The 144,179-nt window shown below is 33.0% G+C and overlaps 3 protein-coding genes and 2 long non-coding RNA genes across 15 annotated transcripts; all 5 read right to left on the reverse strand.

Annotated features, from left to right (window-relative positions):
• Positions 1-12,999: 12,999 nt before the first annotated feature.
• On the reverse strand, positions 13,000-44,740 carry LOC139886669 (uncharacterized). Of its 8 annotated transcripts, XR_011772544.1 has the most exons (6): positions 43,990-44,740; positions 41,172-41,313; positions 14,173-14,271; positions 13,796-13,906; positions 13,190-13,333; positions 13,000-13,077 (listed from the first exon to the last, which is right to left on the reverse strand). It is a non-coding gene; the product is annotated as an uncharacterized lncRNA (long non-coding RNA). The 8 variants fall into 8 exon arrangements; XR_011772547.1 differs by having other exon boundaries at positions 13,000-13,333; positions 13,796-13,901; XR_011772542.1 differs by having other exon boundaries at positions 13,000-13,333.
• Positions 44,741-54,050: 9,310 nt separating this feature from the next.
• On the reverse strand, positions 54,051-57,178 carry LOC139879086 (uncharacterized). 4 transcript variants are annotated; one of them, XR_011769965.1, is made up of 5 exons: positions 56,968-57,178; positions 56,194-56,309; positions 56,064-56,115; positions 55,918-55,964; positions 54,051-55,836 (listed from the first exon to the last, which is right to left on the reverse strand). XR_011769965.1 is itself a non-coding variant. In XM_071865406.1 (4 exons), exons 1-4 carry the CDS (start codon positions 56,362-56,364, stop codon positions 55,807-55,809), a joined length of 300 nt encoding a protein of 99 aa, XP_071721507.1. In that variant the 5' UTR covers positions 56,365-56,525; the 3' UTR covers positions 54,051-55,806. The 4 variants fall into 4 exon arrangements, 1 of the variants encoding a protein (XP_071721507.1); XR_011769959.1 differs by lacking the exon at positions 56,968-57,178 and having other exon boundaries at positions 54,051-54,786; positions 55,670-55,836; positions 56,194-56,525; XR_011769953.1 differs by lacking the exon at positions 56,968-57,178 and having other exon boundaries at positions 54,051-54,584; positions 54,676-55,836; positions 56,194-56,525.
• Positions 57,179-57,465: 287 nt separating this feature from the next.
• LOC139843245 (uncharacterized) lies at positions 57,466-58,779 on the reverse strand. The gene is made up of 3 exons (XM_071833317.1): positions 58,692-58,779; positions 58,216-58,379; positions 57,466-58,077 (listed from the first exon to the last, which is right to left on the reverse strand). The coding sequence occupies exons 1-3, from the start codon at positions 58,777-58,779 to the stop codon at positions 57,466-57,468; spliced, it is 864 nt and encodes a 287-aa protein (XP_071689418.1).
• Positions 58,780-60,411: 1,632 nt separating this feature from the next.
• LOC139843265 (uncharacterized) lies at positions 60,412-61,176 on the reverse strand. The gene has a single exon (XM_071833337.1). The coding sequence runs from the start codon at positions 61,174-61,176 to the stop codon at positions 60,412-60,414; it is 765 nt and encodes a 254-aa protein (XP_071689438.1).
• A 59,155-nt stretch (positions 61,177-120,331) lies between these two features.
• On the reverse strand, positions 120,332-122,963 carry LOC139879117 (uncharacterized). Its single transcript, XR_011769976.1, has 5 exons — positions 122,808-122,963; positions 122,400-122,558; positions 121,946-122,064; positions 121,789-121,848; positions 120,332-120,734 (listed from the first exon to the last, which is right to left on the reverse strand). It is a non-coding gene; the product is annotated as an uncharacterized lncRNA (long non-coding RNA).
• Positions 122,964-144,179: the final 21,216 nt, after the last annotated feature.

Below are 144,179 nucleotides of genomic sequence, written 5' to 3' on the forward strand. Positions count from 1 at the left end.
TTTTACATTATTATTTCTTATTTTTATTTACCTTTTTGTTTTATATGTATATATTAAGAATATAAAATAGTTTTATTTTATTATTTTTATCTATTTATATAAATGAATGATTAATTTAGAAATTTAAAAAAAAATAATGAAAGAGACCGTAGTACTCACTCCGACACAATTAAATAGTTCTGGTTTTCTTTTTTGTTTGTCTCAGATTAATAGTGAACTTTCTAAATAGATAAGAATAATTTATTAAAATACTTTTATATCCTTACTTTATTTAAGTAAGACAAAAATATAAGTAAAAAGTAAGGGTTAAAACTGAAAAGTAGACAAAAAACACATGTTTTAGTCACTTTTTTTTTAACTGTATATCTTTTGTCTATTTTTTGTCAATGAATTATTAAATTGTGATGAACGGACTAAATGTTTTTGCAAAGTACCAATACCAATAATACACGATCAACCCACGTGCATTGAGAATAACAAAACTCGTAACTTTGTTTTTTTTTTTCTCGTTAAAATATACCATAAAATGTTATCCGATAATATATAAATTCATTTTAAGTATTTAAATTGGTCTGGTTTAGTTATAACGAGTAGGAATTGACCCGCACGTTATTATTATGGAAATAGTTATACGGAATACTTTAAACACTGTTGGAATAGTTTAAATAACTAGTTTATTGACCCGTGAATTCACGGGTTTATTGAAGAAATCTATATTATATATTCGTAGTCATTGTACAGCAACATCCATATTTCTATCATATGAACACTTCTACTCATTCTTCATTCTTATGTTGGGCAAATCATGGACATAAAGAACTGCATTGTCATTCAGATAGCATTCGAAATTGGTCATTGACAAACATGGACATAAACAACTGCTTGTACGTGATTTCCCAGTGATAGACTATCACTGAAAATCTTAATCTCTTGATATTGAATACATCTAAGTTCATAGTAAATAATTGAGAAACATGGTTGAATACATCTAAGGAAGTAGTATGATTTATTAACTACTCCGTATTTCAACTTCAACATGCTTGAGTCAGAACTTTACAAACTACTATGATTTATTAATATTTTTAATTTAATAATAGAGAGACAGCTTATATAGATTATAAATAGATATCACTTTGCCTTATAATATAAATAAATATAGATATAGATATAGATATAGATATAGATATAGATATAAATATGTTTGATAAAAGAAACTGGATACAATACCAGAAGAACAAAAACATTGATTCGAACTTTTCATTACTGTATACACAGTGTAAGAATAAATATTTTTTATACATATATTATGTTCTGCTTCATACTGTCTTATAAAGAGCATTCAATTTTCTTAAAGTTTAATTGATATGTTAACAAAATTTCATACATCTAATGTACATATGTCTAAACCAATAACTCATTAATTTCACAACATTTACATCTAGAAGATGAAAACATGGCATGGATGTTCTTCAATCATGACCTATACATTTTAACAAACACTTAAATTGCATTATAACGCCATCTCTTTTTAGTGCTACCTCAAAACATAATCAAAGTATATAACAATTAAAAATGGTAGTCATTGATAAGATATCTATAATGAGAACTAACCTGAATTTTTGTTTACTCAAATCACTTTGAATCACAAGTTTTCCTTTACATATGATACTTGCATAAGATTCTTTGTCATCATTTCATGATAACATCACAACCATTGCTCTGTAAAGTTCAATTATAAAACCAGAAGAAGTATGAAAGAGACAAAATAGTCATGTAATGCAATTAATATCGGATATATAAGTAGTTATACGGAGTCTTATATAGATGCTTAGTTTTACCTTCAATTTCTGACTGTAAAGAATAACCAAAATACAAAATTAATTAATCCGTATTATATATCCATGTATTAAATCAAATCCACAAATTAACATTAAGAACTTAAAATCAGAATAAAAGAAAAGAAGATAATTTATTAAAAAAAAAAAAAAAAAAAAAAACCTTTCATCAAGCATGTGGTGTTCGTAACCTGCAAAAATTTAACTTCAAATTCATCGAGTAACATATAACATTCATATATATATATATATATATATATATATATATATATATATATATATATATATATATGAGAGAAATAAAGATTGAAAAAATAGTGTAAAAGATGGAAGATAAGGAGAGACGGAAGATCTCAAGGAAAATATATTTGAATAAATGGTGATTTTCAAGAAAGTATTTCTTAGGGATAAGCTTCTTTACTATTTGTACGTTTCAGACTTTCTACTCGTAATAAAGCTAAAAAAAAAAGTTATAAACCTTTTAACTTTTCACTTATCTCAAGGAAAAAAGCTACTGTACTACTTTGTATTGATTATGTATATATATTCTCGTATTTACAGTGTTTAATTAATAATTAAATAATTTTATGACATAAGCATTGTTAAGTAAATGTCATGTTACAACTTTTGAAAGCATATGTTACAACCTATATAAGCAGGTGATTACTTCATCCTAAACTCCCTTTTAAATGATAGAATAGATAGATTAGTACAATTTTTTTTTTAATGAGAGGTAAAAAAATGCATATACAATTGACAAAATTTTTTATAAAATAGTTGAATCAAATAAAAGTAAAAAAAAAAAAAAAACCAAATAATTATATAAAGGAAAAAAGAAAAACAGTAAAAGATTTGACACTTAGAGTACTCTCTCAGAACTAGCTGCCACGTCAGCGCCACATCGGCACTTTCTTCCCAGGACTAAACACTATCAACAATTGACATAACTCCAACATTGAACTGTAGCTCAACTGATAGTGGCATGCCTCTCTTAACGAGAGGTCAGGAGTTCGACTCCGCTGAGCTGCAACATTGCACTCAATGTTATCCATGGCCTGAAGTATCCACTCATGGCGTCTTTCACTTAGTGCGGGGGCAGCGTGGAGGGGGGTTTTACTGGCCATGCCTTCGGATCGGTCCGGGTTTCCTCCAGGGAAGTAGTTGGGGCGGGTTATGCAACTACGGGAGATGAACGCGTGAGTGGTTTAGTCCTCCTGGGTGATCCCAAACTGATGTCCAAAAAAAAAAAACAATGACATACCTCCTCATAAAAATTGAGACCCACTATATTAATTAATTAATTAATTAATTTAATGTACAAGTATACAAACAAAAAATTACAAGTTAAATATACATATACTCCATCCTTCAACATGCTTTGGAAAGAAAGGGAACAGTAGCATAACTTGAAACTTTTATATTAAGGGGGCAAAAATTACTGAAAATTTCTTATGGAAAAATTATGGTGCTTTACAAAAATAATTATTATCATAGTAACTAATTAGTTGTGGAGCTCTCGCTTCGCGTTGGGGGCTCCGTTTTGAATGCGAGTTAAAAAAAAAAGGCTTGATCTATTTTGTAAAAAAAAAAAATTCGACATCTAACATTGAAGGGTTGTTCCTTTTGTGAAAGTTGCTTTTTTTATCGTTGAGGAAGAAAAGAGAAAAAAAAATTAGTTGATTTTTTTGTAAAAAAGTATTTTTTTGACATCTTTTGGTAACATTGAAGGGTTGGTTCTTTTACGAAAGTTGCTTATTTTATCGTTGGGGACAAAAAAAAAATTGTAAAAAGAATGTTTTTTGACATCTTTTGGTAGCATTGAAAGGTTATTCATTTTATGAAAGTTGCCTCTTTTATCGTTGAGGAAGAAAAGAGAGAGAAGGAAAAAAAAAATAAAAAAAAGTTAGTTGATCTTTTTGTAGAAAAGTATTTTTTTCGACATCTTTTGGTAATATTAAAGGATTGGTTCTTTTACGAAAATTGTTTATTTTATCGTTGGGGACCAAAAAAAAGGTGAAATGACGAAAATACCCTTGATTACTATTGGTGAATAGTGAAATAGTGTTTTGTCTATATGTATAAATATGGTTGGTTCTTTTACGAAAGTTGCTTATTTTATCGTTGGGGACAAAAAAAAATTGTAAAAAAGAATGTTTTTTGACATCTTTTGGTAGCATTGAAGGGTTATTCATTTTATGAAAGTTGCCTCTTTTATCGTTGAGGAAGAAAAGAGAGAGAAGGGAAAAAAAAAAGTTAGTTGATCTTTTTGTAAAAAAAATATTTTTTTCGACATATTTTGGTAACATTAAAGGGTTGGTTCTTTTACGAAAATTATTTATTTTATCGTTGGGGACCAAAAAAAAGGTGAAATGACGAAAATACCCTTGGTTACTATTGGTGAATAGTGAAACAGTTTTTTTTGTCTGTTAGTATATATATATATATATATATAAATTACATGTAGATTTGACAACCTTTAAGTATTTAAATTCATCAATGGTTCTCAAATTACACTTTTGTAAATTACCATATTAACTAATAGACAAAAAATGATGAATAGTATTAGGGATATTTTCATCATTTCACCTTTTTTTTTACTAACTTCCACTTTGCCAAAAAACCTCCCACACTTTTGTTCAAACATTAAAACCGGCCCCCCAAACAGGGGGTTAAAGTGCAAATCAACATTTTCAAGAAAAATCTTAAATAAACTCCACCCAAATATTCAACGAGTCATATCTTCTCGCTCGCACACTTTTGTTCAAACATTAAAACCGGCCCCCCAAACAGGGGGTTAAAGTGCAAATCAACATTTTCAAGAAAAATCTTAAATAAACTCCACCCAAATATTCAACGAGTCATATCTTCTCGCTCGCAGCGAGTTAAATTTTTCCGGCATCATCGTTAAACTCGAAATAAATGTCACTAACTATATGCAAAACGGATTCTTTTTAAAAAAAAGTTAAATATTTGGAGTACTTTTCATACCCGTTAATTTTGCATTAAATTTTTAAAAGTTGATAATTCCATAGCGAAACGCGGAGATGTACATATATTGTTAATTTAAAATAACATTTAAATCTTTCACATGTTATACCTTTTAGTTCGACTCGAGTTGCGCTTCAACGACACCATCATTAGCCACGAAATAATTTTACAAACTAAACGCAATAAAATAAATTGAAAACTGAACCCCGGCGTGAAGCGAGAGTTCGAAAACTTGTTAAAACTAATATAACACATATTGTGAAAGATATTTTTCCTACTTTTACATCTAAATCATAGAACTCATAGCTACTACTGTACATATACACGTTTTAAAAATTTAATAATAACAGTTGGGTCACTTTTGAGTGGGGGTTTAATTTACCATAATTATTTTTACCTGAACATTACGAAATATATAACATAGTAACTCAAAATTTTGGGAGGGCCATAGCCCTCCTTGGTCTACACAAAGCTCCGCCAATGGAAGGGAAGAGGGCGAGGAAGTTGGGCGAAGAAGAGGGGGGCAGCAGGACGCGCTGCTACCATTGACATCCTACTGGGCGGTTTGCTGGATGGAGAGAAGGAACTCACCATTGATATCCTATTGGGCGGTTTGCTGGATGGAGAGAAGGAATTCACCTAAGGTGCTGTTTGTTTTTTAAGATGTTTTTGTCTGAAATCTGTAAACCATGTCTGTAGAGAATAAGTGGTCTGAAGATCTGCGTGCTGAACATAAAGATTGTTTGTTTTTATGCCTGCAAAAACTTTTTAATATAAAAATGATATAATTATAATTATAATTATAATTTTAATTAACGTGTTAAAGTGAAACCAAAAAATTGAAAAGCTATTAGTTTGACATCTATTATCAAAATCATCCACTTGCTCCGTCTCTACTTTTTATCATTTCATTCCAGCACTTCTTCTCTTGTTCTTTTCTATGAAAAATATCTTTCTCTACAAATTTTGTATCTATCTTGTATATTAAAATTATTATCTTAATCCCTCATTATATAATCAGAATCTTTCATATATGTTCTTTGTATCTAAAAATAAAATCATGACTATTTTAACATTTTGTTCTTCGTATCTACATAAAACCCTCTGTTCCACATTTTGTTCTTCACGGGTTGGTTTGAATTTCTTCAAGAACAACAATGAAAGAAAAACGACTATTGATAACAAGATCAGAGGTTAAAATCCCCTTATTTTAGTGTGGTCGGAAGTGGTGGCGTCGGTGGTGGTGCCGCCGTCGGTGGTGGTGTCGTCAGTGGTGGTGCCGCCATTGGAGAGGAGTAGGTAAGTAGCAAAGAGTTGAAGAGAAAGGGATGTGGTTGAAAGGGAAGTGATGAGGTTGGAAAAATGACGTTTGATAAGATGTCTGCAGGTTTTGGAAGCTATATTATAAAGCTTCTAATTTGAAGAAGACATTTAAAGATCTTTTTATGTCTTTTTGTTAAAAGGATTAATCTAATTGTTTGATTAAGTTTATTTCTACTCATTAAGTTTGTGTTTTTCAGGCTTGGTGTTTAAAAGTGATTCTGGAAGATTGTTGCAGAGAAGCTACAAAGATTATGGTCTGGTAATTGTTGTTTAAGTGTAGAAGGGTTAGTCACAATGTGAATCGAGTGTTAGTTAATACAAATAACGTACCTGGTATGGGGTTTGATTAACTAACACAACGACGGGACACAGTTGTGATCTAACTAATACTCCAAGGACCAAATCTGTACATTATTTATTAAAGGGGTCTGTATGTATTTTTTGCTTGCCGTCATTGGTCTCCCTATAAAATAGGGGTTTGGTCAGATCTGTATTTCGAGAGATCATTTTTTGTATTCGTTATTCCTTTTGGTTCAATCCTCACAAAGTAGAGGTGGTTATTTTTGATTAATTCTTCTGGTATTCGTTTCTTGTGTTGGTTGTAAGATTTGTTCATGGTATCAGAGCGGCTCGCTCGATATTGTTTCGGTTTGGTGTTGATCTGAGAAGTCAAATTAGGGTTTTCAGATCTGGAAAAATCAAAAATTAGGGTTTCAGTTTTTCAAAGGTGTTTTGTGAAAATTAAGATTCGTTCTCTTCTTGTTCCTGTCAAGGTGAAACGATCTTGTTTCACTCGTTTGATCGGGCTAGATCTGGGACTGCGATTGTGGATTTAGGGCGTATTCTTGTTGAACCCTAATTTCACGAATTGTTCTTGGTTGCTGTTGATATCTGGTTGTCTTCCGCTGCTATTGAAGGTGTTGTGGAGTACTCTGTGAGCTATTTCTTCCTACTTGTGTTGGTAGCAAGTCAATGCTCGTGGGAGTTTCTGTGCTTACAGGAATCAACTGCCCCCATTGAGTACACTTGGTCTATAGCCAAGATCTCTTCTCTATTATCTGTTTGTATGAAATTTGTTGATATAATTGTTAACATGTGTTGATTCTTGTTTTATCTTTAATCTGTTTGGGTAATATTTGTTGATTTCTTATCTAAGAACACTGCACCCAACTCTTGACCTTGATCATTAAAGATCTAAGGAAACCTGATCAAGTGCAGTAGGTTCTTCTTAGTGGTTTGTGTTCTGTTATCTGTATTTCTGTGTGATTTTCTGATTTCTTGCTTGATTCTGTCAATATGTCTGATGTGGATGATGATGAGGTCACCATGATAAGTAAATTGGATTTTGGTGATCCACTTTACTTACATGCAAGTGATATTAGCAGTACACCTCTCATTAATTTCAAGTTAAAAGGGACAGAAAATTATAAATCTTGGTCATGTGCAATGGAACTTGCATTGCAAACAAAAAATAAAACTGGTTTTATAAATGGATCTTTAGAAAAATCTACTACAGATGATGTTTTAGCAAATCAATGGGAGAGGTGTAATGCTGTGGTTCTTTCATGGATCTTAGGTGCTATGAGTGAAGAATTGTATTTTGGTCAAGTATATTCCAAAGTTGCTTCTGTGGTTTGGAATGAGTTAAAGGAAACTTATGATAAAGTGGATGGGTCATTTATGTTCAATTTATATCAAAGAATAAACTCACTGACACAAAATGGCACATCTGTTTCAGATTATTATCTTAAACTTAACTCATTATGGAAACAATATGATATGCTGTGTAAAATACCATCATGTGAATGTGATGTTGATAAACTAAGACAAGATCATATAAATAACCAGAAATTAATGCAATTTTTAATGGGTCTTGATGATACTTATCAACAATTAAGAAGTAACATACTTACAACAGATCCATTGCCAAGTGTTAAAACTGCTTTTTCACTCATCTCAAGAGAAGAATCACATAGGGTTGTTAAAGAAAAGAAAGTTATAAGTGAATCATCTGCTTTTATGTCTAACATGAATAACAATAGGCAAAGAGGCTCATCCTCTGAACTAAAATGCAAAAAATGTAACAGAGTTGGACACACTATTGATAGATGCTTTGAAGTAATAGGATATCCACCTAGAAATACTAACATGAAGTGTACAAGGTGTGGTTTAACAAACCATACTATTGATAGATGTTTTGAGATTGTTGGTTATCCACCAAACTTTAAAAGAAGAAATCCTAATAGTGCTAATGCTGTGAAACACACTTCTAGTTTTAATGATGCAGGGACTTCTGTTCCTAATTCTGTTAATCTGTCAAGTGATCAAATATCCAGATTGTTGAGCATTCTGGATGGAAAAGTGAATAACAGTAATATAAAGTCTAATTTGTCAGGTGAATTCCTTAATTTAAATGCTTACTTTAATGATCATTTTCATAAATTTTTTATGGTTAATCAAGTTGAAAGTCAGAATAATAATAATTTTGGTTGGATAATTGACTCTGGAGCAAATCAACACATGACAAATAGTGATAAAAATTTTGAAGATTTAGTTGATGTAAGTAATTTGAATCTAACTGTTGGTCATCCTAATGGGACTAGAGCTTTGGTCAGTAAAATTGGGAATTTAAGGTTGTCTAAACATGTTGTTCTGCATGATGTATTAATTGTTCCACAATATTGTGTTAGTTTGCTCTCTGTGCATTGCTTAGTAAGAGATAATGATTTGTTTGTTGGTTTTGATAAAAATAAATGTTATATTCAGGATCTGAAGTCCTTAAGGACTCTGGAGACTGGTAATCAGTGTGATGGATTGTATTTGTTTGATGACAAGTTGAAAGGTGATTTAATTGATGGTACTTGTTATTTGTCCAAAACTATCTGGCATGACAGACTGGGACATCCAGCTGATCAAGTTTTACATGTTTTGAAATCTGAGTTAAAATTGAATAATTTTAAAAAACATGATCCTTGTGAAATCTGCCATAAGGCAAAGCAAACTAGAGACCCTTTTCCACTCAGTGATCACAAGACTACTGAGTTGGGTGAATTAATTCATTTGGATGTCTGGGGTCCTTATAGGGTTGTGAGTAAAGGAGGTTATAAATACTTCCTTACTATTGTGGATGACTGTACAAGAGCTGTATGGGTATACTTACTTAAATCAAAAGAACAAGTGTTTGAACATGTTGAAATGTTCTGTGTTTTGTTAAAAAATCAGTATGAAAAAAGGGTAAAGATTATTAGGAGTGATAATGGAACAGAGTTTCTAAATGCAAACATGAATAATTTTACAACTTCAAATGGTATTATCCATCAGACTACTTGTGCATACACTCCACAGCAAAATGGGATTGCTGAGAGGAAACATAGACACTTGCTAAATATAGCAAGAGCACTTATGTTTCAAGGGGGGATTCCTCTTTATATGTGGGGTGAATGTGTACTTACTGCTACTTATTTGATTAACAGGTTACCTTCTTCCATTTTGAGTGGTAAGTGTCCCTTTGAGTTGGTATATAAAAAGAAACCTAGTCTTTCCCATCTTAGGGTCTTTGGATGTCTGTGTTTTGCTTCTGTTTTAAACTCAAATGATAAGTTTTGTTCTAAGTCTGAAAAATGTGCTTTGGTTGGTTATTCTACTGTTAAGAAAGGTTACAAGTTGTATAGTTTTGATAAACAAGCTTTTATTTTTTCAAGAGATGTAAAATTTTATGAACAAATTTTTCCTTTCAAGTCTGCAAAAGATTTTTCTGAAAATATTTTACAACCAAAGGATTTAAATACTATAAACTTCTTTGATTTTTTTGATGATAACCAAGATTCTAAAAGTCCCAATGATGAAGGGAAAGACTCACAACAACATGGTGATGGCAACCAAGGGTGTTCTGTTGGTGGTTCTTCTGAGCAAACAATGGATACATCCTTACCTGCAACACCAAATGTTGACACTAATCTCCCTGAGGGCAATACATACAATCAAACTATTATACCAACTCAGGAGACTGCTCAAGATGTAAGAAGGTCATCTAGAAAAGCTCAGCTACCATCTAAATATAATGATTATGTGCTAAATGCAAAAGTTAAGTATAGTTTGGACAAAGTTATAAATTATTCTAATCTTAGTAAAGAAAATAGATGTTTTGTTTCCACTTTAAACAAAAGTGTTGAACCTGAGACTTTTTGGGAAGCATGCAAAGACCCAAAATGGGTTGATGCCATGAATTCTGAAATGGAAGCCCTTTATAGGAATGGGACCTGGGTACTTACTGATCTGCCTGAAGGTAGAGTACCTATTGGATGTAAATGGGTATACAAGATTAAATATAAGTCTAGTGGTGAAATTGATAGGTACAAAGCAAGGTTAGTTGCAAAGGGTTATAATCAAAGGGAGGGAATTGATTTTGATGAAACATTTTCTCCTGTTGTAAAAATGATTACTGTCAGATGTCTTTTAAGTGTTGCTGTACAAAAAGGGTGGAATTTATATCAATTAGATATAAATAATGTTTTTTTGTATGGTGACCTTGAAGAAGATGTTTACATGTCTTTACCTCTGGGCTATTATGATCAATCTGAGAAAAAAGTGTGCAAGCTTGTTAAGTCCCTTTATGGACTTAAGCAAGCTCCCAGGAAGTGGAATGAAAAACTCACAGCTGCTTTAATTGAGTTTGGTTTTGAGCAAAGTAAAAATGATTACTCCTTGTTTGTTAAGTGTAACAATACTTATTTTATTGGCCTGCTTGTTTATGTTGATGATATTGTTGTAACTGGTAGTGATGATAGTGAAGTTGAAAAAGTTAAAACATTTCTTGCTACAAAATTTATGATAAAAGATCTAGGGCTTCTTAAATATTTCTTAGGAATAGAAATTTTAAATGAAAAAAATGGGTTGTGTATGTGTCAAAGAAAGTACTGTGTTGAATTGTTAGCTGATTTTGGTTTAACTGCTTGTAAACCTGCCTTCACACCAATAGAGCCAAATATAGCTGAGATCAAAAATGATTATCCTGTTAAGAATGTAAATCAATATCAGAAGTTAGTAGGAAAACTCATTTATCTGACATTAACTAGACCTGATATTGCATTTACTGTTCATGTTTTAAGTCAATTTATGCATGCTCCTATGAATTCTCACATGATGATTGCTTTAAGATTGCTGAGATTCTTGAAAAAGTCTCCAGGTAAAGGTATTTTCTTGGAGAAAGGTAAAGTTTTTGACTTAAAAGCTTATGTTGATTCTGATTGGGGTAAGAAAATGATGGAAAGAAAATCTATTACTGGATATTGTGTTATGTTCTGTGGGAGTCTTGTTGCCTGGAAAAGTAAAAAACAGGAAACTGTCTCAAGATCTTCAGCAGAAGCAGAGTTTAGAGCTCTTGCATCTGTGTCATGTGAAATAATATGGATCTTGAAAGTTTTGAAAGATTTAAGAGTATCAAATTTAATTCCAGTTGAAATTTTTGTTGATAATAAAGCTGCTATACAAATCTCTTCAAATCCTGTGTTCCATGAGAGAACAAAACATTTTGAGATTGATCTCTTTTATGTAAGAGATAAAATTTGTGATGGAATTATTAAGGCTGTTAAGATTGATTCCAATGATAATCTTGCAGATGTTTTCACTAAGGGTTTAAGCTTAAGTCAGCACTCTTTTATTACAGGAAAAATGAACATGATAGATCTTTTCCACAATTAGATTAAGGGAGGGTGTTAAAAGGATTAATCTAATTGTTTGATTAAGTTTATTTCTACTCATTAAGTTTGTGTTTTTCAGGCTTGGTGTTTAAAAGTGATTCTGGAAGATTGTTGCAGAGAAGCTACAAAGATTATGGTCTGGTAATTGCTGTTCAAGTGTAGAAGGGTTAGTCACAATGTGAATCGAGTGTTAGTTAATACAAATAACGTACCTGGTATGGGGTTTGATTAACTAACACAACGACGGGACACAGTTGTGATCTAACTAATACTCCAAGGACCAAATCTGTACATTATTTATTAAAGGGGTCTGTATGTATTTTTTGCTTGCCGTCATTGGTCTCCCTATAAAATAGGGGTTTGGTCAGATCTGTATTTCAAGAGATCATTTTTTGTATTCGTTATTCCTTTTGGTTCAATCCTCACAAAGTAGAGGTGGTTATTTTTGATTAATTCTTCTGGTATTCGTTTCTTGTGTTGGTTGTAAGATTTGTTCACTTTTGTCTTCAGAAAAACAAACCCTCTTCAACAAGAACATTTGACCGCTCGCAGATATAAGACATAATAAGTTATTCAATTTGAAAAACAAACACCACCTTATTAGCTGAAAAAATAAACCCGGGGTACTATTATTCATACGTGGGCTAATCTGTATATTAGGTACTAGACAACAATTAAAGGCCCATACAATAAAGCTCAACTATTTGCCCACACAAAATAAACAAGCTTTGAAAGATTATTATTATTTTAAGGTCAAATACGTATGCCTCATATATTCCCAAAGTCATTTATGAAGCTAAATGAGCATGCATTTATCACAAAATTATATCTCCATTAAGGCTATGTGACTATCATGATATTGATAAGTTTAAGCTAATATGTGACAAAATTTGAGCCATAACCAATAAAAGTACGCAAAAAGATTGACCTGATCACATTACACTCACCTATCTACAATACTTGACAAATAGATACAAGTCATAAATACCATACCATCATACTACACAAGCAATACAAGTCATAGTTAATGTAAATACCTTTTTTAACAAACAAGGTACAACAAGAAATTTGCAGTGACAAATAAATACCAGACCATCCATTTGTTTGAAGAATTGCACAACTTCATCAACACATAATACCTAATGCACCTTCTCTTTGCTATATTTCAGGGGGGGAAAAATTGATTGTATAGTTTTCATGATATACATAAATCAACACTTCAAATTACCATCCTACAACATTGTATAAATATGAATCATAAAACCAAGAATTAATTAAGCCAAATTAGTATTATTAGTAGTGTAGTATACAATAAAGAAACAATCTTAAACCATTAAGACTAACCTGATCAAGCACAGACTCGTCAATCAAATCATCTGCCACCTCCTTCGATTTCGTAACTACCATCAAGTCATCTACACCCCATTTCCTAGCATATGGCCCACTTGTCATAAAACTCGCAAACCTCTGAAGATCACTAACCTCTTTCTGCATATATATTGCAGCCTTAGCAAACACCAAGAATCCATAGTATCATCATTTATGTGAACCTTGAAGTTGATCTTGTCTTTGTTTAACACAATCAATGTATACAATCTACCATTAAAATTATGTTTAATTCTAATTTTAGGCGTTGGAAACTAATCCTTACAAAATGCATGTGCACTCACATAATACTTTTAAACTCAATTTGACCTTTTAATAAGAAAGATGAAGATGATGAATCGTCAGCTCCACTAACACCTAACAAACTAAATTCTTATTGAATATCGTATAACGTGTTATGCCCATTCTAGTAGAGGGCTTCATTATATTGTTTTTTACCATTAAAGAGTAAAAGTATTTATGGGTAAACCCATTTTGCCTCGTTACCAACCTGCCCCGCCCGCTCTTGTTCACACCTCAAATACAATAGATGTAATACCATAAACGCTTGCATAAAATGCTTACTTTTGTACTATTGCTCTATCGAGTGATTATGTTGCTTGCCTTTCTTGAAGCCCCTCCTCAAATTAAAAGTTTGTGTTGAAGTTGCTAACAGAGTCTAGCGAAGGATCTGATCTACAGAAAGCTATTGATAAATGAATACTATAACATACAAATGAAAACGCTCAGAGTTGAAAACTATAACATACAGCACACAAGACATGATTGTAAGAGTTCCAACTACCAAAAATCAGTTTTTAAGTATATTGACTAATATTAACTAACTTGGAGTTAGAGAACATGTATCAGATGTTGTAGCTCTTGCGATCTATGTCTTTGTTAATCTGAAAAAGATAATTTGAGAATTCATAAAATTGATTGTGAGTTAAAAATAAGCTTACAACAACCGAAGTCGAACTGTGTCTTTATAGTTAATTCATAAAAGCCACGATGTTTTCTTCAGGTTCATTATTAACGACCACCATCAATGAAATGTTTAGCTGAAGATAGTTAACAAAATGTGGCATTAAGTCCAGCAACCATAATTCAAATACGATAAGATCCCTAAAATTAAATAACATAAAATCAACAAAGTGTTTTATGTTAGAAGCAAAAAACTACAACCAGATATATAAATATACATAACTGAGTTTAATCAACATACTAAATTGGTTGAGTATTCTTGTTAGAATGCAGAAACATATTAGTCAACTTACCTTTTATGGTAGGTTGACTTTGGGATCAGAAGAAAAAGTCCTTCATCATTTCCTCAAATAGAAGTTCACATGTCTGCCATATCCAACAAATAAACGGCTAAAAAGCAGGCTGCTTGTGATGACCCGAAATTTTTTGACTTATTTAAACCAATTCTCTATACGATTTATTATTTTAACACGCTAAACAAAGTCTGTTAGATTGAGTCTCAAAATTTTAGAACTGTTACATATATACAATTACCTTTGACTACTCTCGACGATTCATGAACAATTATATGTATGTATATATATATGTACAAGTAAAAACGACTTTCCTACAGTAAAACCCTATTTGCTACAGTAAAAATTACTTTGCTACAGTAAAACACAATTTGCTACAATAAAACACTATTTGCTACAGTGAAATCGTATTTTGCTACAGTGCTACAGTGCTACAGTGCTACAGTATTAATATGCTACGATTAACTATTGACAACTCATTTTACCTATAATATTCTATATGATTAAATTATATCTGTTGTGTTTATTGAAGAAACATGTCTCAAATGTCGGATGCTGAGTTTGAGCAACTAGTCGAGAAACGTGTGAATGAAAGAATTGCTGCAACCGAAGCAGCAAAAGCAACAGCCGAAGCAACAGCCGAAGCAGCAGCCAAAGCAGCAGCCGTAAACACAAATTCACGAAACGGATGCTCATACAAAACTTTTCAGGGATGCAAACCACAGACGTTTAGTGGAACTGAGGGACCAGTCGGTCTAACCCGATGGTTTGAAAAGATGGAGTCCGTTTTCAAAATCAGTAATTGTGCGAACGGAGACAAGTCAAAGTATGCTTCGTGCACGTTGCAAGATGGTGCACTTACTTGGTGGAACAATTATGCTAAAGCAGAAGGAATAGATACGGCATATGATATCTCTTGGGAAGAACTGAAAAAGATGCTAATCGAGGAGTACTGTCCTCGAAACGAGATCAGAAAAATGGAATCTGAGTTACGTAATCTGAAGGTTATCGGCGCGAATCTCAATAACTATGAAAAGCGTTTCATGGAACTAGCCTTGTTGTGTCCCGAATTGGTGCCAAATGAGAAACGAAAGATAGAAATGTATATTGACGGTTTATCGATCAATATCAAAGGAAATGTTACATCGTCCAAACCGAATACGATGCAGGAAGCCATGACAATGGCACACCAACTCATGGACCAGATCACAGAGAGTTCGATTAAGGCACCAATTACCGAAGTCAAGACAACTGAAGGAAAGAGGAAATGGGAAGACTATAAGGGCAAAAGTACTCACCTGAAGAAACAAGAAACTTTTAAAGGTAAACAAGATGGGGCAACTGCAAGTCCAAACTATAAGGGACCCCATCCGTTCTGCAAAAGATGTTATACACATCATGCAGGTTATTGTCAAGTGGTCTGTGATAAGTGCAACAAGAAAGGACATGTGGCGAAAGATTGTTATGCCACCGTTTCTGAAGTAAAGACAAAACTGACCGATGTCAAGAAATGTTTTGGATGCGGGAAGTCTGGTAACTTTATAAATCAATGCACTGATAAGGAGAAGAACAAAGAACCCGCACGTGGGAGGGCATTTAATGTTAGTGCCAGTAAAGCACGTGAGGATCCTAATCTTGTCACGGGTACGTTTACCGTTAATAATCAACTAGCTTCTATTATGTTTGATACGGGTGCTGATAGAAGTTATATGTGTAAAGACTTTAGTTTTAAACTAAAATGTGCATCATTACCTCTAGACGATAAATATACTATTGAATTAGCTAATGGTAAACTGATAAAAGCCGATAAAATTTGCCATGGTTGCGAAATGAATCTCGCTGGTGAAACCTTCAAAATCGATTTGATACCCGTAGAATTAGGAAGTTTTGACGTAATCGTTGGCATGGACTGGATGTCCAAAACAAGAGCGGAAGTTGTTTGCGCTGAGAAAGCAATCCGCATCCCTCGTAAGGATGAAACATCATTAATGATTTATGGGGAGAAGAGCAACTCAAAGCTGAACTTTATCAGCTGTATGTGTAACATCCCGCGTTTTTCCGTTAAATTTATTTTTAACACCGTTTTTTTTAAATAATATCTTTCGCTATTTAAATTCCCAATTTCCGTTGACTAACGTTTATAATATTCTCATTATTTAATTATAACATCACTCGTCTACTCGAGCGTTTTTAAAATATTTCGTTTGGTTAATTCCCGCACCCGACTACAAACATGAGGGACTTAAGTTGACAAGTGGGCAAAGTGGTGACTAGGTCAACTAGTCAACCACTTCACCTCCTCCATTCATTTCCACCAACACCTCTTCCTCTTTTTCTCTCTACTTCTCTTTTATGAACATAAACACCAAAATCACAAAATCATCATCTAAATCCGATTGGAGAAGCAAACATCAAAACAAATTGTACTTTTGGAATCCTCGTTTTATCCTCTTCGATTTGATACTAGTCTCATGGCATGGGGTAAGAATTTCTCATGAAACCCTAACTTGTTAAATTCGTTTTTAGACTTGTCAAGTGGTTAATTAGTGTCTATGGCTCGTAGGGATGTCGTGTATGTAATTTGTATGCTCGTTCTTCGTGTTTTGAAAATATGACATGAACACCCAAATGGGTCTAGCTTAATCTTGAGTTTTGGTTGCTCAAATGATGTTATAAGATAAAGTGTATGTGTTAAAAGTGTTAGTTACTTCATTAGCTTCATTTTGATATGTTGGATGATGATAAACTAGCTCAATAACATGAAATGTGTTTTTGGTGAATCGATTATCGTTTTGGTGGGAACTTGATGCGGTTGAATGCTAGTTAAGACACTTGTTTGAATGTATGCTAGTTAACTAGTTAAATTGTATGCGTAAATAGCTTCGAAATGGTGTGATGTATGCTAGCGTTTGATTAGTGAATCATAAGTCTCATTTGTGTCGAAATTGATTTTGAAACGATAACGTGGCTAGTGATTTTGACGTAGTAAATGTTTATTGAAACTTGGAATATGCGTCTAGTTGCAATGTATGCGTTATTACCTTCAAAACGGCATATCATTTGTATGTTAAAAGTTCCCGAATCATAAAATACGTTTTACGAACTTGAAACTTTGAAAATAAACCTTTCTTGATCAATTGACGAGTTTTCGGTTATTGTAAATGATGTTTTTGATTGATGATATGTGGTTAGTTGTATTCCTCGTCAAAATACCTTTTCGACGATATATGATAGGCATTATAAGTGTTTGCGGGTCAATTGTTGTGTTAGAATTGATTTTGGTTCGTGCATACTTTGAAAAACTGACCAGAAATCTCTGCCCAGATGGTGGCGCGGCGCGCCCCATCCCCGCGCGGCGCGCGGATTGGCCTGGCCAGATTCTGCTTTGTTTGGCGCATTTCACGCGAAATGTTTGACTAGCTATCGACCTCCGATTCACATGAAACTTGTTTTAATATACTTGTATATGAATATTTAGCATAGAAAAATAGTCCGGGACCCGACCCGAACGCGTTGACTTTTTCGTTGACTTTGACCAAGTTTGACTTTTAGTCAAACTTAACCAAACTTTTATACAATCATTCTAACATGCTTTTATACTTGTTTCTTGTATGAAACTTGACAACGTGATTCACATGCTATACTTAATCGAGTCGTAACGAGCCATAGGACTAATTGAACACATTTCACCCGACCTTGTGTCGTAACCGGTTAATTGACACAACTTACTTGTTTAGGTCAAGGCTATGCAACTTTCATGCATACGTTACTTTGTGAAGTACTTTTATACTCGTCAACTCGAGGTGAGATCATAGTCCCACCTTTTCAACAACTTTTTATACTTTTAAATTGTGGGCTGAGAAACATATACTTTGTTACATTTTGTGCTACTTACTTTTATACTTTGAACACAAGTACAAGGAAAACAAACATTCCACAGCGAGTTAGAACAAAAATCCTCAATTCGATTATCATTAGTTACACTTGCAGGGTGTAAGCGAGAACTTATATTGTGTGGCCATACGGGTTTGACAAACCCTCATTCGGACGGTTCGCTACCGTTATGCGGATGAAATATATTTTTGAGAATTAGTGTATGTTCTAATACTATTGTGATGGGGTTTTATGGAAGGAAACGTTAAGTCTTGATAATTGGGTGCTCGCGAACAATACTTTTGGAATGCAAACGATTTAGATAATCAACTATGGGAATACTAAATCTTGTGGTTCAAAAACAACGTTTACAAATACATCTATGATTTCACCAACGTTTTTCGTTGACAGTTTTCTATATGTTTCTCAGGTTCATACTTGGCTATTTGATACATGCTTCCGCGTACACTCATACTTACTTGGAGTCGAGCATACATGCATACACTCTGATTTCTTGCTTGGGGTCAAGTATACATACATACATTACGCTAGGGATAGCACTTTTGGATTCAAACTTTTGTTTACATACTTACGCTATTTATAGCACTGTGTTTTTCAACTTATATTATGTCGCAAGTTATTTCATTTATACCTTATGACTTTTGTAAACTTAGACTTGTTGTCGAACGGTTTTGTAAACTAAACTTGCAAGTCTTGTGCCTTTCAAATGAATGCGACATAATTTTGGTCAAACGAGTCTCATATAGGGACTACGACCACGCAATGGGACCTAAGTTAACGGCGCCGTCAATAACGGTTTTGGTCGGGTCGCTACAAGTGGTATCAGAGCGTTGGTTGTAGGGAACTAGGACGTGCATTAGTGTGTCTGACAGAGTCGTTAGGACGCATTAGTGAGCCTAGACTACAACCGGATAGTTAGCATTTGCATTCTGACATACATTTGCTATAGATAGCACTTACTTGACTACTTGTGCATTATACTTGAATCATTCTTAGGCAAATTTTTTTAATGGTACCCAACCTTCATCATACGAACTCGTATTCCGCCACTTTTTGGTAACACACGTAAATTCATGATTCATACACGTATGGATGACGACGACTTCATTAGTCACACTTGTTCGGGAACTCTGTCTCCCGGATTGTTATTTGCCACCGTTTCAACTTGCTATCGGTTTCCCACTGGTGTTTCTTACTATCTACTTTTTGGTGTTACTACCATCACTACTCTAGGTGAGTATCGTCATCAACATTTATCACTACGGTTGCATGCTACTCGTTATCATGACTCGTTACTCTTTTCATACCTAAATACAATATTGTCTGACTCGAACCACATTGACGTGAACAATCAACTATACACTTCCCTCGGGGAACGCATCTTCAGAGTTGCACCAATTCTTTCGATTTAATACGAGTCACGTTTGAGACGTCGTTACACTTTGTTCATTCTAGATCTTCACAGTTACACGAACTTGATGTTATGGAGTGATGTGGGAATGGAGATATGAGTTAGCGTAATATAACGACACTCGATCAACGTGGTTATATTACGGTAAGACATACCAAAGTTCTAGTGACGCGTGATGGTGGTTAGACTCGATCAACCTAAACACCACCATGTGCCATGTACATGACTTCATCTTTTCAGGTTTGGACATCCGAAAACTCCGAGAATATTTATAACAACCATACCGGGGACACACCTTCAATTATTGTCAAATTATATTTATGCTTCCGAATGAATTACCGATTCCATTCGACTTCAACCGTATGTCACACGGGTATACTAGCTCGTTCTCGCGCAGTCTTATTGACTAACTACAATTTACTCGTTATGCTCGCATCGAGGCGGAAACTTCTCTCGCCTTACACTCGTAATTCCGGTTCAGGAAATCTTTTATTTTAAATTCTCAATGGAGGGAGAGACTCCTCACATTATACTAGTATTCGCCTCGAGGATGAATAGTCCTAACGAACGTTTTTGGAAACCGATAAATCTTCCGCGACGCGAATTTTCTTGAGAAACTTGTCCTAGCTAACGTTTTCAATTCCTAGCAAACTTGTTCAATATGCCTTAGGGAAATGTACCCCGTTTCGGATCGAGATCCTCGTTTCACTTCTAGATTTTGGAGTACCTTACAAAAAGCCTCGGGACCGCGTTTAGACATGAGTACCGTGTACCATCCACAACCCGACGGACCGAACAAACATGCGATTTAAACCTTGGAAACCATAATACAAGTTTGTATTACCAACTTCAAATTTACTTGAGAAAAGTATTTTCCTTTAACCAAATCCTCGTACTACAATGATTTTCATTCGAGTTTTAACGTCACTCCTTTTGAAACCACACGTGACCGGAAAACGTCATTCTCCTTTGTCGAACCAAGTAAACGATGATCAATTCACCGGGGCCGAGGTTATTCATGAGCAACCGAGAAAAGTTATTCATATTCAGGTAAAACCCTACGCGACTCGTAATCACCAAGAGCTACGCCGATGTTAGACGTAAACATTTCAAATTCCACGTGGGAAACCGCGTCACGTTAAGAGTCGCACCTTGGAAAGGTGCAATCCGTTTCGGGAAAATGTAGGAAGCTAAATCCGCGATATTTTGATCCTTTAAATTCTTGGGGTGTTTTGGACCCGTCGCTAGCCGTTTAGACTTTTCCGACTCATTTTGGGTCTCCGTTTATCCTACATTCGATGTATCAACTCAAAGACGTGTTTTGCGAAACGAGAATTTGTTATCTCCTTTGATGAACTCACTATCGACGATAACCCTCACTTCCTAGGAGGACCGGTTGAAACCATGAATCATGGAAGCCAAACCTTAAAACAACATATGATCCCGACCGTCAAAATTCGTGGAAATACTCAAGGACGTACCTTCACTTATTCGTAGAATTTACAACGCAAGGTCTCGAGTAAGATTCAACAACTACTACTTCCAACTAAATTTCGGGACGAAATTTCTTTTGAGGTGTGGATAATGTAACATCCCGCGTTTTTCCGTTAAATTTATTTTTAACACCGTTTTTTTTAAATAATATCTTTCGCTATTTAAATTCCCAATTTCCGTTGACTAACGTTTATAATATTCTCGTTATTTAATTATAACATCACTCGTCTACTCGAGCGTTTTTAAAATATTTCGTTTGGTTAATTCCCGCACCCGACTACAAACATGAGGGACTTAAGTTGACAAGTGGGCAAAGTGGTGACTAGGTCAACTAGTCAACCACTTCACCTCCTCCATTCATTTCCACCAACACCTCTTCCTCTTTTTCTCTCTACTTCTCTTTTATGAACATAAACACCAAAATCACAAAATCATCATCTAAATCCGATTGGAGAAGCAAACATCAAAACAAATTGTACTTTTGGAATCCTCGTTTCATCCTCTTCGATTTGATACTAGTCTCATGGCATGGGGTAAGAATTTCTCATGAAACCCTAACTTGTTAAATTCGTTTTTAGACTTGTCAAGTGGTTAATTAGTGTCTATGGCTCGTAGGGATGTCGTGTATGTAATTTGTATGCTCGTTCTTCGTGTTTTGAAAATATGACATGAACACCCAAATGGGTCTAGCTTAATCTTGAGTTTTGGTTGCTCAAATGATGTTATAAGATAAAGTGTATGTGTTAAAAGTGTTAGTTACTTCATTAGCTTCATTTTGATATGTTGGATGATGATAAACTAGCTCAATAACATGAAATGTGTTTTTGGTGAATCGATTATCGTTTTGGTGGGAACTTGATGCGGTTGAATGCTAGTTAAGACACTTGTTTGAATGTATGCTAGTTAACTAGTTAAATTGTATGCGTAAATAGCTTCGAAATGGTGTGATGTATGCTAGCGTTTGATTAGTGAATCATAAGTCTCATTTGTGTCGAAATTGATTTTGAAACGATAACGTAGCTAGTGATTTTGACGTAGTAAATGTTTATTGAAACTTGGAATATGCGTCTAGTTGCAATGTATGCGTTATTACCTTCAAAACGGCATATCATTTGTATGTTAAAAGTTCCCGAATCATAAAATACGTTTTACGAACTTGAAACTTTGAAAATAAACCTTTCTTGATCAATTGACGAGTTTTCGGTTATTGTAAATGATGTTTTTGATTGATGATATGTGGTTAGTTGTATTCCTCGTCAAAATACCTTTTCGACGATATATGATAGGCATTATAAGTGTTTGCGGGTCAATTGTTGTGTTAGAATTGATTTTGGTTCGTGCATACTTTGAAAAACTGACCAGAAATCTCTGCCCAGATGGTGGCGCGGCGCGCCCCATCCCCGCGCGGCGCGCGGATTGGCCTGGCCAGATTCTGCTTTGTTTGGCGCATTTCACGCGAAATGTTTGACTAGCTATCGACCTCCGATTCACATGAAACTTGTTTTAATATACTTGTATATGAATATTTAGCATAGAAAAATAGTCCGGGACCCGACCCGAACGCGTTGACTTTTTCGTTGACTTTGACCAAGTTTGACTTTTAGTCAAACTTAACCAAACTTTTATACAATCATTCTAACATGCTTTTATACTTGTTTCTTGTATGAAACTTGACAACGTGATTCACATGCTATACTTAATCGAGTCGTAACGAGCCATAGGACTAATTGAACACATTTCACCCGACCTTGTGTCGTAACCGGTTAATTGACACAACTTACTTGTTTAGGTCAAGGCTATGCAACTTTCATGCATACGTTACTTTGTGAAGTACTTTTATACTCGTCAACTCGAGGTGAGATCATAGTCCCACCTTTTTAACAACTTTTTATACTTTTAAATTGTGGGCTGAGAAACATATACTTTGTTACATTTTGTGCTACTTACTTTTATACTTTGAACACAAGTACAAGGAAAACAAACATTCCACAGCGAGTTAGAACAAAAATCCTCAATTCGATTATCATTAGTTACACTTGCAGGGTGTAAGCGAGAACTTATATTGTGTGGCCATACGGGTTTGACAAACCCTCATTCGGACGGTTCGCTACCGTTATGCGGATGAAATATATTTTTGAGAAACAGTGTATGTTCTAACACTATTGTGATGGGGTTCTATGGAAGGAAACGTTAAGTCTTGATAATTGGGTGCTCGCGAACAATACTTTTGGAATGCAAACGATTTAGATAATCAACTATGGGAATACTAAATCTTGTGGTTCAAAAACAACGTTTACAAATACATCTATGATTTCACCAACGTTTTTCGTTGACAGTTTTCTATATGTTTCTCAGGTTCATACTTGGCTATTTGATACATGCTTCCGCGTACACTCATACTTACTTGGAGTCGAGCATACATGCATACACTCTGATTTCTTGCTTGGGGTCAAGTATACATACATACATTACGCTAGGGATAGCACTTTTGGATTCAAACTTTTGTTTACATACTTACGCTATTTATAGCACTGTGTTTTTCAACTTATATTATGTCGCAAGTTATTTCATTTATACCTTATGACTTTTGTAAACTTAGACTTGTTGTCGAACGGTTTTGTAAACTAAACTTGCAAGTCTTGTGCCTTTCAAATGAATGCGACATAATTTTGGTCAAACGAGTCTCATATAGGGACTACGACCACGCAATGGGACCTAAGTTAACGGCGCCGTCAATAACGGTTTTGGTCGGGTCGCTACAGTATGAAGGCCCAGAAACTTATAAGAAAAGGTTGTTATGCTATTCTGGCACATGCAAAGAAGATCGATACTGAAGAAAGAAGCATTAATGACATGCCGGTTGTAAGAGAATATCCCGGAGTATTTCCAGAAGAATTACCGGGGCTACCTCCACACAGATGTGTAGAATTCCAGATTGATCTCATACCAGGAGCTGCACCTGTAGCCCGATCTCCATATAGACTTGCACCTTCAGAAATGCAAGAATTACAAGACCAGTTGCAAGAATTATCGGATCGTGGATTTATTCGTCCTAGTTTTTCACCTTGGGGTGCTCCTATTCTGTTCGTCAAGAAGAAGGATGGATCTATGAGAATGTGCATAGATTACCGAGAATTAAACAAATTAACGATCAAGAATCGGTACCCATTACCGAGGATTGATGATTTGTTTGATCAATTGCAAGGATCAAGTGTTTATTCTAAGATTGATCTACGCTCCGGATATCATCAGCTGAGAGTGAAGGAAGAAGATGTTCCTAAAACCGCGTTCAGAACCCGTTACGGTCACTATGAGTTTCTAGTCATGCCTTTTGGATTAACTAATGCTCCAGCAGTATTCATGGATCTAATGAATCGCATCTGTAGACCGTATTTAGATAAATTTGTCATTGTTTTTATCGACGACATATTGATTTACTCGAAGAACAAGGAAGAACATGAGCAACACTTAAGACTGGTACTGGAGATACTCAAGAAAGAAGAATTGTACGCAAAATTTTCGAAGTGTGATTTCTGGTTACAAGAAGTACAATTTTTGGGCCATGTTGTCAGTAAACATGGAATTAAAGTTGACCCCGCCAAGATCGAAGCCATTAGTAAATGGGAAACGCCGAAGACTCCAACACAAATTCGCAAATTCTTAGGTCTTGCTGGTTACTACCGAAGATTCATTCAAGATTTCTCTAGAATCGCCAAACCCTTAACTGCATTGACTCAAAAGGGAAAGAAGTATGATTGGTCCACGGAACAGGAATCCTCATTCCAGTTATTAAAGAAGAAGTTAACGTCTGCACCCATTTTGTCATTACCGGAAGGAAATGATGATTTCGTGATCTATTGTGACGCTTCGCGCCAAGGTTTAGGATGTGTATTAATGCAACGCACAAAAGTCATCGCATATGCCTCACGACAACTAAAAATTCATGAAAAGAACTATACGACGCACGATTTAGAACTTGGAGCAGTAGTTTTTGCACTCAAAATATGGAGACACTATCTATATGGCACCAAGTGTACAGTGTACACCGACCATAAGAGTCTTCAGCATATTTTTGATCAAAAACAACTCAATATGAGGCAACGTCGCTGGGTAGAGTTGTTAAACGATTACGATTGTGAAATCCGTTACCACCCCGGAAAGGCTAATGTTGTAGCTGATGCCCTAAGTCGAAAAGAAAGAGTAAAACCTCTTAGGGTCCGAGCTTTGAATATTACAATTCGTACTGATCTCACAAAGCAAATTCAAGCAGCACAGTTAGAGGCTTTAAAAGAAGAAAACGAAAAAGGCGAAATAAGCAAAGGGTTAGAAAAACAACTTGAAGAAAAAGCCGATGGAACCCTGTATTTTGCTGGTAGGATATGGGTACCAAAACATGGTAACCTAAGGCAACTAGTACTGGATGAAGCACACAAAACGAGGTACTCAATTCACCCAGGAAACGGAAAAATGTACCACGATCTCAAGAAGTTTTATTGGTGGCCTAATATGAAAACAGAAATTGCTACTTATGTAAGCAAATGTTTAACGTGTGCAAAGGTCAAAGCTGAGCACCAAAAGCCGTCAGGATTACTGCAACAACCAGAAATTCCGCAGTGGAAATGGGAAAGAATAACCATGGATTTCATTACGAAATTGCCAAGGACTGCAAGTAGTCATGATACTATTTGGGTGATAGTTGATCGTCTAACTAAATCAGCTCACTTTCTACCAATAAAGGAGACAGACAGTATGGAGAAATTAGCACGCCTATATTTGAAGGAAGTAGTTTCCAGGCATGGTGTACCCATCTCTGTCATATCTGATCGCGACACCCGATTCACATCACGTTTCTGGCAGTCATTACAAAAAGCATTGGGAACTCGATTAGATATGAGCACCGCTTATCACCCACAGACAGATGGTCAAAGTGAAAGAACAATACAAACATTGGAAGACATGTTACGGGCATGCGTGATTGACTTTGGAACCAGTTGGGATGGACACTTACCGTTGGCAGAATTTTCATACAATAACAGCTATCATACGAGCATCAACGCAGCGCCATTTGAAGCACTTTACGGTAGAAAGTGCAGATCTCCTATCTGTTGGAGTGAAGTAGGAGAAAGACAACTTACTGGACCAGAAATTATTCATGAAACCAGCGAAAAGATCATTCAAATACAACAGCGATTGAAAACGGCCATGAGTCGCCAAAAGAGTTATGCTGATGTAAGAAGAAAACCGCTAGAATTTCAAGTGGGCGACAAAGTCATGTTGAAAGTGTCACCCTGGAAAGGCGTTGTACGATTCGGTAAACGAGGAAAGCTAAGTCCTAGGTACGTAGGACCCTTTGAAATCACCGAAAGAATTGGAACAGTTGCTTATAGATTAAAGCTACCGCAAGAACTTAGTAGTGTTCACAACACATTTCATGTGTCAAATTTAAAGAAATGTTTAGCTGAAGAGGATGTCGTAATTCCTCTTGAAGAAATACGAATCAATGATAAACTCCATTTTATCGAAGAACCTGTTGAAATCATGGACCGTGAGGTCAAACAACTAAAACAAAGCAAAATACCGATAGTTAGGGTTCGTTGGAACGCAAGACGAGGACCCGAGTTTACTTGTGAAACGTCCGCGACTAATCCTCCCGGACGAAGTCATCAACAGTTGGTCCCATCGCGATGATCGACTCCAAGTAAAGTCCTTAACATGAGCTAATGCACAGCGGAAGTCTTAATTCGTACCTGAGAAAATACATGCTTTAAAAGGTCAACATAAAGTTGGTGAGATATATAGGTTTGATGCTAGCAGCGTTATAACAATGGACCACAAGATTTCATATGTAAACATTTTAATAAAAATATTCTAAGTGGTTGAGCACTTGGTAACCATACTTAACATTTAATCACGTCGCATATTCCCTTTATTATGAAATCTTACTACACTGTACCAAGTGTAGTCACGAAACGAAGTACTGTGCAACCGTTGAATACTGGTCGTCCAGTCCGGTTGGGGTTGTCAGGCCCGATAGATCTATCAACAGGATTCGCGTTTACAATACCGCTGTAAATAATAGTTACCAAGCTACAGGGAAGTATGCCAGTGGTACAACTCAACGTAGAATATATTTTTCAGTTACTCGTGTCCATAACGTAAATCATTTATAAAAACAGCGCATGTATTCTCATCCCAAAATATTTAGAGTTTAAAAGGGACTATATACTCACCATACTGTATTTTGTAGTAAAAATACATATAACATCATTTAACATGTGCAAAGTTGGCCTTCGATTCACGAACCTATATCATTTATATATATTAATACACATAATTGAAACCGAATACCTTCATATTTATTTTCTTATGTATCAAGATTAATATTCTTATATATATTTTATTAATACTTATAGTATGTTATAATACTTATTTGGTATATAATTTAATTATCGTTATAATAGTGTATTAGCTAAAACATAATCTTATGTATTAATGTACAAAATATTTATTTGTTAAAATGATAGTCTTGAATTTATTGATTTATTGTTAATAATAATAATAACTTTATTAATAATGATAATGATAATACTAATTACAAAGATGAAAATAATAATAATGATAATAATGATGTAAATGATAATATTAATTATAATACTTATAATAATAATATAATAATAATGATAATAATAATAATTATGATATTAATAATAATTTTTATTCTAATCTAATAATAGTAATAATAATGGTAATAATGATTATAATTATAGAGATAATACTACTTATGTAATATTAGTAATAATAATAATAACAATAATAATAATAATAATAATAATAATAATAATAATAATAATAATGTTAATAACTTTTAAATAAAATAAAGACTACCTTCAAGTAAACCTTCTTTTCTTTTTAAAAAAAAAATCATGAGTCGGGCTCGAACCCGCAACCTCCCGTATAACCATCATCACGCCAAACCAGCTGGGCTGTTGCCCTTATTCGTAATATAACAGAATCGATTATTTATATCCCGTATCAAATACAGTGCCTTCTTCTTCCTCTAGATTCAATCGACCCAGACAAATAGTCAATCCACCAAAACTTTGAAATGGTTTTTAATAAATTGTAACAGAACAAAACCCGATTTAATTTAGGTAAATTTAAATTATTAAACTCTTTAAAAAAAAAACAAAGAAGACAGAAAGCACTTCAAGGTTGCTCGTCGCTGCTATACAAAAAAAAATATAGATTTTGAGATTCATCACGTTTTGGACGAAGTCTATAACACGAATTAAGTTGCATATTACACATATAATCTATTGGAATTATCAATTAATCTTTAAACTTAAAAACGAATATGAATTTCTTCATGAACAACTCAATTGACTTTTTAGAAAAAAAAAACCTTTGATTTCAAAATTCGGATTAGATTGAAAAGATTGGGAGCCGTAACTTTGCAGATATGTAGAGTACAAGATTCTAAATAAAACTGCATTAACAGATTTTCTATTTCAATTCGTTTCTTGACTTTTGATTAATTGAACCAGTAACAGGGAACCGAACTCGCTTTCCCCTGGTTCTGTTTAAATTTCGAATGGAATATAGAAGCTAAATATGGAATGGAATTAGGTGAGTGATGCAGCAAGCTAAATCTGATAGAAGTAGTTTTTATTCTGAAGGAACCCGACAAGGAATCACGATTACACAGAGGCAAACAAAGAAAAAAATGTAACTGATAAAGATGGATTCCAGATATCACGCGTAATTAGCTGTATATTTTTATTTATATAACAGGTATGAATTCGACAAGAGGAATCAAAATCAGAAGAAGATAAATAGAAAAAAATAAAATACAAAAAGGCAGATAACGACTTGAAAGATAATTATACCAATTTTAATGTAGCTGATTTGAAAAAAACAAACAGATATCGATTTGAAATGGATTCTGTTTTACTCCGAAATTTTATAGTTAGTTTTATTAAATATATTAATAAAATAATAATAATGATAATAAATATTAATAATAATAATAATAGAATTAATACAAGTAATATTTAATAATGATAGTGAGGCTAATAATATTAATATTAAAGTAATATTAATAAGAAAAATGATAATAATTATTAATAAATGTATAACAATAATATTACTAATAATATTAATGATAATAATAATAATTAATCTTATCCTTTTCTAATAATTATAATGATAAATGATAATAATTTATAATAATAATTCTTAGTAATAATAATGATATTGATAAATATAATATTATTACTTACAATGCTAAGTTATATTTTCTTTTTAAAATATAATTATAATAGTTATGATATCAGTATAAATAATAATATTAGTAATATTTGTAATTAATGTATCAAATTTCATATTTATGTTTTATATATAATAACAATAATAATACCCCTATTAGTATTTAATATTTATATGTTTTATGTAAATATATATACAACATATATTATTGAAGTCACACATATATATTTATTCAATTCACAAATTAATTATTCTATATATTATTTTACATATTTAATAATTCCATACCAATGATTACCAACATAAATATATCTATTTATATATATAAACATATATCTATTTACAGACAGTTGTTCGTGAATCGTCGGGCATGGTCAAAGGGTAATTAATTATCCAAATATAGATTTCAGGCTTTCTAGACTCAACATTAGGGTTTTTGCTTATCGTGTCGGAAACATATAGAGATTATGGTTTAAATTTGGTCGGAAATTTCCGGGTCGTTACAGTACCCACCTGTTAAAGAAATTTCGTCCCCGAAATTTGGTAGAGGTTGTCATAGAAACAATAGGAATGTTTTCATGACAAATATGAGGTATTAATGGAGTTTTATCAGTATTGAAAGATAAAAATAAAATAATTCGATCATGTGAAGCGCACGAGTGAAGCTATCACAAAAGAGTGAAATAAGTAACTATGGAATCGTTTTTAACCGATGACGTGGTTAGGACTGATTTCCGAAATTTAAGGGATTTAGAGAAAAATCTTACGTACTAAGATTTGGTTCTTCGGCGATCAGGATTTGTTTTATTTAATGCGGCAATCTGCTTTGATTTCTCTGTCGAATATTTTACTATAAATTCACCCCTTCATCTCTTTACAACTCACTCCTTCTATTTTTTTTTTTCCCCCCTCTACTCATTCCTTAATATGCTCCATCCCATTTTGATTCTTATTATACTTCTAACTTTCATATCTTTCATTCTTCTCTTTCATTTACCGCCAGAAGAATCTATTTACTTCTATCATTTTCTCGGAATTATAATATTTTTAATTTTCCCGTGTCTTTACGTTGCAATACGTATTGGTTTGTAAATCCTGGGTGGTTTTCGGCCTTTGTATTCTTCATTATTTTTTTCAAAGCTTCATGTTTTCGTCTTCTCTTCCCGACTTTGAGTCAAGCGAGCAATGGTCCGGAATTTGTAGGTATGAAATTTCAGAATGAACATAGCTGATGCTCTTAGAAAGAAATGGAAATGGCACGATTTTGATTTGTCAAATTACCAGAATATCCAGAAAGATAGAACTATCAAGATGATATGTTCTTGATATGTATGGAGATTGGATAGAATGTAAGAGCCGTGTAACATGGCACATGATGATGGTACTGTGAATCATCACATTCCATTAGAAACTTAACATAACTTACTGTAATATAATGAAGTTGATCAAGTTTCATTATATTATACTAATTCATGCGTCAGTTCCTAACACTACCTCAAAACATTCATATTTTAAATTCGAATGTTTCAGAATTTAGAAACTAACACAGTTTCTTTTATGATGTGATACAGATAACGTGAGAAGATAGATGATTTCCGATAAGAATAGTTATAAAATATCTTCAGAAACATTGAGGATATTTATAATGAAAGATATGATAATATCTTGGAACTTCTAATGCCGAAGGATGATGATGAAGAATAGGTCAGCAAAGGTTTTAGAGTAAGGAGTAGGGTATGTATTACGGATTTCAGCAGGCACTGAATCTTTTAAATTCTTTGAAGTCAAACTTATTCTTTGTGATTTGTCCACGACTTTCTTCATAGTTTTGCATAATCCGCTTTTCGGTACTAAATTTTCTATCAACTTTTGGCCATTATGACCATCTACCACATGCTGCTTCGTCAGCATTTTCAAAGTTAATGGATCAGAGTCATCGATTATCAAACCGAGGTGGTTTTAGAAGATTTGTGTTTTTAGATGATTAAACGCTGATGGTAATATAATGGAATAAAAAGGTTCTCCGGTAATGACGGCGAAAGGACGGCGTATATATATCGAAACTAACCTTTCTGAGAAGTCGAGGTTAACTTGCTGGAGCTGTGACAAAATTGGCTAATTTGAAAAGGGATTGCAAAGTTATTTTGGGTAATAATAACACTAAAGAAATTAACACTGCTGCGTGTTAAACGTTGACTCAGTCTCCGAGAGTCTTTCAGGAGCATAAGTCTTTTCTTCCGTAGATGAAACGCGGTTGGTTCATCCTCTCGATTGAGGGGTTTTCAAGAATCATGAAAGATTTGAACACGCATTGTAATTGTCGAGATACAAATGAGGTTTAAGATGAAATCAAGTGGCAAGCTTGAAGAATTATTTAGTTTCATATGTTATAATCAATATTTTAATTTAATTCATTTTAATTGTCCAATGTTAACAGTCCAATAGTCCGATGGTTCAATGATTCATATATAATTTAATATATAATATTCGAATTAAATAATACGTATCGTGACCCGTGTACCGGTCTCGGTGTCGATCACAACTCAAAGTATATATATATTTTGGAATCAACTCCGACCCTGTATAGTCAACTCCCACCTTCACATATAGAGTGTCTACGGTTGTTCCGAAATATATATATAGATGGGTCGATATGATAAGTCGAAACCTTGCATACGTGTCCCGTTATTTAAAGTGCGTAAAAGTAAATAACAGAAATTAAATGACGATAAATAAAATTGCGAGAATGTAAATTGCGATAAATTAAATGTTAATCAGTTAGCTGGGAACAGTTAGCCGGAACAGTTAGCGTGAAATCCTATCACAATTCCAATTAATTATTTCGTTTGTTTCTAACACTTTTTATTTTTGTCCAATGTTTTCTTCGTTATGCCACTTGTTGGATTCTGATAGGTCAAAATCCAAATATGAAATTTGAATAGAAATGGTTATTCTGTGGTGAACGGATACGTATATCGGTAATTATAAGTAGGATGGTAAATGATCGTTGAATCAGATTCGAAGAATGTACAGTGTAATTTATTAATGTGAATTCTAAATATTCCTCGGGTACTACCCACCCGTTAAAATATTTTCATCATTAACAGTTTGTACAAAAGAATTTTTAATTACAATCTTTATGAAAATATACTTGCATATATATTTTCATCGGATGTAATCATGGATTTAATGAGTCAATAAGATATTAAACTCATCAGGTTTATTGTTAATACTAGATTACATAATCTCTAAAGCATTAGAGATTACTTAATTGTCATGTCGAACGAGGATAAATAAGGTAGAAGGATATGCAAAGCGAAGTTAATCGATGTAGAACGATATGTAGAACGAAGTTCATACTCGGAGTACAGGTGGTAATATTGAGGCGGGTGAGGTTGATATCCGAGGTACAGACCATTATGTTGAGATTTACGACGTGATTGTGGTTGGGGTGATAAGAGTTGTCAGCGTTGATGATGGTGGTACGGATTATGCTGCTGGTGCTACTGGTGTTTGTAACCTCCGCACCAGATTCTCCAAAGCCATTACTCGAGCATGTAGTTCGTTAACTTCTTATATTATGTCGGGATGATTGACGATTGAAACGAGCGGGTGAGTAAGATTCGAAACATAGGATATTATATAATCGTGACAGGATATTCTAGAAATGAGAGGGTAAATGGTTTCTCGAACAGGTTTGCCGGTAAGTGCTTTCAGGTTCATCGCCAGAAGGGCAATTTAAGAAGAATCTTTAACGTGAAATGATTTTCGAATATAGAATGATATTCTAACTTCATAGAATATCTATAATAATAAAGATTTTATAGCCTACAGAGGATCTTACGGCATATGACAAGCAAGTCTACAGATGCGCTAAGATATGAATTATCAGATACGCTAAGATATGAATTTCGTCTATACACTATCGATGCACTAAATGCAGTAGGACGTGTCTAGACTTGAGAATGATAGGCAGGCAATTTTCTAAGGATGATAAGCAGATGATTTCCGACAAGATATGATAAGCAAAACTTTTAATATGTAGACACGGTCAAAGTCCAGACTCACTAATGTATCCTAACAACTACTAGTCAGACACACTAATGCAAGACCTGGTTCACTAAGACCAACGCTCTGATACCAACTGAAACGTCCGCGACTAATCCTCCCGGACGAAGTCATCAACAGTTGGTCCCATCGCGATGATCGACTCCAAGTAAAGTCCTTAACATGAGCTAATGCACAGCGGAAGTCTTAATTCGTACCTGAGAAAATACATGCTTTAAAAGGTCAACATAAAGTTGGTGAGATATATAGGTTTGATGCTAGCAGCGTTATAACAATGGACCACAAGATTTCATATGTAAACATTTTAATAAAAATATTCTAAGTGGTTGAGCACTTGGTAACCATACTTAACATTTAATCACGTCGCATATTCCCTTTATTATGAAATCTTACTACACTGTACCAAGTGTAGTCACGAAACGAAGTACTGTGCAACCGTTGAATACTGGTCGTCCAGTCCGGTTGGGGTTGTCAGGCCCGATAGATCTATCAACAGGATTCGCGTTTACAATACCACTGTAAATAATAGTTACCAAGCTACAGGGAAGTATGCCAGTGGTACAACTCAACGTAGAATATATTTTTCAGTTACTCGTGTCCATAACGTAAATCATTTATAAAAACAGCGCATGTATTCTCATCCCAAAATATTTAGAGTTTAAAAGGGACTATATACTCACCATACTGTATTTTGTAGTAAAAATACATATAACATCATTTAACATGTGCAAAGTTGGCCTTCGATTCACGAACCTATATCATTTATATATATTAATACACATAATTGAAACCGAATACCTTCATATTTATTTTCTTATGTATCAAGATTAATATTCTTATATATATTTTATTAATACTTATAGTATGTTATAATACTTATTTGGTATATAATTTAATTATCGTTATAATAGTGTATTAGCTAAAACATAATCTTATGTATTAATGTACAAAATATTTATTTGTTAAAATGATAGTCTTGAATTTATTGATTTATTGTTAATAATAATAATAACTTTATTAATAATGATAATGATAATACTAATTACAAAGATGAAAATAATAATAATGATAATAATGATGTAAATGATAATATTAATTATAATACTTATAATAATAATATAATAATAATGATAATAATAATAATTATGATATTAATAATAATTTTTATTCTAATCTAATAATAGTAATAATAATGGTAATAATGATTATAATTATAGAGATAATACTACTTATGTAATATTAGTAATAATAATAACAATAATAATAATAATAATAATAATAATAATAATAATAATAATAATAATAATAATAATAATAATAATAATAATAATAATAATAATAATAATAATGATGTTAATAACTTTTAAATAAAATAAAGACTACCTTCAAGTAAACCTTCTTTTCTTTTTTAAAAAAAAATCATGAGTCGGGCTCGAACCCGCAACCTCCCGTATAACCATCATCACGCCAAACCAGCTGGGCTGTTGCCCTTATTCGTAATATAACAGAATCGATTATTTATATCCCGTATCAAATACAGTGCCTTCTTATTCCTCTAGATTCAATCGACCCAGACAAATAGTCAATCCACCAAAACTTTGAAATGGTTTTTAATAAATTGTAACAGAACAAAACCCGATTTAATTTAGGTAAATTTAAATTATTAAACTCTTTAAAAAAAAACAAAGAAGACAGAAAGCACTTCAAGGTTGCTCGTCGCTGCTATACAAAAAAAAATATAGATTTTGAGATTCATCACGTTTTGGACGAAGTCTATAACACGAATTAAGTTGCATATTACACATATAATCTATTGGAATTATCAATTAATCTTTAAACTTAAAAACGAATATGAATTTCTTCATGAACAACTCAATTGACTTTTTAGAAGAAAAAAAAACCTTTGATTTCAAAATTCGGATTAGATTGAAAAGATTGGGAGCCGTAACTTAGAAGATATGTAGAGTACAAGATTCTAAATAAAACTGCATTAACAGATTTTCTATTTCAATTCGTTTCTTGACTTTTGATTAATTGAACCAGTAACAGGGAACCGAACTCGCTTTCCCCTGGTTCTGTTTAAATTTCGAATGGAATATAGAAGCTAAATATGGAATGGAATTAGGTGAGTGATGCAGCAAGCTAAATCTGATAGAAGTAGTTTTTATTCTGAAGGAGCCCCGACAAGGAATCACGATTACACAGAGGCAAACAAAGAAAAAAATGTAACTGATAAAGATGGATTCCAGATATCACGCGTAATTAGCTGTATATTTTTATTTATATAACAGGTATGAATTCGACAAGAGGAATCAAAATCAGAAGAAGATAAATAGAAAAAAATAAAATACAAAAAGGCAGATAACGACTTGAAAGATAATTATACCAATTTTAATGTAGCTGATTTGAAAAAAAACAAACAGATATCGATTTGAAATGGATTCTGTTTTACTCCGAAATTTTATAGTTAGTTTTATTAAATATATTAATAAAATAATAATAATGATAATAAATATTAATAATAATAATAATAGAATTAATACAAGTAATATTTAATAATGATAGTGAGGCTAATAATATTAATATTAAAGTAATATTAATAAGAAAAATGATAATAATTATTAATAAATGTATAACAATAATATTACTAATAATATTAATGATAATAATAATAATTAATCTTATCCTTTTCTAATAATTATAATGATAAATGATAATAATTTATAATAATAATTCTTAGTAATAATAATGATATTGATAAATATAATATTATTACTTACAATGCTAAGTTATATTTTCTTTTTAAAATATAATTATAATAGTTATGATATCAGTATAAATAATAATATCAGTAATATTTGTAATTAATGTATCAAATTTCATATTTATGTTTTATATATAATAACAATAATAATACCCCTATTAGTATTTAATATTTATATGTTTTATGTATATATATATACAACATATATTATTGAAGTCACACATATATATTTATTCAATTCACAAATTAATTATTCTATATATTATTTTACATATTTAATAATTCCATACCAATGATTACCAACATAAATATATCTATTTATATATATAAACATATATCTATTTACAGACAGTTGTTCGTGAATCGTCGGGCATGGTCAAAGGGTAATTAATTATCCAAATATAGATTTCAGGCTTTCTAGACTCAACATTAGGGTTTTTGCTTATCGTGTCGGAAACATATAGAGATTATGGTTTAAATTTGGTCGGAAATTTCCGGGTCGTTACAACTTGGGAACGTGAAGATCAGATGAAGCAAAAGTATCCACATTTGTTCACTGATATCGCTCATGAAACAGGTACTACTCAAAATTTCGGGATGAAATTTTCTTTAAGGGGGAGGTACTGTGATGACCCGAAATTTTTTGACTTATTTAAACCAATTCTCTATACGATTTATTATTTTAACACGCTAAACAAATTCTGTTAGATTGAGTCTCAAAATTTTAGAACTGTTACATATATACAATTACCTTTGACTACTCTCGACGATTCATGAACAATTATATATATGTATATATATATATGTACAAGTAAAAACGACTTTCCTACAGTAAAACCCTATTTGCTACAGTAAAAATTACTTTGCTACAGTAAAACACAATTTGCTACAGTAAAACACTATTTGCTACAGTGAAATCGTATTTTGCTACAGTGCTACATTGAAAACGAGTTTGCTACAGTGATTTGCTACAGTAACACTATTTGCTGCAGTAAAACACTATTTGCTACAGTAAACACTATTTGCTACAGTAACACTATTTGATGTCGACAAACTAGCAAACAAAAACAGAAAAGGCGGCCATGCGATCGCATGGCAAAAACACTGAAAACTCATGCGATCGCATGAGCTACAGTAAATCGAAAAGTACTATAAAATGTCAGTTTTGCTCGACGAAATTCTTCATAATTATTTATGTACGTAAATTTTAATTTATAATTATAATTATAATTTTAATTTAAGTTAATAATAATAAAGTATATTCGAGGGTGTTTTAATTCGGGTTTCAAACCGCTTTAAGCTAAGGAAATATTGGGTATTGTTTGGGGTATTGTTCTTGAATCCAAGGCCAACCAGACAGTCGTCTACCGTCATTACGTCTACGCAATTTGCCTACAATATTGAGTCTCAATATTGAACTGTGAGTTATAGTCTCCCTTTTTAAATGCTTTAAATATTTTTGGGCTGAGAATACATGCAATTTATTTTAAACGCAATAAGACACAAGTACATACAAAATTCTACACTGAGTTAAACCGAAAATCCCTTAGCTTTGGTAACTAGTAGCTGCCAGTACATAGGATATGGACTGGTGGGCGCGAATAATTGTATATGGATCCATAGGGCTTGACATCCCCGTCTGAGCTAGAGCGCTAGCCTTTTAACGGACGTATGTTATTTGAGTTTAAGATACGTTGGTTTGCGTGTATTAAAACGAATGGGGTAATTATCACTATATAGTTAAGTTTAGTTACCAGGGTGCTCTGTTACGTAGAATCTATTGATAAACTTTTGATGAAATCTTGTGGTCTATCTTTATATATGTTTATGACTCGAGCAATTAAACCTATAACTCACCAACATTCGTGTTGACTTTTTAGCATGTTTTATTCTCAGGTCCTTAGAATGCTTCCGCTGTGATGTGCTTGTTGCCTGCATGGAGTCTCTCATGCTTTGTACAAAGTTTATTGCATTCAAAATAAAACTGCGTTGTGTAATAAATAATTGGACTGTGATGTCAACCTGTAAATTAAAGACTTATGTATTTCGGGGTTTTGCTTATACCTAAGCACTCGCCCACATGTTTATAACTTTCTATGTTTAGAAAGTCACTTATTTTAATGAATACAATATTTTATCAAAACGTATCATATAGAGGTCAAAACCTCACTGTGGAATCAATGATTAACGTGCCGCGTCAATAGCGATTTTGACGGGTCGTTACACTGCTATGCAACACTTTCCTTATTTGTTTTGGTGGTTCCAAAAGTTTATTGGAGCCATACCAAGTGTAGAAATAGTTGTTGCATTTTTGTGTATATAAGAACACTTGTAAATTGTAAGAAAAATATAACAATTGTATCAATTCAGCTTTTAATCAAAACCGATCATTACAATTATCTAATTCTTACAATTCAAACATGGTATCAGAGCTAACGGTGAAGATCTGAGATCAATTCACTCGTGTTTTTAGCTTCAATCATGTACCAGAATCAAAATCAAGCTGCCATGTCAATATTCGACGGTAGCTCAACCTTGAAGAAGCAAGAAATTAGCTTCATAAATCAAATTAAAGTTACTAATCAAGCTGCCATGTCTGATAAAGACGGTAGCAAAGTAACTTACTTGGATGTTTTATGTTAAACGCCTGCGTGTATCGAATCAAAAGCAATCACCACAAACCACCATCAACCATCAAAGCCGTTGTGTTGTGTTTATTGTGGAATACAAGGGCACGTAATAATCAACTGTTTTAAGCTCCTTGGGTACCCAAATTGGTGGCACAAAAAGAAACGTGGCAGGGCTGTGATGGCAGAGGCAACTTGTAACAACCGTGAAATCATCAGAGGCAACCTTACGGTCACCGACAACTGCAACATAAGATCCAAACCTCAAATCGAAAGATCAACAAGAGGTACCTCCAATTTATTACCTCAATCTTACAAATCAACCAAATGGGTGAGTGTTAAACCTTCAAACGCTAAATTTATTGAAATCGGTTATAGAACCGAAAAAGGGAAAGTCTGGAGACTTTAACCCTAGTTCCATGTCTCAATCAGCCAAAGAAACAAGAAAAGATTCCTGTTTTCTATCGACCAAAAAGGGAAATCCAAGCTGGATCCCTAAACCCAACCTTTTTAGTCACCCAAATAGATTCGGTTGCTTGCAATCGATTGAAGAAAAAGGATTAAATCCTTATCTTCAATCGAAATCAATTGAAAGAGATACTAGAAAAGGGAAATCGTGGATGAAGGGGATAAAGATATCAACCCTAATTTTGAATCGACTGGTACAGAACAAAGGGAGAGAAATAACCCTATTTCTGTGACAAATACATCGATATATGAAAAAGGAAAATGTATTTTTTTAAAGGCAGAAAAGGATATTGATAAGGGGGAAATGGGCCATGGTATTAAAAGGGCTAAACACTCCACTCAGGCCCAAAGTTTTTTTAATAATTTTAAACAGGCTCAAAATAAAAGCCCAAAAACAAACCTGTTTCACTACTCAGGCCCAACGTCATTTTAAAGAGGCTAAAAACTCTACTCAGGCCCAAGGTCATGTTAATACTTTAAAGCAAAATCAAAATTCGATTTACAATAAACATTTAAATGATACTAGTTTTATCGGAAAAGGGAATATTGTTTCGAGTAATACAAAAAACAACGAATGGATTTTTGACTGTGGTGCTACCCATACAATGACTTTTGAAAAATCTGATTTTTATTCTGAATCACAACCCCGTGTTAATACGATCCAAACGGCTAATGGAGGGATTGTACAAGTGGAAGGGGGTGGAAGAATTGAAGTCACTCCGACTATGAAACTATCAAATTGTTTATATATTCCAACCCTATCTCATAAACTTTTATCCGTTAGCCACGTTACAAAAGAACTGAATTGTTCTGTTTCATTACACCCTACTTTTTGTATCCTACAAGATATCAGGACCGGGGTAATTATTGGGCGGGGCACTGAACGGGGTGGGTTATATTATGTAGACGAAGTAACCCAACAAGGTTCTGTGATGCTTGCACACGGAACATCTGATAGAGAGGCATGGTTATGGCATAGGAAACTGGGTCATCCTTCTGCCGGATACTTACATGCTCTATTTCCTAGTTTTTTAAAATCCAATGTCAATTTAAACTGTGAGACGTGTATTTTGGCCAAAAGCCACCGAAGTACATTCAAACCTAGTAATACTAGGAAAGATGTACCTTTTGCTCTTATCCACTCTGATGTGTGGGGTCCTGCACCGGTTATTGGAGGAAAAAACTTCCGATATTTTGTCCTATTTATTGATGACCATTCACGCATGACTTGGATTTATTTTTTGACTCACAAATCTGAAGTGTTTGAAAAGTTTTCCCAATTTTATAAAATGATAAAAACCCAATTTAACAAAAATATACAAATTTTGAGATCCGATAATGGGGGTGAATTTGTCAATACTTCGATGAAACAACTTTGCAAAGAAAACGGGATTATTCACCAAACGTCTTGCGCTCACACTCCCGAACAAAATGGAGTAGCCGAACGAAAAAATCGGCTACTCTTAGAAATGACAAGAGCTTTATTAATTAAATCTAAAGTTCCGAAGAGTTTTTGGCCTGAAGCTCTTGCTTCCGCTACCTATCTTATCAACCGTTTACCTACTAAAGTTTTAGGTACAAAAACCCCTAAAGATACCCTGTCCCAATTCTACAACCTCCCGACTTCATTTAGCATTGAACCTCGTATATTTGGGTGCTCGGTCTTTGTCCATATTCTAAAACATGAGCGTACCTGTAGTAACCCGTCCTAATCCACTTGAACGAAATCTTCAACAGATGGTCCCATTGCGAGGTTCTGACCTCTATATGCCATGAATGACTCCAAGTAGTATCTTTAAAATGAGCAAATGCACAGCGGAAGATTTCTTTCATACCTGAGAATAAACATGCTTTAAAGTGTCAACCAAAAGGTTGGTGAGTTCATAGGTTTATCATAAACAATAAAATTTATCATTTTGATACACCACAAGATTTAAATACAGTACACCTATCTCGTGTATAAAACCATTTTTCATAATGCTTAGCAGAGTAGGTTCGTATCCTTTTCTCCCCCGTAGGTTGCCTCGCGATTTTTTAAATAATCGTGCACATATCTCGTGCACAAAACTAATACACATAACCTGTGTATAAAAATCATTCTCTCGATACATAACATTCATTTCGATTTCATTGCTCAACATGGTAGCCGACCTTAACATATAATGCGCATCAATAATATCCCCAAAACAGAACATCTCGTCTGTATAATATATAAACTTCGAAGTACTAAACATCACGCCCACTAGCTCTTCCGTCTAGTGAACATTCTGGGTGGGGGTGTTAAACCCGGTAGCTACCTTTAGGATTCGCGTGAATTAGGGCCATACCCGTTTCTAATTCTTAGGTTACCAAGCAATAATAATCAGGGGAAAATATTCACAACAATTAGTGGCAATTATAACGTTTAACTAATTCAATAATAATCCACAGAACTTCTGTCTGCATAATAATTCATTCGAGGAATGTTTTGCTTGTGTCTATCTCGTCAAACATTTATAAAAGCATTTCATGTATTCACTCCAAAAATATAGATTGCAAAAGCATTTAATAAAGCAGTTGTAAAAACAGCGCATGTATTCTCAGTCCCAAAAATGTAAAGAGTAAAAGGGAGCAAATGAACTCACAATACGATATTTTGTAGTAAAAATATGCATACTACGGAACTGAACAATGCAAGGTTGGCCTCGGATTCACGAACCTATATCATTTATATATATGTTAATACATATAACGGTAATCGACCAAATTTACATATTCTTATTAATTATTATTTTAGTAAATTATATGTTTCATTAATAACTTAATTATATATATATATATATATATATATATATATATATATATATATATATATATATATATATATATATATATATATATATATATATACACATTAGATAAATAGTTAGTATTCATTATGAAAATATTAATGTTGTTATGTGATATGTATTAAATATATTCTTATATAGTTATTTATTTGGTAAAATAATATCAATAATAATGAATATCCATTTGTACCTTTTTATGATAATAATAATAAAAATATTGATACTACTAATAATCTAAATGATAATTTTAATAATAATATAGATTTTGATAAAAATGATGATGATAATAATAATAATAATAATAATAATAATAATAATAATAATAATAATAATAAACATACCACGAGGCTTCCAAAAACACCACCACTGTTCAACTTCTCTCTCCGGTAACATAAAACCCTAGCATAAAACAGTCGTCGCCATCATTATTTTCTCTCCTCCGGCCGTCGCTTTTCTCCGGCGGTCCGGAGGAGCTCTCTCCTTCATTGTTTTTTCCTTGTTTTCCCTTCTCTGCTCTCTTTTCTTTTGTTTTGCTGTTGTAATAATCGTTTTAGATCTGTTCAAATCGAGTGTTTGGTTCACTGTCGTGGTTATATTGGTGGGTTTTTTCAAGCGGTTCAGCCGGATCTGAGTCTTTTCGAAGTGTGGTTCGCTGGTTCGAGTTTTTCCTCCACCGTCTTTCTGCCTTTGACTTCAGGTAATTCGTGTATTGGTTCTTGGTTTAGATTTGTGGTGGTGTGTTTCGTGGTTGCGGGTGGATGCAGACGGTGGAGGTCTTGCGAAGGTCGTGGTTTTGTTTGGTGCAAGTCGCGAGTATCTGCTACAGCAGGTGGTCAAATATAGTGATGCGGGCTCTTTTGTCAGATCTCGTATGTTTGCTTTTCATTGCAGGGGTATGGTCGAGATATGTTGCTGTTAAAAGTCGCTTCAAGGGCGAGTTCATACATGTCAGGGTATTTTTCAGGCAAACGTCTCTTATCGCACAATGTCACTACTTGGTAGATTGGATGATCGAAATGGTTTAAGTTATCGTGGGTCGAGTTCAAGGTGTGAAGGTTTAGGTCGTGGTTATTTTCATTTCATTTCATATTTAATTTACCTAGTCATTGCCCTTATTGATATTGTGTTGAGTTGATTCGAATGTAGGAATTGTACTTTGTATGTATGATATCCCCTTTCGTGTGGTCTTAGGTCGTTAGTTTTTGTGTTCGTAGCCATCGAGTAACTTGAGATCCGGTGTTAGTCTTGTTTATTTTGTCGGATTGGTTGTAATTTCTAGCATCTTGCTAGGTTTATTTATTCTATTAATATATATTGCCTTTCAAAAAAAAAAAAAATAATAATAATAATAATAATAATAATAATAATAGTAGTAGTAGTAGTAGTAGTAGTAGTAGTAGTAGTAGTAGTAGTAGTAGTAGTAGTAATAATAATAACTATAAAAATAATAATTTTTCTAATAATGATAATAATAATAATAAAAGTGATAACAATAATAAAAATGATAATTTTAATATTTTTAATAATAAAAATGATAATAATAATAATAATGGTAGTAATACTTATAATACCTAATGCTAATACTTATTAATGATAATAATATAAATCACATAACAACAATAATTAATAATAATAACAATAATAATAATAATAATAATTATAACAAGATAATAGGAATGCTACCTCCATGTAACAAGCTTTAAAAAAAACACAACCATGCTCGAGCTCGAACCTGCAACCTCTCGCCAACCAGACACAACCCAAACCAACTACTCTGCTGATACTTTTCTGTATTATATCGAAATTCAATTTTATTTAACCCAACTGTCCGTTTCCTTCTTCTTCTTAAAGCCCAATCATCCTAACTCATCGGCCCACTTGAGCAAAGAAAAGATTTTGGTCCAATATGTAAATTAACCTAGCCAAATTATCATAGTCCACTTGAGTGATTATATGGATCCACCAATTAGTTCATTAACGGAAGTCAAAAGGGATCGGATTATATATAATAAAAAATGTAAAAGGAAGAGATAACTTGCAGCCGCCATATAAGACTACTCCCATTATCTTCATAATCATTTCTTATGCACATCATCATCATCATTAATCGGTTATCATCATCATCTTCTCACAACACCCATAATAGTTGCAGGTTACAAGGTTGCAGGTGGTCTTCGATTGAGGTTTGCGAACAGAAAAAAAAATACTAGAGTTTAAGAGAAACAGATGCAACTATGGTAATATCGTTAAATGGGTGTGGTTTGGTTCGCGACAGAGACAGGAATAGCAGCGGTGCAATTATGATTCGAGGTGTGAAGCGGTGGCGATGGGTTTTAAAGAGAGAAGGAGAGAGAAATGGGCGGTTTGGGTCTGTTTTGGTTGGCGAGACATTGCAGAGAACTGCAGGAAGGAAAAGAGAGATAAATTGGGATGATGGTGGTCGATCGAGCATCAGAATAACAATATATATATATATATATATATATATATATATATATATATATATATATATATATATATATATTGCAGGTGTGTTCGAATGTGTTGGATTACTTTGATGGATTTGTGATGGTTTAAGGTGATGTTGGAGGTGTGGTTTTATCTCGGTTCAATAACAAAATAGAAACGAAGTAGTTTTAGTTGTTAACGGGTGGTGTGGCTTGGGATTGTTTGGTCTGCACAAGAACTCGAATAGCAGTTGAAGTAGAATTAATCGAACCTCAAAGGTAGAGGTTTATAGTTACTCGATGGTGATTAATTGGGCGAGGACGGTGGTTCTCCAGTGGTGTGGTTGGGTCTGTTGATCGAAGTGTTCCACCATGATGATGGTGGTAACCGTAAACAAATATGATCAGTAAAAAAAATGCTCATGGTGGTAAGGTGGCGAGTATGGTGGGTGGTAGTAGACCGTTGATGGTGATTGTGGTGATATGTTGTTCATGATGGTACCGGTGATTCATGGAGGGGTTCAAGGTCAAGGATTTGTAAAGAGAGAGAGGGAGCTAGAGAGATGACGGGTGGAGGTGTATGGTATTTGTTGATGGTGGTGTTCTTCGGGCGAAAATGATGTTTCGTGTTCGGTTTAGTTTACATTTGAAACAAAATAGAAGTTCATAGCAGCAGACCTATACAATAACAATTTACAAGTTAGTGATGTTGTGGTGTTCGATGATGGTAATCATGATGGTGCAAGGTGGTGGTTTGATAGTGGTCGTTATAGGTGGCGATTTGTGATAGTGGTGATGGTGTGTTCTTGAAGAGAAACAGAAATCGGATAATAGAAACAATGATTGGTTTTGGTCTTGCAATTTAATGGAAAAGAAACAATATGTGGGTTCGGTGTTGATTATAATATCACATAAGTCTATCTATCATCTCTATATATAAATAATTGTGCAGATGCACTAAGAAATGTACAAAAGCAAACAGTACTCAATCAATTCAATCACAAATCACGGGTTCTTTACGTTAATGCATATAATTTATATTTTTATTTATTCATGTACAAAGTTTAAGTTTATAATAATGTGTTCTTAATCAAATGATAGCAACACTTGGTTAACTGTCTACACACGAGACCTTAATCATAAATAATAGGACAAAGTAAATGTTTGAAGGAAAAAAATGTGACTGTTAGGTAATTTGGTACATAATATACTTGGTCCAAGTTGCACCGATTATTACAAATTCAATAAAAGTAAGTGGGTCAGTGAAGAAGTTAAATTGAATTTGTTGAGCAGTTAGACAAAATAATTAGACTCCACTTTGCTTCATTCTTCTCGTGAGAAGACAAATGGAATCCAGTTGTGTTTATTTGACAATTTATTCTCTTATGTGTACTATGTTTATTTTATTATTGAGTCTCAACCCTCAACTGCATATATCTCTGTGTCTCATAAAATAATAGGTTAGTATATCTTTTATATAGAGGAACAATAGAGGAGAAATGTTTAAAAATAAAGTTACTAATTAGATTTCAATGTCAATAAAGTATTACTTAATTTCATAAGTTATAAAATGAGTAGGTTCGTTATAATAATAAAATGTCACTTAATAATCGTATAAGCAACTTGAAAATAAATGGCCACACTTAATTGTAACAAGTGACACAGTTCCAAGTGTTAGTCAACTTCATTCAAAATTCATTATATTTAATATAATATATATAAATACATTTTAGTAACAAGTATTATTATATCAAAATTTATTTTACGTAATAACTAAATCATATAATAGTTTATTAAAATTTTCAATTTATTATATATATATACATATATTTATATATATATATATATATACATATATATATATATATATATACATATATATATATATATATATATATATATATATATATATATATATATATATATATATATATATATATATATATACATATATATATATATACTTATTTATTCACAATTAAATATTCGTGAATCGTCGAGAATAGTCGAGGGTAAATGAATTAACGAGAACAGTTCAAAAATTTTTGAGACTCAACATTACAGACTTTGCTTATCGTGTCAAAAATATTAAATCGTATCGAGAGTTTGCTTTAAAATTAGTCGAAATTTTTCGGGTCGTCACAGTACCAAACTTGATCCTTGTGCGGAAAAATGTGTCATGGTTGGCTATGGAATAAATCAAAAAGGATATCGGTGCTATAGTCCAAAATACGTCATGTCTTTACTACAATGAACTGTGACTTTGTCGAAACCGAATATTTTTATGATACCCAACTCACGAGTGAGGGGGAGAAAGAGGATAATGACACTCTCAGTTGGATAACCTGGATACCTAAACCTGGTAACATTCAAACACCAACACCAAATCCTGATCCAGAATCACCAAATCCTAATCCTAATCCCGAATCACCAAATCCTGATCCAGATTCACTAAATCCTAATCCCAAATCACCAAATCCTTGTCCCGAATCACCTAACATTGAACCAAATGAAGTCTCTTCAAGTAATGAAGTTCAAGAGGAACAAAACAGTCAAACTCAAGATGTACCACTTGACAACAATTCCAAAGAAAGATATGTTCTACCACAAAGATCCAACAGAGGAGTACCACCAAAGAGATACTCTTCAGAAAAAGAAGCTCAAAGATCCAGATACCCAATTGCTAATATTGCACACGGGAATCTATCAAATGAAGCACAAAAATTCAATTCTGCTTTATACTCCGAAGAAATTCCAGCTACAGTTGATCGAGCAATGAAATCTGACAAATGGAGAAAGGCCATAGAAGAAGAAATGGAAGCACTCAAGAAAAGTGACACATGGGAAAAATGTGTCATTCCTCAAGGAAAAAAAAAACCAGTAGGAAATCGATGGATGTTTACAATAAAATACAAACCAGATGTTACCATTGAAAGATACAAAGCCCAACTGGTTGCCAGGGGATATACTCAAACATATGGAATAGATTATTCCGAGACTTTCTCTCCAGTTGCGAAGATTGATACCATCAGGGTTCTTTTATCAGTTGCTGCAAATGAAGAATGGCCACTTCACCAATTTGATGTGAAGAATGCCTTTCTACATGGTGAACTAAAAGAAGAAGTCTATATGGAAGCTCCTCCAGGATTCTCCGGAAACTTCAAAAATGGGGAAGCTTGTCGACTTACGAAATCTTTATATGGGTTAAAACAATCCCCACGGGCTTGGTTTGGGAAATTTACTTTATTTATGAAAAAATATGATTTCAAACAGAGTAACTCGGATCATACTCTTTTTTTAAACGAAGAGGAAAATTAATTACATGCTTAATAATTTATGTTGATGATATGATAATAATAGGAAATGATAAAGAGGAAATTTCTAACTTAAAAATGAACTTATTTAAAGAATTTGAAATGAAAGACTTGGGCAGACTTAAATATTTTTTGGGGATTGAGGTGTTACGATCCCAACAGGGAATATTTATCTATCAGAAGAAGTATGTTCTTGATTTTCTTGCAGAAACAGGTATGATTGATTGCAAACCAGCTGATACTCCAATGATTCCAAACCAGAAGCTATATATGGAAGATGAAGCTGGTCTTGCTGATAAATGGCAATACCAAAGGATGGTGGAAAAACTCATCTATCTTGCTCATACTCGACCTGATATAGCACATGCAGTTGGAGTTGTAAGTCAATTCATGCATCAACCACAAGTTCACCATATGGAAGCCGTAATGAGAATCATCAGATATTTGAAGAAAACAGCGGATCATGGAGTTGTTTTCAAAAGAAATGGGCATCTAAGAACTCAAATATATACAGATGCAAGTTGGGCTGGAGAAAAAGGGTATAGAAGATCTACATCTGGATTCTTTACAATAGTCGGAGGTAATTTAGTTGCATGGAAAAGCAAGAAACAAAAGGTTGTTTCTCTATCAAGCGCAGAATCAGAGTTTAGAGGGATAGCCAAAGGAGTTGTAGAAGCATTACGGACCCGAAAACTTCTAACAGAGATCGGATTTCCACCAGAAGATAGCATTCAGATATTATGTGATAACGAAGCAGCCATTGCCATATCAGAAAATCCAGTTCAACATGACCGAACCAAACATGTGGAAGTTGATCGACATTTTATTAGACAAAAATTAGATGATGAAATCATTTCCCTTCCATCAATCAGATCCGAAGATCAGCTAGCTGACATCCTCACCAAATCAGTCAACGGGAGACTCTTCAGCGAAGTTCTCAGCAAGTTGAATTTTGGAAATCCCACTATTCAACTTGAGGGGGAGTGTTAGAATGTAGAAACAGATTAGTCAACTTACCTTTTATGGTAGGTTGACTTTGGGATCAGAAGAAAAAGTCCTTCATCATTTCCTCAAATAGAAGTTCACGTGTCTGCCATATCCAACAAATAAACTGCTAAAAAGCAGGCTGCTATGCAACACTTTTCTTATTTGTTTTGGTGGTTCCAAAAGTTTATTGGAGCCATACTAAGTGTAGAAATAGCTGTTGCATTTTTGTGTATATAAGAACACTTGTAAATTGTAAGAAAAATATAACAATTGTAACAATTCAGCTTTTAATCAAAACCGATCATTACAATTATATAATTCTTACAATTCAAACAATTCTAGCAAGCATATCCCAATTATTAGTGTTCGATGCATAATCAATTGTATTGGGTCTATATCTGGTTCTCGAACTGTATATAAGTTGTTGTCAATGCTTCTAGCATCTACCTGCAGAAATTATAAACAGTGGAACCCGTTTGGCCTGGTTTTACACAGACCATTTCTGCTTCGACTCGAACACTTCTTTTTCTTATTGCATGTTTGTTTTAAAATGCAATATGAACCTGTATTTCGAATATTTAATTCAATCAAGAAGCGTCCAAGTTTTTCCTCCACATGTGAATCTACTGGATTACTTGAAATCATTTTGTATTTGATAGCGGTCAAGTGTTGTTTTCAATGAAACAAAGTATATCAGGTAAAATACCATCGGATAATTAATAGTGAATGGAACAAAGCTAAAATTACTCGGTAACATACCTCTTTAGAACAGATTCAACAAAAGTTCTCATGATTTTTAGGTAGCTTCTACGAATTTTCATTGAGGACGAAAGGCCCGAAACAAAGTACATGTTTTAAATAATAAAAACTTGAGAGAGATTTCTAATTATCACAACCATGATAGAAACATACTTGAACATCACTAATCATGTAAATTAGATTATTTACTGAGCACCTTACAGTTAAATTATTTATCAGTTGTATTGAACTATATTCCATTAAGTGTATCTATAGAAGTTTGATACGGAGTATTACAAAAAGTGATATAAGTAAACTTAACATGTTTAAATCACACAAAAAGTTGTCTTTTGGCACACCAAGTCAGCTCACCCACCCATTTAGCCACTCCTAAACTACTTTAGTTACTTCCACCATAAGAAGTTATATTTTGACCCTCTACATGGGTCAACTCCCTGTTAAAGTTATTCTCAATAGAGGCAAGAACAACATTACTCACATATTCAATCTTCTTTCCATCTATACCCATACTGAAATGCAATAATAACAAGATATCAAAATTACGACGATACAAATAAATAATAAAAAATGATTCTTGGATAACAATTAATTAACTTACAGACTTACCTGACCCATTAATAAATAATAACAAAAAGATTTTTCGATAAAAATTAATCAATTTACAGACTTACTTGACCCATTGCATCAATTATTGAGGATGAGACAGGAAGTATATGGTTGGTATATTCCCTAAAACATTAAAGAGCTTATCAAATTGTAGCATAATTTCCAACAAAATAAAAGTATATTTATATTTATATATAGCAATCATATCTATTTCATTAACCCGTTATCCTGCAGGTCATCTATTTTTCCTAATGAAATAAAATTCTTAAAGTGTATAATCATATCAGATCACTTGCAGTCTTCAGTATAGTGTTTCACAATCAACATAGTCTTTACATATGATCATTATTCATTATTTCATGAAATATATAGTAAAACCTGCAACAATTTCACACATATTATGGATTTCAATATGTTGTAAGACATATATAACATTATAACATATAAATTTAAAATAAATGAGCTTTCACATTGTTCCCATCTGCCCATCTATAAACGTGAATTATCATTTCATACACACCCTTCAATTTCTTTAACTTGTTCAAACGCATGTTTAGTAGACTACATAACAACTGATAAAAGACATCAAATAAAAGATTGAATTATAGGATATCGTACTATATTATCTTTCTAAATAGCAGCAGTAATTATCTGCAACCCAAATTGGTTGTTATTACACAAGAAATAGCACAAGAAGCATCAAGTCAAAAAATTGATCATGCCAGAAAATCACCCAAATTATATGTAACAACAATTAATATAACCAAGTTGCAATTTATAAGTTTATGACCAGGAAATAATGAAATGTACCGATGTACAGTAGCTTTCAATTTAGCTCTACCAATCGTACACGAACACTACAACAAAAACGTTGAATAGACACGCTTATTTAGGCAAATATACACGTTCAAAAGGATGTGGATTTATAAGGTTCGCATTTCGTACAAGCGTGTGAAAAACAGGCGTTACAAAATTAAGAACAAGTGTAAGCGTGAGCTTTTGAAGGTGATTCCTCACACTTTTAAAAGTGAGCTTTTGAAGTTAACTTTTCACGCTTATGAAAGTGAGGTTTTACGGTTTTTCTTCACACTTCGAAGTGTGAGGATTATATATATATATATATATATATATATATATATATATATATATATATATATATATATATATATATATATATATATATATATATAGGGGCAGGATCAATGGGGAAGTAACCAATCGGGAGGAAGCAAAAATTTTTTTTTTTTTTTCGTTTTTTTGGAAAAATTTTTTACGGCATCAAGATCACACGAAAATATGAACATTTAGAAGAGACACTTCGTGATGAATGTCATTATTTAGGCGGGAAAACGATCGACAAAAATAACATTCAAGATAATATTGTTCGTGAAGAATATGAACGTCTTTTTTCATGTTTTGTGAAGTAAAATTTAGCCCGATTTAGAGTTTAGGGTTTAGGGTTTAGGGTTTGGTGTTTTGCATAAACCCAAAACACCAAACCCTAAACCCTAAACTCTAAACCGTTCTTTTTAAAAACTAAATCTAAATCCTAAATCTAAACCCTAAATCTAAACCCTAAATCTAAACCCTAAATTTCTAAACCCTATAAACCCTAATATCTAAACCCTAATATCTAAACCCCAATAGCTAAAACCTCAACATATGCTCGAAAAACAAGATAATTGTTATATATTACTTCTTCGAGCGTTTTCCCGCCAAAATAAAAACATTTATCACAAAGTGTCTCTACTAAATGTTCATATTTTCATCTCATCTATAATGTTCGTGAACAAAGTTTTTTCAAAAAACGAAAAAAAAAAAAAGTTTTTGCTTCCCCCCGAATGGTTACTTCCCTCTTGATCCTACCCCTATATATATATATATATATATATATATATATATATATATTTATATATATATTCACGCGCAATATTTGAACAATAAATAAAATACGAGTGTATCTTAAAATTCTGAAACAGTCACGGCAATCTTATACGAGCTATAGCATAAAATGAAATACAGAGCATAACTAAAGTTACAAGTTAAAATTGCTATTCACCATGTATAACTACTCCGTATTTTTTTATTCAGTTACAGCGAAGTTATTCAAATCTTGAAGGATAATGGATCAGTTGTTGAAGGCATCAGACCACCTTCTTCTCTATACAGTTTCACAAGTCTTGTTTGATCTGCATAAAAATTTAAACCAACATTCAAAATACTCTTCTAACAAGCGATCGTTCAATTTGTCATACACTCTCAATTTTATCCATTTCAAATGTGAATTGTTCGAAGTAATTATAATACTCCTAACTTTCTAACTCAATTTTATCCATTTCAGATTCCTTTTCTAACATCATCGTTCAAACTTACAGCCTCTTTCTATATGTGAAACGGGTTTTGACGTTGGAGGAAATGCATGCCACTTCATCTTGTCATCCAGCATGTAAACATCCATAAACAACCTGATGATTTAAACAACACTTCAATTTGTGCTCAGTTGCTATATAAAATCATGCCTAGCAAATGGTCCAACTCTTAAAAGTCAATTACATTACTTTAAACTTCAGACACTACAACAAATTATGCAAATGTGCACGCTTATTCAATCATTTAGTTACTTTTAAAAGTGTGTGCTTATTTGTTCTACACGCTTCTATGATCCGTGTAGATTTTGAGCGTAACAAAATTTTCTTAATTAGTATCGTTTATTAGTGTGGAAAATTTGCTCAAATCTTCACGGTTAAACAGGTTGATATGCCTTAGAATGCTCACGCATAAAAGTGTGTTCCAATCATTTCAATCCCATACATTCTAAAGTGTGAAGTTTTAGTTTAAAATTCCACATTTAAAAGCGTTTGAAAAATTACTGATAGTTCATGCTAAAAAACGTGAACGAATTATGGCTTTCCTCATTTTAATACTTTTAGTTTTCATAATATATATATATAATTTGAGTACATTTATATAATAATATCTTTCATTAATACTATATACAATTGAGCAAAAGAGGTTACTATTCTTCAATAGTAACTCCTTTGTCCTTTTGTGTGTTTTTTTTTTTCAAAACAATTTTCGTCTTTCTTCCATCAACTCTAATCTCCATACTTTCGGCAACGCAGCTTTTAGAACCTACGCACATAACTTTTAGACCTAAAAAATCTCATAAACCCACCCCCAAACTTTGAACGCAAATGCTTTCATTTTCCTAGCGAAATAAAAAGACACTACCTACACAAATTAACTCGCATCATATTTTCGAACGTACAATTTTTACCAGCAATCGGTCTGAAACGCACTGCCACATGCCACGCACATAGGTCATCATTTATTTAATTTGATTCATCTAAAAAAAATATTATACAACATAATTTGGACAGTTTAGGATAATTAATTTATTATAACTCATATAGTAATATATGACAATATGTTTCTTTGCAATAATATGTTTCTTTGCAATTGTATTAGATGTTTAATATGTTAAAACGAATTATGGTCTTATAGGTTACGTTAACTGTTTTGCTTTAATATATTCTTATTAGAATATATAATTGGATGCTACAAAAAAGTTTTACGTAAACGAGGGGTGGCCGCCGCAACGTGCGGCTGACCACCCTGCTTGTTATATACAATATACAACTAGCCAATAATACTACTGCTTAGAAACAAGAACATGAATCACATTAATTAAGACTATCTATTACAAAGTAAAGAAGTTAAAGTACATGTTGTTACAAGTCTAATACGGAGTAACATCTAAGATAGACAAATGAGCTATTGAAAACCGTTTTGGTATCTGTTCTGATATCCATCTTTAATAGCCCCTTAATCTTCGACTTTTACACCTGCAAATTATGCAAGGATTAGCAAAATGACAACATCAAATTCATCAAGATATTAATAAAAATTCATTAGCTTTCCAAAATGAAAATTCATCAAGATACTTTAACAATGGCTAGTTAGGTAGGTGTTGGGATCAAAATGAATATCTGTTGCATAAAAAACTAAATCCAGTCCAACAATCTTTCATGTATTTTCTAAAAACTTTATACAGAGATCATACTACTAACAGAAGTGAGATAAGTAAAACTTGCACATGCCAATAGGCATTGCCGTTTCTTCATGCTTCATAAAACACATCCCGTTAGTCGAAACCTAAAACTGGCTACAAGATGAACTTGCATATGATGAGATGAATAAATATACATAATCATCTTCACTAAGAGAATTAATGAGCAATAAAAGAATTTACACACCTGAACCTTCATTTTGCTACCTTTCTACACAAAATCACTATTATATTGGTTGAAAGTTGGAATCAAACATTGAAGTCTTGAAAAGATGCTCCACTGTAAGGGCAGTAGTTGCTAGAAAACCCGTGTCAAACAAGTACATATATGTTAATTTAATAGAATCATAAGATGTTTACGCATTAACTTGAAGATAATTACCTTTTCATGACTGGATCCAAATATAGAAATTTGGGGATACACGTAAGAAGTTCATGAACTAAGAGAAATTAAAATTAAACTATTTATTGCTCACATTGATCAACCACATGTCTAAGTCTTATGGTGTAAAGTTGTGCCCATTAAAATTAATGTTTTCATCTGGCATCTAAAACTTCATAGACTTGCTACTCTTCGAAACTTGGATGCTAGAGGCTTGGTTTTCGAAAATTCATGATGTTGCTTCTGCGAGGTTTCGAAGGAATCGCATAGTCATTTGTTTGTTCGTTGTGATATTTCGTATCAAATTTGGTGCAAGGTGGGTAGATGGATTGGTCTCTCTATACCTATATGGAACTCCATTGATGAAATTTGGAATTGGATCGATTCTATAAACCCACAAAGGAACAAAATACTCGTGCTTATGGTTGTAGTTTACGCAACTTTATAGAACATTTGGCGGCTTCGGAATTTCACTATCTTCAAAGATATTAGTTTTAGAAAATCTCAACTCTTTGATAGCATTGTTTTCTCGAGTTTTAATTGGTTGTATTCGAGATATCACAAGTCCATCTTAAATTGGACCGAGTGGTTAAAATCTCATATGTATTCTTTGTAATTTGTTTTAGCTAGCTCCTTGCTAGTTTCCTTTTATAAAATGTTTGCCGTTCGAAAAAAAAAACATGTCTAAGTCTTCTCAGGACACCCTAAAATTAGCGTATATAAAATATGTTGTTATCTCAAATTTATATACCAAGCACTGATATTCAAAGTGAATTTTTGTAAGCTTGATAAAAATTACCTACAGAAGAACCGTAAGTGTATAAAGGTTAGCATTCGCCATAAGCTAGTGTATCAAATACACCGTCAAGTTTTTAGCCGATTTCATGGTCATCTCATTTGCAGTATTGTGTAACAATCAGCTGCTATGGAGAACGACTAGATCGAAACAGGGTAAGACAAGTCCGTCTGCAAACATTAATTATTTAAGCTTACTTCAACGTTATTAACAAAAATCTTTGATAAAAAAAAGGCTAAACAAAATTGTACCGTGCTGCAGATGTGAAATGTGGTCACGTATCCATCATACTTTGAACCTACACAACAATACAAAAGTATTATTTGAAGTGAAATAATAATAATTAATGAAAATATAAAAAATATAAAAAAGCAGGAAATGAATGAATGCTACTTACTTTTCTTTAGTCCTGCAGGCTTTTCACATAAAGCCTCTTTTGTAAAACTTACCTGAGTCATATATTTAAAAAAAAATCCTTACTCACCCGCAACATGAACATAATTCGAAGGAGAATTAAGTAGTTATACCATTCCAAGACCAACATGAACGATAGCAGACTTATCTTTTTTAAACTTGATATTTTTCTTTGCATCTTTCACTATCGTTGTTGAAAGATCAGTGGTCACAGAACCATCCGGTACAACTGTACAAGCAGATGAAACATAATACAGAGTAATTCGATTACTAAACAACAACATAGTAGCTTTCAAGATGAAATTAAAATAAAAATCAAAACTGTGAATCACTCTTGCATTTGGTGTCAAACGATTTAGTTGATATCAATGATCCTTCCGGCCACTAACATACGAAAACAAGCATACTACATAAATCAGTGATCCTTCTGGCCATATCCTTTCCAATTCTCTCTTGATGCCCTAATACTTGCACTAATCATCTAAATATACGCATAATAAGACTTTTAACATAGAGAATGATTATTTCAATTCATACACACTGCTTGAAGTTTCTGATTCATTAGTGCATAAATAATAGTGTGTTAGCTTAATCACTTAAAGATACAATTCCACAATAAGTAAACACATAACCTCAAAGCCTATTTGTAGCCTAATCTGAGTCAACAAACAACACATGAGCCTAAATGACACATATGTATGAAGAGTTCCGCGTAAAAATTAAGAAGAATTGACTTTGTAACCCTAACATCTAATCGGAGGAATTGCACAAATTACTCAACCAAACAACATCAATTAACATCGAAACTGTAAATAAATGAATTAACCGAGCAAAATGAAACATAATCGAGCATATGAACAGATCTTAAAACGAAATAATGAGTCTACCTGCTCGTATCACCCGATTTTGAACGGAACACTTGAACTGACGAATGATTTGACGAGCCCTATCTCTATCTGCTTCAATCCATCACGAACGAATTTGTTGACGAACAATTTGACGAACGCTATCGATTTGGGATATCTTTAAACCTAATTTAGCCAATTCGTAGTTGCAGATATAGAACCTGATTGATCAGTTTGTTGGACTCAATGAGTAGTCAACATGTGGCTATTGAGTTTTATTTAAATCTAATTTAGTATTTAGTATTTATATATTTATATATTTATATATATATAATTAATAATTAATTATATGTATGTATGTTAAAATATGTTAATCAGATACGAATCAGATCAGAATTAATATTATATTAAAAAAATTTTTTTGAAAGGCAACCATATATTTTATTTCATTAACACAAAACTTTTACAACCAATTGTTTACACATCAGGTTAATGAGCTGCCAAGACAGCAACTCAGTCAACCGACTCGACATTCACAAATTACTCGATACAAAGCAATGGGTTATGTAACCAATTATGCCACTCTATCTTCTTCGACTTGCACCTTCTCGCAATCCACTCGAAGCTCTTAACTTGGATTTCATTGACCGCAACCGGAACGCTCCAACATTTGTTTTTGAAGACCTTGTCATTCCTATTTTTCCACATTAGATATACAGTCGACCATATAACCGCTTGCCATATTATTTTGCCCATGTCCGAAAGATTATGACCCGAATTGCCTTCAAGTAGTTCGCGAACATAATTGCTTGGAAGATTACCCATCCTCCACCAATCAAATATTCTTTCCATGATGTCCTTCGATAACTTGCACGATAGAAGGGCATGATCCAAGTGCTCGATATCATTATCACAAATTGGACAACGAACCGAGTTCAAATCAATGCCCCTCTTATCGAGTTCCGTTAAAACCGGTAACCGACCTTTTCTTGCTCTCCAAACGAATATCTCAACCTTTTTGGGCACCAAATTATTTTTTAAAGTCTCCGAAGCCCCAACGTTGGTTTGTATTATCTTTTCATCAATTAGTTCAGTGAGTTTTTTAGTTTTGAACAAGCCATTTGCACCTAGAATCCAGGCCCATGAATCAGCCTGTTGCGGATCAATTACGACCGAGTGCAGTAGCTCATTCAGTTCCTTAAACTAGCCATTTGCTCGACCCGTTAATGCACACTTCCAATTCCAGTTCTCGAACCATTTTGTCCCATCCCAAATCAGTCTGTCACGAACCATTGCAGCAAGATCATCTTCCAAATGCGCTAGTCTTTTGAACCTGTTTTTTAAAGGAGAAGAACCAAGCCAAACTTCGTTCCAAAAAGAGGTAGATGCTCCATCACCAATTTTCTTGACAAAGGAGCTTCTGAAAGGCACACCTATATCATCGATGAAATCACCTGCTTTAACAATATTAGACCACACAGTGTTGTAAGTTGAATTCAACAATTGGGTGTTACTACAAAGACCACCCGAATGACCATAAATACTCAAAATGACTTTGACCCACAAGGAAGTGGATTCGGTTTTAAACCTCCACCACCACTTGCCAATCAACGCCAAGTTTTTGCTTTTAAGTGACCCGAGATTCAACCCTCCTTTCTCGAAAGGAAGTAGGTATCATCCCATTTTACCCACGCAATTTTTGTTTTATTTCCCGACCCGCCCCAAAAAAAAAGAATGTCTTACACACTCAAGCTTTTTTAACACACATGGCGGGGCACGGAAGAGAGAGAAATAATACAATGGAAGACTATTCAACACCGATTTAACAAGGGTCAAGCGTCCACCAAATGACATCGATCTAGCCTTCCAATCCGATAATCTCTTCTTGAACTTATCTAGCACCGGATTCTAATTCTCTAGTTTATTCATCCGACCACCAACCGGAAGACCAAGGCATATGAAGGGGAGGGAACCCACATTACACTTGTATATTCAAGCCATGATTTCCACCACATTTTTCTCAACACCCACGCCAATTAGATTACTTTTATTATAGTTGACTTTGAGGCTCGAAGTAAGTTCGAAACATTTTAGAAGTTTCATGAGATTCCGAATGTTATTTTCACACCATTCCCCAAAAAAGATAGTATCGTCCGCATATTGGAGAATTGAAATAGGGATTTTATCAACCCCAACTCCAACTCCCCTAAACATGTTACTTCTCACGGCTCCCTTAGTTAGAACATTTAGGCCCTCCGCCGCAAGAATAAAGAGAAAAGGTGATAATGGGTCACCTTGCCGTACACCCCGTTCCAACTTGAATTCACTTGTTGGTGATCCATTGACTAACACTGAGATAGAAGCAGATTCAAGGCACGAGTATATCCATTTCCTCCACTTTGCCCCGAATCCCATGGTTTCCATAATCTCCATAAGAAATTCCCAGTTAAGACAATCAAATGCTTTCTCAAAATCAACCTTGATTATTAAGCTTTTGATCCTTTTATGCTTTAGATAATCCACTGTTTCATTCGCGATTAGCGCCCCGTCAAGAATATTCCTCCCTTTGATAAATGCACTTTGTTCAAAGCCAACAAGGTGCGGAATTACTTTCCTAATTCGGTTGGAGAGTACCTTCGAGATAACCTTGTAATAACTACCAATTGGGCGGTAGTCATTCAAACATAACGGGTCGTTTTTTTTAGGCACAAGCGTGATGAACGATGCATTGCATCCCCTTGAAATCGATCCCGAATCCCAAAACTCATGTATAGCATTCATTAGGTGAAACTTAATAACATGCCAAAAATTTTTATAAAACAACATGTTAAAACCATCCGGCCCGGGAGCCTTGGAACTCCCACATTCTTTGATAGCATTCCAAACTTCTGACTCCGAAAAACTGCCCTCCAATAGGTCAGCCTCACACTCTGAAAGACGACGAAATTCAGGCCCATTTAGGCCCAATGCAGACCCATTACTATTCTGATCAGACATACTATAGCAGTCTCGGTTGAACAGCTGAGGTCTTTGCATGACAGTAGCCTTGAATACTGTCTTGAAGTGTTCGCAAACAGTCGATTTAATTACCATGGTCTTCATTCCATACTCCATTTATATTCAAACCACGTATGTTGCACTTATTGTGTCTCCTTTTAATAGATGAGTGAAAATATTTGGAGTTTTCATCGCATTCTAATATCCACCTTATGCGTGCTTTTTGTTTCAACATGTTTGATTTACTTTTCTCTTTTGCCATCCAATTTTTCCGAGCATCCAACCAACAACCACGTTCGACATCAGTGAGATTACCATTCTCGGCCTTAATTTCCCAATACAATGCCATTTCTTTCAAAGAGTTTATTTCTGAGTCAATGTTTCCAAATTCCTTTTTGCTCCAGTTTTTAGATCATTCTTGACGTTTTTAAGTTTGTCCCTGAAACGACAATCTTTTTTAGAGCCATGTGTAGGCTTATCCCACCCTTCTTAAATCACACGGTCCACTCCCTCTTTACTTAGCCATTCATCGAAGATCTTGAACGGTTTTGGTCCAAAATCAATGATCTTGTCCCTAAGAACTAACGGGCAATGGTCCGAATCTCTTCTATCCAAGGCAATGACCGAAAGGTCCTTCCACAAGCTGATGAATGAATCTGTGACAAAAAAGCGGTCCAACTTACTAAGTTTGATGCCATCATCACTCACGCGAGTATATTTCCTCCCGTTAATTGGTATTTCAATTAGGTTATTCCTTAGAATGAACTCATTGAATCTTTTTGCCCAAGCATGGTGGAAAACACAATTTAACCAATCCGAATGTTCCCTAACCTCATTGAAATCCCCGCATATAACCCACCCCACATCTTGGTTATTTATGAGACCATCTAAAGCATCCCATAACCTTTTCTTATCCTTATCATTGTGAGGTCCATAGACGTTGACTATTATTGATTCTAAACCCGAACCATACCATTTTCCCAGAATTGCAAGAAAAAATTCACTTCCCACCGCACTATCAACAATAAACTTCTTGGTATCCCAAATGATTAACATTCCACCCGAATTCCCAACAACTTCCTTTTGGATGAAACCAAAGTCGTTTGATCCCCACAGTGCCTGAACCCACCTATCCTCAAGATACCTACTTTTAGTTTCTTGAAATACAGCAATATCAGGTTTCTCGGTCGAACATAACCCTTTAACCCACCCAAATTTACCCTCCACACCAAATCCACGAACATTAAGTGACATTATCTTCATAATTAGAACTTAACAGACGAAAGGTTGAATAGATGAAACTTACTGATGTTTGAGGTTGGGCCACCTCAAACCAATTTGCTCACCGTATTCCTTCAGTTCAACGTTATTGATTGATCCACCAATCGATACCCCGTTACCATCTGCTGAGGTATTGCTTTTCGATTTACTGGATCTACTCCTTTTCCGACATGTTTTGCACTTAATTCGCTCACCTGAAGTAAAGTTTACCCCACTTCGTGCCAAATCCTTCATTGTCATTATCCTAGAGGAGGCCTTCCAATTTTCGATAGCCTTCCAGTAGCATCTATCACACACCGTTACTTCTCTTGAACCTTCACTCTGTCTAGAATTACGTCCTTTTTTCTTGATTTATTTTGTTTGGGGTACCTGGGATCCATCGCTTTCTTTTGATGTATCAGGCACAATGTTTGTGTTCGGCCTATTAACACTATTATCCCCATTTAACGGCCCAACATCATTTCTTTTGGACTCAACCTTGTTGCTACAGTTTGGGTCAGGCCCAAAAGAACCATTTTTTACTTTTACTTTAGGTGATCCGTTACTTCCAGCATCATTATTATTTTTTTCTATATTTAATGCATCGATATTTCCATCAGCCGAATTTGCTTCTCTAGGATTTTTGTTGGGACTAGGGTTTACGTAATTATTACTTAGTGTCTCTGCAACAATCTCCTCGACTTCTTCAAAAAGCTTGCCAGTCCCAAAACAACCCGACTGCTGATCTTCTTCCATCTGGAAGTTTCGGTTTGTCGTTTCACAGCCAACTCCGTTTGGCCGAAATCCAGGGATGTTGACCGATTCTAACCCTTCTTGCTGGAATGAATCATCCTCTTCTTCAATTGACTCATCATCTGTTCGACCAGTGGAATCTTCGCTGCCAGAAATTTCATCCGTATCGATAAATTCAGTACTATACTCTGACGATACAAATTCCTCGTCACTTTCGTTATGCTTGTTTTGTTGTTCTGGATAGTTCTTTTCTTCTTTTTTGACATTTATGAAGTACACATTAGATCTGTGTTTTAGCTTCAGTGAGTCATTTACAATCTCGGGGTTAAAAAGCTTGACAAACACTCTTCCAGAGGTTAACTTCTGATTACCAGCAAGGGAACAATTATCATATTCAAATACCACTCCCCAACATTCTGCAATCGAACCGAACATTTTTTCCGTCAAACAGTGGGGTGAGACACCTACAATTTCAAGCCATGACTGAGACGACCCGACCCAATCCATAGGGACGAATACAATAACATATGATAACATTGCGAGGTACTTGACCTCTATATGATACATTTTACAAACGTTGCATTTATTCTTAAAAGGCAAACTATCATTACATCAATATTTGACATTTTCGTCTAACATTTCATAATATCCAAATGACCTAATCTGTCATTTACTTATTTATATTCTCTATTGAACTCCAATGACTCGAATGCAACGTCTTTGTATCATGGCTTAAAAGGTCCCAAGTAGTATCCTTAACATGAGCTAATGCACAGCGGAAGACTTAATTCATACCTGAGAATAACATGCTTTAAAACGTCAACATAAAGTTGGTGAGATATATAGGTTTGATGCTAGCAGCGTTATAACAATGGAACACAAGATTTCATATATAAACATTTTAATAAAAATATTCTAAGTGGTTGAGCACTTGGTAACCATACTTAACATTTAATCACGTCGCATATTCCCTTTATTATGAAATCTTACTACACCGTACCAAGGTGTAGTCACGAAACGAAGTACTGTGCAACCGTTGAATACTGGTCGTCCAGTCCGGTTGGGGTTGTCAGGCCCGATAGATCTATCAACAGGATTCGCGTTTACAATACCGCTGTAAATATTAGTTACCAAGCTACAGGGAAGTATGCCAGTGGTACAACTCAACGTAGAATATATTTTTCAGTTACTTGTGTCCATAGCGTAAAACATAAAATACATGTATTCTCATCCCGAAATATTTAGAGTTTAAAAGTGGGACTATATACTCACTTTTGTCTTGAAGATATGTAATTTCGACTTGGTCTCCGATTGATATCACGAACCTATCCATATATAATATATCAATACCTTTTCTTTTTAAACAATCGTCACATATATATACTTATAATACTTTTAATACTTTTAATAATTCCTTAGTCCGTAGTTAGCAGTCCGATGTTAGTAATTCAATTTTAATGGTTCATATTTAGTTGTTTAATAAACCCCCAATGAAATAAATAAAACCCCCATCGTATATGTATTGGTCGAGATTAATCTTGACCCATGGTACCGGTGTTGTCAAATGACGTGTTGCGTACATAAAGTACCGGTGTTGTCAAATGACGTGTTGCGTACAATCATGGAATCTTATGATTAATCTTCTCGTATTGTTTACGGGTGATCCTGAACCATATAAAATTAAATTATGAGTACATATGTATAAAATATCATGTTACTTTAGGAAGATGTGATTTATTTAATTTTCTCCAATTATTTTCGTGGCTAAACTAGTCTTGGATATCCGATTTTGTTTTGGTCATAATTTCTTCGTTACAACTCCGTTTTCGTTGATTCAACTTTCCACTTCCTTGGATCGAGTCCCTCTTTAAGAATATGAACTGTAAATACCTTAGTTTGTATTCGAAATCATAGGTCATAGGTCAAATTTTGGTGAAACTTATGAAGTTAATCATTTTTGTTACAAAAACATCATTTAATGACCATTTTTCTAAAAATACTTATACTATGAATTAAATCATGAAATTTTTATGTGTTAACATATTCATAAGAAATATCATTTTTCCAGAATATAAACCTCCAATTCAAAGTTCAAGATGGTTTTTAATTATCCAACCCAAAACAGCCCCCGGTTGCACTCCGACGTCATAAAAACAGTTTTTTAAGGTATTCTTTGAAAAACCAAGTTATACCTTGTTAAATTAGCATATATTTAAGTTATATTACAGGTCTTGAAGTATTTTAAAAGTTAAGTTAGAAGAATCTATTTAGTTTGCAAACAAGTTTGAAATCATTCAAACTATGTTTTTGTTGTTAAAATTGTATACCATACAATAAGATAGCTATATATATATGAATCGAATAAGGTTATGAACAAAGTTACTACCTCAAGTTACTTGGACAAGATTGCTGTAAAAGAGGAGTAAAAACCTAGAACCAAAAGAGTGATGAAATTGGATGAAAGATTGGAAGCAACTTAAGACATAAACTTGAATTGAAAGTTGTATTTTTGTAGTGTTTTTGTTGATCTTTTTATGGTGGTGTTTAAGGTGATTCTTGAGAGGATTTTTGCTGGAGTTCTTAGAGAGACATGAGGCTAGTAAGTGTGTGTGTTTAGCTAGAGAAATGATGTTCCAAAAATTGAAAATGGATGCATGTATTTATGGTGGTGTAAAAGGTGTATAAATTTGTAATTTTGTGAAAAGATCTTTTAATCATGTGAAATTGTCATACTAAATAACAAAAGTAGTTACCTTATACATAAGGCATGAACAAGGGCTGGTTGGTGGTGATTTGATGTGTATATACCAATAGTAAATACGTATAGAAGCTAGGTATGATACGAGTACATATACTCTAGATATACGTATAGAAATCTTGTGAAAAATGGAATGAGGATTCAAATATAGCTATCTTTTGTGAATATACTTATATTGTTTTATGTATTTAAGTCTTTAAAAGTGATTAAATACATTATATATACGATATATGTATAAACATTATAGGTCGTAAGTATTTATGTCAAATAACGTTACGTATAGTTATCGTTTTGAAAGCTTAAGTTAGTAGTTTCAAAATATACTTATAACTTATTATTATTAATACAAAATGAGATATTTAAACATCCTTAAATCATGTTAAATATTTATATATACATATATATACACAAACGTATAATTAACATATATTGTATAGTTCGTGATATCATCGGTCAAACTAGACGGTTAAACGTTATGTAAAACTCTTTTCAAAATCATAAATCTCAACAATTTAGATTGCTTATCATGTTGGTAAGTTTTAATTTATGTAAATATTAATCTTATAAGTGTAAAACGATCGGAAAAATCCGGGTCGTTACAATGACATTCTTCCTTCGGGATAATATGAGGTGTCCCATCTCATTACCTTGCATATCCATTGTTTCAAGGGATGTTCAGCATTTTTAACGACCCCTTCAACCATATCCGATGAACTAAATATAAGTATGACACTTAGTCCACCTAAGAACTTGATTTGGATGTCCATGTACCCTTCCTGTTTAAAGATTAATTCCAGATTTTTAAACACCTCCAGGTTAACTGCATCACAGACAATAGCATTCTCCAAAATTTCAAGATTGTTGTTGCCATCTTCAACTACAAGTAGCTTTTCCTTTTCTTTTCCTGATGAAATATTGTTTTCACACCTTCTAATATTATTAAGCACATTCCTTAAGTCTTCACCCTTTTTTCCGAACGATTACCCACCACCTCCTTGAAGTTTCTACCATCATGGAATCTGCTGGGGATAGGCTTATCCGTCTGCTTATGGTTCTTGCTTGCTTCTTTCTCAGGAGGTTTTGGGTTCCTGTTTGTAGCCTTGAAGATCCTGATAGGTTTGTCGCCGAACTTGATGTTTTCTAACGAACGAATCATTATGTCTGGATTGTTTACCTCCGCGAATCTGACAAAGGCAAATCGGTTACCGTTTTGCAACCTTTTCCCTGCCATATACACATCCCGGACAGCGCCATAGGGCTTGAAAGTCTTCCACAAATCTACCACTCTACAATCTTCCGAGAAGTTGAAGAACATGAAAGATGTGAGATGACTTCTACCTGACCACTTGTTTTGATGTTGAAAGTCTCCATTGTATCCTTCCCGATTCCTTGCCGTGCCTGCCCTCTCCACTCCCTTTCTCTCTCACACATAGTTTCTCTAATATTATATTAGATAAATAGTAAATAATATAATATTATATTAAATAAATAGTAAATAATAATGCTATATATATTTAAAAACCCCACGCTTTCTAGTGTTTTCCTCAACCTTTTAGCAAAACTACACGCTTCTTAGTGTTTGTGGCAATCCTTAGAAATCTCACACTTTTAAATGAGTACCTCACTTTCATCTTATTCACATTTTTGACCGTGTAAATATTTATATTCGCTTACAAGTGTGAAGATTTGTTAGTACACAATGAAAATCGTCTAAATTTTTAATCACAATCAAAAGCGTGAAAGAAGTTAGAAAAAAGTACACATGAAGAAAAAAGCGTGTAGAAATAACACTTTTGTTGTAGTGAGAACTTTATAAATTAAGAAAGTGATACTAAATATAGAATGAAACTCATAATTTGGAATTTGTGGCAAATCAGTAACAATATTGATCAAGAAAATTAGTCAAAAGTCAAACACATTACTTTCAAATGGCATGTCTTAAACAAGATTTTTCATCATAAAGAGAGAATATAAATGAACGTACTTCGTGCCTGTGCGAACACTTGAAGATAAGTGCCTCTGGTTTGGGAATAAGAATCTCCTAAGTGATTGATAAGAATATCCTATTAGAGCACATGTGTTATGTGTTATTAATAGTGTTACCAAATTACGTATAATCTAAATAGCTCAATCAGTAGCTCTATATCAATTCATCAAAGAGATCACACGTTATCACACAACCATAAAAGTTCAGCAAAGATAATCTTCTATACACTAGTATAAAATAATAATAAAAGTTTATTATTCAGAGGAGCTAAATGTAACAATCAAATTCAAATACAATCACACTATACCTTTACTCTTAATTTCTAAATTCAACGAATAGAAAAAAAGTTAGGGTTTACGCTCAACATACCTTTATATCACGATAAAAGTATCAATTTGGGGAGAGTCGATAGTATGTCACTTGGTGAATACATCGAAAATCAATGGAATGCTTCACGCTGATAATACTATCAATTTTTTTTTTTGAACGGCCGGTTAGATGGTTAGTCACCCCACACAAGCTAGAAGGAACCCGCTCTCGAATTTTCGCACTTACGTGAACCAGATCGATTTTATTATATACCTACACCTGCCAGTAGGAAAGTGTAGGGACCACAGACCCGAAGGTTGACTGTGTATATATAATATACGGTAAACCTCCCCCATAGAATCGAACCCGCACCAATCGCAATGAAAGGATACAGACCCACAGTCCAGGAGCTTGGTACCACTCAGCCATATGCTCGGTGGTGATAATCAATTAACAATAAGTTTCATGATTAACGATATAAGTTTGTATACACAAATCATAAAAACAGCGAAGAAATTGATCGATTTACCTTTGATATGATAAGAACTCGCTAGCAATTCACCAATTGAATGTTTGATGAAGAAAATCGATTCAAGTTAGGGTTTGATACAAGAGAATCGCATTGAAGTTATGGTTCACAGTTTGTATACACGCATCATAAAATCGATGAAGAAATTGATCAAATTACCTGTGATATGATACGAAATCTGTAGCAATTCACCGATTGAATCTTTGAACAAGAGGATCGCATGGAAGATTATGGTTCACAGTAATAAGCTGCGATTAAAATTTATATCCGTAGAAGCCCTATAAGTTGGGGCATCGGTTATAACTATACGAAAAAGTATTATTTGAACTGTCCATACTTTAATTTGTCGTTAACGTTAAGTTTCAATATACTTCTGTATCTTTAGCCGTAGTGATACACAATTACTCCATATATGCTTTCTCAATATTTAGAAGAGTGGAGATACTATATACTTACTCACATTTAAAGATGTGAAGATTTTGTATGCGTCCTCACAACTAAAAGCATGAGTTTTGTTGCTTGTTTTTTAACAACTAAAAGCGTGAGTATTTGCTTCTTGATTCTACACACTTAAAAATGAAATTATTTAACTTCCTTTCTTCGCAAGTAGAAGCGTGAATGTTAAAGTTTATCATTTTTCAATTCTTTACATCAAAAAGCATGAATAAATAGGTAGAATTTTTTTACATTCTCAAATGTGAGTAATATTGATTCACAGTCAAAAGCGTGAAAGAAAGGCAAATTCTATTAAAGAATATAAATTCTTCACACCCATAAATGTGTAAATAAACATACAGATTTATAATTATGAGTATCTTAAAATTAATTTTCACACCTTCACCAAATGTGAAGAAAAAAGTGTGACGAATCCACTAATTTGTTGTAGTGGAAGAACCAACATCATCTGTTAGTAGGAGTTTCAACTCTTGAGGCCAATCTCCAATAGTCAAAGACTATGAAAAACTTGCAACTTTAGAATTTCACAACAGATGATAAAATTTAAATTCTAATAATATATCTCACTAATCTTTATAAATGCTTTCATTTATATCATGTTTTCACAACGTCAAGAGATATCATTTCATTATATAATTGTGATAAAGGCAAATCTTTAACTAATTACGAAAATTAACTAAGTTGCAAAGGAGAACTAACTTTCGGGTTGACATCCGTGTTGGGTTAATTGGTAGGTCAAGACACGAGACATAAAATGAGTGTAAAAGCGGAAGTAAAATGCAAAGTCAAAAAAATGTCTAATCATTAAAGTTTAGTTATTATTGTAAGAACTAGCCTGAACCAGAACAAGGAGTACATGTGATTCCTAGTGTATAATTAGTCATATTCATACATTGTGTTCATCAGTGGACTCGTTTGTTTTCTAACTAAGCATTTAAAGTGTATGGTCTCTTAGGACTCTTGCCACTCCCTTACTCTCTTTTTGGCTTTCATTGGGCTCTTTTGCTTTTTAGTTCTTTTGCTTTCATGCTTTGCAAATAGCTTCACATTTGCTATTTTTTTCTAAGTTGGCCCTCATTTGGACTCTTTTGTTGCCTCAATGGTCCATACTTATTATGTCATATGGTAGTGGCTATAAGTTTGCAATCGTTTCATAATATTTAGCGTTTACTTCCTATCTTAAACAAGTAGTATGATCTCGAATTTGAGAGTAGTTCTATTAGTCTTAAGATTAGATTAATGAAAAGATATAAGTTTGACTAAGAATTTATACTTTCAAAAATAGGGTTTGGAATGGGAATTTAGTTTAATTAGGTTTTTTCCTAAAAAAAGTTAAGATTTCTACGGTAACTATTTGTTTCTAGCACGCATACTGGGTGCTAACGACCTGGGTAAATAGGCTAAAAATTGGTGCAAAACAAAAAGGTAAACACGTATCCTAAAGTCCTCCTATTTTACTTTGGTTAACTCCATAATAGTTAAAAATTTAAAACTACACAAGTTCAAAATTCCTCACGGGTTAATCATAAGATAATAATTAGTCATTAAAATCAGAAGTAAGTTTTCGGATAATAATTTTTACATCTCAAGAATTTAAAAAAAAAAAATTTAAGTTTCACATAATCTTTGAAAGAAAACTTAGACTAAAATGTCAATTATTATGAAATAATATTTACAACAGGACAATATTTAGCTCAAGTGAAGAATTTAAGTCTCCCCCACACTTAAAATCATGCAATGTTCCCACTTTCATGTACTTATACTACAATGATAAAATAAAGGAAGACAAAAATGTAAAAGGGGGCGAGAACATCATCGGGTATTATGAGTTGTAAGCGAATAGGATAAAGGACGAGCGCGAAGATCAGCACGCTTATTTATAAATGAGTCATAAGCTTGTTTCAAACCATTTAAATTTTTCCTTAGTGGGGTTTCACTTCCCCACACTTATCGGGCGACATATAAAGTCGGTGGAAAATGTTTCACGAATAAGTAAAGTGAGCCAATCATTTACACCTCGGGTTGTATAGATAAAATATAAAAAAAAATTTTTTAGTTTCTTCAGAATTTTAAAATAACTCTAGTGTTAATAAATGACTCTCCATTATTTGTGGCTTGCAGCAATAGGTTTGTTTTCGTTTGATTCTTGCCAAAATGGGTCTTCAAGTACCATATTCCATTTGCTAATTTGTTTAGGATACTCAAATTCCACCAGAGTAGTAACTGGTTCTTCTAGTACAAGCTCATCATCATTAACAGTTCCCAACAGTTCAACCTCGAGATCATCATTGGTTTTGACTTTAATAAACTTTTCAAACTCGGCCTTGAGGTCGAATTCTTCATCACTAATACCCATCGAGGTGAAATACCCCGTGTCAACATCTATCAATTCCCGAAAGTCTTCTTCGAGAGACGAATTAATATCATCTAACCACATAATACGACAATCTCCTCCTCCCTATCGATATCCAACAGATCCTCCAACTTGAACTTGGGATAAAAATCCTCATTTTCAGCATCCGATGAATCTCATTTGAATGTATGAAACTCATGCTCATCTTCTTCGGCCGAAAAATCCCAATTTCTTGCAGGTGGTTCGTCATTCCTGATTTTATCATTGAATATACCAGTTGTGTTATGATAGTGGTAGGTGGTGGAGTGGTAGGTTGTGAAGTTATGGGTGGTGAAGTTGGAATCGAAGGTGAGTATAGATCGGGAAGAGGTTTTGCGATAGGTAGGGGGCTTACGTGTTTGACGTCTGGATTTGTGCAACATTGTAAAGATCCATAAATACACGTGCACAATCCTCCGGCTATCATCATTTCTTCCATTGACATATTTTCAATACTGACCCCAATCTCCTCTACTCCTTCTTTTTGTTGAGACCACGTTATCTCGTCACCTTCTTTTTTGATGATATCCACAAGTTTTACCATTTAGACCTCGATATCATTTTCCTCAACTCCTCCTTCTTCTTCTTCAATTGGCTTGATCTTGAGTGGTTCGAACTCCTCATCAATAAACTCTTCCTCATCACTAGTCCAATAGTACGCATTTGGTTTGGGAAGATATGGTGTACCACTTATCGTATTTTGAGTTGGAACCTCTTCATCCTTTTTTTCAAAAACTCTCTCGGACTCGGAGGTAATAGTGGGCGATTTAGTAATTTCTTCCTCAAATTCAAGAAGGTTGCTCGGGGGACTTGTAAATTTTGCCTAGGGAATGGGTTGTACGTTACTTTGAGGATTGTGGGTTTGCACCTCTTTCCCCTCATCATTTGTTTCTTCCTCCCAGAGCATAAGTTCCCGTTGATCCTTCACTTGTCTCATGTACTCATTCCATTCCAATATCGATTGTATCCTTTCTTGCTTAGCAGCCTCAACCTCCTTAATCATGAAATGTCCCATTCATATTGATTATAAACGTTCCATATTAATTGATTTCGTCGCGAGGTTTTGACCTCTATATGAGACATTTTTCAAAGACTGCATTCATTTTTAAAACAACCATAACCTTTATTTTATCGATAAAGGTTTAAAAAGTATTACGTAGATTATCAAATAATGATAATCTAAAATATACCGTTTACACACGACCATTACATAATGGTTTACAATAAGAATATATTACATCAAAAATAAGTTTCTTGAATGTAGTTTTTACATAATATCATACAAGCATGGACTCCAAATCTTGTCCTTATTTTAGTATGCAACAGCGGAAGCTCTTAATAATCACCTGAGAATAAACATGCTTAAAACGTCAACAAAAATGTTGGTGAGTTATAGGTTTAACCTATATATTATCAAATCATAATAATAGACCACAAGATTTCATATTTCAATATACATCCCATACATAGAGATAAAAATCATTCATATGGTTTGAACACCTGGTAACCGACATTAACAAGATGCATATAAGAATATCCCCATCATTCCGGGACATCCATCGGACATGATATAAAAACTCGAAGTACTAAAGCATCCGCTACAACGGATGGGGTTTGTTGGGCCCAATAGATCTATCTTTAGGATTCGCGTCAATTAGTAGACTGGTTTACTAATTCTTAGGTTACCAAGTAAAATGGGCATATTCGGCTTCGATCGTTCAACCATAGAAAGTAGTTTCATGTACTTGTGTCTATTTTGTAAACATTTATAAAGCTGCATGTATTCTCATCCCAAAAATATTAGATTTTAAAAGTGGGACTATAACTCACTTTCACAGATTTTTACTTCGTCGGGAGTAAGACTTGGCCACTGGTCGATTCACGAACCTATAATAAATATATACATATATATATCAAAGTATGTTCAAAATATATTTACAACATTTTTAATACGTTTTGATGTTTTAAGTTTATTAAGTCAGCTGTCCTCGTTAGTAACCTACAACTAGTTGTCCATAGTTAGATGTACAGAAATAAATTGATATATATATTATCTTAAATCAATCCAAGACCCAGTGTATACACGTCTCAGGCTAGATCACAACTCAAAGTATATATATTTTTGGAATCAACCTCAACCCTGTATAGCTAACTCCAACATTACTGCATATAGAGTGTCTATGGTTGTTCCAAATAACATATATACATGGGTCGATATGATATGTCAAAACATTTGCATACGTGTCTATGGTATCCCAAGATTACATAATATATTAGAATACATGTATAATACAATATAAGTTAGCTAGGATATGATTAATATAGATTTGTTACCAATTTTCACGTAGCTACAACAAGCAAAAATATCCAATCTTGTTTTACCCATAACTTCTTCGTTTTAAATCCGTTTTGAGTGAATCAAATTGATATGGTTTCATATTGAACTCTATTTTATGAATCTAAATAGAAAAAGTATAGGTTTATAGTCAGAAATATAAGTTACAAGTCATTTTTGTAAGAGGTAGTCATTTCAGTCGAAAGAACTACGTCTTGATGACCATTTTGAAAAACATACTTCCACTTTGAGTTTAACCATGATTTTTGGATATAGTTTCATGTTTATAAGAAAAATCATTTTCCCAGAAGAACAATTTTTAAATCATAGTTTATCATAGTTTTTAATTAACTAACCCAAAACAGCCCGCGGTGTTACTACGACGGCGTATATCCAGTTTTACGGTATTTTTCGTGTTTTCAGGTTTTAAATCATTAAGTTAGCATATCATATAGATATTAAACATGTGTTTAGTTGATTTTAAAAGTCAATTTAGAAGGATTAACTTTTATTTGCGAACAAGTTTAGAATTAACTAAACTATGTTCTAGTGATTTCAAGTTTAAACCTTCGAATAAGGTAGTTTTATATATATGAATTGAATTGTAACGACCCTGCTTTTTCGACTTGCTTTTGTGCCTTGTGTTTTTGCGAAACTGCGTATTTGTACGTACTGTGTTACTTTATACTCTGGAAACTTGATTTACGTGGTTTACTTCCATTTATATGTTAAAACGTGCCTTAGAGTACGTAGGATACATAACTTGATCATTGGAAGCCTTTATAACCGTTAGTGTTATTTGACGTTTCGAATAAACCGCGAACTTGCGCGCACATTTAACCTTTGTCATAATCGGAATATTATGACTGCAAAATATTAATTATTATTTTATAATAATAATTACCTGGGTTTTTGGATACTTAATTACGCGTAGTAATTTAATTATGCACAATAGTTAGTCTTGTTGGACTTTCTACCTTGTTGGGCTCAAGCCCACCCTACTCTAGCTAGTGACCCAATTAATTAGCCCTTGTCCATGTCATCAATCCTTTTCAAATTCCTTGCTTATAAATACTAGCCCTTGTCCATGTCATCAATCCTTGTCAAATTCCTTGCTTATAAATACTAGCCCTTGTCCATGTCATCAATCCTTGTCAAATTCCTTGCTTATAAATACTAGCCCTTGTCCATGTCATCAATCCTTGTCAAATTCCTTGCTTATAAATACTAGCCATTTACCTCTCATTCAAATCACTTGCTCATTTGGTTTTCACACACACTTGTTCTTTCTTTCTTTCCTTTCTAGTATTGCTTGTTGACGACCTTTCGGACCGACTTACTACTTACGTACTTTCATTACCGACTTTACCACTTTTATCACTGTGAGTTATAGCATTCCCTTTTTACTTTAACTTATTTTGGGAACTGAGAATACATGCGGATTTTATGTTTTACATACTAGGCACGAGTACTTAAACTTATATATGTGTGGGTTATACAACGGCAGAAACATTCCCTTTAGCTCGGTAGCGTTTAGTCATTGGTTTTTGAACCGGTGAACGCGAATCTTAGATATGGATCCATAGGGTTTGACATGCCCACTCGGGCTAGTCGCGCTAGCATTTAACGAGTGTTTAATACTTCGTAGACATACGCACTTGCCAAGTGTACTTTCAGGGGGTATAAACGTTAAGTTAGTTACCGAGTGCCCACGGTTATACATATACTTTATCATACTGATTTGAATTACTGATTTGAAACGCTTGTTTGAAGCACTGAAATCTCGTGGCCTACATTACATTACTGAATACAAACAAACTATAGCTCACCAACATTCGTGTTGACTTTTTAAGCATGTATTTCTCAGGTGTTTAGACGTTGTTGCTTCTGCTGTTAGCCTTGCTGTTCTAGTCTCGGTGTATAGACTTGCTGTTACAGACTTGCTGTGTTAGACTTCCGCTGCATTACTTAGAGATGTCTCAAGCATGAAACTTTTACTTTGCATTCCCAACTTATGTTATTTTCAAAACAATAGCTTTGTAGTGACCTTAGTATCATGTACTCATGTTAATGTTTCCTATTCATCTTTTGTAAAACGTTATCTGTTCATGAATGCAAAACTGGTTTTCAAACAGCATATAGTGTTTGACCTTGTAATGATCCTGTTATTGATGTACTGTACACGATGATTTTGTACGGGGCGTCACAGTTGGTATCAGAGCATTGGTTGTAGGGAATTAGGTTGCATTAGTGAGTCTAGGACCGACCCAAGTAGGATTCACTAATAGGAATAATCTACAACTTGCTAGTTTACTTGTTTCTGCGGAACCTGCTGCATGCTACTGTGTTATATTACTACATGTTACTGCTTACTACTACTGCATGCCACTGCTTACTTTTACTACCGTATGAACTTGCTGCATGCTACCGTTTCCTTTTACTGCTATGTAAACTCGCTGCATGCTTTTGCTTATTCTAGCTACTGCATGCTACTATGTGCTTTCGATTGCATGTTACTTCTGTTTAGTACTGTTAATATTGCCATGCTATATACTGCTGTAAACGAGCTAGGTTGCTGTAGTGCCTGATTACGTGCTTGCTTCATGCCTGCTATTCGCTGCACCGACTTGGAAAAACTTACCTTTCCTAGTTCAGATGTTCTTCTTAACCCATTTCCCACACGTCTAACCCTAAGGATTAGTATTATAATCCACCTGTTACTACTGTTCCACCGTTCCAGAGATCGAAACGATTCTTCACGCAATCTAGGAGGAGTACCCCTCGGATTACACGCCCACTAAAGTCGATCCTCGGAGGAGGAGATATTGGAGGATTTATCGGAGTAACCGCACCCCGAGCTCACTCTAAATAGCCACGTACGACGTGTGAACATTCGAAGGTTGTTCAGTTCCTGCAAGATGGCTCGTATCTCGTACGCTTTCATGACCGTCACTTATCTCTTTCGTTCTTCACCACTGCTCGACGATCTGACGACATTTCTGGATTTAGTACCCTAACACTCTTAGGCATTGGGGAAGTCGGGAGGACATCTCCTTTCACAAGGTCAGAGTGCCTTCTATTGATGCTCAACCATACCCAAAGACTTGGGAGTCGCCTCAAGACATATCGTACTACTACTTGCTACACATACAACTCGACGCGAGACCCAGATTGAATTTCTAGAAAGGAACCTAACGATGTTACCTGAACCTGAACATTTTGAAGAAATTTCAGGACATTTAGGCATTGGTGCATGACCTACGGAACTTACGCACCCACACCGAGAAACCGTGAGATTAATTATATAGATTTTGTTTTGAGATAGCATAGATAAAGCACCGTGGGATGAAATTGAGTAGAACTGAAAGTGATCACGTTACATTGACCATATGGAGTGATATTGGAATGAACGTACGATTTAGTACAATATAATGACGCCAGGCCAGCGTAATTATATTGAAGTGAATTATGCAGAAGTCCCAATGTTACTACATAAGGAATATGAAGCGATTCAAAGGAAATTTTGGTAGGAACCACTTGAGTATACGCATTATGGTCTGATAAAGGCAGGAATAACCACTTAGTCTAGATACTGTACGAGAAGGGCCTGGACTGCATAATTGATAACCCGAAAATTTGTTATAGATATAGACACCCTGGATACTTAAGGAAAAAGTTCTCAAATAGGAAAAAAAAAAAAAAACTTTGGACTCACATATGATAGAGCAATCGTTATCTCAGCTATGGAGACTCGCATGGATCCTGATTTTAGTTAGGGTACGTTTCTTCACAACGATTTATCGTCTCGAAATTGTTTAATACTAGAGTGATAGAAACCTTATACCTAAGAATCCTAGTGTGATAACTAATAAGCCATTAACAATCATGAGAGTTAAGTATTCTATAGGACAAACTAATGGTAAGTTGGCAGAGATAGAGGAGTAATTTAAGATAGTACCTTAAAAATTAACAGGTGGGTCATTTGGAGATGACCTCATGCCAACAAAACTTGGAAGTTTTATAGTAGTAGTTGGAAAGGATTAGTTACCTGCGCACAAGCAGATGTTATTTGAGAAGGTTGATAAAAATTTTCACGGCAGTATAATAAGATTTGGTTGGAATGGACCTTAAAATTAACCTAATACTCATCGAGTTAGAAAGCTTTGAGGAAATAGTTGGAACGGACTGACTTTCAAGGACGAAAGCGAAAGTTATTTATAGTAAGAAGATTATTCGTATACCTCGTGAGAATGGTGAGCCAAAAGCCATCCGGATTACTTCAACAACCCGAGATCCCACAATGGAAATGGGAAGGGATGACGATGGATTTCATTCTGAAACTACCAAAAACAGTCGGCAGTTATGACACTATCGGGGTTATCGTTGATCGCCTCACCAAATCTGCTCACTTTCTAGCCATGAAAGAAACCGATACAATGGACAACGATACATAAAGGAAATTGTATCCCGTCACTTCAGCAATTCAAATACTATACTACCCAAGAATCGTATTTGATACTCATTCTTATGCGACACTGAATCCTAACTTATTCCGAGAGAATTCTTAATCAATGATAATCACACCATCACCCTTCTTACTTCGATATTAGTCATACCAGTTCGGAATTTCCAAAATCAATGGGTAGTTAATCCCCGTCCTCATACTCTCCCTTTCGTTTCTCACTTATAAGCAACAACTTTATACTTAAGCATTTTTGGTCGAAGGACTTATGCCCTACTAATAGTCATCAACCACATTAAAATTCAACAGTTTTCATTACCTCGTAACATTTTTGCTCAAATATCACCCGAGATTTTCAAAAGTCTTTTACTCGATTCTCATCAATCTTTTTTCAACTTGTAACCTCCGAAATATGAAAATTTTGTTTGCCAAAATTTTACTTACACTATTTTACTGTGCGATCCTCTCAAAACTTAATAAAAATAAATTTATTTTATTTGCCATTCGTGCAAATTTTTGAAATCGTATACGTTATATAAAATAAAGTAAATAATTACTTCTTTTTGACAAATACATATGAAATTTTACTTTCACTTTTACAAATCAAATCTTTTATTCAAAGGATATTTTACCTTGAATGGTACGTGTTGTACATAACCCTAGTTTGCTAAGAACTTAATTTCTTTTCTTACATCATCACCTTAAATGAATTCTATAAAATTTTCGTTGCTTGTCAATATAAAATTTTTCGTTGCTTATTCGTATCCAAGTCATCATGAAGACAGACAACTGTCGAAACTAAGAGATTCATGTGTGTGTATGTGATGAAGGCACTTACTACCACGTCATGCAGAGCCTTCGGGCATCCACAAACACTTAAACCATTCAAAATTACTGCGTTACCCCAGGGATCTTATTCTTCACATCTGTCGGAGCGATGCTCTATCTTACATAACTCAAAGTCCTGACCTATTCCAAGGAAATTCTCATCTAGCGATATTAACATCATTAGTATTCCGACTTTAATATTAGCCATAACCTGTGTGGCATTCTGCAAAGTCAAGAAGCGATTAACTTCTCATCCTCATGCTCTATCCTTCATACCTCACTTTTTAGCAACGGCTTCGGACGTAAACATTTTTGGGCCAAAGACTTAAGTTCGGATAATCATCAAAACTACATTTAATTCATTAGTTTTCATTACCTAGTAACATGTCAATTGATGATTCAAAGATTTATCACTCGACCTTTTTCAACTCGTAACCTCTAAAATATGAAAAACTATGTTTATCAAAATTTTTACACGTTGATTTACACGTTGCTTATTTGTGCCGTCCTCACGAGATTTATGGACAAATGAAAGTACTAAAAACTTTTCTATCACTTACGCGATTTATAAAATCATATATGTATAAATTTACCCTTACTTATTTTGGGTTAGTACATACTAAGTTATACCTTCAAGATGATTAAAAATCGCTCCTTTATTGAGTTGTTTTAAGTCAAATAATTTTGTGCAAATGGTACTCGTTATACATACTTCTAAATTTACCAAGAACTTCGTTCTATTTATGTTGTCGCATCAAACGTTTAAAGGTTTTTCAAAACTTCCTCGGTTGATTTTATTAAAGGTTTCCGTATTAGACTACACCATGTAGGGATCACACTTCTTCTCTCCCTCCGTTAGGGATGAAGCTTACTATTAAAATCCTTGTTAAAAATGCTTGAGCCACTTTGGGTGGCAGATTTATAAAAAAAAATTTGTTAGGAAGTCTTTGTACTCGAAAAATGTTTCTTTTAAGGTTAAACATGGCAAAATCGCGGGCCGATAAATCAGTTTTCTGAGGTACACTCAATGGTCACCCCATTGTAGGAAGGGCACTAGGTGGGTTTTTATTCTCAATATTTCACGGCTAATCGCAACATCCTTGTAAAAATCATCTCTATGAATTAGTAGGTTGAGGTACAAGGAATCGTTTTGAGATTCTTTTCACTTAGAGTAAACCTTTCTTTACGACCAAGGGTCCACGTATCTTCTTGTCCGTGCATCTCCTTAAGTATAAGGATAAATTCAGAACAAACCGCTCGAAGAGTTCACCCTGGTTCAAAGATCACACCTTTCGTGCGATTCTCTTTCGGAAATGTAAAGTAACATACTTTAGGAATCTATGAATCTTGTTATCCTCTTGGAAGGGACTGCTTAAAACATCTGTAATACGGATATGGTTACTCTACACATTCCTTTCTTCGTTGGTTGCAACTATATGTTGTTCTAGTTAATGTTAACCCTAACTTCAACATGTAACTGAAAGGATAAAGTTACATTATGGAACTGTTCTTTCATTCCATCTAAGGATAAGTTCACCTGCAGTATGGTAAACTGGGTGATATCCTTCATTGTTCGTTCAGACCGTCCTGAAGGCACTATAGATAATTATGGCTTGCATTGCATATAAGTCCGATTATTCACTTTCATCAAAAGTTTCAATTCATATAGTCAAATGAAACGTTCTTAAATATCGAGTTCTTTATGCCTATGGTCTCTTTCCGAAATCAAGGGGTTAGTAAAATCCGTGGCTAACACTATCCAGACATCAAATCGCATGGTTATGATCACCATATTTTCCATCCTACCTGTCAGCTTTGTATTGCGACATAAGCGCTCAATGTTTTAGATGAGTTTAGTAACATTCATGATGTATTTCATGCATCCAGCTTACTAAAGATGCCTGTAAGGCTAAAAACATCATCTTTTCTTTTGTGGATATATTCAGACAACATACTAATGTTAACCAGAAACGAAATCAATTTGTTGATCTCCTAAGAGACTTAATTAATAGCATATACCTATTCTTACTTTTATACGCCAGAGTACCTTTCAAGGTAAATAGCTCACTTTTTAGCCCACGAATCTTTCGGAACTTTGATACGCTACTTCTTATTTAAATACGGTACCATTTTTTTTTGTCACTCCTCAAATTTCGGGACGAAATTTCCATTAACAGGTGGGTAATGTAACGACCAGGCTTTTTCGACTTGCTTTTGTGCCTTGTGTTTTTGCGAAACTGCGTATTTGTGCGTACTGTGTTACTTTATACTCTGGAAACTTGATTTACGTGGTTTACTTCCATTTATATGTTAAAACGTGCCTTAGAGTACGTAGGATACATAACTTGATCATTGGAAGCCTTTATAACCGTTAGTGTTATTTGACGTTTCGAATAAACCGCGAACTTGCGCGCACGTTTAACCTTTGTCATAACCGGAATATTATGACTGCGAAATATTAATTATTATTTTATAATAATAATTACCTGGGTTTTTGGATGCTTAATTACGCGTAGTAATTTAATTATGCACAATAGTTAGTCTTGTTGGACTTTCTACCTTGTTGGGCTCAAGCCCACCCTACTCTAGCTAGTGACCCAATTAATTAGCCCTTGTCCATATCATCAATCCTTTTCAAATTCCTTGCTTATAAATACTAGCCCTTATCCATGTCATCAATCCTTGTCAAATTCCTTGCTTATAAATACTAGCCCTTGTCCATGTCATCAATCCTTGTCAAATTCCTTGCTTATAAATACTAGCCCTTGTCCATGTCATCAATCCTTGTCAAATTTCTTGCTTATAAATACTAGCCATTTACCTCTCATTCAAATCACTTGCTCATTTGGTTTTCACACACACTTGTTCTTTCTTTCTTTCCTTTCTAGTATTGCTTGTTGACGACCTTTCGGACCGACTTACTACTTGCGTACTTTCATTACCGACTTTACCGCTTTTATCACTGTGAGTTATAGCATTCCCTTTTTACTTTAACTTATTTTGGGAACTGAGAATACATGCGGATTTTATGTTTTATATACTAGGCACGAGTACTTAAACTTATATATGTGTGGGTTATACAACGGCAGAAACATTCCCTTTAGCTCGGTAACGTTTAGTCATTGGTTTTTGAACCGGTGAACGCGAATCTTAGATATGGATCCATAGGGTTTGACATCCCCACTCGGGCTAGTCGCGCTAGTATTTAACGAGTGTTTAATACTTCGTAGACATACGCACTTGCCAAGTGTACTTTCAGGGGGTATAAACGTTAAGTTAGTTACCGAGTGCCCACGGTTATACATATACTTTATCATACTGATTTGAATTACTGATTTGAAACGCTTGTTTGAAGCACTGAAATCTCGTGGCCTACATTACATTACTGAATACAAACAAACTATAGCTCACCAACATTCGTGTTGACTTTTTAAGCATGTATTTCTCAGGTGTTTAGACGTTGTTGCTTCTGCTGTTAGCCTTGCTGTTCTAGTCTCGGTGTATAGACTTGCTGTTACAGACTTGCTGTGTTAGACTTCCGCTGCATTACTTAGAGATGTCTCAAGCATGAAACTTTTACTTTGCATTCCCAACTTATGTTATTTTCAAAACAATAGCTTTGTAATAACCTTAGTATCATGTACTCATGTTAATGTTTCCTATTCATCTTTTGTAAAACGTTATCTGTTCATGAATGCAAAACTGATTTTCAAACAGCATATAGTGTTTGACCTTGTAATGATCCTGTTATTGATGTACCGTACACGATGATTTTGTACGGGGCGTCACATGAATGATGTTATGAACATCATTAATACCTCAGGTTTTGTGGATAAACCTACTAGAAATGAGAAAAATAGATCTAGCTTCAAAGGATCCTTGGATGGCTTGAAAGTTCTTGAAGCAGAATCATGACACGAAAACAAGTTCAAGTAAGATTTCCACTCGAAATAAGATTGTTATAGTTATAGAAATTGAATCAAAGTTTGAATATGAGTATTACCTTGTATTAGAAAGATATCTTACTGTAAATAAGAAAGATTTCATGAGGTTGGATGATCACTTTACAAGATTGGAAGTAAGCTAGCAAACTTGGAAGTATTCTCGATTTTATGAAACTAGAACTTATAGAATTTATGAAGAACACTTAGAACTTGAAGATAGAACTTGAGAGAGATCAATTATATGAAGAAAATTGAAGAATGAAAGTGTTTGTAGGTGTTTTTGGTCGTTGGTATATGGATTAGATATAAAGGATGTGTAATTTTGTTTACATGTAAATAAGTCATGAATGATTACTAATATTTTTGTAATTTTATGAGATATTTCATGCTAGTTGCCAAATGATGTTTCCCACATATGTTAGGTGACTCACATGGGCTGCTAAGAGCTGATCATTAGAGTTTATATACCAATAGTACATACATCTAAAAGCTGTGTATTGTACGAGTACGAATACGGGTGCATACGAGTAGAATTGTTGATGAAACTGAACGAGGATGTAATTGTAAGTATTTTTGTTAAGTAGAAGTATTTTGATAAGTGTCTTTAAGTCTTTCAAAAGTGTATGAATACATATTAAAACACTACATGTATATACATTTTAACTGAGTCGTTAAGTCATCGTTAGTCGTTACATGTAAATGTTGTTTTTGAAACCTTTAGGTTAACGATCTTGTTAAATGTTGTTAACCCATTGTTTATTATATCTAAAGAGATGTTAAATTATTACATTATCATGATATTATGATATATTAATATATCTTAGTATGATATATATACAGTTAAATGTTGTTACAACGATAATCGTTACATATATGTCTCGTTTCGAAATCATTAAGTTAGTAGTCTTGTTTTTACATATGTAGTTCATTGTTAATACACTTAATGACATGTTTAATTATCATTTATCATGATTAAACATAGTGTATCAATATCTTAATATGATTCATATGTATGTAGTAAGACGTTGTTATAACGATAATCGTTATATATATCGTTTCGAGTTTCTTAATTCAATAAACTCAATTTTTATGTATATAACTCATTGTTAAAATACTTAATGAGATACATACCTATCATTATAACATGTTAACTATATATATAATCATATATATGTCATCATATAATTTTTACAAGTTTTAACGTTCGTGAATCACCGGTCAACTTGGGTGGTCAATTGTCTATATGAAACCTATTTAAATTAATCAAGTTTTAACAAGTTTGATTGCTTAACATGTTGAAAACACTTAATCATGTAAATAACAATTTCATTTAATATATATAAACATGAAAAAGTTCGGATCACTACAAATCATGGCATCTTCCATTTCCAGAAAAGTTCTTTCTTCGTTCCTCTCTATTGCTTGATTAATTGTAGTAGAATCCGGAGATAAGCTCAACCCGTAGTCTTCCATAATTTTTTTTAATTTTTTTAAGCATATATATATATATATGTGTATATATATATATATATATATATATATATATATATATATATATATATATATATATATATATATATATATATATATATATATATATAACAACTTTTATGCTTTAACAATAAATAAATAAATTATCAGTCTATCGAATCTTTCAATACAAATGGCAAGGCAACAATAGGGACTAGACAGGACCCTTTAAATCGCACAATCCAACAACATAACCCTAAAGATTCTTAGACACAATTCGTCATAAAATATCAAGAAAGAATTAGAGTTGTTATATATTATATTATATTGTATTATTATTATTATATTATATTATATTATATTATTAGAAGCTTTTTATAAGACTATCTCACGAAAGATAGAATTTTGATTGTATTAAATTCAAGTATAATTAAAAGAAGTGATTATTGAAACTTTTGAGTCATTAGAGGTTATTTTAGTTTCATAACTTATATTGATAAGAAATAACAATTGAAAACCGACAGTTAACTAATTATCATGTAAGAATCAAACTTTAGGATTTAATCTTGGTTTACTTGTGATGAGGTAAACCTATCAGCTAAGTAGGCATACAAAGCTAATATCCTAATTTCATATATTCATATAATTGTATAATAAATAAATATCATCTAGGTTTTGTGATGAGAACTTAAACAATATTCAATCAGACTGACAAATAGATAAGCTAATAAACCTAATCATTTTAAAATTAGTGATGTGCTAATATTCAACCTTAATCGTGTTCTCATGCAATTGTTCGTACAAACTCACAGAAACTACAGTTCTTTGATTTAACCTAATAAAGTAATTATCACTATATAAGTGTGATTATTATTTACCCATTAATTACTTCTAATAATCATCAACTAGATTTCATGCAATTTATTTACCTTCTTTTAATTTAAATCAAGTAAATAATTAACTTAGGACTAATGATTTGTTAACCTAAGTATATATCCACTTATACATTAAATATGTCAATAAAGTTTCATATTACAGCAGTAATAAATAAAATCAATGAAATAGAAACATTATATAAGCCGTTAGCTTTATGGAACACAGCTGGTGGCTGTGAGACCATAGCCGACGGCTATCATGCGGTAAATATCATAATTCCTCTTTTTTTTTTTTAAATAACCACTATGAACGTTTAGTTCATAGTTGAACTATGAAAAATAATTAAATAAATAAAAGACATTAAATAAATTAAAGTGATAAAATAAACTAAAGACATTAACAAAATAAATAAATAAAAGACAATAAATAAATTAAAAGAAATGTTTAAATTAAAATGAGAAATACTTACAAAAATAGAAACATAGCGTTTGGACATAACCTCGACGCCAAAGTATAAAATAAACTAACTAAATTTTTAAACTAGATGTACCCTTTAATAATCCAAAAACCCTAAAGGGTTTGGAACTTTCAAATTTCCCAAAAGAGACAAAAGAAATTAAGGTACATCTAAACTAGAGGGTGAATGCCTCCTTTTATAGGGTACGGAGGAGCCTTGTACATTGTTATTTGGGCGATGTAGGACAAGAATACACAATATATATATATATATATATATATATATATATATATATATATATATATATATATATATATATATATATATATATATATATATATATATATATATATTAATTCAGAATTAATTTTCAGCAGCACTTTAACTCCTTATCTACCAAATTAGGCCGAATTAGAAAAAACTTATAAAATGAAAGTTGTAGAGCAATGTTATATGGACGGCAGGACACCTGGAACGCCTTAAACGGAGTCCGGATGAGTGAATTATGGCCAAAACCATGAAAGCGCGCAAATTTCTTCTTTTTCAAGTCTTCCACATTTGGCAGCTAATACGAAGTAAAGCCGACGACTCTTGATTTTATAGCCGGCAGCTCTGATGTTTTGTATATATACTCGAATTCTGATTCCTTATTTAATGTAACTATTTAATGTAACTTGAGCTTCACGTCCAAGAAATCACAACATAGCCGATGGCTCTGAATAATTCAGCCGGCGACTCTTCGTCAAATTTCTTCCTTGATCTCTAAGTCACTTCGTTTTCTGGAACATTCTTCAATTTTCACCACAACCGACGCCTTTTCCTTTATAGCTTGCGGCTATCTTGACTTATTTGCATTTTTTCCTGTTTTTATGCTCTTTTATCACATTTATTAAACCATAACATTAAAAATACCTTTTTATATGAATCAATTATAATCAAATAAGAAACTACTTAAAAAAGAGGATAAAATACCAAGATAACGCCATAAAATAATTATAAAAAATTAAATATATGTATAATTTATGCGTTATCAACTTCTCCCTATGAATGAATCTGGATTTGTGCCGACTAAATGCATGTAATTAAGACTAGTTACTCATTTTTGTGGAAATAAATCATAGTTTGTTTTATTTAAAATAGGTGTAGTTTTACCATATCAATCAATATATGGAATGAGATTCAACTATATATTTCTGTTATTTATTATGCCATTTTAGGGTTTTTGTTAGCCCTTCTTTAACTTCGAAGTATTAGATTTCGATATTTTTCATTAAAAATAAATTAGATTAGATAATAGCAAATAACAATTATTTTTAAAGTACCTTATTTTCATAAATAATAATACAAGAATCAGTTAAAAATTCTACGATTGAAATTTATCAATAACCACCTTCAAATCACTCCTATTTATCCTTTTGGCTCTCATGGTAAGCCCAAGTATGTAGATAGAAAGGAACCCATATTGCAACAGTAGAGCTTACTCAAATCCCAAATAAGATTACACATATGAAAATTAACATTTAGCATGCATGTTAACTCGAAGCACTTAAGAAGTTTCATAAGGTTGAAGGCATTGGTGTTACTCCATTCGCCGAATAAAATAGTATCGTCAACGTACTAATAGTGAGAGATCATGATTTTATCACTCCCAACTTCCACTCTTTTAAATAGTCCTTTCTTGATGACCGCTTTGTCAAGATATTTAGTCCCTCTGTTGCTAGGATGAATAGAAAAGGGTAGAGGGGGTCACTTAAACACACCCCTCTACCAATTGAGAATTATCTCGTAGGCGATCCATTAACTGAAATGTATATAGCGGCGGATTTGAGTACAAACATAAAAAATCAAGTTACCTTCAAACACAAAGCCCCGAATGATAACTATTGACGAATAGAAAAGGTTATTTATAAACCATGAAAAATGAATATTCTCAAGTGTATATTTTATGCGTCGTCCAAATACATAATGAAAGGAGCAAACAAAGAGAAGAAATACAAATTGCTTTCCATGGTCGCGGTTTCTTTTTTACTGTTAAGAAGCTACCTGAATGTATTAGTCTTCACTTTTCAGTGACAAACAAGTTAAGAGGTGCTTGTTTGATTTTATTTGATATATATATATATATATATATATATATATATATATATATATATATATATATATATATATATATATATATAGGGAGAGGATCCAGTGAGAACTTTTTTAGTGTGAGAACTCTAGGAACTCCAAAAAACACCTAAATACACTTAAATTCGAGCAAAAAAAGAGGAATTCGAGCAAAAATACAAAACACGGACGAACAAAAATTTCATAGTCGAGCAAAAAAAATTTTTTTTTTCGAAAAAAATGTAGAACCATTTTTTGTTCGAATATCAAAATTTTTGTTCGACTACCTATATGTTCTACATTTTTGCGTTCGAATTTCAAAAATGTAGAACACATTTTTTATTCGAATATCAAATTTTTGTTCGTCCTTCTTTTTTTTTGTTCGACTTTCTCCATTTTTGCTCGACTATCAGGTTTTTTGCTCGTCCATGTCCTATTTTTTTGCTCGAATATGGAGTTTTTTGCTCGAATTTTCCATTTTTGCTCGAATTTCAGTGTATTTTTGAGTTCTCAAGGTTCTCACACAAAAAAAGTTATCATTTGATCCCTCTAATATATATATATATATATATATATATATATATATATATATATATATATATATATATATATATATATATATATATATATATATTTGACTTAACTTTCGAGAAAACAATGTATGGAATTAGATTGATTAGCTTTTGAAGTTTTTTTAATTAGCTTTTTTAAACTTGTTGCTAGAGTTTTTGTTTAATGAAATTGTTGTTAAACAACTACGAATGTCAACAGCTTATTTATCTGATAAATACAATTTATGATAGCTACGGGTAACTATGTATTTTACTTGATTTAATAATATATGGATAATAAGTAGTACTAATTTTTATCAATTCAATATTCAAGCGTGTGATGGGGGTGGGGTAGAGAGGGAATTAACGGTGGTAATGGATTGTGTTATCGGTATCAAGTGCTTAATTTAGTCGTCACATCTATAAACATCGTATTCAACTTTCTTTTTCTTCCATTATTATATAAATTATTATATTATATTATATATATACATATATATATATATATATATATATATATATATATATATATATATATATATATATATATATATATATATATATAGTGGTAGGATCAAGAGGGAGGTAACCATTCGGGGGGAAGCGGGGGAAGCAAAAACTTTTTTTTTTTCGTTTTTTGAAAAAACTTTGTTCACGAACATTATAGATAAGATGAAAATATGAACATTTATTAGAGACGCTTTGTGATAAATGTTTTTATTTTGACGGGAAAAAGCTCGAAGAAGTAATATATAACAATTATCGTGTTTTTCGAGCGTATTTTGAGGTTTTAGCTATTGGGATTTAGATATTAGGGTTTATAGGGTTTAGATATTAGGGTTTAGAAATTTAGGGTTTAGGGTTTAGATTTAGGATTTAGATTGATTTTTAACACGAACGGTTTAGAGTTTAGGGTTTAGGGTGTAGGTTTAGGGTTTAGGGTTTGGTGTTTTGGGTTTATGGAATAAATCCAAAACACCAAACCCTAAACCCTAAACCCTAAACCCTAAACTCTAAATCGGGCTAAATTTTACTTCACAAAACATGGAAAAAAAAACGTTCATATTCTTCACGAACAATATTATCTTGAATGTTATTTTTGTCGATAGTTTTCCCGCCTAAATAATAACATTCATCACGAAGTGTCTCTTCTAAATGTTTATATTTTCGTGTGAACTTGATGACGGAAAAAAAAATTTCAAAAAAAAACTTCAAAAAAAACGAAATTTTTTTTTTTTTGCTTCCCCCCGCTTCCCCCCGATTGGTTACTTCCCCATTGATCCTGCCCCTATATATATATATATATATATATATATATATATATATATATATATATATATATATATATATATATATATATATATATATATATACTGGGTTTTTGAGCCCGTGCGTTGCACGGATGTGTAACAAATCGTGAAAAAAAAAATGTAATTTACGGTTTATATTGGTATGTAAATAGCGATACTAAAAAATTAGAAAAGTATAAGAATTATTTAAGAGCCCGTGGTGTGGATAAATTTAAAAAATTCTTTTAGGTTTAAGAATCCGTGGTGTTGACAAATTTTAAAGTGGTGATAGTAACTTAACGTCTTACAATTATTTTTATTTCTCACCATTGATATCTGTTTAATTATATGTAAATTATATACTACGTAATATTTAGAGAAAATATGATTACTTAATGTCATAACCCGTCCTTAACCATAAGAACGTGTTAGATAACGTATGATTTCATTGCGAGGTATTGACCTCTATATGCGACATTTTTAAAAGAACAACTGCATATATTTTACATTACAAACCATAATTCTTATTTTGATACAAGCTTTAGACAAAATAAAGATGATTATCGTTTAGCGATAATCTTAGACTTACAAACTTTACATGTGATGATAACAATACGATTTCTAGCATATTTTACATTACAAATCCTCCGATATGCAGTTTTATTTTTGACACAAATATGCATACTCAAGATCTTGTTTAAATTCAACATGTTGCAGCGGAAGCTTCTAATTATCACCTGAGAATAGACATGTTTAAAACGTCAACATAAAGTTGGTGAGATATAGGTTTAGTGCCGGCAGCAATATATATATAGACCACAAGATTTCATATATAAACAGTTTAATAAAAATATTCTAAGTGGTTGAGCACTTGGTAACCATACTTAACATTTAATCACGTCGCATATTCCCTTTATTATGAAATCTTACTACACCGTACCAAGTGTAGTCACGAAACGAAGTACTGTGCAACCGTTGAATACTGGTCGTCCAGTCCGGTTGGGGTTGTCAGGCCCGATAGATCTATCAACAGGATTCGCGTTTACAATACCGCTGTAAATAACAGTTACCAAGCTACAGGGAAGTATGCCAGTGGTACAACTCAACGTAGAATATATTTTTCAGTTACTTGTGTCCATAACGTAAAACATAAAATACATGTATTCTCATCCCGAAATACTTAGAGTTTAAAAGTGGGACTATATACTCACTTTTGTCTTGAAGATATGTAATTTCGACTTGGTCTCCGATTGATATCACGAACCTATCCATATATAGTTTATCAATATATTTCTATTTTAAACAATCGTCACATATATATACTTTTTATACTTTTAATAGTTTTAATAATTTCTTAGTCCGTAGTTAGCAGTCCGATGTTAGTAATTCAATTTTAATGGTTCATTTTTAGGTGTTTAATAAACCCCCAATGAAATAAATAAAAACCCCCATCGTATATGTATTGGTCGAGATTAATCTTGACCCATGGTACCGGTGTTGTCAAATGACGTGTTGCGTACATAAAGTACCGGTGTTGTCAAATGACGTGTTGCGTACAATCATGGGATCTTATGATTAATCTTCTCGTGTTGTTTACGGGTGATCCTGAACCATATAAAATTGAATTATAAGTACATATATATAAAATATCATGTTAACTTAAAAAGATGTGATATATTTAAATTTTTTTCCCAATTATTTTCGTGGCTAAACTAGTCTTGTATATCCGATTTTGTTTCGGTCATAGTTTCTTCGTTACAACTCCGTTTTCGTTGATTCAACTTGCCATCTCCTTGGATCGAGTCCCTCTTTAAGACTATGAACTGTAAATACCTTAGTTTGTATTCAAAATCACACGGCATAGGTCAAACTTTAGTAAAACTTATGAAGTTAATCATTTTCCATCATGTAAACAACCTCAAATGATTATTTTTCTAAAAATACTTATACTTTGAGTTAAATCATGAAATTTTTATGTGTTATCATATTCATAGTAAAAATCATTTTTCCAGAAAATAAACCTCCAATTCAAAGTTTAAGATGGTTTTTAATTATCCAACCCAAAACAGCCCCCGGTTGCACTCCGACGTCGTAAATTCAGTTTTTAAGGTGTTCTTTGAAAAACCAAGTTATACCTTGTTAAGTTAGCATATAATTAAGATATGTTACAGGTCTTGAAGTATTTTAAAAGTTAAGTTAGAAGGATCTATTTAGTTTGCGAACAAGTTTGAAATCATTCAAATTATGTTCTAGTTTATAAACTCTTATATATATAGCTTTAAATATATGAATTGAAAAAGAGTTGAAGTAGAGTTTTTACCTCAAGTTTAAAATGTAAAGTTGCTGGAAAGAAGTAGTAAAATAAAAGTTGAGAGAGTTCTTGCAAGTGTGTGTGAAAATTGGAAGTAAAATTTGGAAAATGAATGTGTAAAAATGAGTTAGAAATGGTGCTTATTTATAGGCTTGAAAATTTGGTTTTTAGTGAAAATATCTGATAATGCTAAAAACGAACATATATTTCATAGCATTATTCCTCAAGAAAGACAAGCTTTTAGTTGCAATTGTTCTATTTACAAGTGATATTCGTTTAAATAATAAAAGGTGAAGACAAAAGACAGATTCGACGAATTGAAGACGCAAACGACCAAAAAGCTCAAAAGTACAAAAGACAATAAAAAAGGTTCCAATTATTGATAAGAAACGTCTCGAAATCACAAGAGTACAAGATTCAAAACGCAAAGTACAAGATATTAAATTGTACGCGAGGACGTTCGAAAATCCGGAACCGGGACCAGAGTCAACTCTTAACGCTCGACGCAACGGACTAAAAATTACAAGTTAACTATGTATATAAATATAATATAATATATAATTAATTATATTAATTATATATATATTATATATATATATTAAAAACCGTCGGCAGCAAGAAACTCCAAGGGTGTGAGCTGTAAATATATCTCCGCGACTCGCGGAGTTTTAAGGGCATTTTGCCGCGAGTCGCGGAGCCCCAATTTTCAACTCTGGCTATAAAGCCAACCGAATTCTGATCAAATTTCATATCTTATTTCATCTTTTTTTTTCTTCCTCTTCATACGTAAATATATTTATATTTATAATTTATATTTTAATTTTAATTATAATTCTAATAATAAGGGTATGTTAGCGAATGTTGTAAGGGTGTAAGTCGAAATTCTGTCCATGTAACGCTACGCTATTTTTAATCATTGTAAGTTATGTTCAACCTTTTTATATTAATGTCTCGTAGCTAAGTTATTATTATGCTTATTTAAAACGAAGTAATCATGATGTTGGGCTAATTACTAAAATTGGGTAATTGGGCTTTGTACCATAATTGGGGTTTGGACAAAAGAACGACACTTGTGGAAACTAGACTATGGGCTATTAATGGGCTTTATATTTGTTTAACTAAATGAAAGTTTGTTAATGTTAATATAAAGATTTACAATTGGGCGTCCCTATAAATTACCATATACACTCGATCGGACACGATGGGCGGGGTATTTATATGTACGAATAATCGTTCATTTAACCGGACACGGGAATGGATTAATAGCCACTAGAATAATTAAAACAGGGGTGAAATTACATTCAAGGGTAATTGGTGTAATTGTTAACAAAGTAGTAAAACCTTGGTTTACACGCAGTCGATAACCTGGTGTATTCATTAAACAAAGTATTAAAACCTTGTTACAATTCGAATCCCCAATTAGTTGGAATATTTATCTTCGGGTATAATAATAATTTGACAAGGACACTTGCAATTTATATTTCTGACTGATGGACTGTTATGGACAAAAACCAGACGGACATATTAAATAATCCAGGACAAAGGACAATTAACCCATGGGCATAAAACTAAAATCAACACGTCAAACATCATGATTACGGAAGTTTAAATAAGCATAATTCTTTTATATCATATTTAATTTCCTTTATTTTATATTTAATTGCACTTCTAATTATCGCACTTTTATTTATTTTATTTTATCGCACTTTTAATTATCGTACTTTTTAATTATCGCAAGTTTATTTTATCGCATTTTTATTATTCGCAATTTCATTATCGTTATTTACTTTACGCTTTAATTTAAGTCTTGTATTTATTTTATATTTTACATTAGGTTTTAACTGCGACTAAAGTCTTAAAATCGACAAACCGGTCATTAAACGGTAAAAACCCCCCTTTATAATAATAATATTACTTATATATATATTTGTATTTTTATAAAAGTAAACTAATATAGCGTTGAGCTTTGTTTAAAGATTTCCCTGTGGAACGAACCGGACTTACTAAAAACTACACTACTGTACGATTAGGTACACTGCCTATAAGTGTTGTAGCAAGGTTTAAGTATATCCATTCTATAAATAAATAAATATCTTGTGTAAAATTGTATCGTATTTAATAGTGTTTTCCTAGTAAAATAATAACTATTTTATATACACCTCGCGAAACATCAAGTTATTTTTGGCGCCGCTGCCGGGGAACTATCTTAAAAGCCGGAAGCGCAACGCTAATATAAAAAAAAAAAAGATTTTTAGTTACTTTTATTAAAAATTCGCTTTTGTAAAAATACGTTTTAATTATTCAAAAATATAAAAAGAAAAACAAAAATATATGTATTTTTAAGATTTTGTAAATATTTAAGTTTTATAAGTTTCTTTATTTCTATTTTAGTTTATAAAAATATAAGTTTTATTTTAAAATCGTTTATTTAAATTAAAAACAGAAAACATAAAATAAAAAAAAAAATAAAGAAAAAAAAACGCGTAAAAACACAAAGCTGTCAACTGAATTCCTGAACCCCGCGACTCGCGGGGTGTTCTTCTTTATTTGCCGCAACTCGCGGAGACCTTCTGACACACGGACAAAACCCTAATCAAGCATTGATTACGGGTTATTTTTAATTATTATTAATTATTAAACCTAATTATAATTATTATTATTATTATTTTTAGTTTTAGTTTTATTTTTACTTTTTATTTATTTATGTATTTAGTATTAATTAAGTTTTTATAAAACTATAAAATTAATAGTTTTATTAAATAAATAATATAAAAATAATATTTTTATAAAAATTGTACTTTTTACAACTTTTTGTATATTTTTATATTTTGTCCCTTTTTAATCGTTGTAGCGTAATATTTGTATTTTTTAGCTCATAATTAATTTTAAACTTAGTTTTTGCTATAGTTATTTTTACTCCTATATTTTTAGGCTTTGCCGTAGAATTCCTTAAGTGCTTTTTCTTTAGACTAAGATTTAGGTGCTTTAGAATTTTGCGACGCCTTTTTAAGTTTTAGTTTCTTTTTAAGTTATTTCCATTTGGGATTTAGTTTTTCCTGTAAGCTTTAATATTTTTAGACACCTTTTACTATGTATCAATTATCATTTCAATTAGTAATATCAATTTACGATTATAATTTTAAGTTAGTTGTAGTAATAAGGTTAGGTTAGTAAAGTATTTTTAAGTTTTTATAAGTTTCTTTTATTTTTCCGTCACCTTTTATTTTTCAACCATTTTTTCTTTTTCGACCTTTTTCGACGAACTCTTTTTCTCTCTTATTTCTCGCCATTCTAGTTTTTAGGACTTAGAATTTTTTTTCTACTTCTTATCTAAATTTCTTAAAATTACGAAAATTTATTTTAAGTGGTTAAATTAATAGACATCAAAATTTTCTGGTTCGTAGTAATAGTTGGATTTGTACGTGGACCGGGTTATTGGAGCCAAACAGTCCTCAATTATATTGAGACCAAACGAATCCTGCCCCTCTGCTGCATCTTTTGGCTATTCGAAACGTGGGCAAAATCAGAAAAGTCTATTGATTGGATAACTTATTATAACTTTTCTTTCCTTTTTAAAAACTAATAGGATATTCAGTGAATGCACCGAGCAAGACGTTCACCACCTTTTGTACGTTCACCACCTGTAACTCGATCAAGACATCGTTTAACAAATATAACCGCCGTTGATTTTTCTTTAGAATCGTCATCCAGTCAACCAAGTACTTCAGTTCAAATTTCCGATAATCCATTTTTTGAACCCAACCTCACAATTGAGAATCCAGAAAATATTCAGGAACGGTTCATAGATCCTGAACCACTAAACTTTCCTCCGGAACCACCAATCATTCAAACAGAGATTGTTGAGGAACGAACCATTAAATCAGAATCATCTAGTGATTCCGATTCAACAAATTCAATTATGGAGAATCTGGAACCTTTAAGTATGGAAGACCGAATGAGAGCTAAACGCACTGGCCAAGGTCACGCAATTACTCATCCAGACATTAATGCGCCAGATTATGAAATCAAAGGACAAATTCTACACATGGTGACTAATCAATGCCAATTTAGTGGTGCGCCGAAGGAAGATCCAAATGAACATCTACGTACCTTTAATAGGATCTGCACACTATTTAAAATACGAGAAGTGGAGGATGAACAGATATATCTCATGTTATTTCCCTGGACTTTAAAGGGAGAAGCCAAAGATTGGTTGGAATCGTTACCTGAAGGGGCGATTGATACATGGGACGTTTTAATTGACAAATTTCTTAAACAATTCTTTCCAGCATCTAAAGCCGTAAGACTTCAAGCAGAAATTGTTACGTTCACACAAAAGCCAAATGAAACTCTATATGAGGCGTGGACAAGATATGGAAAGTTGTTAAGAGGATGTCCGCAACATGGTTTAGACACCTGTCAAATAGTACAAATATTCTACCGAGGATGCGACATCACTACAAGAAAAGACATAGATATAGCAGCTGGTGGTTCTATTATGAAGAAAACCGAAACTGATGCTTACAAAATTATTGATAACACTGCTTCCCACTCACATGAGTGGCACCAAGAAAAAGACATCATTAGATCATCTAAAGCAGCTAGAGCCGATTCTAGCCATGACTTAGATTCCATTTCCGCAAAGATAGATGCTTTCGAGAGACGAATGGAAAAGATGACTAAAGATATTCATGCTATACGAATTAGTTGTGAGCAGTGTGGAGGACCACATTTGACAAAAGATTGTCTCAGTATTGAATTAACAATGGAACAAAGAGAGAATATTTCATACATAAACCAAAGGCCTGGAAATAATTATCAGAATAATTATCAACCGCCAAGACCGATTTACAATCAAAACCAGAATTATAACCGAAATATTCCATACAACAACCAACAAGGTCCTAGCAATCAACAAGTATCCAATAATACTTACAATCAGCAAAGACCTAATTTTCAAAACAAACCATCACAACAAACCGATGATAAAAAGCCGAATTTAGAAGATATGATGACGAAGCTAGTTGAAACTCAAACGCAGTTTTTCACATCTCAAAAACAAACCAATGAACAAAATGCTCAAGCATTTAGAAATCAACAAGCTTCTATTCAAAATCTGGAACAAGAAGTAAGTAACCTAGCAAGGTTAATAGGTGAAAGAAAACCGGGAAGTCTACCAAGCGATACAAATGCTAACCCCCGGAATGAAACAGCTAAAGCTATTACCACAAGAAGTGGTACAACACTTAAACCACCGGAAATACCTGTAACTTCTGATGAAACCATTCCTACTCCACAAGAACCACAATCCGAGCAAGAAAAGGAAAAAGAACCTGTAGTTGAAAAGGTTAATGAAGATAACACAGTTAAGGATAAACCTTATGTTAAACCATACCAACCACCACTTCCTTATCCGAGTAAAATGAAGAAAGAAAAACTTGAAGCCGAGCAATCCAAATTCTTGGATATGTTTAAACAAATAAATGTAAATCTTCCTTTCATTGATGTAATTTCAGGAATGCCTAGATATGCTAAATTCTTGAAAGATCTAATCACGAATAGAAAGAAAATGGAAGAACTCTCGGCTGTCACTATGAATGCAAATTGTTCAGCAGTGCTGTTGAATAAGGTACCAGAAAAACTATCTGATCCAGGAAGTTTCACAATTCCATGTTTTCTGGGTAGTCTTAGTTCAATAGAAGCATTAGCAGATTTAGGTGCTAGTATAAATCTAATGCCGTATTCACTATACGCTAAACTAGACCTTGGAGAATTGAAACCAACCAGAATAAGCATACAACTAGCCGATAGATCAATAAAATATCCTAGAGGGATAATGGAGAACATGCTAGTTAAAGTTGGTACTTTAGTATTTCCAGTAGACTTTGTTGTTCTGGACATGGAAGAAGATTCTCAAGTTCCTCTCATATTAGGAAGACCATTCTTAAACACGGCTAAAGCAATGATAGACGTGTTCGGTAAGAAATTGACCCTAAGTATAGAGGATGAGAGTGTTACCTTTTCAGTTGATAGAGCAATGCAACAACCACAATCTGCAGATGATACATGTTATTATATTCAAACTATAGATGCACATGCAGAATTATTAGAAGAATTTCCAGAATTACAAGGAACAGGAGAATGTTCTTTAGGAGAAGGTAATGAACCAATTGATGAAGCTGAAATGTTAGCTACACTTATAGCTAATGGATATGAACCAACAACAGAAGAAATTCAAATGCTAAAAGAAGAAGACAGATATAGATATAAATCATCGATAGAAGAACCTCCGAAATTAGAGTTAAAGCCACTTCCAAACCATTTGGAATACGCTTATTTACATGGTGAATCTGAATTACCTGTAATAATATCGTCTTCTCTTACTGAAAATGAGAAATCACAACTCATTTCTGTGTTGAAAGCTCATAAACCAGCCATTGCATGGAAGATTCATGATATTAAAGGAATAAGTCCTTCGTATTGCACACATAAAATCCTTATGGAAGAAGGTCATAAAACGTATGTGCAACGCCAACGAAGACTAAATCCTAATATGCAAGATGTAGTTAAGAAAGAGATTATTAAACTGCTAGATGCAGGTTTGATATATCCAATTTCTGATAGTCCATGGGTAAGCCCAGTTCAATGCGTGCCTAAGAAGGGTGGCATGACTGTCATTACAAATGAGAAAAATGAGCTTATTCCTACTAGGACTGTAACAGGATGGCGTGTATGTATTGATTATAGAAAATTAAATGACGCCACCAGAAAAGATCACTTTCCCTTACCTTTCATAGATCAAATGTTGGAAAGATTAGCCGGAAATAGTTACTATTGTTTTCTAGATGGATTTTCCGGATATTTTCAAATTCCAATAGCACCCGAAGACCAAGAGAAAACCACATTCACGTGCCCTTATGGTACTTTTGCTTACAAACGCATGCCATTTGGACTTTGTAACGCCCCTGCAACCTTTCAAAGGTGTATGATGGCGATTTTTCATGACATGATAGAAGAATGCATGGAAGTATTCATGGATGACTTTTCAGTCTTCGGTGATACATTTAAATCATGTCTAGTTAATCTGGAACGAATGCTAATTAGATGCGAAAAATCAAATCTAGTACTTAATTGGGAGAAATGCCATTTCATGATTAAAGAAGGCATCGTTCTTGGACATAAAATTTCAAAAGAAGGAATTGAAGTGGATAGAGCTAAAGTAGATGTAATTGCTAAACTTCCACATCCCACCAATGTTAGAGGAGTTAGGAGTTTTCTAGGGCATGCCGGTTTTTACCGACGTTTCATAAAAGATTTTTCTAAAATTGCCACTCCTATGAATAAACTCCTAGAAAAGGATGCGCCATTCATCTTTTCAGATGAATGTATCAAATCTTTTAATATTCTTAAAGAAAAACTCACTAATGCGCCGATCATGATAACACCAAATTGGAATCTACCATTTGAACTAATGTGCGATGCAAGTGATTTTGCAATGGGAGCCGTTTTAGGACAAAGGATTGAAAAACGATTTCAACCTATATATTATGCTAGTAAGACATTACAAGGAGCACAAACGAACTATACAACTACTGAAAAAGAACTCCTTGCTATTGTCTTTGCTTTTGACAAATTTCGATCATATCTCGTTCTAGCAAAAACGGTGGTCTATACCGACCATTCTGCTCTTAGATACCTATTTTCAAAACAAGATGCTAAACCAAGATTAATCCGTTGGATCTTACTCTTACAAGAGTTTGATATTGAAATCCGAGATAAAAAAGGAGCAGAAAATCTCGCCGCTGATCATCTTTCTCGTCTTGAAAATCCCGAATTAGAAGTTCTGAATGAATCGGCCATACAAGACAACTTTCCTGATGAATATCTATTGAAGATAGATTATAAAGAAATCCCATGGTTTGCAGACTATGCAAACTACTTAGTTTGTGGATTCCTTGAAAAAGGATTATCGTACCAAAGACGAAAGAAATTCTTCAGTGATATAAAACACTATTTCTGGGAAGATCCACATCTGTTTAAAAGTTGTCCCGATGGAATAATACGCCGATGTGTATTTGGAGATGAAGCTAGTAAAATTTTAAACCATTGTCACACAGGACCAACAGGAGGGCATTATGGGCCTCAACTAACAGCAAGAAAAGTTTATGAAGCTGGATTCTATTGGCCTACAATTTACAAAGACGCACACCTTCTTTGCAAATCCTGTGATGCATGTCAAAGGGCCGGAAAAATAAGTCAACGTGATGAAATGCCACAAAATGTCATCCAAGTATGTGAAGTATTTGACATTTGGGGTATTGACTTTATGGGTCCATTTCCAAAATCTCATAATAATCTATATATACTCGTAGCCATTGATTATGTATCTAAATGGGCGGAAGCACAAGCTCTCCCAACTAACGATGCACGAGTTGTAGTCAACTTTTTAAAACGTCTTTTTGCAAGGTTTGGAACACCGAAAGCTTTAATAAGTGATCGGGGTACTCATTTCTGTAATAATCAACTTGAGAAAGTTCTTAAAAGATATGGAGTAACTCATAAAATCTCTACCGCATATCATCCACAAACAAGTGGACAAGTTGAAAATACCAACCGAGCTTTAAAACGTATTCTAGAGAAAACCGTAGGATCAAATCCGAAGGAATGGTCCATTAAATTGGAGGATGCACTCTGGGCTTTTAGAACAGCCTACAAAACTCCAATTGGAACCACACCTTTTAGACTTGTTTATGGAAAAGCATGTCATCTTCCAGTAGAAATTGAACACAAAGCATTTTGGGCTTTGAAGACATGTAATCTTGATTTACATGAAGCCGGACGTCTACGATTAAGTCAACTAAACGAATTAGAAGAATTAAGACATGAAGCATACGAAAATTCGTTAATCTATAAAGAAAGAACGAAGAAATGGCATGATAAAAGAATCAGAAGTTCAAAAGAATTTAAAGAAGGAGACAGAGTTCTTCTTTTCAATTCACGATTCAAGCTATTTCCTGGAAAATTGAAATCAAGATGGTCTGGACCATTCATAGTCAAAAGAGTTTTCCCATACGGAACGATAGAATTAATAAATTCAAATGGGATTGAATTTAAAGTTAATGGTCACAGAGTTAAACATTACATACAGGGTCCGATGGAAGTCGACAACGAAGTTAATCACAATTTCGACACCACAGCTAACTAAGTGTGGGGAGAATCAAGTCTTTAAAGGATAATATGTATTTCTGTTAGAGTTAGATTGTCTGTTTTCGTGTAGTTCTCGAAAATGGAACACGTATGGTCTTTCCCTAGCAGACCCTAAAGAACTAGTCTTCTCCCCCCCATTCTGAATTTTTATTTTTTTAGGTTTTTACGAAATGAAGACTGCCTGTGAACTAAACCATGGTCTAATGCTACACGCTTTGATCACTAAACGTAATAATGACATACTACCGAGTGAATTAGTATCAGTAATCAGAGAAAGAATGGACGGAGTTAGAAAAGGATCCAGATGCGAAGATAATAAATTACAATTTGGTAAAGGAAAATCAAAATCCGCAGCGAAAAGAAGAGCACGACACCTAGAACGATGTCACAAATGCGGAAAATGGTCACATGGAGGTAAATGTTCAAATAATCAAACCTATTCAAATACCGAATTTGTTACTTTATGCAGAGACGGACCGTTCATATGTTTAGAAGAAAAGACAATGAATGCTCGAGGTTACGCCTATGCAGCCATGGAAAACCAATTAAACCGACTATCTTATGAATATAATAGATCATATAACTAAGAAATCTATTTCACAGGTATGTCTGTACAGTTTTTATTTTTATTTTTATTTTTAACCTTTTGATAATAAACGCTAATTTGTTCGCTAAAAAGTATTAAATTGGTATTAAATAAAATTAGGTTTGGCGACCGAAATTATTGATATCATTCAAAAATTTATTACATCACTGCGAAATTTAACGTTTATTCTTAAGGTATAAATATCTTTAATCAATCAACCCAAAATATTTCAAAAATTCGTCATGAGTTAAATTAGGTCTTGGAACCGAAATTACTTTACCGAAAAGAGGGGCGCATATTTTTGATAATATTTGATTGATTAAAGTGGGATAAAAAGACAAAAAGATTTTTAATTTTATTTTTACCATGTTTTTAAAATTAATATTTAAATCTTAAATTAATATTGTAAACTTTGTAAAAACAATATATTTAAAATTATAAATATTTGAAAAATTAATATAAGTTTGATATGAATTTATGAATTTTTAAATTAAGTTTGGTGTGAATTTTTAATTTTTAAAATATGAAATTTTAATTTTATGCATTTCAAATTTTAAGTTTGGTGTGATTATTTTTTTTTTTTTTTTTTTTTTTTTTTATTAATTTTGAATTTTATATTTAAGTTGTGTGAATTTAAAAACAAAAATTTACTTTATCTCATTAAGTTAAGAATATGATTTTTAAAATTCGTCGTAAGTTGAAGACTAGGTCTTTGAACCGAAATTGCTTTACCCGAGGGAGGGACGAGAACTTTTATTATCATTATTTTTAATCTTATTGATTTAAAGTATGCCAAAAACATTGAAAAAACCCAAAAATCTTAGCTTTTAAAACAATCGCTACAAAAAGACAAATTTTAAAATTTTGTCGAGGGACGGACTAGGACATCGATCCGAAACGACCTCGTCCTAAATAACAAGGGAAACAAAATTTTAAAAATTAATTTCTTAATTGTTTTATAAGTTAAAGATTATAAAAAAAAAAAAAAAAAAAAAAAAGGGGTAAACTCCGCGACTCGCGGAGTTTGCAGTGCAAAACCTCCGCGACTCGCGGAGGGTCCAAAACCCAGAAAAAAAAAATAAAAGAGCTGCTCGATCAGTCACTCCCCCACACACAAACACACTGCATAAACACTCGAAACTGCACCCGAAAACCACCGAAAATCACCCCCAAAAATCTCAATTTTTAACCGTTAATCACCAAATTTTTTGCTAAAATCATGTTGAGAAGGATGATATCTAAGAACTACTCAAGAAAAACGGTAAATTTCTACACCTAAACACCATTTAATTCGAATTTTAGTGTTCTTGAGCTATTTTTCCCCAATTTGATTTTGATGCTTTTTAGTGTAATTAGACTTAAAATTGTTTATGTATTATGCTTGTATAACCTAGATTGATGCTGTTTAACATGATTAGAAGCCTTAAACTTCAAATTTTGAATAATCTAGGGTTTGTGTTCTTGAGCAATTTGGGGCTTTTTGATATAAACAGGTTATGGCCGATTTTTGTCATGAATTGTTGCTAAATTGAGTAGTATAACATGTCTAGGTAGTTAAATGATCCAAACTTTGAGCCTAAACATGATTTTGAGAATTAAAGTGGACTTTTTCAAGTCCAAAATTCATGAACTTGATTTTTGAAAGATAATGCCATTTGAGACTTGTTTATTTGCTAGTAATGATTATTTTGACATGTTATTTGAGTTGAATGCTTATGAACTTGGCGAAAATTTTCGTATATGCTTATTTGAAAAAGTGTAGATTTGATAAAAATGTGAAAATAAGCTTAAGTTTGATATAAATTGATAATGTTATTGTAATTATTTTGATTGATGATTTTGCTGACACTAATGCATATTTGGATGCACAAAATTTGTGTTTGATGTGTTTTGCAGAATGAAAGGGGCGAATCTTCATCCCAAGCCCGCCATGCTCCTGCTGAGAACTTGGAACAACAGGAGGTAGATAACTACTACAAGCAGGATGTACCTCATCCAGTCATGACCTTTTCAGATATGCACTTGGAACAGTTGCACCCGAACCTGCGATTTGACAGACTTTGGATAGATTATCCAAAATATCAACGGGGTTTGCATACTCTTCATTCCAAGGTTGTTGAGGTACCGAGGGTCATAGAATGGGGACCCTTGGAAGCTGTAGAATTGGCCGGGCCAATTAGGGAATTACTTGTACAGAGGTATGGTAATTCTTCTTTTAATGACTGGATATGTTTATTCACCATACGCAGACCTGTATATAAAGTATGGTGTGAAGAGTTGTTATGTAGTATAGAGTTGAATGATCGGGTAGCTAGTTTAACCGATCGTTCTTTTATTAGATTTTTGTTAGGCGGTTCGATGCGCCACATGTCTTTACTGGACATGGCTCAGGCTTTACGTATATATACGCCTGAGGAGTTAGCGTCTGCCGATTGTAGAGGATTGATACTAAACGGTAGAAAGATAGATGAGAATTTTGATACACACGGTGTGTGGAGTCAAATGACAAGCCATCACCGTTTCAAAGGGGGAAACTACTCTTATTTGGATATAGATAGAGCCGAATTAAGAGTAATACATAGGTTTTTAGCTAATTCGATTACACAAAGGGGTAAAAACAAAGAAAAGGTAAATGAACAAGATTTGTTTTACCATATGTGTATTCGAGACCCACACAGCGCTGTAAGTATACCATATTGTGTGGGTTATTATTTATCAGCTATGGTTCGGGGGATGCGTCCACATAGCATAATAGGAGGTGGTATTTTTATTACTTTGATTGGTGAATATCTCGGTGTGGATATAAGTCGGGGGGGATTATTAGTAGAAGAGCCGGAACCCCGCGACACTATAGGTTTAAATGTATACCATGGTGCGAAAGTTTTGAAGCGGCGAAATAACGCCGCAGTACGATACAATGGTAGACATCCACAGGTAGAGAGAAACCAGGAACAAGGTAATGTAGGAGGGGGGAATGAGATGCAAGAAATGCATAGGTTTATAGCTTCTCAGGAATACGAAAATGCTAGACAGAGAGCATTTGAAGATTGGCAAGTTCATCAGAACCAGATCATAGCGCATTGCCAACATATAGGTAGAAACTATATTCCTACACCGAAACCCGTCTTCCCTCCTTGGTCGATAGAGATGCAGCCACCATATCCTACGTATGACCCTGCCGAAGCATTCTATAGCACTTATGGTTATGCGTGGAACCCCTATTGGTACCAATATCATCCTTAGTTTACTTATTATTTTTTATTATTTTGTAATTTGTAATTATTGATACATTTAATATTTTTGTTAATATTGTAATCATTTTTATAATTATCTAACTTTTATTCTTATATTTTAATAATTTTTGAATGTGGGGTAATAAACCAAACTTCAAAAATATGTATATATGTTTGCAGTTTATCTTATGTACACAACAGGGTAAAACAACGCATTTTCAAAGACTGGCATTAAGTTCAGCAAAAGCAACTAATTTTGACGACAAGATGCAAAATATATGTGAAATAACAACAAGACGGAATGAACAAATGACGTGCACCATTTATCATTCAGCAAACAAACGCCAATATATTTGGAAACTTTGGTAAAAATTTAATCTTTAATCATTTTCACACTAATCACCCTCAATAATTTAAATTGTTACTGATTTCTTGCAAATGAGGGCATTGCAAGATCTTAAGTGTGGGAAGGGATTAAATTCTTTCGAATTTTAAAATTTTTATATTAAACACTTGGTTACCATTAAAAATACTAGTAAAGCAGTAGTTGTATTAGAATCTAGTGCTCTCTGATAAAAAAGAACAGCCCTAGTCTTATATACTGACTACCCAATTCTAGTAAAATTTTTCAAAATTTTCAATTAAATGAATTAAAATCATGTTTATACATATTTATGAACGATAAAACTAGGTTTTAACACCGAAATTATTGTTACCTCGGAAAGGACATAAATTGAGAAACAAACTAAAATGTTAAAATTCATTTAAAATGGAATAGAGGACGATAAAAAGGAAAATAAAAGCCAAGTGTGGGAAAATTTACCAAATTATTTTAAACATATGTCACATATATCTGTAACAAATAACTGAAAATACTTTTGCTTTGGACTAAACTAAACTGTTTTACCCAATGAAAGAAAAGAAGAGATGGATCTACACGATGAATCAATTCCATCATTAAAAGGAAGTAAAGTCTTCCGAAAAAGACACGCGCTTCTTGATTTAGGTCATGAAGTTGTCGTCCAGACCAGCTGTAGGTTGACGAAAAATCTAGAAAAGTCATCACTAAAATCAGCAGGAAATCCACGGACCTCAGCATCAAACAGGGTCGCCAAGTGGTCAGATTTATCCTAACCATGAGAAGGATTTATCTCGTACAATGGGGGGGCACCATGCAAATTAGCTGGATAAGACTAATGAATCAGATCCCCAGAAAGGATAATCTCCTTAAAGATTAAAAATCAGCTTTTAAGACTGATATTACTCAATCCTAGAGATTGACCTTAAAGATTGAGAATTACAAACTCATGGAATTCAATGATATCTAAGCTCGAGCTTAAACGAGAAAATATTTTGATCAAAATTACAAACCGATTTGTTTTCTGAAAACCCTATTTTCAATACGTTCATTACGATTGAACGTAAAATCCTAGGAATTCACCTGGAATTCATTAGGTCACCTGAACTAAATCGGGTGTCAACCGTAAGAACGGTGGTTGCATAGCATGGTCAAAGACAGGACCTTGTGCCAGACCGACAAATTATAAGGGTGAGCTTTACTATTGCTCCTACCAAGGATAGTAATTGCGTCCGACACGTTATAGACCATAATCAAAAGCATGTCACGGGACATTGCCTTAAACAGTTGCTTGTTCAACGCTTTCCTTTACAACCGGACGGTAGTTTGCCGAAAGGTAATATACGGAACAAGTAAACTGGACGTGTTGCTTTCCAAATACAAGGTTAGCAAGTGGGTGACACAAAACCGCAAGTTTTGAGCTAAAATTTTCAAATCTGAAACCCACCAAACCCACAAAAATATTTTGCAAACACCGGTAAAGGGTTATTCCGGAAAACTTATCTAGGGTAAAAACTAGATTTAATTTTCAAAAGATCAAATGTTTTCATAAAGATCCAATTTCCTTAATGGATCTAAATTTTTATAGTCATGTGGGACTGTAAACCATATCGTTACTACCATTGTTTATACCGCCGTATAGAAATCACTGATGTACAAAGTGTGAAGAATAAAGAAGTGATTCTAGTATTTCAAGACGATATTGCTTGAGGACAAGCAACGCTCAAGTGTGGGAATATTTGATAATGCTAAAAACGAACATATATTTCATAGCATTATTCCTCAAGAAAGACAAGCTTTTAGTTGCAATTGTTCTATTTACAAGTGATATTCGTTTAAATAATAAAAGGTGAAGACAAAAGACAGATTCGACGAATTGAAGACGCAAACGACCAAAAAGCTCAAAAGTACAAAAGACAATCAAAAAGGTTCCAATTATTGATAAGAAACGTCTCGAAATCACAAGAGTACAAGATTCAAAACGCAAAGTACAAGATATTAAATTGTACGCGAGGACGTTCGAAAATCCGGAACCGGGACCAGAGTCAACTCTTAACGCTCGACGCAACGGACTAAAAATTACAAGTTAACTATGTATATAAATATAATATAATATATAATTAATTATATTAATTATATATATATTATATATATATATTAAAAACCGTCGGCAGCAAGAAACTCCAAGGGTGTGAGCTGTAAATATATCTCCGCGACTCGCGGAGTTTTAAGGGCATTTTGCCGCGAGTCGCGGAGCCCCAATTTTCAACTCTGGCTATAAAGCCAACCGAATTCTGATCAAATTTCATATCTTATTTCATCTTTTTTTTTCTTCCTCTTCATACGTAAATATATTTATATTTATAATTTATATTTTAATTTTAATTATAATTCTAATAATAAGGGTATGTTAGCGAATGTTGTAAGGGTGTAAGTCGAAATTCTGTCCATGTAACGCTACGCTATTTTTAATCATTGTAAGTTACGTTCAACCTTTTTATATTAATGTCTCGTAGCTAAGTTATTATTATGCTTATTTAAAACGAAGTAATCATGATGTTGGGCTAATTACTAAAATTGGGTAATTGGGCTTTGTACCATAATTGGGGTTTGGACAAAAGAACGACACTTGTGGAAACTAGACTATGGGCTATTAATGGGCTTTATATTTGTTTAACTAAATGAAAGTTTGTTAATGTTAATATAAAGATTTACAATTGGGCGTCCCTATAAATTACCATATACACTCGATCGGACACGATGGGCGGGGTATTTATATGTACGAATAATCGTTCATTTAACCGGACACGGGAATGGATTAATAGCCACTAGAATAATTAAAACAGGGGTGAAATTACATTCAAGGGTAATTGGTGTAATTGTTAACAAAGTAGTAAAACCTTGGTTTACACGCAGTCGATAACCTGGTGTATTCATTAAACAAAGTATTAAAACCTTGTTACAATTCGAATCCCCAATTAGTTGGAATATTTATCTTCGGGTATAATAATAATTTGACAAGGACACTTGCAATTTATATTTCTGACTGATGGACTGTTATGGACAAAAACCAGACGGACATATTAAATAATCCAGGACAAAGGACAATTAACCCATGGGCATAAAACTAAAATCAACACGTCAAACATCATGATTACGGAAGTTTAAATAAGCATAATTCTTTTATATCATATTTAATTTCCTTTATTTTATATTTAATTGCACTTCTAATTATCGCACTTTTATTTATTTTATTTTATCGCACTTTTAATTATCGTACTTTTTAATTATCGCAAGTTTATTTTATCGCATTTTTATTATTCGCAATTTCATTATCGTTATTTACTTTACGCTTTAATTTAAGTCTTGTATTTATTTTATATTTTACATTAGGTTTTAACTGCGACTAAAGTCTTAAAATCGACAAACCGGTCATTAAACGGTAAAAACCCCCCTTTATAATAATAATATTACTTATATATATATTTGTATTTTTATAAAAGTAAACTAATATAGCGTTGAGCTTTGTTTAAAGATTTCCCTGTGGAACGAACCGGACTTACTAAAAACTACACTACTGTACGATTAGGTACACTGCCTATAAGTGTTGTAGCAAGGTTTAAGTATATCCATTCTATAAATAAATAAATATCTTGTGTAAAATTGTATCGTATTTAATAGTGTTTTCCTAGTAAAATAATAACTATTTTATATACACCTCGCGAAACATCAAGTTATTTTTGGCGCCGCTGCCGGGGAACTATCTTAAAAGCCGGAAGCGCAACGCTAATATAAAAAAAAAAAAAGATTTTTAGTTACTTTTATTAAAAATTCGCTTTTGTAAAAATACGTTTTAATTATTCAAAAATATAAAAAGAAAAACAAAAATATATGTATTTTTAAGATTTTGTAAATATTTAAGTTTTATAAGTTTCTTTATTTCTATTTTAGTTTATAAAAATATAAGTTTTATTTTAAAATCGTTTATTTAAATTAAAAACAGAAAACATAAAATAAAAAAAAATAAAGAAAAAAAAACGCGTAAAAACACAAAGCTGTCAACTGAATTCCTGAACCCCGCGACTCGCGGGGTGTTCTTCTTTATTTGCCGCAACTCGCGGAGACCTTCTGACACACGGACAAAACCCTAATCAAGCATTGATTACGGGTTATTTTTAATTATTATTAATTATTAAACCTAATTATAATTATTATTATTATTATTTTTAGTTTTAGTTTTATTTTTACTTTTTATTTATTTATGTATTTAGTATTAATTAAGTTTTTATAAAACTATAAAATTAATAGTTTTATTAAATAAATAATATAAAAATAATATTTTTATAAAAATTGTACTTTTTACAACTTTTTGTATATTTTTATATTTTGTCCCTTTTTAATCGTTGTAGCGTAATATTTGTATTTTTTAGCTCATAATTAATTTTAAACTTAGTTTTTGCTATAGTTATTTTTACTCCTATATTTTTAGGCTTTGCCGTAGAATTCCTTAAGTGCTTTTTCTTTAGACTAAGATTTAGGTGCTTTAGAATCTCTGCCCGTCGGTTTGCGGATGATATGCGGTACTCATATCTAAACGAGTTCCTAGTGCCTCCTGCAGTGATTGCCAGAACTTTGAGGTAAATCTACTATCACGATCGGATATAATGGAAATAGGTATTCCATGCCTTGAAACAATTTCCTTTATATACAATCGTAATAGTTTCTCCATTCTATCCGTTTCCTTTATAGGCAAGAAATTGGCAGATTTGGTAAGACGATCAACAATCACCCAAATGGTGTCGTATCCCCAGGCAGTCTTTGGTAACTTCGTGATGAAATCCATGGTAATACCATCCCATTTCCATTCTGGGATTTCTGGTTGTTGAAGTAACCCTGATGGTTTCTGGTGTTCTGCCTTGACCTTGGAACAAGTTAAACACTCCCCAACATATGTTGCAACGTCTGTCTTTAAGTTAGGCCACCAATAATGTGTCTTAAGATCTTGATACATCTTTCCAACTCCAGGATGTATCGAGTATCTTGTCTTATGTGCCTCGTTCAATATCAACTTCCTTAATCCACCCAACTTCGGTACCCAAATACGGTTTGCAAAATATCGAATTCCATCTTCCCGTATAACGAGTTGCTTCTCATACTTCTTCATTATTTCATTTCCTATATTTTCTTTAGTAAGTGCTTCTCGTTGAACTTCTTTGATTTGTGAGTTGAGATTCATGCGAATTTTTATGTTCATCGCTCGTACTCGAATTGGTTCTCGTTCCTTTCTGCTTAGTGCGTCAGCCACCACATTCGCTTTCCCGGGATGATAACGAATTTCACAATCATAGTCGTTTATTAACTCGACCCACCTACGTTGCCTCATGTTCAGCTGTTTCTGATCAAAAATATGTTGAAGGCTTTTATGATCAGTAAACACAGTGCATTTAACCCCATACAAGTAGTGTCTCCATATCTTCAATGCAAACACGACTGCTCCCAGTTCTAGATCATGCGTCGTATAATTCCGCTCGTGAATCTTCAATTGTCGGGATGCGTATGCAATAACTTTCTTTCGTTGCATAAGAACGCAACCAAAACCTTGTCGCGAAGCGTCACAATATATTTCAAAATCATCGTTCCCTTCTGGTAACGATAAAATAGGCGCCGTAGTTAACTTCTTCTTTAGTAATTGAAATGCACTCTCCTGCTCAGAAGTCCATTCATATTTCTTCCCTTTTTGCGTTAACGCTGTCAACGGCTTAGCTATTCGGGAAAAATCTTGAATAAACCTTCTATAATAACCGGATAAACCCAAAAATTGACGTATCTGCGTTGGTGTCTTAGGAGTCTCCCATTTTTCAATGGCTTCAGTTTTTGCTGGATCAACCTGAATTCCTTTGCTACTAACAACGTGGCCAAGAAATTGAACTTCTTTCAACCAAAAAGCACACTTAGAAAATTTAGCATATAGTTGTTCTTTTCTCAACAACTCTAATATCAACCTTAAATGCTCTTCATGCTCTTGCTCACTCTTGGAATAGATAAGAATATCATCAATGAAAACGATAACAAACTTATCTAAATACGGACTACAAACTCGATTCATGAGGTCCATGAATACAGCTGGCGCATTCGTCAATCCAAACGGCATAACCAAAAATTCGTAATGACCATAACGTGTCCGAAAAGCAGTTTTCGGTATATCTTCTTCTTTGACACGTAATTGATGATAGCCCGACCTTAAGTCAATTTTTGAGTACACACATGATCCTTGGAGTTGATCAAATAAGTCGTCAATTCTCGGTAGTGGATACCGATTCTTGATAGTTAACTTATTTAATTCACGATAATCTATACACATCCTAAAAGATCCATCTTTCTTTTTAACAAATAGAATCGGAGCTCCCCACGGTGAAGTACTTGGTCGTATGAATCCATGATCCAGTAATTCTTTTAACTGACTCTGAAGTTCTTTTAACTCGGACGGTGCAAGTCTATATGGAGCACGAGCCACTGGTGCAGCTCCTGGTACTAAATCTATTTGAAATTCTACAGATCTAAATGGAGGTAATCCCGGCAACTTTTCCGGAAAGACTTCAGGAAAATCTCTTGCCACAGGCACGTCATTGATGCTCTTCACTTTTTCCTTTGTTTCGACTTTATTAACATGTGCTAAGATAGCATAGCACCCTTTCTTCAAGCACTTTTGAGCTTTCAAATAACTAATGAGTTTTAGCTTTGAGTTACCCTTCTCTCCATAAATCATTACTGGCGTTTTATCCTTACGAGGAATGCGAATTGCCTTCTTGGCGCACACAACTTCAGCTCCTATTTTGAACATCCAGTCCATGCCGACTATTACATCAAAACTTCCTAATTCTACGGGTATCAAGTCAATTTTAAACGTTTCTCCGGCTAAATTTATTTTACAATCACGGCAAATTTTATCGGCTTTAATTAGTTTACCATTAGCTAACTCAATCATGTACTTAGCATCGAGAGGTAATGATGAACAATTCAATTTAGCGTGAAAGTCTCTACACACGTAACTTCTATCAGCACCAGTATCAAATATAATAGATGCGGATAAGTTATTAATGGTAAACGTACCCGTAACAAGCTCCGGGTCTTCACATGCCTCTTTAGAATTAATAACAAATGCTCTTCCACGTGCAGGTCCGATATTCTTCTCTGGATTCGGGCACTGGCTCTTATAGTGGCCTTGTTTTCCACACCCAAAACAAGTAATGGTAGCCAAAGCAGTTCTATTTGCGTTGGTGGCAGGAGTCTTGGCACCATTTGTATTCGTAACGAGAGCCCTACAATCTTCAGCAAGATGACCCTGTCGATTACATTTGTTGCATACCACACTACAGTAACCAAAGTGATGTTTGTGACATCGGTTGCATAAAGGACTTTGTCCTTTGTAACCAAAACCTGAACCACTATCCGCACCTTTCGGGGTTTCTTGTTTCTTAAAAGTTTGTTGTTGATTACCTCGATCGTAGCTTCCATTCCACTTTCTCTTGTTACCTGATACCTTCACATCAGTATTGAATGCTTTCTTATCCAAAATGACCTGATCCATTAGCTCGTTTGCCATGGTTATAGCTTCATGAATTGTCTTAGGTTTCGATGCTGTAACATTTGCCTTGACCTTTTTGGGCAAACCATCTTTGTACATTTCAATCTTCCGTTCTTCGGTTGGAACCAATTCAGGACATAGCAAAACTAATTCCATGAATCGCTGATTGTAGTTGGTGATTTCAGTACCAATAACCTTCAGACTTCGTAACTCATCTTCCAACTTCCTAACCTCGTTCCTTGGACAATATTCATTGATTAACATTGTTTTGAATTCTTCCCACGGAGTATCATAAGCTACATCTCCTCCTACAGCCTTCACATAATTTTTCCACCACGTGAGTGCACTATCTTGTAAAGTGCACGATGCGTATTTGGTCATGTCCTTTTCAACACAACCACTGATTTTGAACACAGTTTCCATCTTTTCTATCCACCGGGTTAAACCGATCGGTCCTTCTGTTCCACTGAATGATGAGGGCTTGCAAGCTTGAAAAGTTTTGTAAGTGCACCCCACACGAGGATTTGGGTTAACTGCAGCACCTCTTGCAGCCTCGACCCATAACATTCTGTCGTTCACTCGCTGATTGATGAGTTCCTGGATTTCTTGTTCCGTCATTCGGTTCAATCGCGCCATATTCTTCTATAAGAATGAAAAGAAAATAATTATTCACATGGAATATTATAGATGTAGTGTATATTTACAGTACATTATAGCTTATTAATAATATGAACCAGGTATTATTATAAAAGCCTTTTCTTCTTATTAGCGTTTTATAATTATATCTAGGGTAGTACCTACCCGTTAATGTTCATACTTAATAGCTTAGTACCGAACCAATTACTACAATCTAAATAATACTTAACCATGGAAAATTATTGCATTTCACACTTCACTATTTTACATATGCTTATCTTACATCGAACATTAAGCAAACCACACTAATAATATTATACAAAACATTATATGATCCCATGGTTTAATACGGCAGCGCATCGTTTGGTCTATTTTCTAGGACGTTTAGTTCCAATGAATGGCCTAACGCTTATCCTAGCTGTCTGCCTATATTTTGGCGGTGGGGCTGAAGAACTAGATGCCGGGACAGCACGAATAGGAATAGCGGGAATAGGGGTGGTAGTGTTTAGTGGAGTTGGTGCCACATCATCCTCCCTAAACTCGGGATTTGAATTTTCTAATTCATTAGCTTTTCGTTTCTTTCTTTGTTCGAACTTGTCTTTCGTAATTTCCTCGGGTTCACTTTCCTCCTCGGGTTCACTTTCCAGATTTTCTATAGTTGGTTCATCCGGAATTTGTGAGTCTTCCCCAAAGATATTATTTTCGTCATCGGATAGGTTAATGACTGGAACACCATCTGAAGATTCTGATTCGGAGTCGCTGAATGTGATAATAAGTTTTGAGCCCGACATCTATCACACCACAACTAACTCATTAGTACTACATAATATTTACATATAAATTTTAACCAACAGTGATAAGCAATGGTTTTTGAAATCAGACCCGGTCAAAGTCCAGACTTACTAATGTATCCTAACGACTTATCAGTTAGACACACTAATGCAAACCTGGTTCGCTAAGACCACCGCTCTGATACCACATGTCATAACCCGTCCTTAACCATAAGAACGTGTTAGATAACGTATGATTTCATTGCGAGGTATTGACCTCTATATGCGACATTTTTAAAAGAACAACTGCATATATTTTACATTACAAACCATAATTCTTATTTTGATACAAGCTTTAGACAAAATAAAGATGATTATCGTTTAGCGATAATCTTAGACTTACAAACTTTACATGTGATGATAACAATACGATTTCTAGCATATTTTACATTACAAATCCTCCGATATGCAGTTTTATTTTTGACACAAATATGCATACTCAAGATCTTGTTTAAATTCAACATGTTGCAGCGGAAGCTTCTAATTATCACCTGAGAATAGACATGTTTAAAACGTCAACATAAAGTTGGTGAGATATAGGTTTAGTGCCGGCAGCAATATATATATAGACCACAAGATTTCATATATAAACAGTTTAATAAAAATATTCTAAGTGGTTGAGCACTTGGTAACCATACTTAACATTTAATCACGTCGCATATTCCCTTTATTATGAAATCTTACTACACCGTACCAAGTGTAGTCACGAAACGAAGTACTGTGCAACCGTTGAATACTGGTCGTCCAGTCCGGTTGGGGTTGTCAGGCCCGATAGATCTATCAACAGGATTCGCGTTTACAATACCGCTGTAAATAACAGTTACCAAGCTACAGGGAAGTATGCCAGTGGTACAACTCAACGTAGAATATATTTTTCAGTTACTTGTGTCCATAACGTAAAACATAAAATACATGTATTCTCATCCCGAAATACTTAGAGTTTAAAAGTGGGACTATATACTCACTTTTGTCTTGAAGATATGTAATTTCGACTTGGTCTCCGATTGATATCACGAACCTATCCATATATAGTTTATCAATATATTTCTATTTTAAACAATCGTCACATATATATACTTTTTATACTTTTAATAGTTTTAATAATTTCTTAGTCCGTAGTTAGCAGTCCGATGTTAGTAATTCAATTTTAATGGTTCATTTTTAGGTGTTTAATAAACCCCCAATGAAATAAATAAAAACCCCCATCGTATATGTATTGGTCGAGATTAATCTTGACCCATGGTACCGGTGTTGTCAAATGACGTGTTGCGTACATAAAGTACCGGTGTTGTCAAATGACGTGTTGCGTACAATCATGGGATCTTATGATTAATCTTCTCGTGTTGTTTACGGGTGATCCTGAACCATATAAAATTGAATTATAAGTACATATATATAAAATATCATGTTAACTTAAAAAGATGTGATTTATTTAAATTTTTTTCCCAATTATTTTCGTGGCTAAACTAGTCTTGTATATCCGATTTTGTTTCGGTCATAGTTTCTTCGTTACAACTCCGTTTTCGTTGATTCAACTTGCCATCTCCTTGGATCGAGTCCCTCTTTAAGACTATGAACTGTAAATACCTTAGTTTGTATTCAAAATCACACGGCATAGGTCAAACTTTAGTAAAACTTATGAAGTTAATCATTTTCCATCATGTAAACAACCTCAAATGATTATTTTTCTAAAAATACTTATACTTTGAGTTAAATCATGAAATTTTTATGTGTTATCATATTCATAGTAAAAATCATTTTTCCAGAAAATAAACCTCCAATTCAAAGTTTAAGATGGTTTTTAATTATCCAACCCAAAACAGCCCCCGGTTGCACTCCGACGTCGTAAATTCAGTTTTTAAGGTGTTCTTTGAAAAACCAAGTTATACCTTGTTAAGTTAGCATATAATTAAGATATGTTACAGGTCTTGAAGTATTTTAAAAGTTAAGTTAGAAGGATCTATTTAGTTTGCGAACAAGTTTGAAATCATTCAAATTATGTTCTAGTTTATAAACTCTTATATATATAGCTTTAAATATATGAATTGAAAAAGAGTTGAAGTAGAGTTTTTACCTCAAGTTTAAAATGTAAAGTTGCTGGAAAGAAGTAGTAAAATAAAAGTTGAGAGAGTTCTTGCAAGTGTGTGTGAAAATTGGAAGTAAAATTTGGAAAATGAATGTGTAAAAATGAGTTAGAAATGGTGCTTATTTATAGGCTTGAAAATTTGGTTTTTAGTGAAAATATCTAAGATAAGTTAAAATTTATTATGTCATGAATGACATATTATTTCAATAATTGAAGATTTCTATTGGTATATACCAATAGTAAATACTTCTAGAAGCTGTGTATAGTACCCTAGATATACGTATAGGATTATTGAGGAAACGGAACGAGAATTCAAATATAACTATCTTTTGTAAATATACTTATATTGTTTTATGTATAAAAGCCCTTTAAAAATGATTAAATACATTACTTATACGATATATGTATAAACATTATAAATCATCAGTATTTATGTCAAATAACGTTACGTAGGTTATTGTTTTGAAAACTTAAGTTAGTAGTTTCAAAATATACTTATGACTTTTTGTTATTAATACAAAATGAGATATTAAAACATCCTTAGATCATGTTAAATATGTATGTATAATTATCATATATTGTATAGTTCGTGATATCATCGGTCAAACTAGACGGTCAAACGTTGTGTAAAACTCTTTTCAAAAACATAAGTCTCAACAATTTGGATTGCTTATCATGTTGGTAAGGTTTAATTTATGTAAATATTAATCTCATAAGTATAGAACGATCGGAAAAGTGCGGGTCGTTACACTTAATCCTTATATATATATATATATATATATATATATATATATATATATATATATATATATATATATATATATATATATATATATATATATATATATATATATATATATATATATATATATATATATATATATATATATATATATAAAATAAATATATATAATATTATGTAATATATATATCTATATCTATATACATCTATATAAAGCGCATTCCTTTAGTCCTACATGTCAATTTCTCATTAATCTGAATTAAATAAATCCTACGTGTCATTATATTAATCAATATTAGATACATAATCCTACGTGTCATTTTATTATTAAACTCAATTAAATAATTAAATAGATCTTAAAAGATTTGGTCAATCTTTTAATTTAATTTAATATAATATAAGGAAAACTTCCGTGAATAGATTTCTGTGTAATTGCATATAATCTTTCAGTTATTTAATTTTAATCTAACTAGGTTTATCTTATCTTTTATTCCGTGATTGTAATTGTTTGATTATTTAATTATGTGATTATCGACATAACAACTTTAAATCTCATGCAAATTATAAGGAGTTTGGAGAATAAATACGGAGTAATATATTACCCCCAATATCCCGTATATAACTAAAAAGATACAAATATTGGTCTTACCATGTGAGATCGTTGGCTACTGAAAACTGAATCCAAGTATATAATAACTTTTATTATGATTATGAATATATCCCATTACTTTAGGAGTTTATTTGATGTTATCTCAATTATTAATTGGGTAAAATCATATGTATTACGCAGTACTATAAGTTAGAATAAATGATGTGGCATATGAAATTTATAAAAAAAACAAAAATTAATACGTATAAGTAACTTTGAATAAATGATGTGGCTTATGAAATTTACGGGCGCACGTTATGTTTGGTGTTTAAAATTAGTTTATACCGAAAACATATACAATTAGAGATGTACATAAAAAGTATTATTAACAAAAACGTTTAAAGCAACTCTTTACGGGCTCATATTTGATGTTTAATCGACTATTTGTCAACCGAAGTTAAAATGATTTCAGCGTCGGGCTCATGTTTGGTGTTTTATCGATTATATAAAATTATACAACTCCCGTGCAACGCACGCCAGTTTGTACCGAAACATATACAATTAGAGATGTACTTAAACACTATTATTAACGATCACATTTAAAGCAACTTTTAACGGGCTAATGTTTGATGTTTTATCGACTATTTGTAAATTGAAGTTAAAATAGTTTCAACGTACAGACTCATAATCTATGTGTCGGGATCATGTTTGACATTTTATCGATTATATTAAATTAGACAACTTTCGTGCAACGCACGGGCTTACAAAACTAGTGAATATATATAATATAATATAAGTATATGTACCGTATTATTAAATTAAATAAAATATATATGTAATATACATGGAGCTTATCTATAAATATTATTGTATTAGAGCTAACTAACGGAGTTTTTGTTCGTAAGGTATGAGCATCGAATTTGAAATTGTTGGTAAGTATTGAACATCTTGACTAATTCGTGAATTTATGGGAGGTTAAAATTCACGGAGCTTTTATATATATATATATATATATATATATATATATATATATATATATATATATATATATATATATATATATATATATATATAAATTAAATCTATACATATATATGGAAATCTATATCTATATGTATATATATTAAATTATAATGAATAATTAATTCAATTTAATTAGAAAATTACATATAATCAAATACCTTTTTGTTTTATATATATATATATATATATATATATATATATATATATATATATATATATATATATATATATATATATATATATATATATATATATATATATATATATATATATGTGTGTGTACACTAGTAAAATGACCCGTGGAATTACGAGTTTATTTAAATTCACGGGTTTGTTTAAATGAAACAGTTTAATAATATAATTTAGGTATTAAGTGAATGTAAATGTAAACGTTAAAGACATTTAGTTTAATAACTCATGGAACTACGGATTCCGACTAAGAAATTTAACATATTGAGACATGTATTTTCGCATACATATGTAATGCAATTAATCCCCTAAAAAAAATCCAAATTTGAATATTAATAATATAATAATTATAATTATAATTATAATTATAATAATAAATAATTATTATAATAATTAATAATTATTATATTTTGAATAATAATTAATAATTATTAGTAATAATTTTTTAAAATCAAAATACAATTATTATATAAAGATTGTACAAATTGCTTCAAAATTTGTACATGTATTCATTGAATATTTTGTAGAAGATTGTATAATTAACATGTTAATATTTTTATTAAAAAAATATATATTATATTAATGACATTATCATGAGGGACTTACATTTTTTTTCTTTTTATTTTTGAATTTTATTTAGGCTTAGATAATCCTTATTTATAACATCATCTTTATAGAGATTTAATAGATACTATAGATATTATATTTTCTTATTGAATAACATATTATATTATATATTTATATATTACTAAGTTTTTGAGCTCATGCGTTGCACAGTGCGTAAAAAATTGTGCAAATAATGTAATTTGCAGTTCATATTGGTATGTAAATAGCGATATTAAAAAAATATAAAAAGTATAAGAATTATTTAAGAGTCCGTGGTGTTGACAAATTTTAATTATTCTTTTTGAGTTTAAGAGCACGTGGTGTTGAAGAATTTTAGAAGTTCTTTTGAGTTAAAGAGTCCGTGATGTTGGCAAATTTTAAAAGTGGTTGTGAGTGGTGTTAGGAACTTAATGTCTAAAATTTTTTTCTCACAATTAATATCTTTTTAATATATAAATTATACACTACGTAATATTTAAAGTACATTGAAAATTTGTCATATAATGTAACATTAGTAAAATATAAGTTATATTATTTTAAAATTATTATATACAATTATTTTTTGAATAAAAGTGTAACCCGCAAGTTTAATTTTAGAAAAATTATTGGTCATTTCAACAAAATAATAGTACTTAGGGGAGTCGTCATGTATAATTAATAATATAATAGTTATATTTGCGTATTCATAAATATTTTAAGAACTTGAACTGTAAATTCAAATCACTTCCATATATTGCTATAAACAAATATTTTCGTTGGTAGTGTATCGAATCTCTGTTTCGAATACAATTTATTGTGTTTTGTTCGTAAAATTATTTTGAGCTTAATGGTGATGGCGTTGAAACCTAACTCGCGGCGAACAGAAAGATAAATCCGTTAAATGGTTGGTGGGTTATATTTGGTGAGTTTATATTAAATAGTGAAATTTAACTTTTATACGCCTGAAATTATCTTTTATACCCCTAATAAATTACAATTAGTATCCAAGTGTAACGGGAGTAAATTGTAAATTTAAAGAAAAAGACAAAAAAGGAAAATGTCGATATATGTCGATATATATATATATATATATATATATATATATATATATATATATATATAAAATTAATTGATTCAATTTAATTAAAAAAGGACATCTAGGAAAAACCTTTTTGATTTATATATAGGTAAAGATATTATATATTATGAAATATGATATTATAAATATATATATTTACCCAGTATAATATTATAATTATAATTACAATTACAATATATAAATATATAATGTTGTACTAGTTGAAACACCCGTGAAAGTACAGGTTAAATTGTTAAATGATATATCATGATTGCGATATTATTACACAAACACGCGTATTAGCTAAATATAATTTAACTTTTTAAAAGTTTATCAGTAATTAGAAGTTTGTAGTTATTATTAGTCATGGACAATGGAAATGATAAAACACAACAACACAATGGATAAATTTTGCGCTGATTAGTAAAATAAAAAACACTATCTGATTATGAAACGGAACAATATGATTATGAACACTAATAACGTCATAAACCAAGTTCCTATATGATGCAATAAGTAAGTAAAATGCATATGAAGAAAATCTGACTGTAAGCATAACAAAATCGTGACAATACAAATATCTTATTGTGTACTAAATGTAAGTCACTCTCTAACGTACAGTAAACAGAAAGGAATTATAGCGTTGTAAAGTTGTATATCGTCTTCTACATATAGTGTGTAGTAGCAACATCCATTATAACAGTTGATTTAATCAACAACATGCTACAAAATTGTTTAAATCCACCCAGGCTGAAAATATGTAGGGGTACGGGCACCTGCCCTAGTGGATTTGTAATTTTTAGTGCAAAATTTTTGGATTTTTATTTTGACACAGCGAATTCTTTTTGCCTAAAAGTCGTCGTATTTTACCCACAAAACCTTTATATTTCCCCAAAAGCCTCCGTAATTTGCCTAAAAACTTTCATATTTTGCCCAAAAAAAGTTGCTACATTTTTAAAATTTCTTCGCCCCCGGTAAAAAAAACTCCTGCTTCCACAACTGAATCCACCTATAAAAACCAGAATTGTAATTGTTGTATTAATTAATTATAACAATATTATGGTAAAATTTTTAAGTAATTAATAACAATAAAATTCTAACAATTGTTTTATTTAACAACTAATCTCTATTACTTATTTCTAATTTAAAATCGACCTAAATACAGATCTACATAAATGTAATACTTTTGGTTGTTATCACGCTGATAAAACCAAGCCTCTGTATTGTATCTTTGAATTTCAAACAAAACAAACATATTTAGATTACACGTCAATCTTTTTAACCACAAGTTACATGGCTATTCACTTTTATTTAATAATGGAACAAAATCCATAAGTAGTCATATAGTTAACAACTAGTTGTGTACTTGTGTTCCCTCACGTTGCGCCGGGTTTGTTAGGCGTTGCGACGGTAGTTTACGAATATACTTTTTTGTATACAAAATGGCTATGGTGCCGCACATTGCTTAGCAACTTGAAAATAAGTTGCACACACAAAAACAAAATAGATGCATACATATAACACCAACCGACAAAAGTGTGTAAATTGTCCAAAATAGATGCATACACTATGAGTTAATAATACATAACACACAAAAACAATATGCTGGTTTCAGATCTGCAACAAATGATCCTATGTTCAACATATTGTACTTATGAAGCCACTCTTGGACTTGTCAGATGGAAAAAATTTGTTACTTTTAACTAATTTTGTTAACATGCTTTCGAGATAAAGATTGAAGGTGTGCGTAAATTGTACCATCTGACTCGTAAAGAATATTATATATAATATATTACATGGTGTTACCAATAGCTAAATTCCAACCTTATAGACATTCTATTGTTATTCATTTTTAAGGAAGACCGTACTGAACCATCTTACTCATAACGCATTTTGACCCGTGACCCAACCTAACTCACCCATTTACCATACATGTTTGACTTGAAGACAACTTATGAACTACATTACTTTCTTATTATATTCAAGAATTACTAAAATGCTACAAAACAGTAGTTACAAACAACATATATACAAAATAAATCAAACAACAATTGAAAAATTACCATGAGTCATAAGCCTTGCAGATAGTGAGCTACGTATGACAACAGAATGTGATCCATTCACTGCATATTAGATGACAAACTTATCATTTTGAAGCACTAACATATAACATCACAACATAGTATAATAACATAATTCAAACAACAATAAAAAAATTACCTGCAACATCTGAAGAATACCATCCCCCAAAAATGAAGTCACACAACCACTATTTCCAACTCTCAAATTACCAAGAATCTTCTCTCATCTTCTTCATGAGATAATTCCAATCTCAAATCCTGTGAAAAAAATATTACAAATCACTCTATAAATCAAATGTTACATATCAGAAAAACAAAATTATATTTATAATACTAACGGAAAAGGCATATACAAAGTATTCATTTCAAATTTATCCCCAGTTCCAAATAAATTGTTAAAAATTCAACTAAAACCACTAAATAATAAAAAGGCTTCAAAATTCATACTTTAATAACAAAATTAGATTAACTATAACTAAACTTATAACTCAATATCGCAACAAAGTAATTAGAGTTCAACATATAACATAACAAATAAAATAACATGATTGTGGTTCCTTTACTTAAAAAATAAAAATAAAAATCATACATACCAGATTTTGGTGTAACGCAACCGTAAGATGTTGATTTCCATATTTCACTGGATTTATAATCGTTGTCGATCCCATAATATGTTGCATCCACAACCATTAACTGTTTATCTCTTAACTTTAAGCTCTTAATTAGTAGAATCTGAAACCAAGTAAAAAAACCTAACACAAATTTGAAATGATAATTAGTATCGTAGATTCATTCGAACAACTATTCAAAATAATCTTAAAGAAAGTATAATCAAGTGTTTGAGTTATAATGTATGCCTCTTAGGCATTTGTCTATGCACATTTACAATTTTAATGGGTAAAATAAATTCCTTAATCAACATACACATAAATCCTTTTTTATTTTATAAAAAAATAAATAAAACTAAAATGTACTACTTCCTAATGGTAGCAAAACTTTACCTCGCAAATCGACATGTCAAATATGCTGATGACAACGATGGTTGTGAGGCAGTCGATTACAAAAGAAGAAGCCGCCAGTGGTTACGCGGGTGGTGATGACGACGATGGTGATGACGATGATGATGGTGGTAATGATGATGGTGATGATGATGATGATGACGGTGGTGACGATGATGGTGGTGATGGTGATGACGGTGGGTGATGGTGATGATGGGAGATGAAGGGTGATGGTGAAGTGTGTGGAAGGTTATGGAAGGAAGATTTTTTTTTGGGGTTTATTAAAGAGGATTTGTGAAGAGTTGGGAAAAAAATGTGAAATTACTAAAAAGGCCATGTACTATTCATCATTTTTGTCTAATAGTTAATATGGTAATTTAACGGCCTAAAAGCTGAGATAATTTTATTTACCTTTTAAAGTTATATTTAATAAGCTAAATGAATTAAATAATCATAAGTTAAATATTTAATGGTAGGAAGGGATTAAGGTTGCAAAAGTTAGTAAATGTTAGAGTTAGTTAAAAGGGAATTAAGACATCCTAAATTAAACTTTGATGGGGAAGGACTTAAAGTGACAAATGGCTAAACTAAAATCAGTAAAAGAATGGGGAGGGAGGTTCTAGCTCAATTGAGAACTCTTCCCAAGTTAGAACACAGGAGACTAGTACGATTGATAATCAACTAGGGTTTTACAAGTCAGCAACTTTACTCCAATTAAACATGAAATCAAGAAGTTAAGGTGTCTGAGGAGGACAAGAAACTAGCCTTACTTTTATTTAAACTTGCTAATTCAAGTTAGGGCTTGAGGTATGATTTGTATAATTGACGTTTTATACATGATTATGTTTAATTAATGTGTAATGCGTATTCTATGATTTATAGCATGAATTATGTTCGAATCTAAGGGTTAAGGTTTGGGTGAAAATGGGTTTTGTGTAGTGAAATGGAAGTATACTAGTGATTTATGATGAGTTTATGATATATTTATGATTAGATACGAGTTATATGATGATTGTAGCATATGATTATGTATAAAATTAGAAAAAGGGTTAAAAATGGTGTAAACGATGACTAGCTAGATGGTGAATTGCGCTAAAGTGAAGTTAGGCACAACATGTGTTTGTGTAAATGCTGGAATGAGAATATAATGTGAATTTGAAGTAAAGGCTAATGAAAATGAATGAAATTAACTAAGATAATGAAGTAACTAAGAGATGTTAATACAAGAATTTAATGAAAGGTTTGTTAAAGTATTGAGTGGACAAGCTAAGTAATAATATAAGTATGAAATATAATGTAAGAAACTAATGAAGGACTTGTAATGATCATAAAACTAATTAGCTAAGAAATGATTGAAATGTCCCGTTCATATCGATTATAAACGTTCCATATTAATTGATTTCGTTGCGAGGTTTTGACCTCTATATGAGACGTTTTTCAAAGACTGCATTCGATTTTAAAACAAACCATAACCTTTATTTTATCGATAAAGGTTTAAAAATATTACGACGATTATCAAATAATGATAATCTAAAATATAGCGTTTTCACACGATTATTAATAATGGTTTACAATAATATTACACATCAATTTAAATCTTCGAATGCAGTTTTTAAACAATATTATACAAGCATGCTGACTCCAACTCTTGTCCATAAATTAGCATGCAACAGCGGAAGCTCTTAATAATCACCTGAGAATAAACATGCTTTAAACGTCAACAAAAATGTTGGTGAATTATAGGTTTAACCTATATATTTATCAAATCGTAATAATAGACCACAAGATTTCATATTTCCAGTTTTCATAAACATCATCCCATACATAGAGATAAAAATCATTCATATGGTGAACACCTGGTAACCGACATTAACAAGATGCATATAGAATATCCCCATCATTCCGGGACTCTCTTCGGACATGATAAAATCGAAGTACTAAAGCAGTTCAAATTCTCTGACTGGGGCTTGTTAGTGCCCATAGATCTATCTTTAGAATTCGCGTCAATTAGGGTGTCTGTTCCCTAATTCTTAGATTACCAGACTAAAAAGGGGCATATTCGGTTTAATAAATTCAACCATAGAATGTAGTTTCACGTACTTGTGTCTATTTTGTAAAACATTTATAAAACTGCATGTATTCTCATCCCAAGAGATATTAGATTTTAAAAGTGGGACTATAACTCACTTTCACAGATTTTTACTTCGCCGGGAAGTAAGACTTGGCCACGGGTTGATTCACGAACCTATAACAAATGTATACATATATATCAAAGTATGATTGAAATATATTCACAACATTTTTTATTACGTTTTAACGATTTAAGTTTGTTAAGTTAGCAGTCCAACGTTAGTAATCTACAACTAGTTGTCCACAAGTTAGATGTACAGAAATAAATCAATATATATTATCTCGAATCAATCCACGACCCAGTGTATACAAGTCTCAGGCTAGATCACAACTCAAAGTATATATATTATTTTGGAATCAACCTCAACCCTGTATAGCTAACTTGAGCATTACTGCATATAGAGTGTCTATGGTTGTTCTCAAGTAATATATATAGATGGGTCGATATGATATGTCAAAACATTGTATACGTGTCTATGGTATCCCAAGATTACATAATATATGTTAGATTACATGTATAATACAATATAAGTTAGTTAAGTTATGATTTGTATAGATTTGTTACAAATTTCATGTAGCTACCACAAGCAAAATTATCCAATCTTGTTTTACCCATAACTTCTTCGTTTATAGTCGGAAATACAGGTTACATGTCACTTTTTAAAGAGGTAGTCATTTCCTTCGAAAGAACGACATCTTGATGACCATTTTGAAAAACATACTTCAACTTTGTGTTTAACCATGATTTTTGGATATAGTATCATGTTCATATGAAATATTATTTTCCCAGAAAATAAACTTCCAATTCAAAGATTAAGATAGTTTTTATTTTTCTAACCAAAAACAACCCCCGGTTTCACTACGACGGCGTATGTTCGGTTTTACTGTGTTTTTCGTGTTTCCATGTTTTAAATCATTAAGTTAGCATATAATATAGATATAGAACATGTGTCTATTTGATTTTAAAAGTTAAGTTAGAAGGATTAACTTTATTTGCGAACAAGTTTAGAATTAAATAAACTATGTTCTAGTGATTACATGTTCAAATCTTCGAATAAGATAGTTTTATATATATGAATCGAATGATGTTATGAACATCATTACTACCTCAAGTTTAGTAGGTAAACCTACTGGAAATGAAAAAAATTTATCTAGCTTCAAAGGATCTTGGATGGCTTGAAAGTTCTTGAAGTAGAATCATGACATGAAAACAAGTTCAAGTAAGATTATCACTCGAATTAAGATTGTTATAGTTATAGAAATTGAATCAAAGTTTGAATATGAGTATTACCTTGATTTAGAAAGATAACCTACTGTAAATAACAAAGATTTCTTGAGATTGGATGATCACTTGAAATGGATTTGCAAGATTGGAAGTAAGCTAGTAAGCTTGAAAGTATTTGTGAAGTGTTCTTGGTGTGTTCTTGAATGATGATGTTTCTTGATTGTAATTGAAGCTAGATTGACCTAGATGATCAATATTACTGAAGTATAGACGTTCTTAAGCTTAGAGAGAGTTAAGATGGAGAGAATTTGGATTAGAAAATCAAAGAAATGTGATGTGTGTGTTGTTTGAAAAAAATGCCTAATGCTTAGTCAATATAAGGTTACTAGTTTTTATTTTCATGCTCATAAGTCATGTTAATTGTCAAATGACGGTTCTCACATGTCTTGGTGACTCACAAGGGCTGCTAAGAGCTGATCATTGGAGTGTATATATCAATAGTAAATACATTTAGAAGCTGTGTATTGTACGAGTACGAATACGGGTGTATACGAGTGGAATTGTTGATGAAAATGAATGAGAATGCAATTGTAAGCATTTTTGATATGTAGAAGTATTTTGATATGTGTCTTGAAGTCTTTCAAAAGTGTATGAATACATCTTAAAATACTACATGTATATACATTTTAACTGAGTCGTTAAGTCATCGTTAGTCGTTACATGTAAGTGTTGTTCTGAAACCTTTAAGTTAACGATCTCATTTAATGTAGTTAACCCATTGTTTATTATATCTAATGAGATGTTAAATTATTACATTATCATGATATTATGATGTATGAATATATCTTAATATGATATATATACATTAAAATGTCGTTACAACGATAATCGTTACATATATGCCTCGTTTCGAAATTCTTAAGTTAGTAGTCTTGTTTTACATATGTAGTTCATTGTTAACATACATAATGATATATATAATTATCATTTTATCATGTTAAATATAGTGTAACAATACCTTAATATGATACATATGTATTTAGTAAGGCGTTGTTATAACGATAATCGTTATATATATCGTTTCGAGTTTCTTAACTTAGTAATCTCATTTTTATGTATATAACTCATTGTTAATATACCTAGTGAGATACTTACTTATCATAATATCATGTTATATATATATATATATATATATATATATATATATATATATATATATACATATATATATATATATACATATATATATATGTTATATATACATATAGTTTTTACAAGTTTTAACGTTCGTGAATCGCCGGTCAACTCGGGTGGTCAATTGTCTACATGAAACTCATTTTAATTAATCAAGTCTTAACAAGTTTGATTGCTTAACATGTTGGAAATATTTAATCATGTAAATATTAATTTCATTTAATATATATAAATATGGAAAAGTTCGGGTCACTACAGTACCTACCCGTTAAATAAATTTTGAAATGTCCCGTTCATATTGATTATAAACGTTCCATATTAATTGATTTCGTCGCGAGGTTTTCACCTCTATATGAGACGTTTTTCAAAGACTGCATTCATTTTTAAAACAACCATAACCTTTAATTTATCGATAAAGGTTTAAAAAACATTACGTAGATTATCAAATAATGATAATCTAAAAGATACCGTTTACACACGACCATTACATAATGGTTTACAATAAGAATATATTACATCAAAAATAAATTTCTTGAATGCAGTTTTTACATAATATCATACAAGCATGAACTCGAAATCTTGTCCTTATTTTAGTATGCAATAGCGGAAGCTCTTAATAATCACCTGAGAATAAACATGCTTAAAATGTCAACAAAAAATGTTGGTGAGTTATAAGTTTAACCTATATATTTATTAAATCGTAATAATAGACCACAAGATTTCATATTTCAATATACATCCTATACATAGAGATAAAAGTCATTCATATGGTGAACACCTGGTAACCGACTGATGTTATGCGAGGTGTATATAAAATAGCTTATATTTTACTAGGAAAAACTATTAAATACGATACAATTTTACACAAGATATTTATTTATTTATAGAATGGATATACTTAAACCTTGCTACAACACTTATAGGCAGTGTACCTAATCGTACAGTAGTGTAGTTTTTAGTAAGTCCGGTTCGTTCCACAGGGAAATCTTTAAACAAAGCTCAACGCTATATTAGTTTACTTTTATAAAAATACAAATATATATATAAGTAATATTATTTATAAAGGGGGGTTTTTACCGTTTAATGACCGGTTTGTCGATTTTAAAACTTTAGTCGCAGTTAAAACCTAATGTAAAATATAAAATAAATACAAGACTTAAATTAAAGCGTAAAGTAAATAACGATAATGAAATGGCGAATAATAAAAGTGCGATAAAATAAACTTGCGATAATTAAAAAGGACGATAATTAAAAGTGCAATTAAATAACAATAAATAAAGGTGCGATAATTAGAAGTGCAATTAAATATAAAATAAAGGAAATTAAATATGAAATAAAGGAATTATGCTTATTTAAACTTCCGTAATCATGATGCTTGACGTGTTGATTTTAGTTTTATGCCCATGGGTTAATTGTCCTTTGTCCTGGATTATTTAATATGTCCGTCTGGTTTTTGTCCATAACAGTCCATCAGTCATAAATATAAAGTGCGAGTGTCCTCATCAAATTATTCTTATACCTGAAGTTAAATATTCCAACTAATTGGGGATTCGAATTGTAACAAGGTTTTAATACTTTGTTTAATGAATACACCAGGTTATCGACTGCGTGTAAACCAAGGTTTTACTACTTTGTTAACAATTACACCAATTACCTTGAATGTAATTTCACCCCTGTTTTAATTATTCTAGTGGCTATTAATCCATTCCCGTGTCCGGTTAAATGAACGATTATTCGTACATATAAATACCCCGCCCATCGTATCCGATCGAGTGTATATGGTAATTTATAGGGACGCCCAATTATAAATCTTTATATTAACATTAACAAACTTTCATTTAGTTAAACAAATATAAAGCCCATTAATAGCCCATAGTCTAATTTCCACAAGTGTCGTTCTTTTGTCCAAACCCCAATTATGGTACAAAGCCCAATTACCCAATTTTAGTAATTAGCCCAACATCATGATTACTTCGTTTTAAATAAGCATAATAATAACTTAGCTACGAGACATTAATATAAAAAGGTTGAACATAACTTACAATGATTAAAAATAGCGTAGCGTTACACGGACAGAATTTCGACTTACACCCTTACAACATTCGCTAATATACCCTTATTATTAGAATTATAATTAAAATTAAAATTAAAATATAAATTATATATATATATTTTACGTATATATGAGAGAAGAGAGAAAGATGGATATGTTTTTGGTTCACCAAAGCTCGATTTTTATAGGAGATGTGGCATGACTTTTCATGCCATGCGATCGCATGGACTTTCTTCTTCCTGGCCATGTGATCGCATGGCCAGCTGGGAGAGCTCACATGTTGCTTGTTTCCTTGTGCCGACGTTTTATAAATAATATAATATATTAAATAATTATAAGAATTATTTAAATATTATATTATATTTATGTGCATAGTTGACTTGTAATTTTTAGTCCGTTGCGTCGAGCATTGAGAGTTGACTCCGGTCCCGGTTCCGGATTTTCGAACGTCCTTGCGTACAATTTAATATCTTGTACTTCGCGTTTTGAATCTTGTACTCTTGTAATTTCGAGACGTTTCTTATCAATAATTGGAACCTCTTTGATTGTCTTTTGTACTTTTGAGCTTTTTGGTCGTTTGCGTCTTCAATTCGTCGAATCTGTCTTTTGTCTTCACCTTTTATTATTTAAACGAATATCACTTGTAAATAGAACAATTGCAACTAAAAGCTTGTCTTTCTTGAGGAATAATGCTATGAAATATATGTTCGTTTTTAGCATTATCACCGACCTTAACAAGATGCATATAGAATATCCCCTATCATTCCGGGACTCCCTTCGGACATGATGAATTCGAAGTACTAAAGCATCCGGTACTTTGGATGGGGCTCGTTGGCCCAATAGATCTATCTTTAGGATTCGCGTCAATTAGGGTGTCTGTTCCCTAATTCTTAGATTACCAGACTAAAAAGCGGCATATTCGGTTTAATAATCCAGCCATAGAATGTAGTTTCATTTACTTGTGTCTATTTTGTAAAACATTTATAAAACTGCATGTATTCTCATCCCAAAATATTAGATTTTAAAAGTGGGACTATAACTCACTTTTACAGATTTTTACTTCGTCGGGAAGTAAGACTTGGCCACTGGTCGATTCACGAACCTATAACAAATATGTACATATATATCAAAGTATGTTCAAAATATATTTACAACATTTTTAATAGGTTTTAATGTTTTAAATATTTTCAGTCAGCTGTCCTCGTTAGTAACCTACAATTAGTTGTCCATAGTTAGATGTACAGAAAATAAATTGTTATATATTATCTTGACCCAATCCACGACCCAGTGTATACACGTCTCAGGCTAGATCACAACTCAAAGTATATATATATATATTTGGAATTGTTAGTACGATTTTCCGTATAGCGGCTGTAAGGTACTAGTACAGAAGATTAGCTGCTCAGCGTATGGCGTATACTGTTGATTGTTGTTTTCCCTCGAGAAATAATCTCTACAGACCCGGAACACAGATATAAGATCTGTGGGGTGGCCTCAATCAATCTGTTGATCAATCTGTAATGATCCATCTAGCGTACTGCTGCTAAGCGGCTAATGTTGTTTTAGAGTGAGAAAGAACTGTGTGAGAGAGATAGTGTATTTCTCTCTGGCTGAAGTTCAAATCAGAATGATGTGAAATGTGGTGACCCAGGGGGTCTATTTATAGGCGCAGAATGTCCGAAATTCACGGGATACACGTGTCAATCACTGAATGGTTCTGTTACGTGAAGTATCCTGAATGTCGGTGGCGTGTGCTGACGTGGCTGCGTGCCGTTCACGCGCTGAGTTAAAGGGCTTATGCATAGAAGCTGCCTGTAGGGCTTACGCTTGACGCTGGACGGCCTGCTTAACGCTAGACGGCAAGTGCTGAACACCGCTAGATTTTGTTATTTTTTGTGCTATTCGTTCGATTTTTCTGTATAAAATAATGTTTTTATGCGTGTATCCCCTAGGATACACCATTAAGTCCCCCCAGTTTAATGTCTTTATTTTTGTAAAAAATAAAGTCATTAAACAAAAAAATAAGAAATGCCTTTTTCCTCGAAGACCCAAAACTACTGTAGCCGTCTGATTTTCCTGCTCTGACGTCATTTTATCAATCATGAATTTGCCCCCAAAATCTCTTTAATTTATTTTCAAAGTTTAAATTGTTTGCTCTATTGATCTGTCCCATACACGTGTCTCAATCTCATCCCTTTATTATTCATTTGCTTGACTATAAATAATCCGGCCCTTTACCTTTCTCCTTTTCCGAAAACTGTTTATTTGCTGTGAAGATATCTTGCAATTTATTTAATTTAGCAATCCGTCAAGTATAAGGTCAGTGATTGTTCATCTTTTCTTCTGTTTGAATTTTCATTTTTCCTACTACCATGGCCGAATCCAGCAGCACGTCTTCTCAAAGAGACAATCGTGACGTCAGCACCATCCCTTCCAGTATCACGGAAGCCGATATTGAACAGTTATGTAAGAAACACAGATATCTTGGATTGTTGAATCCTATTGTGCCTTCACCTAGCGATAGGGCCAATAAACCGCCAAAAAAGATGATTACCCTCTATAAAGTGCAACTAACTGTAGGAAACCTCCGCATTCCTCTTTCTTCCCTTTTTCAACAAATTCTTGCCCACTATGGGATAGGTGTTAGTCAAGTTCATCCATTAGGTTTACAAAAAATTATTCTTTTTGAAATGTACTGTAATTCTGTAGGAGAAAATCCCAATGTAAATATTTTCCATGAATTATTTAGAACTAGATTAGTTAGCAAATGCTGGTATACATTTGATTGTAAGCCTAACAAGGCGTTTACTGGGGTGAAAGAAAGTTCTTTAAAGAACTGGAAAGATCCCTATTTCTTTGTTAATGAAAGGGTTGTTCAAGATGCCTGGGCATGTGTTCGTGGTTGGAGAAAAACTACCATAGGAGTTAGCAAATCCACCACATTATCTGAGGATGAAAGGTTTATTCTTAGTACTTTGAAGACATTCAAATTTTCACAAAGGTCATATGATGATTATGAAGCCATATTGGTTCTCTGTAAAATGAGTAACAACTGGGGTTCTGGATATACACCGGTGCTGCGCTGGGAAGGCCGTGGTAGGCACCTTTATTGATATATTCTGTTATTTGTTATGCTGTTCTGAGTTGTGTATGTTCTTATATGTGTTTCTGTTTGTCTGTATATTATCTGATTGCAGGAGAAGTAATGCAGGTTTACAGAACTTTCAAGAAGACCAATCTTGATCCTTTGATTGTGTCTGAACGACCCAAAACCCCTGCTGAAATTGAGGCGGAGAAAGCCCAAGATGCTGCTTTTGAACAGCAACTGAAAAGCCCAGAGCGATCTGCTGAGGGTGGAGATGGTGGTACTGTTCAACCATCTCCTGATGTTGACATTGTTGAAGTCACCCCTGATCCGTCCAGCGCCAAGAAGGCTGGTAAAAGTTCAAAGCGTGAGGGGAAACGTCCAATAGGTGAAGCTGCTGACAAACCAAAAAAGAGAAGTATATATCTTCACTGTGTCTGCATAAGTTGATTAATAATTTGATGTTGAAGCTCTATTGTATATTTATTTGCTTTTTCATTATATAGGATTGGTTCTTCCAGATGATGTAGTTGATGCTTCTGCTTGGAAGGATCCTGAGAGCAATAAAACTCTTGATGTTGAAGATGACACTGATGATGATAATGAGGAAACTGATGATGTTGATTCGTTTGAAACTCCGCCATTCAGAACTCTGCATACATTGAAAGGGTCTGATACTACACAATCCTCTGCTTCCACTCAACCACCATCCATACCATTAAATGGACTACAAGCCTTTCTTGATGATCCTAGTAACAAATCTGATGATTTTGCTGATTTTTTGAAGGTAGTTTTTATAAGATTTATAATCTAAGAACACTGTTTCACTAATAATTGTTTTCTCATCAGCATTACTGAATTCATTGTAGGCAAGCACCATTACTGATTTGTCTTCCTCTCTGTCCACCATGACGCATAAACAAAGCTATCAATCCACTGCTGCAGCATTAGTACTTCTAAATCAACATGTGATTCATGGGCTTAAAATGCAAAAAGCTCAAGATACTATTGTTGCCAATGTTATGCATAATGCCAACAAGGTGAAGGGACTTGAAGTTGATTTGAAAGATGCCATTTCAAAGCTGAAGACTGTAGAGGATGCTGTTAAGAAGAAGGAGGAGTTGTTGCAGGTGGTGGAAACAAAATGTGTTGCAAAGAGAGTAGAAAAAGAAAAATGCATGGAAGAGAAGGATAAGCTGGTGAAGGAAAATGAAGAGTTGAAGAAGTTGCTTGATGAGAAGAATCAATTGTTGGAGGAGAAGATTGCTGCTGCTGCTGATGTTAAGAAAGACTTTACTGATTTAAAAGCTGGTATCCCTGGTCTTGTGCATAGGGTGTTGGGTTCTAAACTTTTGGGTGAAACTTTCAACAGGTATTTAGTGGCATCTACAGAATGTGATCTTGCAGATGCAATGGAGGAAATTTTGAATGCCCTGCCTGTGAAGCCTGACCCTTTACCAGATGCTATTTCAAAACACATGAAACCAGATACTGATGCCAAGCTACAGTTGGCCATTACTGAAGTAACATCCTTGAAAATTGATTCCATAAATGAGGTTTGTGCTAAAGAGGAAGTGTCAGTGAAGGATATTTTGGATGTGCCCATTTAAGAACATATTTTCTCTGTAATAACAATATGTAATAACTTGATGCTGAAAATTTGTGTATATATACTGTTGTTATGCTTAATGCTAGCATGCTCTGTTGCTTTTATGATATTGCTGCTATACGTATGTGAATTTCATATATCATGTCATATGAAATTATGTTTGTCTTAAACTGTTTTTTGATTATGTATTGAACTGTTATCCGTTGTTCGTTGCCCGTAATGCATCATCATAGAATTCTCTTTTATGGATCTAAAGTATACTGCTACCTAAATGTCATTGTATATTTAGGTTAAAAATTGTATATCTGGTTTGTATTGAGCAAATCATGTATAATTCTATGATTGCTGCGTAAACAATGTATCCGTTTTCCGTTCTGCATTAACTGAATTATGTTATGAAGAAATATCGAGAAGTCTTTTGATAACTTCTGAAATAGGATATGAATGAATCATAATGATGGTATTCTGTCTATATGTTATAAAAATTAAAAAATGTGTTAGAGAAAATTCTGTTTATGGAACTAGCAATGTTCCGTCTAGCGTGTTGCGCTTAGGTTTTGTGCGGCTTTATAAAATATACTTGTATTTAATGTTTTCTGTTTACAAGTTATAAATGGATTTATGCCGTTGTGATAAACCATTCTGTATTTCATGACATTATGAGATCTTTAGTTTTGCCTCGGTGCCCTCTAGCGAAGTAAACACTTTACGCTAGCCGATCCCTTGTGTCTATAATGTTGACACAAGAGCATCTACCATCGGGGGCATATAAATGCCTTGCCTTATGTGGGTAGGAATGAATGCCATGCTTTACATTCGTAACGCGTAATGCTGTGCGTAAAAAAAATTTAAAATTTTATTGATAATACTGTCACACATACAACATTTTTGTGTAATATCTTCGCATGGGGTGATCAAGTCCCAATTAGAAAATTACAAAAAGTGTATTGTGTTGTTGCCTGAACTGATGAAAATTAAAAATGTGATAAAAACTGTTCTGCGAGATTCATGCTGTTATACTGTCTTCCGTGTACCGTATTGCATCCTGCTTTCAATGTTGCCACATTTTAGGTGGTTTGAAGTACCCGTTCACATCATTTCTACTGAACAACTGCCTTGATGATTCCCATCTGACAAAATTCCCTGGAGCTTCATGAACAACTAATCTCTCCCTTGGTGGTCCAACATACTCGGAGTGTATTACTGTTACATCGTTTGGTGTTGGGAATCGCAATTCTGCATGCGGTGTAGAGGTAATTGCTCCGAATTTGCGAAGGGTCCGCCTACCGAACAACGCACTGAACTGTGATCTGCCATCAAGAACTGTAAATTCCACAATTTCTGTACGGACCAAAGGGTGTGTTCCCAGTGTGACATCCAGTTTTACTTTACCAACTGCTCTTATTGATTCACCCGTGATACCAGCAATCTTTAAGTTCGTGTAGCGTAGCCGATCCTTCACGCTGAACGGATATTCCTTAAAACAATGCAAATACAAAATATCTGCTTCACTACATGTGTCAGTATAAATGCGAGTAATGTTTCTGTTTGCTATGACAGTGGAAATAACCACAGGCTCTTCTGACAGGCGCCAATTTGGAATGGTATGAAATATGATTGGAGCATTCATCTAGCTCTCCGTGCTGCGTTCTCCGTCTGCTTCATTTTCCTGCTCCTCATTCCATATGACCTTGATGTGCATTTCTGGAGTTGGATCCCTTTCATCATTCCGTTCTTCCCTTCTGTTCCAATCACGTCGTCCACCGTGACGCACTTTTCCTTGCCAAGCAAAATGTTTGTTTGGATCATTTCGTCGATACTTTTTTCCTGGCAAAAGATGATTCAGCTCGCCAGCCTTGATCTTTGCAATGATTTCTCTCATTAATGACTTGCAATTATCTGTTTCATGTCCATATGCCTCATGGAAGTCACACCATTTATCACTCTATGGTCCCTGACGCTCTTCCATCGGTGGTGGAGGGTGAAATGATTCCTTAACTGGCTCGGTGAACAAGATTTCTTTTGGAGTTTTGGTTAATGCCATAATAAGTGGATGCCTGTCTAATGGCTTTCGATGGTGATAATTGTCATTTGAATGATTATTTCCTCTCCAACCGCTCTGCTGTTGCTGGTAATAATTGTCATAGCCCCGCTGCCTCTGATAATTGTCATTCCTGTTCCGCTCTCCGCCTTGCTGCCTGAAATTTCTCTGATAATTATCCACTCTTGGATATCCCATTTCACCTGCTCGTAAATGCTTCTGAGCAATACCCAATGCTTGATGCAATGTATTTGGAATATCATAACGCAAAACATGAATTAGTCGTCCAAAACGTCGCTGATCGAGACAAAATATAAATCCTGAAACAAGCTGAGACTCTGGTACGTCTGGTATTTTCTGACATTCAATGGTATAATGCTTCATGAAATCACTCAATGATTCATTCTGACGCATTGTTATCTCATGTGCATCAAGATGTGACAACGTGCAGCTTCTCAAACTCTGATACTGCATCACAAACTTTGCCCTCAAATCGAGAAAACTGGTAATACTCCTTGGTGGCAAGCTAGCAAACCACTCTCTTGCCATTTTCTGCAATACCATTGGAAACATATGGCACGCAGTTTCATCTTCCCAATGCTGTAACCTCATAACATCTTCAAACATAGTCAAAAAATCCTCCGGATCTGTTGTACCATCATAAACACCGATTGATGGAATTCCCAAATTTCTTGGTAATGGATAATCTGCAATTTGAGGAATAAAACACTGTGTTGATTCTGCCATTGCTGGTGGTTTAATGGCTTCATCACCAGTAATCAAAGCAAACAAATTGTCCACAGCTGTTGCACGGATGGTTGGTTGTGCTAACTTTTGTTTAAATCGTGATGGCGCTGTTTTAGTTAAAATTCCATCCAGTAACTTGCTTGTCATTTCTTCAGTCATAAAGAATTGTTCACCTTCGTCTTAAAAATTCCAATCATCGTTCAAAAAACCTTCATCATTGTGTTGATTGTCTGTATCATCAACTAAAGCATTCAACTGATTGAATAGCTTGGACAATTGTGATTTGGAAATTGACTTTCCTTTGCTGTTATGCCTAGCGTTCACATCAGAAGTCTTCTTGAAAGAGACATTATGTGTTCCTCGCCTGGCCTTCCACATTCCTGTGCTGGAACCTCCCATCAATGGTCTTCTCAATCGTGGTGTGGTTTCATGAACTTGACCATCTGCTGTGTCAGTGTTCAAATGATCTTATTCTTCAATGGAAGTCTATTCGAGAGTTAACTAATCAACTGGTATATTTTCAATGAGGTTTTCATCGACTGGTTCAAGTGTTGTTTTCGATGAGGTTGTTTCAGTTGCCTTCGTGCTCTTGGTGGTTTTGGTGGTCTTTTAGACGGGTGGCGCCATCTGTTAGTACGATTTTCCGTATAGCGGCTGTAAGGTACTAGTACAGAAGATTAGCTGCTCAGCGTATGGCGTATACTGTTGATTGTTGTTTGCCCTCGAGAAATAATCTCTGCAGACCCGGAACACAGATATAAGATCTGTGGGGTGGCCTCAATCAATCTGTGGATCAATCTGTAATGATCCGTCTAGCGTACTGCTGCTAAGCGGCCAATGTTGTTTTAGAGTGAGAAAGAACTGTGTGAGAGAGAAAGTGTATTTCTCTCTGGCTGAAGTTCAGATCAGAATGATGTGAAATGTGGTGACCTAGGGGGTCTATTTATAGGCGCAGAATGTCCGAAATTCACGGGATACATGTGACAACCCGGGAATTTCCGACCAAATTTAAACTTGATCTTTATAAGATTCTGACATGATAAGCAAAGCCTATTAAATCAAGTCTCAAAAGTTTTGAACTATTTCATATATTCATTTGACTTTCGACTGTTCTCGACGATTCACGAACGATTAATTGTAAATAGATATGTATATATATATATATATATATATATATATATATATATATATATATATATATATAGATATAATTATATAATTATATATATAAATAATTATAATTTTAAATATATTAACAAACCATTATATGCATTTGGTGTTATAGATAAATATCTATATGTTAAACTGTAAAAACGTTTGAAATTAATGATATGATTTATTATATAATTGTGTTTGTTTTGTTTAATCTTATCATACTACAAATATTTTATATTATATATATACCACACAAATATGCATAACACTCATCAACTCACTCAACTTTTAAGAAACCCATTAGTCAAGTAGTCTATATACTTGTTTATTCTATGGAATTTAATCAATGAATCCATAATAATTATATATATATATATATATATATATATATATATATATACATTACCCTAATAGTTTGTATCCTTTAGACTCGACTTTAAATTGTTAAGCAATTCATAATATAATAAAGATTAAAACCGTCGGTATAATAATAATGGCTACTAAATAAATGTGCACATTCTTTTATTTCTTTAATATAATATGATTATATCATATTATATATTCATGATACACGCAACTTTGAATTATTAACTTCAAACAACCACAAGCATACAAATTTACTATCCGCTTTTTAATTTTCTTCAAACCCCACACACCATCAATAATTACAAATTATTTCCATTCTTCTGCAATTTGTATACAAAGAGTTAGATAAGAAATAGACATCCACTAATTTTCTATATATCATTTACGTTGCAAGAGTTTCCACAACACAACACCACTTTAGCACTTACTTATCGAATCTTTCTCCTTCCTTACTCTTTATTCGACTCACTTTGGCCGAGAACTACATCAACCAAACAACCACCAGGAAACTCTAGCTATACCGCAGCGGCTTCTGTACTGCTTCAGACGAGCATCCTTGAGACCACCACCTTTAGTCACCCATCGAACCACCATATCCGTTTGAACCACCCTACGCACCACTTTTCATCACCAAAACCACCTTGAATCTCCTTGGTTCATGTTTGGTCCTCTTCTTCACCATATAACCTGTAGAATCACAATCAATCCCAAACTCACAAATACATTATTATGCAATCACAGAAGGTAAAATAATATGATTACCAAAGATGATGAAAATGAACCGTAAACCCTCACCTTCTCATTCAACACCTTCCACCACCATATGTAGTTTTGTTTTTGCAACTCGGATCAATTATCAAAGAATGCCACAACTACTATTGCAGTTCACTTTCTGTTGATCGACACCAACACAAGTTGCTACACTGCAGGCCCTGTTTTGATCAATCTGTTTTACTGCTACTTACGTTTCCTGCATTGCATATAAGCACCACAAATACATCATATACCTGTTTCTGTCCAGGGTGAGAACACCACCACAACCTATCAATAAACTAAAAATTGCTGCTACTCCTATTCTCTACCTACAGCCAGAATAGGCTGCTAACTATAATCCTTGGTGAATATCAATCAGGTAAAAATCAACAAGACCTCAAGTATTATTCAAATTCTAAGTCTTTTTTTTTTTATCATATTACCTTCCAGATGTGCCTCAAGAAATTATTAGATTGGTACTTGTATTAGATTATAAAACCCATAATAAGCATCGGAATCATCACATACAATTTTCTCTTATACGTGAACTTCTGCAAGTAATTCAAATATAAAACCAATAACTTGAAAACTATGCTATCGCAAATCTGTTTTCTGTTCAAATGTCGCAGACACAACAACAACCTCACTAAAACTGTTGTTGCTTACTCATTCAAAGACATCAAACCACCTTCCCCACAAAGCACCATCGAAATCTTTTTTTTTTGTTCGAATTAAATCCAAACAGTTTTCAATTTAACAAAGGAACATCAAATACACCAATCTTTTATAATCAAACCCCAACAGATAGATTACACCACAATAATTATGAATGAAATTAATTAATAACTTACAATAATCAGTAATGGTTAATAAAAATATATTTATATAAATAATTAATTAAATAAATGAAAAAGAACAATTGATACCGGTGTTAACAATAATCGACGAGGATCGAACAATGGCAATAGAAGTCGATGCAGTACCTGTAATTCTCCCTAGTTGAAAAGACACCAACCACTACTTCGATTTCGCTGTGATTTTTGATAGCGGAGGATTAAGATTTGTTGAGAACGATTGAACGATGAGGATGATGAATCATCGATGATTGGAGTTGATCGAATGATCTATTGATGAGGAGGATCGTGGTCGATTGAATTAACGATGAAGGAATTCTTTCTCTGCGTACGACTCCTGCCAGGACTAGATCAGATTTGGATGATGCCGACAAAACGCGTAGCTTTTTATTTAGGTATAATTATAATCACTTTTATTTATTATTATTATTATTATTATTATTATTATTATTATTATTATTATTATTATTATTATTATTATTATTATTATTATTATTATTATTATTATTGTTATATTATTCTAATTATAATTATTATATTTGTTATTATTATTATTATTACTACTACAAATAAAATGATTAGTAGTATTATCAAAAATTTGTATATTCAATATTAAAACTAATTATTATTATTATTAACACTAATTTAGTATTAGTAAAGTCATTATTTTAACAAACCAAAAGTTATTTATATAAAAATATATCAAATACATATATATAAAAACTATATAAATATTACATTACTATTTTAAATAAGTAATATATAATTAATATATACAAACGGGTTTGATTATTAATACATGTTAATTTTATGTATTAATGTATATATAAATGATATAGGTTCGTGAATCCAAGGCCTACCCTGCATTGTTCAATGTCGTCATATGTATTTTTACTACAAAATACAGTATAGTGAGTTTCATTTGCCCTTTTTACGCTTTACGTTTTTGGGCTGAGAATACATGCAAATGCTTTATTAACTGTTTTACAATACTTATGTGCGTGAGTTTTCATTGCCTTTTTACCCTTTATATTTTTGGGCTGAGAATACATGCGATGTTTTTATAACTGTTTTACGAAATAGACACAAGTAATCGAAACTACATTATATGGTTGAATGATCGAAATCGAATATGCCCCTTTTTATTAAGTCTGGTAATCTAAGAATTAGGGAACAGACACCCTAATTGACGCGAACTCTAAAGATAGATCTATCGGGCCCAACAAGCCCCATCCAAAGTACCGGATGCTTTAGTACTTCGAAATTTATATCATGTCCGAAGGAGGATCCCGGAATGATGGGGATATTCTTATATGTATATTGTGAATGTCGGTTACCAGGTGTTCACCATATGAATGATTATTTTTGTCTCTATGCATGGGACGTATGTTTGTGAGAAATGAAAATATGAAATCTTGTGGTCTATTAAAATTTATGCAATGATTATTTATGCTAAACTAATGAACTCACCAACCTTTTGGTTGACACTTGAAAGCATGTTTATTCTCAGGTACGAAAGAAATCTTCCACTGTGCATTTGATCATTTTAAAGATATTACTTGGAATCATTCATGTCATATTTCAAAAGACGTTGCATTCGAGTCGTTGAGTTTATCAAGATCATTATTAAGTCAATTGTAGTTGGATATATTATGAAATGGTATGCATGTCTGTCAACTTTAGATGTAATGAAAGATTGTCTTTTCAAAACGAATGCAATGTTTGTAAAATGTATCATATAGAGGTCAAGTACCTCGCGACGTAATCAACTGTTGTGAATCGTTTATAATTGATATGGACTTCGTCCGGATGGATTAGGACGGGGTATGACAGTTGGTATCAGAGCAGAGGTCTTAGCGAACCAGGTCTGCATTAGTGTGTCTAACTGATAAATCGTTAGGAGGCATTAGTGAGTCTGGACTTCGACCGTGTCTGCATGTCAAAGTTTTGCTTATCATTTTGTGTCGAAAATTTTCTGCTTATCATTCTTAGGGAATCACTTGCTTATCATTCCTAGTCTAGACACATTTTACTGCATTGACTGCATGAATAGTGTATAGACAAAATTCATATCTTAGCGTATCTGCTACTTTATATCTTAGCGTATCTGTTACTGTAACTTTGCCTGACAACTTCTGTAGATTCCTCCGTAACTTGTGGGATTTTAGTATTATATATGCATATGTAAATTATGTATTGCAGGGTACTAATCTACATCCTATAATCTATTTCTTATCGAAAATCCTTCATCTGATCGTACTAGATGAATCCTGCAACCAGTTTGAGTCCCTCAGATTCCGATAGCCATTCCGATAGTTATTCCGACAGCTATTCCGACATAGATGTTCACCTAAGCTCCGAAAACAGCGTCATCGGCATGAATCAACCAATCAGCCATTATCAATTCATCTGATGGGTTCGTAGTCGACTTAATTAATGGAAACGCACAGAAGGCAATCCCTTCCACCAACCGAATTCACCTCTTGACAATGAACCTGAAGCGTTTACCGGCGAACCTGTTCGAGACACCATTTTTAGTCTCATTTCCAGGGTAACTCGACAAGATTATATTCTATTCACAATTCTGAACCTTATTCATCCGCTCGTTCCGACCGACAATCATCCTGGAGTAATAAGTCAACGAAATTCGCGCTCGAATAATCAATTCGGAGAATATGGTGTAAAATGTACCAGCTTCAGCAACATCACCAGCATCAACAGAACCATCAGTAATAACACCAGTACCATCAACAATCCATGCCTCGACATCTCATTTTGTACCTCGAATATAATTATTGTTCTACGAATCGTTCTACATCATTTATCTTCGTTCGACATGGTGAGTATGTGATCTCTAATATGTTAGAGATTATATATTCTTATTCTAACGATAAATCAAATGAGTTTAATATCATATTGACTCATTAAATCCATGATTACATCCGAAGAAAATATATATGTATATATGTTTTCAAAAAGGTAGTAATTAAAAATTATTTTATACAAACTGTTAATGGTGAAAATATTTTAACGGGTAGGTAATACCCGAGGAATATTTAAATTTCACATTAATAAGTTACACTGTATATTCTCCGAATCTGATTCAACAGTTATTCACTATCCTATTTACAACCACCGAGATACGTATCCGTTCACCAAAGAATAACTATTTTCATTCAAATTCAATTTCATATTTGGATTTTGACCTATCAGAATCCAACAAGTGGCATAATGAAGAAATAATGGACAATAAAAATTGATTAGAAACAGACTAATTAACAATATTAAATTTTATTAAGAAACCACGCTAACAAAATCCTAGCTAACTGTTAAGTTCGTACTACATTTTATTTATCGCAATTTAATTATCGCAATTTATTTTATCGCAATTTATATTCTCGCAATTTTATTTATTGTCATTTAATTTCTGTTATTTACTTTACGCACTTTATTTATCGTCATTTAATTTCTGTTATTTATTTTACGCACTTTAAATATCGGGACACGTATACAAGTTTTGACATATCATATCGACACATATATATATATTATTTGGAATCACCATAGACACTCTATATGCAGTAATGATCGAGTTCTCTATACAGGGTTGAGGTTGATTCTATAATAATATATATACTTTGAGTTGTGATCGAGTCTGAGACGTATACGGGTCATGACACGTATTAATTAATTCGAATATTATATATTAAACTATATATGAATTATTAGACTGTCAACTGTGGACTATCGACTGTGGACTAATAATATTGGACAATTAAAATGAATTAAAATATGGATTATAACATATGAAACTAAACAATACTTCAAGTTTGCCACTTGATTTCATTCTAAATCTCATTTGTATCTTGACGATTCCAATCTGCGTACAGACCATTCATAATTCTTGAAAACACCTCAATCGAGAGTATGAACCAACCGCACTTCATCTACGGAAGAAGAGATTGACGCATATAGTTATGCACCTGAAAACACTCGGAACCTGAGTAAAACGTTTAACCCGTATCTGTGTTAGCTTCTTTAGCATTATTATTACCCAAAATAACTTGGTAATCCCTTTCAAAGTAGCAAATTTTATCACAGCTCCAGCAAGTCAACTTTGACTTTTCGTTCGAAACAACCTTATTATAACCACGATATATAAG

This window comes from Rutidosis leptorrhynchoides, chromosome 1 (assembly GCF_046630445.1).
Source record: "Rutidosis leptorrhynchoides isolate AG116_Rl617_1_P2 chromosome 1, CSIRO_AGI_Rlap_v1, whole genome shotgun sequence".
Taxonomy (NCBI): Eukaryota; Viridiplantae; Streptophyta; class Magnoliopsida; order Asterales; family Asteraceae; genus Rutidosis; species Rutidosis leptorrhynchoides.

What these genes read in the sequence shown, in the direction of transcription:
- LOC139879086 (XM_071865406.1), bottom strand. Translation starts at nt 56,364, where the DNA reads ATGTTGTTGTTTAGTAATCGAATTACTCTGTATTATGTTTCATCTGCT. An exon ending in GCCTGCAGGACTAAAGAAAA is followed by an intron (nt 55,965 to 56,063) that starts GTAAGTAGCATT and finishes ATTGTTGTGTAG; the next exon opens with GTTCAAAGTATGATGGATAC. An exon ending in CATTTCACATCTGCAGCACG is followed by an intron (nt 55,837 to 55,917) that starts GTACAATTTTGT and finishes TAATGTTTGCAG; the next exon opens with ACGGACTTGTCTTACCCTGT.
- LOC139843265 (XM_071833337.1), bottom strand. Translation starts at nt 61,176, where the DNA reads ATGTCACTTAATGTTCGTGGATTTGGTGTGGAGGGTAAATTTGGGTGG.
- LOC139843245 (XM_071833317.1), bottom strand. Translation starts at nt 58,779, where the DNA reads ATGTCATTTGGTGGACGCTTGACCCTTGTTAAATCGGTGTTGAATAGT. An exon ending in TCTCTTCCGTGCCCCGCCAT is followed by an intron (nt 58,380 to 58,691) that starts GTGTGTTAAAAA and finishes TTGTTAAAGCAG; the next exon opens with GTGATTTCATCGATGATATA. An exon ending in AAGATGATCTTGCTGCAATG is followed by an intron (nt 58,078 to 58,215) that starts GTTCGTGACAGA and finishes GATCCGCAACAG; the next exon opens with GCTGATTCATGGGCCTGGAT.